Raw genomic sequence first — 144179 nt, 5'->3', positions numbered from 1 at the left:
CTAGTTCATGTAGTTGTGTCTTTCCTGTGTGTGCTATATCTCTCGTAGTCCATCTGTATTATCCAGTGCTTGCGTGGGCCTTAAGATTCCCAGTATCCTGAGTCTCCAGGGTCGAAGTAGCCGCTGCGGTCCCATCTCGGTGAGTGTTTTATCTGCAAATTTTAAACAGATAGCCTGGTCGTCACCAGGTGTTAGGTTCTGGTCTACTCATCTTTTATCCATGCATGTCGAGGTCACTCTGTGAAATCGGAGGTAAGGGTTAGGTTGGGTTTGTGGACTACACTTATCCACCGTGGGCTCTATTGCCATAGGTGATGGTGCTATGGCTGCGCACCGCACTATCCGTCTGGTCCCATTTTTAAAAAAAAATCTCTTCCTGCTTATTTATCTTAGCCTTTAACTCTTGACCAGCTAGTTCTGTTTTGTTTGAGTATCTTTCTTTTATTTGTATCAGGCGAGTATTATTACATAGGCTAGTTCTGTTTTTATTTTTATTCTGACTATCCCACCATTTCCTCTGTCTGTCAGGTGAGCCTTTTTTATTCTATTTAGAAATCCAAATTAATAATGTCCAGTATAAAACAGCTGTCAATGGAAAGGGTTAACTCCTTTACAGGTTTGTAAGAAAGCCTGATGTCATTACGTGACTTCACGTAATCATCCGAAAAATTCTCTTTTTTAAAAAATTGACTTAAAACGAGACCACGCGTTTTTAATAGCTATTTTGTTTAGACTGTTCAGGACTTTTCTTGATAAACAACGTCCATCAATGGAGAGTGTCTTTTACCTCTTCAAATTATATATTTTTTCCAATTAAACCAATTCTTTTCACAGCCGATATCAACTAGTATGTCTTTTTCCATCGCAAACACCCCTTTTTTTTTGTCAGCACCTATTTAGTACGTTACATCTTTTTTTTTAGATCTCCTTTCTTCAAATTGGGTTTTGTATTTTACACGGAGGGCTGCTTTTCGTTATCTCAAATTCCAGTTTCAAGGTCATTACAATGTCTCTTCTAAACTGCTAAAGCTTGCTGTTTTCTGCTCAACAAACCTTTCCTTTGTCCATAACTTACCGAATAAATCCACACCTGTGTTTCTAACTTAAAATGTCTTAAAACTTCCCACATACAGGACAACACTACAAAGGGTTAAAAAACTTTCACTCTCTTTGAAAAACATGAAAAGTTCATTCCGCAGTCAAAAAAAACACAGGGACTCTCACTCAATGACAGACATTCATTCAACAAAGCTTATTAATTGGTTGGCCGGTTCTAATTTTGGATCCATTTAAGATAGTCATTATCAGCTTTTTTATGGCCTTACGTAATTACGCAAGTTACAATTACTGATTGGTTTTATTCGCCTTTTTACTAGCCGTGTTACCCATCTTCTTCGGGCAATGAGGGTCTTGGATACTCCCTTAAATTCGTGTCAGGTATGCAGGACGCTATTTATATGTCTTCCCTTGGCGCCGTTTACTCGTACCACTGCACGCTTTGGGTCAATATATCCCGTCACTGCTCAGGGACGTTGTCTCTATTCCCTCTCTCTCTCGTCTCAGCACCGTGCGCTCGTACCGCTTCGGGTCAATAGACCTCCCTCTCCCTCTATATCTTCCCTTGCGTGTACCCTGATCGCACAGCCGTTCTCTCGTCCCAGCACCGTGCGCTCATATCGCTTCGGGTCAATAGACCTCCCTCTCCCTCTATATCTTCCCTTGCGTTGTACCCTGATCGCACAGCCGTTCTCTCATCCCAGCACCGTGCGCTCGTACTGCTTCGGGTCAATAGACCTCCCTCTCCCTCGATATCTTCCCTTGCGTCGTACCCTCGCACTGCCGTTCTCTCATCCCAGCACCGTGCGCTCGTACTGCTTCGGGTCAATAGACCTCCCTCTCCCTCTATATCTTCCCTTGCGTCGTACCCTCGCACTGCCGTTCTCTTGTCCCAGCACCGTGCGCTCGTACCGCTTCGGGTCAATAGACCTCTCTCTCCCTCTATATCTTCCCTTGCGTCGTACCCTGATCGCACTGCCATTCTCTCGTCCCAGCACCGTGCACTCGTACTGCTTCGGGTCAATAGACCTCCCTCTCCCTCTATATCTTCCCTTGCGTCGTACCCTGATCGCACTGCCGTTCTCTTGACCCAGCACCGTGCGCTCATACCGCTTCGGGTCAATAGACCTCCCTCTCCCTCTATATCTTCCCTTGCGTCGTACCCTGATCGCACTGCCATTCTCTCGTCCCAGCACCGTGCACTCGTACCGCTTCGGGTCAATAGACCTCCCTCTCCCTCTATATCTTCCCTTGCGTCATACCCTCGCACTGCCATGCTACCTCCACGCGCGCGTTTTAGGATGCACCTTTTGACCCCCTTTTACCCCTAGATCGTCCTTGTCCTCCATCTCCGTCCCTCCAGGACTCACTACAGATGGTTCTTTTGTACGGATGTCCTTCCCTTGCGGTTTACAATGCCACAGCTCTAACTTGAAGGTGGTAAATTAAAACATACTCACCCCAACAGCTGGGTCATTGTTCTGTTCAGGAAGTCCGTACCCTGCTCGCAGCGCCAAATGTAGGGGGGAGATGGGAAGGCTTCCTCTCCCACGAGCAGGCCCACTGATATAGAGGGTCGACGCTCGCCCCAGCCCATGTAGCAATTCTCGAAGTTAGCAGACAGAGACGGATGGCAAAGTATAACGATCTTTATTACGAACGTCCGGGAACACCTCTTATCACAGTCGCCTGTGAGTGGAGATGCTCCCCGAACAGCACAATCATACAACTCTTATACATTTCAAAACCCCTCTGTTCCCGGACAAGACCTCCCTAGATTTCTAATTGAACTACCTTATCAGTGCTACTTCTCTAATTGGACTACCTTATTAGTGCTACTTTGGATTGACAGGCCAAGACCCTCGTGACCGCTTTAGGCCGTGACTAGAATGACTTCATTAGGTCGGAATTTGTTATATATTTCCTTGGTGCCTGTGAGTCGCCTTGAGCCTCTTCGCAAGGTCTTATCAATGTCTGTTTAGGTTCTCACATCGTATCCTGTCGGAATATTATTGAATTGATAACTTCTGGAGCCTTGGTACAAGGCCGACGAGGGGCCTTTTACCTCCTTATGGGCCATTGCAGGAACCAGCACTTTAACCCTTGTCCCACTGGTACCCCTAATGCCAAATTTCTCTTACAGACGTATCTAAGGAGATCAAGCTAGCATGTGACGCCTTTCCATATGGGGCAGTGACTCTCATGTATTAGTTAGTGTGGAGGAGAGACCAATTGCTTTTGCTTCATGCTCTCTCAGTGCCAGTGAGCATAATTATGCGCAGATCGAAAGGGAAGCTTTGGCATTAATTTTTGCGGTCAAGAAGTTCCACAAATACTTGTATGGTCGTAAGTTTACCATCGTTATGGACCATAAGCCCCTCACAGCAATCCTTCATCCAAAGTCCACAGTTCTAAACTTAGCTGCAGCCCAAATTCAGAGATAGGCTTTGATTTTGTCCGCATATACGTATGGCATTGAGTACAGTTGATCAGCTGATCACAGTAATGTTGATGTTATGTCTAGGTTGCCATCCTCATCACATGTTACACCCAATAGGGAAGAAGTGTTTTATTTGTCGTACATTGATGAACTACCAGTCACAGCTGAAGAGATTGGTAGAGCAACCAAATATGACCCAGTTATGTCAAAGATATATGATTATATAGCAAATGGCTGGCCAAACCAGGCATCAGAGAAATATATTCATCTGTACTTCGTTCATAGGAATGAATCATCAGTGGATAAAGATTGTATCATGTAGGGTGCAAGAGTGGTTATCCCAAAATAAATTTAGTAGGAGATCTTCATGACCAGCATCTGGGAATGTGCTTGACTAAGAGTTTTGCATGCAATTACTTACGGTGGCCAGGTCTAGATAAAGATACAGAGTATGTTGTTAGTCAGTGTATAACATGTCAATCGGTGAACAAGAGACCACCATCAGTACCATTACAGCCATGGAAATGGCCTCCCAGAGTACACATCGATTTTGTTGAGCTAGAAGGACAGCAATTGTTCATTGTGATTGATAGCCATTCGAAGTGGGTAAAGGTGTTTTCAATATGGAAAATAACAAGTAAAATACTAGACAATTTGCGAAGATTATTTTCTTCATATGGCCTCCCAGAAGAAATTGTGTCTGATAATGGACCACAATCTTGTTCAGAAGAATTTGCACAGTTCAGGAGCAGAAACGGTGTGAAACATACCTTCTTATTCTTATGCGGTCCCTCATATTGACGATGACTTGCTTCCAAACCAAAAAGGGATGAGTTCACAGGTATTTCAATGAAGGGCCTAACATTCCAGGTCCCGAGCTACATATTGAAGGGTGGAAGATGCCTGTGCGTAGAATTTTTAACATATGGTGGCCGTTGCACACCAGCCACCACACGGGCTAGACAGAGATAGGTCTTGTTCCAGTGGCAAGGATTAACTAAGACGACTGGAGACCAGCTCTGCTGCACGGACCTAGTGCGCACACATATCACAGTGTAGGCTGGCTCATGCTGCCCCTGGGCCCACGCCTCTTCTGGGCCCTGAACTCCCACCTCACCTGGGCCCCAATCACATCGCTCTACAATCTCTCACTGTTCCTTAGCCCCGACCTCAACGCTCCTCTGCTGCTTGCCGCCTCTCCTGCTGTACCTGTCCACGCTCCAATCAGCGAACTTGATTTTGTTGACATCCAATCCAGTCGCCCTTCTCCAATTTGTCGCCCTCCTGCACCGGCTCGTGCTGCTCCCTGAAGTGGCCTCCACACTGCTCCCGGATCGCCGCACCTCCGCTCTTTTTATAGCCCCGACCTGCAGCTGGTGGTTTCTCGCAGGTCGGGGCCTCCACACTGCATGGAAACATACCAAGATTCCACCGTACCACCCTGCTTCAAAATGTGCCCTCATCAAACAAATGTTGGATCCAAATCAAAATAAACGGCAGTTGCCGTTGAACCGCAAATTGGCTAATGTTCTAATTATTTATCATAATACTCCTCATACAACTACCAGCAGAGTTATTTCTCAAATGACAGCCACAAACCAGGCTCTCGTTGTTAAGCCAAACTTAGCACAGTCCATAGAAGAGAAACAATTAAGACAGAAAGAGAATCATGATAGAAATAGAGTGAGAGAGAGAAGTATGACATTGAATCAGAAGGTTAGAGTGAAGAACCATCACCATAAATGGTTAAAGTGATTACCAGGAAAAGTGGTGAAGATATGTGGTCCTCGATTTGGTCAAGATATTTGATCATGGAAAAGTTAGGTTTGTTCACATTGATCATATTTTATCTACTGATGTGGAAGGAGTTGAAAGTTGGAATGATTCGATTATTTCTGACTCATCAGATAGTCTTATTACAAGTACAGTACCAGTAGCATATCCTACATCAAATGTACTAGAAACAAGTCCAAGAGACAGTCAGAATTTAAGTGAGTCTGAATCAGGCAGATAAACAGTCTGAAGTTCGAGAAAGTTCAAATGTCGATCAAGGGTTGTCCTTGGAGAAACATTTCCTCAGGCTCAGCCTAGAATAAGTCCAAATTTGACACCTCATTGAAGTCATTAACTACTTGCTGAGAGACCCTTGAGAAGGATTTTAACACCAGCTTTTGAGTTTTATTGCAAGTGCACGGGATTCACATAGCTCGGATACCTCGCTTGTGAAGGGTGAGTGCATTCACTGAGCTGGGAAAAGCACATAAAAACTGCAACATTACTCCTCATAACTTGCCTCATGGAAAGGCTCTAGCTCACTCCAATTTGTCCACAGATTTAGCTGTCAGCAGTTTTCAGGTCATTTCTGAAACCTGGACGCCACTCTCACCACATTGCTACTCACTGTCACAACATTGAGGGATTGGCCCTCTGATCTCCACTTTACCTGCCATCTACTACATCAGCGTGGATGCTGCTTATACTGTATCACCTTGGTCCTCAGAATTGGACCAAGGTGAGCCTGCCACCAACACCAGCCACACCAGCAACAGCAACAGCAACCACAACAGCAGCCTTCTCCTCAACGACCTGATGCTCTACAGGAGAGAGGGGTGCACTGTGCCGGAGGCGATACCCCCAACACAAAGTATACAGGCAGAGGATGAGCTTCCTCAACATAACTGAGCAGCAGTGCTTCAGAAGGTTCAGGCTATCGCATGAGGTCACGGCAGACATTTGTAGCTTGCTGGAACAAGAACTGCTTCACAGAGGACCTGGTGAACGCTCCTTACCAGTGGCTGTCAAAGTCACCACCACCCTCAACTTCTTTGTCTCAGGTTCCTTCCAGGGATTTCGCAGGTGGCTGCCCACAGATGCATCACCCAGGCGGCCGATACCATGTTTCACAAGTCAGCCAATTATATCAACTTTGCCACTGATGAAGCCAGTGTTACTGAGCATGTACTTGGCTTTGTGACTCTGGCTGAATTCCCAAAGGTGCAGGGCGTCATCGACTGCACACATGTGGCCATGAAGACACCCCATCACCACCCAGGATTGTTTGTGAACCACAAGGGCTTCCACTTCCTCAATATGCAGCTCAGATGCAACCATAAAAAGATGATCATGAATGTGTGCGCCAGATTCCCTGGAAGCTGTCATGGCTCTTTCGTGTTGTGCCAGTCCACCCTCCCTCAGATCTTCGCTGCTCCAAACAGACTTACCGGCTGGCTGCTGAAGACATGGCTCATGAGCCCTTTGAGGATGCCAGGTACTGAGGCCGAGGAGTGTTATAATGAGAGCCACATGTCCACCTGATGTGTCATAGAGCAAGCAATAGGCATGCTGAAGATGCACTTCAGATGCCGTGACAGATCTGGAGGAGCCGTTCGGTACACATCAGCCAGGGTCTCCAGAATCATCATCGTTTGCTGTGCACTGCACAACAGAGCACAGCACATCATAGCATGTTAGAATTTCAAATTATTTTGAGCGTGAGAAATTTGGGTTTCAAACTAGTGTCTTGAACTTAAATAAAGTCAATTATAAAGGTATGAAGACAGAGATGGTTAAAGTGGACTGGGGAAATAGATTAAAGGGTAAGACGGTAGATAAGCAGTGGCAGACATTTCATGACTCTCAGCAAAGATATATTCCAATGAGAAAGAAAGACTCTAAGAGAAGGATGAGCCATCTGTGGCTAACTAAGGGAGTTAAGGATGGTATCAAATTAAAAATCAAAGGCATACAATGTTGCGAAGATAAGTGGTAGGCTAGAGGATTGGGAAATTTTTAGAAACCAGCAAAGGACGACTAAAAAAAATTATAAAAAGAGAGAAGATAGATTATGAGAGTAAACTAGCAAGAAATATAAAAACAGACAGTGAGAGCTTCTACAGGTGTATATGAAGGAAGAGAGTAGAAAAAATACATTTTGCTCCCTTAGAGGATGAGACTGGGGAATTAATAATGGGAAACAGGGAAATGGCAGAGAATTTGAACAATATTTGGTATCTGTCTTCACAATAGAAGACACTAAAATCATCCAAATAATAATAGATAAGCAGGGGACTATAGGGAAGGGGGAAATTAAAACAATCATTATCACTAGAGAAAAAGTACTAGGCAAACTAATGGGACAAAAGGTGGACAAGTCCCTTGGACCTGATGGCCTGCATCTTAGGATCTTAAAAGAAGTGGCTGCAGGGATAGTGGATGCATTGATGTAATCTACCAAAATTCCATGGATTCTGGAGAGGTTCCAGTGGATTGGAAAACCGCAAATGCAATGACCCTATTCAAGAAAGGAGGGAGACAGAAAGCAGGAAACTATAGACCAATTAGCCTAACTTCTGTGATTGGGAAAATACTGGAATCTATTATTAAGGAAGTAATAGCAGGACATTTAGAAAATCATTATACAATCAAGCAGAGTCAGCTTGACAAATTTGCTGGAGTTCTTTGATGATGTAACGAGCAAGGTGGATAAAGGGAACCAGTAGATGTTGTGTATTTGGATTTCGAGAAGGCATTCGATAAGGTACCACATAAAAGGTTACTGCACAAGATAAGAGCTCACAGGGTTGGGGGTAATATATTAGCATGGATAGAGGATTGGCTAACTAACAGAAAACTGAGAGTCAGGATAAATGGGTAATTTTCCGGTTGGCAAACTGTAACTAGCGGGGTGCCACAGGGATTAGTGCTGGGGCCTCAACTATTTACAATCTATATTAATGACTTGGATGAAGGGACCGAATGTAATGTAGCCAAATTTGATGATACAAAGATAGGTGGGAAAGCAAATTGTAACGAGGACACAAAGAATCAGCAAAGGGATCTGGATAGGTTAAGTGAGCAGGCAAAAATTTGGCAGATGGAGTATAATGTGGGAAAATGTAAGGTTATCCACTTTGTGTGGTAGAATCAAAAAACAAATTATTATTTAAATGGAGAAAGACTACAAAATGCTGCAGTGCAGAGAGTTCTGGCGGGGGGTCCTTGTGTATGAAACACCAAAACTTAGCATGCAAGTACAGCAAATAATTAGGAAGGCAAATGGAATGTTGACCTTTATTGCAAGGGGGCTGGAGTATAAAAGTAGTAGGTCAGTCTTGCTACAACTGTACAGGGCATTTGAGTGACCACACCTGGAGTAGTGTGTACAGTTTTGGTCCCCTTATTTAAGGAGGGATATACTTGTATTGGAGACTGTTCAGAGAAGGTTTATTAGGTTGATTCCTGAGATGAAGGAGTTATCTTATGAAGAAAGGTTGAGCAGGTTGGGCCTATTCTCATTGGAGTTTAGAAGAATGAGAGGTAATCTTATGGAAATGTATAAGATTCTGAGGGAGCTTGACAGGATAGATGCGGAGAGGATGTTTCCCCTCATGCGGGCATAGTTTCAGAATAAGGGATCGCACATTTAAAACGGAGATGAGGAGAAATTCCTTCTCTCAGAGGGGCGATAATCTTTGGAATTCTCTACCCCAGAGAGCTATGGGGGCTGGGACATTGGAGATAGACAGATTTTTGAATGATAGGGGAGTCAAGGGTTATGGGAAGCGGGCAGGAAAGTGGAGTTGAGGCCAAGATCAGATCAGCCATGATCTTATTGAATGGCGGAGCAGCCTCGAGGGGCTAAATGGCCTACTCCTGCTCCTATTTCTTATGTTCTTATGTTCTTATTAGCAGCAAGGATTGGAACTGCAGGAGGAGCATGGCACAGAGTGCACAGCCACTTCAGAAAAGGAGGAGGATGAGCAGATGGAAGATGAGGAGGAGCAGGAGGAGGAACCTGAGATGGAGATGGCACCAGCAGCGGTACACATCATGGTCAGATTTAATTAGCTTGTTCCAATGCAGCCACATGGCTGCCACGTGCTGTATTAAGTCCCCCTGCCACCCCCACCCCCACCCGCCCAACAACACCATAAAGCATCCCTACAATGACCAAGCTATTCCTCTCACCCAAACTCCCAGTGCTCGAGGTTGATAACATTTCACCATTCACTCCAAGAGACAAGGCCACTTCCCAGGTAGCAGGCACATATGGACATGACCGGATAGTGGTGCAAAGAAATACATTTACATGTGTCATCAAAATAACTGAAACTTAACACTAACATATTTTCATATACCCATGTACATACCCATGTGCTTCTACTTCTGTGTCTTTTTCCTTTTCGAATGCTTCGAGAAGGTGCAACCCCAGTGACTTCAGCAGAGTTGGAGGCAGGCTGCTCACTCCCCTGCTGCGACTGCAGTAACACTTTTGACGGACGTCCCCTGGGTAAAGACTGCTCCTCCTGCAACTGTGCAGGGGCAGACTCAGCCATCAGGATCCCAGGCAGCATGTGGGGCTGTGACTGAGGGGGAGGCAACGGAGGAGAAATGAGAGCGCTATGTTGCCTCCGCTTCTATGTCCCCTCTCAACATCATCCCTTTCATGGGTCACCCGCACTTTCCTGCTACCAAGGAGCTGGCAGAAACATTGCTGCACAGCAGTGGAGCAGTGGGCCGATTAACGCCAAGCCTACATTTATATCCCTCCCAGAAGTGAGGTTTATGAGCATCTTCCACCTGTTACATAAGAACATAAAAAATAGGAACAGAAGTAGGCCATATGGCTCCTCGAGCCTGCTCCGCCATTCAATAAGATCATGGCTGATTTGCTGTTGTCCACAGTTAGCATATACTCGTGTGACTGGTGCATTTGCTGTTCCATGCAGGTGACCATCCTTTCCATGGAACAGCACATCGTCGCCATTACCTGTGATATGGTGGTGCTCATGTTGGAGATGGACTCCTCCATTCTCTGCACATTTGCAGACACCGCAGCTGCAAAAGATGCCATGGCCTTGTGCAATTTTTGCTGCCCCTCCGGGATCACCCTCTTTCGCAATGGCCCCCGAGGCTCAGAGTCTGCACAGCTTGGAGTGTCCTGCTCCCTCTGGCGAGGAGTCTTCACTGCTGCCCCTGTCCACGTCATTTGTTCTTTCTCACTTGTGAAGTGTGAGACAGCTGGTGACAACTCTACCCTGTGGTGCACAGGACCCACTGAGGTGCGCATCTGTGCTTGTGCTGGGTGGGCTTGGGGCTGCTGACAGTGCACCCTCAGAGAATGGAGCTTCCTCTGAGGAGTCGTCTTACTCCTCTGGCTGGACAGTGGGGGGCACTTGATGGACCTGTGGGAGAGAAAAGAGATGAATTAGAAGTGTTATAATATGAATGGGTAACGTTACACAATGCACATAACTCCCGATATCTCCAGGGCCCCCTCGTCTGCTGCTGTTAGTTGGATGATTACTGAAGGGCCCCCTCTGGTCCTCTCCCTCTATCTGTTGTTCTGGGGTCCTTTCTCCTGCGAGGAGGGAAAGAGAAGTCAGTGTGAGAGTGATGGAATGAGTACAAGGAATGGATGGGTTACCTCTGTAGAGGGGGATTATGAGAGAATGGGGTGTCAATGCCAAATGGCCTTCTGTGGTGTTACTTGCTACGATTGCATCAGGATGAGAATGAGTGCCGGGGGTGGTTAGTCAGATGGGGATGTGAGTTTGTACATAGAGAGAGAGGGCTGGGTGGACCTGCAAGGGATGTTGGTGTGTGGAATTATGTGAAGAAGTAGGTTTGGGAAGGCAGTGAAGGGGATGTGGTGGCAGATACCTCAGTATGAAGGTAAGTACGGCACCTTTCCTGACCTCAATGAGGTCATTGAACTGTTTACTGCACTGGATCCAGGTCCTCCTGACCACATCTCTGCTCCTGACCACCTCCTCTGGTCTCTCCAACCAGGCCTTTTTGGTGTCTTTAGGAGGTCTCTTGCACCTATCTGCAGGGAAAAGGACCTCCCTGTGTGCTCTCACTGCTCCTACCAGAATATGCAGGGATGCATCAGAAAATCGCCTTGCATCCCTCTGCCTTTCAGTATCCATCGGTGATCATTTAGACAGTATTCGGCCCTTTATAGTTCAGTGCCCACTAGCAATCTTCTAGCAATCTTCAAATGAGTTGAGTGCAAGGCTGCTTTATATATCGGTATTGGAAACGATGAATTCATCAGAACCACTCCATTTAACTGAGCCAGGAAATGCGCATGACTGTATTAAGTAGGGCCATTAATTAAAATCACGCTGAAGAACACGGTGAGCAGAACATCACATTCCTGAACCACTATACACCTGATCCGACTCCACGCTAAAAATTCTGGTAGTACATCTCTGTCTCATCAGTGTACCTGATCGGCCTGGTGAGAATAAAAGGAAGTGTATTGTAGGTTAAAATCTCTAATGGACTATTCACTGAGTTCAATGCTGTTCTGAAGACTGAAATCGCTCCAAAAAAGGAGAAAAAAGTAAGATTGGTTATGAGTGAGAACCTTTCCTTGTTAAGGCTTTATTTAAAAATGTTCATTGATAATGGGGCTCAATTTTCCCCAGTATTTGTGCCGTTTTTTTTGAGCAGGCTGCTTTTTCTGGCCTAACTTAAAAATCCCCAGTTTCCCCAATCAATTTGCACCAGCGTAACTCATTTAGTTACGTTGTTTTTAGGTACGTTTTTTTTTCTCAAAGGGGGGCGTTACCAGCCACCTACGCCAATTCTGGACATTTAGGCAACTTTGGCAAGCTGATAGTTATTCTCTTTCTACTTAGGCAAGCATATGTGCCTCTCGAAAAACCCTTGCGGAAAGTTAAAAAATCGGCACAGGTAAGTACATCAGAGGCCATTCGGCCTGGGCTAGGGGCAGGAAGCAGAGCGGACTGGGACCGGCATTCACTCGGGGACCAGAGGGGCTCGGTAGGGGAGGGAGGGAGGGAGAAATCTGACCGGCAGACATGCACTCGGGGGCTGTAGTGGAGTATTACAAAGATACTCAACAAAAGTCTGTTTTGGAGAAAAGAATCGTTTATTATAAAGTACTCGATCGAGGGAGAGACAGCTTCTACTCGAGTTCAGTAACTTGGTGACCCAAACCAGCTGTTATCTTCAAACAATCATCGGGTTACTGTTTTTATACAGTCAAAATACATACAAAATCATGAAGTTCTGCGCAGAAGATTTCCATTCGTTGTTTCCTTGCCTCGTCACAAAGTTTCACCTAACTGTGATTACAAATATTAATTGGTTAATACAATTATATTGACAGCAAGCTTCGTTATCTCCCCTGTGTGCCTTTTATCTGATCAGTTATGTGCTACATCATTACTTTTCTATGGTTAAGCAATTCCTGTGAAAGTACTTTTTCCCAGACCCATTTGTCCTTGACTAACTCTTCTGTTAATAGACAGACAAAGCTGGGGTGTTTATCATTATCTCGTGTAATTCTGTCTATGATAAGACATCTGCCAAATACTCCCTTCTCAAGAGTTATACGTTATGGTCCCACGCTTAATTTAAGCTTAGCCACAAACTTTTTAGAAATACTAATGATTTTTAACCCCTTCAATCCCCCCTTTGGACATACGGTTAATCTAACCCAACATGACCAATTATTCACCTTGTCTGATTCTCGGTGATCAGGCGGTAGGTTGGGAGCACCCACAAATCATATCAGGTATTCATTCTGCAACAATTTGACCTGATTCCTAGCTTGTAGATTTGCTCAGGTATACCTCTTCTGTCTTTTGCACTTGTTACATAACATCACCAACCAACTCAAGACTATTACTATCTGTACTGCCACTAGAGTATGTGAAAGGATCCTTATCCACGGATGTATTTCAACGTTTCCCCAATTCCATAATCTCAAGTACCAAGATGGGTTTTTCAGATTATCCTTTATTTCACTGTCCAGCTCTTTGCCTTTAACCTTTAGCTTATAATATCGTTTAATGTTATTTCTTAATGGTCCTTTAAGCTCAATTAAATTTTCAAGTAACAGGGGAATTGGTGGTGCTTGCTCTTCCATGTACTCATCAATATTTTGCTTAATCTCATCGCTTAATGTTTAATGTCATTACCTTCCTGGCATGTATATACATCATCTGTGCACTTCCCACTGCCAGCAACACTCTGGGAGTAGAGCAAAAGTTAATAATTGTAATGTTACAAGTCAAGTCTCCGTCATCATAAGTTCCCAGGCTAGTTACCACACAATATTCTCCTCGCCCTTGATAGGCGTAATGTGTGGGTTCAGTTCGGGCAGGGCTTATTCCAATGGCACATCCTTCTGTAGTATTGTCAAACCCGCAGCTATCCTTGCTCCCGTCTCCCACTGGGTGAGGGAATATAGTTAGGCTTCCTTCTGTCCGACACCCGGATAAAGATATTCCCCTTATCTTTCCATTCTTTTTGATCGCATACTGGTCCATCGGGTAATGGCGAATGTACTCTTCCCCTCATAGTATCCCTGTTTTCAACTTCATATTGAAGATGAGCCTTAGTTTATTACGGGGATCACTAGCATTATCCCTACCATCGGGGTTTGTTTCCCCTTACATCCTCCTGTAACCGCATACACCCTAGTCATTCCTTTCAGGGTGCAGGCGTCTAATGGCCCAGTGTGCTATGCCAGTTCTTTCAACTGGGTGCTATTTATCCAATCTGGAACTCACCCAGTTTGTATTTGATCTATATTGTGTCTCACCTGACCGATCATCCATCTCCCATAGGCATAACATGTGTCTCTTTTCCTGTCCTCGGCATCGTCCTCTCGTTCCTGCTTCTTTAGCTCATTAATTGTTCGTGCATGGCCTTCCAATACGGATATACCCTCTAGCAGTATTTTAGATGTTTTAGATCCCAACTCTGAAGATTCTATCCCTATCCCGGCCTGTTTCCTCATTAGTACCTTCATCGTTCCCCTTAAACTATTTACTCCTGCTTGGATCGCCTGTGTATCTAATGCATTTACTAGAGAGGTCCCTGTATTTACTCCAGTTAGTATGTCATTCCCTATAGATCGCCTCTGTCTTCCTCCTTTGTGTCTCAGCTGCTTGTGATACTCCCTTGCTCCTGATGTGTCACTAGCTTTTCTCAGGATTGTGTCTAGCAATCGTGTGTACAACGCTTTAGTGTTGGGGCTAAACTTTTCTGGCAGGTATAGGCCTGTTAAATTTATGATCACAGCTAATATTTCATGCTGCACATTGTCAAATAACAACATTCCCTCCGATCTCGTCACCAACCCACAGGGTGGACCTTTAGTAAGGAGGGGGTAAGTAATTGGTGGTAGTGTTGTTGGTCCTGGGGTCGTGACTATAGGTTTTTGCCAATAACTCATCACTGCTGGACCTGAACACTTCCTCCCTTCCTGACATATGACCCATTCTATCGCTTTTAAGGAGGACGGCTCTCAGACCGTGTCCCTCTCTGGGTCCAGGCAAAGTACTATTACTTCTGTTCCAGGTTTAACTACCATGCACTTTCCCGAGGTTACTTCCACTGGTTTACAATATTCAGGTAACATTTTTTTACCCACTTATCTTGTGGCTTCAAGATAAACACTCCTGGCACTCAGATGCTGTCCCCTAGGAGTTGCTTTACGTAGTTGTTGTACCCTCTGGTGTGGGTATATGCTTCTGGGCCCCCTAGGGGCAGCCTTGTAGCTTGTCCTGAAAGAATCATAAGGACGGCGGTGATCACGTTTATACATGTTCTGTTGATAAAACACATCCTGGATATTCCAGGTTTTTAGTTAGACTCTTACCATTTCTACTTCTACCGGATCATTTGCACCATTTCTCCAGACATGTGACCTTTCCCAGATCCATTTCATTATGGCAAGTACCCCTAGTATTGAAAATATTAATCCTAGTCCCCTGAAAAGTCCATCTATCAATGCGTCCCTCCATTCCTTATATTCTAAGGTGTATCTTAAGGAGTGGATTACCGGGAGTATCTTAGATTCCCCCATCAGCCGTACCCTTATATTCTTTCAGCTGGGACCAATGTTTTCATCAGCCTCCACCTTTCATATTTATACATGTACATGTGTCATCACTGATTACCACCTCATATGGTCTGCTCCACCTAGGTGCTAATTCTGGTTTATCTGCCACTTCCTTAACCATTACCTTAGCCCCCACCTTGGGGATTATAGCTGAGGTATTGGTCCCATCGTCTTCGTCCTCCTCTCTCTGTCTTTCTCGGACCTCCTGTCACATATCTTTCAACTGCTCACTCAATTCCATCAAATACTTCCTGATTCCATCTCGTAATGGTCCTAATTATGCCCCTCCTGTAACTATTCCCTCAGGTAACTTCATTACCCATCCAGTCATTAGCTCATAGGGGGTTCATCCTGTAATTTTAGTTGGTGTGGCACGTAACCTCATTCGTATCGTAGGTAGTAATTCTGGCCAGGATTGTCTGGTTTCCTGTATTCAAAAACAAGTGATAGTTTATAAACTATCTTAACATACAAGTGCTCGCAATTCAAGTTCTCGCAAATCATTTCCAAGGCTACTTCTATAACTTATCTCGTCTCCCCCAAATGGCATTTCTTTCTTTCATCAGAGAAAATGGCATTTTTAGATTGTTTCTAAACTTTTTAGTTTTATTTGCATACACTTGAACTGTATGTTGGCATCATGGGTTAGTACCCACATTTAACATTTTATTTAGCGAGACCTTTTAATGAAAAACATTCTTTCAATAGATCTCTGTCAGATCAACACAAAAATTAATCTCAAACACCAAAATAGTTCTAAAGAGGCTCAATTTTAAATGTATCCCAGTATTTTGATGTGCCTTTTTTTAACCAATGGTACTTGAAACCTTCACAACAAAATTAACTCTTTATTGTTCCCATCCTAATTGCTGCTCCCCTTTTGTAGTATTTGTATTTATTTTTGAATTTAAAAAGTTCAATATGGTAATACTGTTTTTTTTAAATATTGGAATTCTCATTTATGCTTATAGTTTAAACTTGTTATGTCTAAGTGATTCACAGATCACAGAATGCAAAGTACTTGTTTTATAATTATGTGCCTAACTTCTATTTTAGAAGCTGAACATTAAAAAAAACCCCAATCCAAGTAGGAATAGCATAAGTAGAAAATATTTTGCTCTGTAACTTCAAGATATATTTTGTGATACAGTACTTCATAAATTATATCTTTTTAAGCTTCAGCTTCTGATGTAGTAGTTGAGGTAAAGTTACACAGATGTGTACTTTTATTATTTCTATGAAAAAGGTTTCCAAACCCAAGATTTTCCAATACAATAAAAATGTTTATCAAGAAGAATCACCTGAAATATCTCAAAATCCCAATTCAAATACTGTACTGCAATCTTTTAAAAAAATCTCTTTTATTCTACACAAAGGAAAACGAGGGCGTAGCTTCCCTCAGCCCGTAGCCTCGAGAAACCCATGCAGGCTTTTTTTAAAGACATACACGTCCCTTCTCCTTTCTTTATCTCATTCCTAGACTAAATTTATTGTCTTTCAACCCAATGATTACATGTTTTCTTTTGACAAGTAAGTGAGCGTGTCGTAATTTAAAAAAAAACGAGACCACGCATTTTTTTTACTGTAATCCAATTAGAATGTCCAAATTTCTCGGCACCAGAGCTGAAGCTTCTGTGCCGGTTCTGTTTTCTCTTTTTTTTAAAAATATTTTTTTAGCAAGGCTGAAGGTTTTATCTTTTGTTAAACAAACCCATCCTTTGTGCATTTCATCGCTCCGTAAATCATAATCAAAATAAATCCGCACCTGCGTTTCTAACTTAAAATGTAATTCAATTCTAGGTTACACTTTCTTAAAACTTCCCACATCAACTGGGTGGAGCTAAAACAAACAACGACGATGATGATAACGACGAAACCATGCAAGTGCCTGCGGCTGGAGCACGACGGCGGAGGAGAGCGGGCATTGCACCAGCAGTTCATCCGTGAACGCTTTACTGATGCCTGAGGGCTCAGCGACAACTATTCCACATGAACATGTTTATTGTTTGGAGCTGTTCCATAATGTTGGGTTGTGTTAATGGAACATAATTCAGTTTTAATGTAAAATATATTTTATTCAAAAGTTTACAATGTACTTAACTTTACTTTAATAAAATTATTCTTGTATCAAACTTTACTTTAATATGACTCTTCCAGATCACTTATAAACTTGTAAATTTACACAACTTACAAAAAACCTTTAATGTGAGAACATTTACACTCTAAGATCACTTAAAAACTTGATCATTTAGAAACTTGTAAATTTCCGCAACTTACAAAAAACTTTTAATTTGAGAACAGTAACAACAGTACCATCAAGAACAGCAGCAAAGAAAGGCTGCACCCATCTCTCATTCCCCTTAGTCTAACACCGCCCGCTGCACTTGGTCATGGACTCTCCACTACCACTGCCCACAGGCGGTGGCGCAGTGATTTTGGGCTTGGTACCAAGCTTATTCCTTCTAACATCTCGGGTACTGCGCACCTCTTGATGGAGGGGAGGGGGGGGGGGTCAGGTGGTAATGTGGTAGGCCTGGCTTGGGGTGCTTCAGAGGCTGGTGTGGGGATTGCAGTGGGAGTGGCAGTTGATTCGGTCAATGGGCGTGGGATCTGGGCATGTTCCCTTATTGCAGCAGCTAGCTCACATATGCCATCCCTCATGCACCCTGACAGTGTCTCAGTGGACTGAAACATTCCCTCCCTGATGGCCTGTACTACTCTTGACATTCCCTCACTCATTGCCAGTGTCGTGCTTTGCACTACCTCTGACATTCCCTCCCTCATGGACACTATTCCCTCACTGATGGTCCTGGCGATTGTTATTACTTCTCCCAATAGTCCCCCGACCTCATCACTCACCCCACTGATGGTGTCTCCGCACTCAATGACATCATCTGAACTGCATCTGTTACATCCTGCATCTCAGAAGAGCGTGGTCAAGTTCTCCTTCCCCTCACCCTGGGTCTGCCTCGCTGCATCCCACTGGGGCCCGCAGCCTGGGACGATAGGATCCTGGGTGTGCCTCGCTGCATCCCATTGGGACCTGCAGCCTGGGACGATGGGGCCCTGGGTGTGCCTCGCTGTACCCCAACAATGGAACCCATAGCCTGGGACGATGGGGTTTTGGGTGTGACTTGCTGTACCCCACCTCTGGGACCTTGCAGCCTTGGAAAATGTGAAACCATGAAATGCCCCACCGGCACTCAAACCACTAGTCACGGAAGGGGCTGTCAACTCCATGAGCGGCACCTCCTCAAGAGTCAGTACAACAGTGTGGCCTTCATCCATCTCCATCCCCTCCCTCTCACCCCCATGTTGGTCTGGAAGGTTGGATTGGAAGATGTTCTCCTCTTCAGGCTCGTCCGCGTCTGAATCTTCTTTTGCATCTTCAGGATTGGCCTCAGGTTCTGCAAAATATAACAGAACAGTCAGCAGAGGAGGGGGCAGGATGGGTGGCATGAGTAGGCTCACACATTGCAGGCCAGGCAGCAGGTTGATTTGAAGGGCCACGATGAATTTTCAGGACTGACTCTCTCCCTCGAGTGTGGGCACAGCTTGTGCAGTACTGATTGCTTTACTCCAGGCAGGACCCATCAAAGCAGCGCCCCTCTCTTCCAAGGGTGTCAGTGGATGCAGATTTGGGGGACCTCCTCCTGTTCGAGTTCTTTCCCTTTTGTTGTGGGCCAATTTCCTCTGCAAAGATGAAAATGCAACTTTTTAGAGAGGGTGTCTTTCTGCTGGGTGGGACATATGCAGCTGGTCACATTTACAATTGCATCGAATAAATGAAAATATTACTGACACTAACTACTTGACCATGGTCCTGCCATTTCTTTTTACACTGGCTTCCAGATCTTTTGGTGTTCACCACTGCGCAGTAATCTTCTGCAACTTGATTCCAGTGTTTCTTCATTTCTTTTGGTGGAACTTTTATGTGACCTCTGCTGATATCCAGCTCCTGCCATCTGTTCTCAGTCATAGTAACTAGTGTCTCCACTTCTTCCACCAAGAAATTCTTGGTCCTTGGTCCACGTTGCTGCATTGGTGCAGCTGCTCTCAGACACACACAGCACGTTTACAATGCTCTGAGACACACACAGCACTGCTTCTGCTTGCAGCTGCAATTTTTCAAAACACAGCACTCCTTCTGGCACACACGCCCACACACCACACACACGCACACACACACAAGTTGCTCTTTAAAACTGGCCGATTGCCAACTCGGAGCTCTACTGCGCATGTACGGCCATTTCAGCGACGTCAAGAACATCAGTTTTATCCCCTGCGCATGCGCAGAAGGTCCGGTTCCTTTTTCCAGCGCAGACCGCAGGCTCCAACCCCCGAGGTGACTGGCCACGCTGCGCGGCTGCAGATTACAGGCCAAATATCAGGGAAACTTCAGAGATTTTTTTCTGGTGTATTTATTTACCTAATTAAGTGGCGCAACTCTAGCAATACCCCAGAAAACGGGTTCGGGGAAAATTGAGCCCTAAGAAACTATCAGATTGTTGCAAAAACCCATCTGGTTCACTAATGTCCTTGAGGGAAGGAAATCTGCCGTCCTTACCCGGTCTGGCCTATATGTGACTCCAGTCTCACAGCAATGTGGTTGACTCTTAACTGCCCTCTGAAATGGCCAAAAAAGCCACTCAGTTGTTCCAAACTCTTGTGACAAAGTCAGCACTGTGAGAGTAATTTTACCACATAGATGGCAGCACTTCAAAGAGGCAGCTCATCACCACCTCCTCAACGGCAATTAAGGGTGCGCAATAAATGCTGGCCTTGCCAGTGACACTCACGTCCTGTAAATAAATTTAAAACAAATTTAGCACGTGTCACCACAAAAGTGAAAAATAAATGACCCCGAATGATATGGGTGAATTTTCTGCCTTAGAGCAGGTGGCTATCAGCAGGTACATTACAGTGTGTCACAAGGTGAGGGCAGATCCCGGGCACAGAGAACATGCCCCACAGCCAGCAGGTCTATCGCAACAGAGACAGCCACCTGGGTAAAGTGGAGGAGCAGTGCATGAGGAAATTCAGTCTCGCCAGGGGCACATGATAAGACACAACGGCCAGGAAATTCATCTCGGGCAGTGGTGCAAAAGGGGCGGTTTCAGATGGGCTGCCCGTTATACCATTATTCAATGGGACTGAATATCAGGCACTGCGTATAACAGGCGGCCCGTCCGATAATGCCTGTTTTTCGCCCAAGATCAATTTTAAGGCCAACGACCGCTGATATTAGTACTAACCAGCTGCCCCCTGTAGATAATAGCAGCGAAAATCCTGCTGTTAGATACCCTGACAGTATGAAGGTCACCTCCCAATGTAGTGCGCCCAGAGGGAAGAATTCACACAGCATGCTCCCTTGCAGCTGCTCTAATAGCCACTGCTTGATGGTAGGGGTACTAAGGCCACACAACTCAGGAGGAACACTCACCGACTCATCTATACAGCACCGTTACTGCAGTAAAACGTGGCCAAGGCACTTCACAGGAGTGCAATCAGACAAAAGCAATACCCAGACAAACTAACAAATAGCTTTTGGTTCAGTGTCTGGGAGAATACATTTCTGATTAACATGTTAACCACCTTTTGCCGAGGTGCCTCGAATAAAATTGTTAGAATTCCCTTGCTTTTGAAAACACAGCAGTAAAATTAACTTCTCCCAACTCCTTCCTGTGGAAAATTGGTCAAAATAAAATCCAGCAATGTGACATGATGGCATCATCGATCCATGAAATTATGGACCACAATTCTGCTGTCGGACCAAGGAAGGCAGTTTCAGTAATGTAAACATGGACAGGTAGTTCTAACCATCTGTGGGACTCCATATAAAGTGGAGCGCAATGTAATTCCTCACGCTGAACGTTCCCCAGTTGATGGTTTCCTGAAACTGGATGAGGTTATCCATTAATATAAAGGTGCTTTCAAAGATCCCTATTTCACCTTTTGGCTGAGATCTCTCTCCTTGGTGCCCCCACACCATCGCATCTCAGAGATTCCTCCTTCATAGCCCCATCTCTGAGATCCCTCACCCCTTCATTGCTCACCTACTTGCCAGTGATTCCATCTTTGAACCAAGGCCTCTCCACCCCACACTATACCAGCCTGCCTCTCTTTCAGTTCCATCCCAGCTGTTGCATGTCCATTTAACTCCACCCTGCCAATCCATGACCATTTCAATGACCCGCCACATCATCTTCAAACCCATTTGCATCTGCTTTTAATTTGCTCTCCATCACCACTGATCACCACCTCTCAGCTTCACCAAGTCCTGGAATGGTAAAGGGTCAAAGTTAATGGGTTTTTCCTTAACAGCGACAAACCAGTAGATGGATCCTCTGTTTCTCATCCTAGTTTTTAGTAATGTGATTCCTATAACTCAAGTCCCACTCCAGAGACTTGAGCACAAAAATCTAGGCTGATAATCCAGTGCAGTGCTGAGGGAATGTTGAACTGTCGGAGGCGCTGTCTTTAGGATGACACCTTAAACCGAGACCCCATCTGCTCTCTCGGGTGGGCGTAAAAGATCCCATGGCACTAGTTCAAAGAAAAGATGAGGAGTTATCCTCGGTGTCCTGGCCAATATTTATCCCTCAATCAACATCACAAAAAAAGATTATCTGGTCATTATCACATTGCTGATTGTAGGAGCTTGCTGTGTGCAAATTGGCTGTTTCCTCCATTACAACAGTGACTACAGTTCAAAAGTACTTCATTATTTGTAAGCACTTTGGGGCGTCCTAAGGTCATGAAAGGTACTATAGAAATGAAAGTCTTTCTTTTCTTTCTTTAACTACGTAAAATCTGTACTAAAAGCTGTACTTTCAGTAAATATCATCATCATAGGCAGTCCCTCGAATCGAGGATGACTTGCTTCCACGCCAAAAAGAGATGAGTTCACAGGTGTTTCAATGAAGGACATAACATTCCAGATCCCGAACTACATGCTGAAGGGTGGAAGATGCCTGTGTGTGGAATTTTTAACCTGTGGTGGCCGTTGCACACCAGCCACCACAAATAGTCGTTATGGAAAGTATACATTTTGATCAATTTTAAATTCACGGAGATTTTTACTTTTATTAATTATTTTTTGTTGTTAATGAGCTTCTGTAGCCTTAATGGTCAGAACCTGTTCCAACGATTTCAAAGTTTCGATTCAAATCTGTTGGTAAATAATGGGTTGAAGGATAATTACAACTTAAAAAGCTGGTGCACAGTGCAAAGAGCCACATCACTTCAATGGGGCTAAACAATGTGTGATCCTGTTCATTATAAAGTGGAAGAAAAGGCCTGAGCTGCTGTTTGCTTTGGTCAGTGACATCCTGGAAACCACAGCAGGGTGGAATTAATTCACACAGAGTTCAATAGAAATTTTCAACAGCTGGTACACATGAAACACATTGGACCCCATTGTAAAACTGTGAGAGTCGTCGATGTTACTTTAGACAGCTGCTGTCAATAGCAACCAAGCATCTCTGGAGTGAAACATTCTTTCTCATGTCCCTGAAATAGTTGTGGGTGGGGAGATTGCCTCTGCTCCTTATCTGTAGCAAAATCATAAACCTGAGTGTAAAGAACTGTGCATTTTTTTAAAACTTGCATTTATACGCTGTCTTTCACGACCTCTGGATGTCCCAAAGCACTTCACAGCCAATGATGTACCCTTGAAGTGTAGTCGCTGTTGTAATGTAGGAAATGCAGCAGCTAATTTGCGCACAGCAAGTTCCCACAAACAGCAACGTGACGTTGACCAGATCATGTGTTTTTTTTTTAATGCTGTTGTTTGGCCAGGACATCAGGGAGAACTCCCCTGCTCTTTTTCCAATAGTGTTCTGGGATTTTTTACATCCACCCAAGGGAGTTGACGGGGCCTCGGCTTAACGGCTTATCTGAAAGATGGCAGTCTACTACAAATAGCAAACAGAAAGAGCCTTTCCCGAGATCATCTTGGCATTCCAATCAGAATTAAAATCCTTGGTTAGAATTACTTTCACTCAGTCATTCACTGCATGATTGTGTACTTGGAACAAACATTCTGTCATTCTTGGGTATAATTGTATTATGGGTTTATTGAGGTCCATGGTTTTTGTTCTATTTCTCAGTTTCCATTGAGCATTACATACTATGGGACATTATTATTTCTGATCTACGCCCTTACAAATATTTGGTGATTAAGGTCATTCAAGGTCTGTGTGCAAAACGGGAGGAATGGGGAAATAAGGCTGATTAGAGGAGCCAAGAAAGTGTACATTTTAATTGAGAGTTATGAAATGTGTGATTTTCAACCACACATAGCCTTATAGCGAAAGCTTTAGTGAGGTGCTAGCAGACTTGTCAAGCACATTCCCTGTCAAAGTACATGTTGTGGAAAATGAAAATATGCTACCGTATTACAAATTATTCCGCCCCAGCTAATATTTCTTTTAAAATTAAATATTCCAGCTTACATCAATATTTCCACCATATTGCCCATCGAAGGCCCATAAATACATCTCTGCCCATCCCATTAACAACCACACTGTTTCTCTTTATTTACTTCCTTGTGTTTTCACTTTATTCATTTTTCAGGGCTGCACTGTTGGAAAGCTGATCCATTAGACTGGCGCCTTGTCTACTCTCTTCGTGGAGAATAAGATCCTATGGCACTAATTTGAAGAAGAGCAAGAGAGTTCGCTCCGCTGTCCTGGCCAATATTTATCCCCCAGATAATACTTAAAAACAGGTTATCTGGTCATTATCACATTGCTGTGCACAAATTGGCTGCATGTTTCCTACATTACAACAGTGACTACACTCCAATAGTACTTCATTGGCTGTAAAGTACTTTAGGACATCCTCAGGTCATGAAAGGTGCTATAGAAATGCAATTTCTTCCTTTCTTTTTCTTTCTTCCCTTATTACAAGAGGGGTGACCATTATCACTCTGCTGTACATACACTCCAGTTAGACTGTCAGACTTGTGAACACATTCAAACCATGCCATAGGAAGAATGTCTATTTCAAATTGTAATAATGGTCTTTATATCCACTAACACTTAGTCACTGAATAAAAAAAATCACAGCTAATGCAAAACACAAGGGGGCCGAAATTCCCCTGTTGTGTACCTCCCATTAGCGCCTCCGGGGGGGCGCTAATGGGGCGTAAACCAGTTTTCACCTGGGGGGTGGGTGGGCGCGACCAGCTCCCGTGAAATGGCGCGGGAGTTAGCAGAGACGCTGATACAGTAGCGGCGTTCCCCACTATTAGTGCCCTGGGCCACTGTGCAACCGGCGATGACATAATCGTCGTGTACAGTGACCCCTCAGCACTCCGCGGCAACCCCTTTCTGCCCCGTGGCAGAAATTGGCCAGCTCCCCATGAGGCTGCTGCAAGTGGTGTCAGCACCAGCCTCGCAGGTCGTGAACCGGACCGACATCCGTCCACGGGGCGGAAGTTAAATGGGAGGTGGGGAGTGCCGTGCACCGCCATTTTTCCATTTTGACACACTCACCGGTCGGCCTGTCTTGGTGCTCTGTGGCGTGGTCTGGGCCGCCATCGTGCAGCCCGGCACTCCGTTTGGGTAGTGGGCTGCAGCCTTGGCCCCAAGCCGCCCTGATGGCCCAGTGGGGTCCATCAAAGACCTGCCAGAGTGCGCAGCGGCGCTCCTCTTTAACGGAAGGGGCGGGGCGTTGAAACGCATCGGCGCTATGCGGAGAAGCTGTGTAGCGCTGCCTAATGGGCCCAAGTAGTGCCCCCTGAACCCGTCCCAACAGGAAGTGGCACGCGCGACATTGCGCTCCACTTCCTGCGAGGGGCAGTAATAGCAATTTCGCGGCCAGGGAGCAGGAAGTCCCGCCCCAACTCGGTCACCGCCCCCAAACGGGACACTGGGGTATTTCGCCCCCAAAGAACCAAAAACATTTCTGAAAGCCACGGGTTGCCATGTGACGGTACGAGAGCGTCACCTCATTTCTTTTAATCAGTGATTCCACAAAATGAGCCTGCACGTCAGAAAATCACCATGACAGAGTTGTAGTCCTAACTCTGACTTGCACTCCTGTCTTGCGAGGCTGCACACTAGGAGAACAGGGCTGCTGAATTTGCCCTTCTGTTTCCTCTCCCTCAGGAAGTGCATCTTGAACTTAGATGGCAAATGCTGGACCAAGTCTGGGCTTGGAGAAATCAGAGGGGTAAAAAGTTACCGATCGACTCTGAAATGGCCTATCTCACTCAATGGCTTTCAAACCTTTTGGTTGAAGGACCCGTTTTCAAATGGATTAGTAATCACGGACCCCCCCCCTGCCCCATCTAAATTATAATACTATATAATACTCATAATATGAAAGTGCTGCATGTAAAGTGTGTTTTAATAATGTTTCTAAGAAAATAGGCAAGCAATTTCAGACTTCACTGGGTGTGTCTGCTTCTCACTGCAGTCTGTCTGACATTTAGCAATTTATTAAAATCTGTTCCTGATGTTCACTTTATTGCTTGTTACATTCATTTTATGGACTGTCGTAAAAACCATCGCTCATCTACGAATTTTAACTACAGACACTTTTATAAAATATAATTTGAAATGAGCAAAAGCCTCAATTTTAATTCAATGCTGAAGAGCTAAAGAAGTGAAATGAAAAAGAACACCAATACGAAAAAAGAACCTCCCAAAACATAAAGCTGCTTGAGAGACTGGGATTGGCTGCTTCACACCCGCCTGCCGACATCCACATCAAACAAAGCTGTTCTTTTGCAAGTCAGGGTGCTCCCAGTGAGTCACGAACATGTCCTTGCATTTCCAGCTCTCAGCCAGCCCACACCCTGCTGTCTCCAGCTGATGACACGCAAAACCTTCTTCTCCCCTCCCGCACAACACCAGGAGCCGGGCACACCAGGGGACCGAAACTGAGGGCCTTACCGCCCACTGCCGCCAAGATCCGCCGACATTCCGCTCCGGGTTGCACCCAGTGCCAGTTTGCACTTGGGCGGTAGCGGGCGGGATGGGAAAACGGCCAGGAACCACCCGCTGACGTCAGTGGACGGCCAAGTGGCGTAAGTGACCTACCGCCCGCCGAGATGCCAGAGTGGTGTGGGTGGGAGTCGGCGGGAGTCGGCGCCAGCAGGGGGAAGGACCGTTGCGAGGAGGCTGGTCTAACCCCCAAGGTAAGTTTAAAAAACTGAAAAAAAAGGTTCTCGAACTTTTTAATAACTTTTGTTTCACAGTGACTTACCTTAATGGGTTCCCTGAAGGTCTTCTGGGTAATTTTTTTTCCCAATCATTTTTATTTGAACATCTTCGACCCTCCCTGGACCCGATTCCATCCTCGGCGGCACTTTGGCAGCAAGAGGCTTTGCCGCTGAGATTGGGAGCTCCCGCCCAGTTTGATGGCGTACGTCACTCATTTGCTGCCGGTCCAACTTTTAAATTATTTTTCATTAATTTCCCGTCCAAAGTACCGCCCGGTCTCTCAGCGGCCATCGGCGGCCTTTTGGGCGGCACTTGGGCAGGACTTGGCCTTCACCAAGTTCGGCCCCCAGGTCTGCAACAGCCCCGCTCCCTCCACCGCGCAATTGTTCCAGAACTTTCCGGCACATAAATCAGTGCTGCCACGGTAATAGGTTTTCGGCTCGATTCGGCCCAGCGGCGGATTCAACTCGCCAACATTAATGATCCAAGGTTACCCCATGCAGCTGGTTCGGGAAAAGTTCACGCAACTAATAAAAACCTTCCAGCTGACCGCACAAAGCCATCAGGAGGCTCGCAGTGAATGATGGTGACTCGCCCTTGGTTGAACTTTGAAGCTTAACAACACCCGACGAAACATCTCTATTTTTCAGTTGCCCTTCATCGCATTACCAGCCAGCCAACCTCCGCTCTCCTCCCACAGACACCAATCAGATCATTGGAAGGAACACGAATATGAACATTGATCCCGCCTTAAATAAATAAGCTTAAATAAAGAAGAATATGAAGGTATGAAGGCAGAGTTGGGTAAAGTGGACTGGGAAAATAGATTGAAGTGTGGGACGGTTGATGAACAGTGGTGTACATTTAAGGAGATATTTCACACTCTGAAGAAAAATATATTCCAATGAGGAGGAAAGGGTGTAAGAGAAAAGATAGCCATCCATGCCTAACTAAAGAAATAAAGGATGGTATCCAACTAAAATCAAGGGCATACAAAGTGGCCAAAACTAGTGGGAGGAAAAAAGATTGGGAAGCTGTTAAAAGCCAGCAAAGAATGACTAAAAAAATTATTAAGAAAGGGAAGATAGACTATGAAAGTAAACTAGCATAAAATATAAAAACAGATAGCAAGAATTTCTATAGATATATTGTTAGGTATACAAGAACTTCACAAGGCTGAGTACTGTGAGCTAAACATAGTGTGACATTAGTCTTCTTTATTATAGCTCCAGAGTGCCTAAACAACATGACAGCCAACCTTTTATACTGGCCCTGCACTTGTGTGCAGGTGACCATTAGGACTCCAACAGTCGCGCCTTCTGGTGACAAGTATTACATACATAACATCACTCCCCCCCAAAGTCTTCGGTACAGGTTATTTACAAATTGAGGCGATCCGGAGCCCTTTGCTCCCTGGTTCATCGTCTAAGTTCAAACCCTGGCGTGTGTGAGTTGGTCGGACCATTGCTGCACTGCACCGCAGCTGGTCTGACCGGACTGTCAGGAACGGTGGGTTTATCCTCGTGATTGACAGCGAGTCGATTGCTGGTTGATTGTGTGTTGGTGGATCGTCGATGGTGATGTCCTCTTCAAGTCATTCCTGTAAATTGCAATTTGGTCTGATCTAAATGCTTTCTGCACGTTTGGCCATTTAACAGTTTGATTATAAACACCCTATTCCCTTCCTTAGCCAAAACAGTGCCAGCAACCCAGTTGGGACCATGACCGTAATTCAGGACAAACACAGGGTCATTAACATCAATGTCACGTGAAACAGCCGCGCGATCGTGGTACATGTTCTGCCGGTGTCGCCGGGTTTCCACGTGATCATTAAGATCCGGGTGGACTAGGGAGAGCCTGGTTTTGAGGGCTCCCTTCATTAACAATTCTGCCGGTGGAACCCCGGTAACCGAATGGGGTAACTGAGCAGAATGCGAGACAAGCGGGTCTGCAGGGAGCCGTCCGTCACATGTTTCATGCTCTGCATGATTGTTTGGACAGCCCGCTCCACTTGACCATTAGACACGGGCTTAAACGGAGCAGACCTGACATGCTTGATGCCAGTGCGGGTCATAAACTCATTGAATTCCGAGCTGGTGAAACACGGTCCATTGTCGCTGACAAGGATGTCAGGCAAGTCATGGGTGGCGAACATGGCCCGGAAGCTTTCAATGGTGGCTGTGGACGTGCTGGATGACATGAGTGTGCATTCAATCCATTTGGGGTAAGCATCCACGATTACTAAAAACATCTTTCCTAGAAAGGGGCCGGCAAAATCTACGTGGATCCTGGACCACGGTTTGAAGGGCCATGACCATAGTCTCAGTGGAGCCTCCCTTAATGCATTGCTCAGTTGCGAGCAAGTGTTGCACTGATGCACGCGTGACTCCAAGTCCAAGTCAATGCCGGGTCACCAAACATGCAACCTGGCAATTGCCTTCATCGTGACAATGCCTGGGTGGGTGCTGTGTAGGTCACGTAGAAATGTTTCCCTGCCTTTTTTTGGCTAAACCACGAGATTATCCCATAAGAGACAATCCGACTGGATGGACATTTCATCTTTGCATTGGTGAAACGGCTTAATTTCATCTTGCATTTCCATGGGAACTGCCGACCAGTTCCCATTTAGGACGCAATTCTTTACTAATGATAGCACAGGATCCTGGCTGGTCCAGTAGCAAGTCTACAGGCTGCGCCATTTCAACCCCAGTGGTGGGTAATGGTAGCTGGCTGAGAGCATCGGTACAGTTTTCATTGTCTGGTCTGTGGCAGATAACATAGTCATAGACGTATAATGTTAGTGCCCATCTTTGGATGTGGGACGAAGCATTGGTGTTTATACCTTTGCTCTCTGAAAACAGCAAGATGAGCGGCTTGTGGTCAGTTTCAAGCTCAAACCGGTCCAAATAGATATTGGTGCATTTTCTTAACCCCATATGCACATGCTAGCGTCTCCTTCTCGACCATACTATAGGCTCTCTCAGCCTTAGACAGATATCTAGACGCGTATGCAACCGGTTGGGGGCTGCCCGATACATTGGCTTGCTGCAACACACAGCCGACCCCATACGATGAGGCGTCACAAACTAGCACTAAACGTTTACATGGGTTATAGTATACAAGTAACTTATTTGAACATAGCAGGTTCCTGGCCTTCTCAAAGGCTGTGTCTTGAGATTTGCCCCAAACATAGTCGTCACCCTTACGTAGCAACATGTGCAAAGGCTCTAATAACATGCTCAACCCGGGTAGAAAGTTACCGAAATAGTTGAGGAGTCCCAGGGACGAACGCAGTTCCATCACATTCTGTGGTCTGGATGCATTCTTGATGGCCTCTGTCTGTGAGTCCGTGGGTCTGATGCCGTCTGCTGTAATCTTTCTCCCCAAAAATTCGACTTCTGGCGCCAGGAAAACACATTTGGAGTGTTTCAGCCTGAGTCCCACTCTGTCTAGGCGACTTAGAACCTCTTCCAGGTTGTGTAGGTGTTCGATGGTGTCACAACCGATGATCAGGGTGTCGTCTTGAAACACAACGGTGCGCGGAACAGATTTCAACAAACTCCATGTTTCTCTGGAAAATGGCCGAGCGAATCCCGAAAGGGCACCTGTGGTATATAAACAGCCCTTTCTGTGTGTTGATGCACGTCAGTCTTTTTGAAGATTCAACCAGCTCCTGCATCATGTAGGCGGAGGTTAGGTCCAACTTGGTGAACGACGCTTCACAAAGCACACCTCCTTTCAGGGAAGACGGAGGAACATGTCCCGGGAGTGGTCCAAATGGAATTCGTACTATTCTCTCTTTCCCAGCTAAAGAGAGGGAGCAATGAAGGCAAGACAGCAGAGAAAGGCAATAGACATGGACAACAAATCTCAACAAACCTGCTGCAGTTCTAACTCAAGACAGGATTTGAATGTGGAGATCAAAGGTCGAAGTTCACTTTCTGCGCTATCCCAGAATCAACTCCTGAACAGTTAATGAGAATTTAATGTGTTAATTAAAGAAACCATCCAAGAAGTGAGTCTATCCAATATGTTACAGCCATGTTGAATTAAAATGAAAGAAAATAACATTAAGTCTGATACAGACAGACCTGAAAAAAACATTAAACACATTCCTCTCAATTAGGCATATGCATTACTGAGTTGTAAGTAGACTTGTGCCTGATGTTACCCAGGATCCCTCTAAAGGGCAATTATGCCTGAATTACAATTTTAACTAATTTGAAATATTTTCAATGATTAATGAATCTTAGTAACACTGTGTGGTGTGGGCTAAGTTCATCCATGTTAAAGTAATATTGTAACACATTACATTTCAGTGGTTTACCCCCAGGGTCGCTGACTTTAACTTTGGACTGTTTCAAATTGTTGCCATCCTGCCCTCTGTTTCCAATCACGACATGTCTCACCCTATCTCTGCCATGCCTATGTGACCCAAGTTCCCTCTGTAGCCATTCACATGGATATTTTTGGCTGCTGCCTTGAGTCCATACTTTCCATCTCCATTTTTTTCCTCTCAGTCCTTCTAGGGACCCTCCTTGTCACCTTTTGATTCTCCCATCTCAGGTTCTTTGCCCCCCTCAATCCTTACCCCAACCCATCGCTACTCCCCGGCCTTCCTACACCCCGGCCCTTGCCCTGGGTTTGAATCCCCCTTGAACAAGCCCACAGCTACTCTCTGTGCCTCTTCCAGCATTATCTGAAGGATCCATCCCACCTGGCAGAATTCATTAAGATTGGATAATTTGGGAGGGAGTTGCTTGCTTAGGAGCAAAGGATGACCATAATGATAAGCAACGTTTCAAGGTTCTTGCCTACTGTTCCTTCCGCTCTACCTCCCCATTAACCATTAGTGGCTTTGCTTTGGTTTCCTTCCAACTCATTCATCAGCATTGAGAAGATGAAACAATATTAAATGACTTTGTGATGACACATTATAAAGTGTTACCAGCATACGTTACCTTTTATTACATCCTTAACCATCTGCAATCAAATCTTTATCTTCATGCGTTTAATGATTTCTACTATATAAACACAGATAAGCATGGACAATTTTTCATAATTGATCATTTTATTGCATAACAAGGATGTCGAATTAAAGCTCTCCTAAAGCTGAATAAATACTGTAAATGTCATGTATCTCACACTACTGTACGTAACTGTATCTTACCATGCTATACATGACTGTAACTAGAGATGACCTGTAACCACTAGCTTACCTTACCACCAGGGGTGCACTTGCAGGAGACACTGGATACCTGTCCCAGACAGGTATAGAAGGACAGGTCTCAGGCAAGTGTGGCATTCGAGAGCTGTGTAACAAAGGTGCAGGTTCTCAGTGACCTTGACTTCAGCATGTGCCTCATGTGAGTTTGTACTGCAGGGACAGGACTTTACAGTGGCGACGAGTTACGGGATTACAGAATCCACAGAATGGCGACCAACGGCTCAGATGAAAAATACAATGCTGGAGATAATTGGGAAGACTTTATAGAAAGGCTCCAGCCAAGCTTCGTAACCAAAGATTGGTTCGGCGACGATAAGGCAGACAAGAGAAGAGCCCATCCCTTGCGCAGCTGTGGCACGAAAACATACGCCTTAATGAAGGACCTGCTGGCACCCGAGAAACCAGCAAGCAAGTCGTTTGAAGAGTTGAGCACACTGGTAAGAGACCACCTGAAGCCAGCGAGCAGCCTACACATGGCCAAACACAGGTTCTACAACTACAGACGCTGTGTGAGCCAGAGCATACCCGACTTCGTTGCGGAACTACGGAGGTTGACGAGCTTATGTGAGTTCTCCGATGAACTAAGGAGAGAAGTACTGAGAGACTTTTTTATTGAGGGAATAGGCCATGCAGGCATATTCCAAAAGCTCATAGAGACCAAGAACTTGACCCTAGAGGCAGCAGCACTGGTTGCACAGACATTCTTGGCAGGAGAAGAAGAAACGAGGTTGAACTACACTGCGGGTACGACAACTAACGAAACATCGGAACAAGGGGTTCACAGCGTGAAACAAGCCGCTACCCCCACACACAGACAAAGGCAAGAGAGCAGGCCCTCAACAGCAGGCAGTGGCACCAGAAGCCATCAAGGGCCACATGAACGGCCTTTCACACCTCATCAACCCACAATGCGAGCAATCAACTACAAACTGAGAGAAGCTCAAGAGAGATCAGCCAGATGCAGCTCATCCTTTGGAAACAATGGAAGCGATCTGTGCTGGAGATATGGGGGAAGGCACTCATCAAGGGAGTGTCGATTTCAGCATGCTGTTTGCAGAAACTGCGACTATACAGGGCATCTGGCCCGCATGTGCAGAAAAACGGCAGCTCGGCTGGTATACGAATCGGAAGGATCAGAAAGCGGACCAGAAGATGGTGGGGACAGTACCCAGGACACCGAGGTACAGCGGGTCAACACGATCAATGGCCACTGCTCTTACAACAAGATGCCTCCAATAATGATGAGGGTCCTACTCAACGGGAAACCCGTCAACATGGATCTGGATACGGGAGCGAGTCAATCTCTCATGAGCGCTCAACAATTTGAACAGCTGTGGCCGCACAAAAGAGACAGACCAAAGCTCACAAGGGTCGACACCAAACTAAGGACCTATACCAAAGAAATCGTCCCAGTCCTTGGCAGCGCCATGCTCTCAGTCACAGACAAAGGGACAGTGAACCGACTTCCCTTGTGGATTGTCCCCGGAGATCTACCAGCACTGCTGGGGAGAAGCTGGCTGGCAAAACTAAACTGGAAATGGGATGATGTTCATGCCATGTCGTCAGAGGAACGGACCTCCTGCTCAACAGTTATAAAGCGAGTTGAACATCTCTTTCAGCCAGGTGTGGGCACCTTCAAAGGGGCTAAAGTCAAAATCTACATTACACAGGATGCTAGACCAGTCCATCACAAGGCTAGAGCTGTGCCCTATGTGATGAGGGAAAAGATTGAACATGAACTGGACAGGCTTCTGCGGGAAGGCATTATTTCACCCGTGGAATTTAGCAACTGGACAAGTCCCATTGTCCCAGTCATGAAGCCTGATGGATCCGTACGAATCTGTGGGGACTACAAATCTACCATAAACAGAGTCTCCCTACAGGACTAATACCCGCTGTCCAGAGTGGAGGACTTATTTGCCACATTGGCTGGAGGTAAACTTTTCTCAAAATTAGACCTCACATCTGCATATGGCGCAAGAATTGACCGACGAGTCCAAGCTACTCACCACCATCAACACACATCGAGGCCTTTTCATGTACAATCAATGCCCATTCGGCATCAGTTCGGCAGCTGCTATATTCCAGCGCAACATGGAGAGTCTGCTCAAGTTCATCCCGGGGACGGTTGTATTTCAAGACTTTATACTTATCACGGGCAGGAACACCGACTCCCATCTTCGCAATTTGGAGGAAGTACTAAAGCGGTTGGATCGGGTAGGCCTTAGAGTTAAGAAATCCAACTGTCTGTTTCTCGCGCCCGAGGTTGAATTTTTGGGCAGAAGGATTGCCGCTGATGGAATCCGCCCAACAGAGTCCAATAACGAAGGAATTCGCCTGGCACCCAGGCCCCGGAATGTTTCAGAACTGCGCGCCTTTCTCGGGCTACTCAATTACTTTGGGAACTTTATGCAGAACTTAAGCACGCTGCTGGAGCCCCTCCACGTGCTATTCAGAAAGGGGTGCGATTGGTTTTGGGGGGACGCCCAGGAATGCGCCTTCAATAAGGCACGCAACCTTCTGTGTTCCAACAGTGTTTTGGCTTTCTTTGATCCAGGTAAAAAGCTAGTTCTCACATGTGATGCGTCAGCGTATGGGGTCGGGTGCATTTTACAACATGTCAATAGTGCGGGTAAATTACAACCCATAGCTTATGCCTCCAGGTCACTTTTGCGGGAGGAGTGCGGGTACGGAATAGTGGAGAAGGAGGCGCTCGCGTGCGTGTATGGTGTCAAAAAGATGCACCAATACCTTTTCGGGGCCAAGTTCACGTTAGAAACCGACCACAAGCCCCTCACGTCCCTATTATCTGAGAGCAAGGCAGTAAACGCCAACGCCTCGGCGCGCATTCAACGGTGGGCACTCATGCTGGCCTCTTAAGATTACACTATAAAGCACAGACCAAGCACAGACAACTGTGCCGACGCGCTTAGCAGGCTACCTCTGGCGACCACGGAAGGGTCTGACGAACAGGACTGTGAGATAGTCATGGCAATCAATGCCTTTGAGTCCACAGGTTCGCCAAATCAGAGCCTGGACGACCAGCGACCCCACGTTATCCCTCGCAAAAAGATGTGTCTTAACCGGTGACTGAGCAGAGGCTCGTGATGCCTGCCCCGAGGAGATCAAACCTTTCCATAGGCGCATGCATGAGCTGTCACTACAAGCAGACTGCCTGATGTGGGGCAGCCGAGTAGTTATGCCTCTGCGAGGCAGAGAGGCATTTGTCCGGGAGCTCCACCGCGAGCACCAGGGGATCGTTCTCATGAAGGCCATAGCCAGATCCCACGTCTGGTGGCCTGGCATTGACGCGGACTTGGAGCGCTGCGTCCGACGGTGCACCATTTGTGCCCAACCAAGTAATGCCCCCAGGGAGGCCCCCCCTGAGCCCCTGGCCCTGGCCCACCAAACCGTGGTCGCGGGTGCATGTAGGCTATGCGGGCCCATTCATGGGCAAAATGTTCCTCGTAGTTGTAGATGCATTTTCAAAGTGGATCGAATGCACCATTTTAAACTCGAGCACTACCTCCACCACTGTGGAGAGCCTTGGAACCATGTTCGCAACGCACGGCATTCCTGACATATTGGTCAGTGATAATGGTCCATGTTTCACCAGCGCAGAATTCCAAGATTTTATGAGTGACCACAGCATAAATCACGTTAGGATGGCACCGTTCAAGCCGGCCTCCAACGGCCAGGCAGAGCGAGCAGTGCAGATCATTAAACAAGGCATGCTCAAAATCCAAGGTCCCATGCTGCAGGGTCGCCTGTCACGACTGCTGCTGGCATACAGATCTCGTCCGCATTCATTGACTGGAGTTCCCCCCGCGCAACTATTGATGAAACGGACCTTAAAAAGAAGACTCTCATTAATCCTCCCAGACATGCATGAAATCGTTGAGGCAAAGCGCTGTAAGCTAACTGAGTACCATGACCGAAATTCGAGGGGGAGGTGGAATGAGATAGGGGACAAAGTGTTCGTGCTAACCTATGGCAGGGGTCCCAAATGGCTTGCAGGGACAGTAACAGGCAAGGAAGGAAACAGGCTACTGGTGGTACAAATGGACAATGGCCAAACCTGCCGGAGGCATGTAGACCAAGATTTACCAACAACACTGCTGAACCAGAAGCAGACTACAATGTGGAACTCACACCACACCTGGTGGATAGACAGAGGGAACAATCTGAGGAAAGGGCAATCCCAACAGACAGCCCAGGCGAGACACCAACAATCATACTGTACGAAACAGACAGCCCAGGCGAGATACCAGCAATCACACCGAAAGAAAAACATGCACCAAGGCAAACAACTGAACCATAACTAAGACGCTCCACGCGAGAGCATAGACCACCTGTGAGACTGAACCTATAAAGACAATAAGACCTTGGGAGAGGGTGAGGTCATGTATCTCACACTACTGTACGTAACTGTATCTTACCATGCTATACTTGACTGTAGCTAGAGATGACCTGTAACCACTAGCTTACCTTACCACCAGGGGTGCACTTGAAGGAGACACTGGATACCTGTCCCAGACAGGTATAGAAGGACAGGTCTCAGGCAAGTGTGGCATTCGAGAGCTGTGTAATAAAGGGGCAGGTCCTGAGTGACCTTGACTTCAGCATGTGCTTCGTGTGAGTTTGTACTGCAAAGACAGGACTTTACAGTAAAGCATTTGCAGAAGTATCAGGGTTGATCAGGCGTGAGGAAACTTCCGCGCACTTCAGCTTAGACCCTCGCCATTTTAACTCCGGGGCTTCGTTTGAATAATGCAGCGAGTGAGAGCAGGAAATCGGGCAGAGTAGCCACCACCACTACGGACCCCTGGGGACGGTGCCTTGCATAAGGTTAATGGTGGGGAAAGGGAAGGTAAGTCTCCAAGTAACTTCCAGGGGGAGGAAGAGGTAAGATAGACGCCCAAGGTTACCTTGCAGGGCTTAGAGGTGCATTCCTGCTCCTCTTGGTCCACAAGGAACATGTAGGAAAGATAACTTTAACTGCTTGCCTTGGCCTCTTCTGAGTCAGAGTGTCCGATTGGTGCCCATAGCACGGTGCTACGATAAGGCCCAACGACAAATTTAGTGCTGTTCTAATACACCACTCGGACCACGCTAATGAATCTATGCCCCAATCATCATAGGCAGTCACTCGGGGTTGAGGATGACTTGCTTCCACACTAAACATGAATACTCAGGTGACTGATTAACTCATTTTAAACGGTGGAAGATGCCTGTGCGTGAATTATTTTAATGTGGGGTGGCCGTTGCACACCAGCCACCACACGGGCTTAACGGAGCAGGATCTTGGTCCAGTGGCAAGGGGATCCAAGACGACTGGAGACCAGGCTCTGCCACATGTGCCAATACATACACACAAACTCAAACATACTCCTACTGTCCTCCTTCCCACAGGACCTCAGTCAGAGCAGCAGTTTGGAGCGCGAGGCTGGAGCTGTGGGCAAATCAAAAAATGGCCCAACTAAAAGGCCGCAATACCAGAGCACTGTACATGACTTCCTTCAACTTGTACCTCAGTGTTTTACAGTTGAACATTCTGTCTGCTTTACAGATTGGTGTTCTGAAACAATTGGACATATTAAGTGCCGAGTCTACAAGCATCTCTCGATCTCTTTCAACTTCAGTCTTAGCTATTTTAACACCATTCTTGGAATATGTATAGCAACCATTCTTCTTCCTGTGTGCAATGCTTTACACAGCTGCTGTTCTGCCCACTTATGTATCTTACCTAACTAGCGCCAAAATTGAGTCGGCCTCCTGCGCTATCGTTCCGTTAGCGCCCGAACGGGAGTGTGGTACGCTTCTCTTAGCGCTCCACTCTCCTCTTGGGGCGATACAACTGAATATCCCACTTTGAGGCAGTAGACATCGCCCGGCGCTAAAGATAGCACCCCAGCAGTGTCATCACCTCAAACCGGGCGATACCGAATTTCTAGCCCCATAAGGAGATATTGGGAAGGACTTGGTCAAAGAGAGATATGCTTCATATGCAGATGTGAGATCTGGTTTTGAGGAGCATCTAAAAGGAGGAGAGAGAGGTGGATTGTCTTACGATCCCCTATAACCAGCCCCTTTTTTTCTCAGGAACACTCTCAGTTCCTTATGAAAATGGCATCATTGTTTTTACACAGACAGCTGTTGTTAAAGCGGTTGTTCATTCCCCCCGCCCCCCCGCCGTGTTGCTCCCCACCATGCCCTAAAATGCACCGTGCGCTTCAAAATGCCAGTTACTTATTAGTGGCTTTGCTGTCTGCACAAGGACAGAATGCAATGAGTGAGACTGGGAACTGTGTGACAAGAAACATAACCCTCAGGTGTTACTGTTAACAGGTTTATTGACTGGCTTCACAGGCACTGATATCGGAGATTTTGATATAATTAGTAAAGAGTCTCGGGAGGCTCAGACTAATTAAATGCTGTTGGTGAAGGGAGACGGCATCATTCTTCATTATGTCACGGGTACATTTCACATCTTAGCAATCGGCCATATAATTTCTCAAATTACTGCAACCTTGCTCAAGAGGGCCACTTCACTCTGTGGGCCCGAAATTGGTGAACGCTAAAACCCGCCCATTTCTCGGCGGTCCCCGGGCGTAACGTTCCTTTTTGCCACCCGCTGCCGCTGGGGCCAGTCGGGAGCGAGTTTCGCCGCGGTTGTGTCGGCAGCAGTGGCAGGCATCGGGAGTTGCCGGGCGGGAATAGGTGTGAGTGGGCGGCCGCAGCAGTGGGCCCTAGGTGCAGGCCTCTCAACTCGGCAAACATCAGAGGCCGTGCACCGCGCATGCGCGAGACTTGGGATTTTTTTTGTAGTTTCCTCTGGGCGATGACATCACTTTTGCCGTGATTGGGGCTGATGGCACAGCTCATAAAAGCTGAGCACTCACTTGCACCTGCCAGTGGGAGAGGGGTCAGTTTTGGCGAGAGAGATACAAATGAATCATCAGCGATCCATCAAGGAAAGTAATAATGTGCAGAAAAAGCTTCCAACAAGTCTGATGGAGCCAAGCCCAGAGCTCCCTGGTTTAATGATGACGAGCTGGAGGAGCTTGTATGTGAGGTGGAGCACCAGTATAAAGACCTCACCCCGGATGGTCATGGCAAGCCTCCACCACCCCAATATAGACACATTTGCAGGGAGATTAGCGAGGCCGTGTTCTCAGTGGGCAACATTGTGCAGGATGGAGACCAGTGTCGGAAATGGTGGCACAATGTTGTAGCATCAGCAAGAGCGAGTAAACATTTATTGGACCACTCCTGTGTAACTCCAAAAGGTTCTGTGCCAGTTGTGTCTGTGTGTGCGAGTGTGTGTGCTGCATGAGCAAAAAGGGCAAAGGCTGTAATGTTTTGTCATGTATGTACATGCTGTTTGTAGCCACCAGATGGTGTCATTGTTGGAGGTCATTGAGCAGCACGCACATGGTGCTGCTCTGGTATAAAAAGCCAGCCATTTTGTGAGTCAGGCTCTTTGAGCCTAAATAAAGCAGAAGCAAGGTTGTACCTCGGTTAAACAGTAATCAGTTTGAACCTTTATTGCATACATAACATTTGAATACAAGAACCTTTGTTTGCAAAATGAACACGATTGGATTTTTAGAGCAATTCGTGGAGGGACAAGATTGGGCAGACTTTGTGAGCCGTTTGAACCAGTACTTCGTGTTCCTTACTGTGTGCGGTTCAAAGATCTACGACCTGATAAAGAATCCACTCATGCCTCGTGATCTAACAGAGAAAACATATGAGGAGTTGTGTACATTGGTACGGGAGCACTTCAAGCCAGATGACGGCATCATCATCTCGAGATACAGGTTTTATACACACGTTCGATCAGAGGGCCAGAGCGCGGCAGAATTTGTTGCCGATCTGAGACGTCTAGCGGGACCATGCAAGTTCGGGACGGTGTTGGCAGACATGCTGCGGGACTTCTTTGTTATTGGTATCAACCACGAGGTGATCCTGCGCAAACTTCTGGTGGTGAAGGAGTTGGATTTAAAAACGGCCATCCCAGATCGCTCAATCATGTATGACGACGGACAGGAGTTTAAAGCAAATAGCGGTGAAGAACAGAACCTCGGCAAGTACTGTAAATGCGATTGATTTGGCGTTCGGCAGAACAGCACATGGCAGGGCCTATCCGTCTGTGTTCGCGAATGATTTGGTATTCGGCAGAGTAGCACATGGCAGGGCCTATCCAGCTGCGTTTGCAAAACCTGTGGCTGCCCAAAGTCATCCAGCGGGTGTGTATCTAAGTTCTCTGTGTTGGCGTTGTGGGGGAAATCATCGGCACCAGCAGTGCCGATTTAAGCAATATAGTTGCAAAGGCTGTCTGAGAGTGGGGCATCTCCAGTGCAAGTGTCCACAGATGAGCAAGCGAGCTGCAACACACCACGTGGAGGATGAGAGTCAGACTAGCACGGATCCGGATACGAAATCTGAGATGCCAGAGGAGGAAGTGTATGGACTGTACTCTTTCATAACCAAGAGTAAACCAATTTTGATTAAGGTGAAGTTTAACGGAATACCGGTATCGATAGAACTGGACACAGGGGCGAGTCAATCGATCATGAACGAGAGGGCATTTAATAAGCTGTGGGACACTAAGACTGTGAGGCCCAGGCTGAGCCCTGTTAACGCCAAGCTGCGGACATACACCAAAGAACTGATAAAGGTGAATGGCAGAGCACAAATTAATGTGTCGTATAACGGTGCGGTTCACGAGTTACAGCTGTGGATTATTCTAGGCAATGGCCCAACGCTGCTCGGCAAGAGCTGGTTGGAGAAAATCAGATGTGACTGGATCGACATAAAGGCGTTGTCGTCAGAGGAAGATACATACTCCCAAGTATTGAGCAAGTTCCTCTCGCTGTTCGAACCGGGTATCAGCAACTTCACGGGAGCCAAGATGCAGATCAACGTGAACTCAGATTCAAGACCCGTCCATCATAAAGCTCAGGCAGTGCCATATATGATGAAGGAGAAGGTCGAAATTGAATTGGACAGACTCCAGCGTGAAGGGATCATATCACCGATCGAATTTAATGAATGGGCCAGCCCCATTGTTCCTGTGCTGAAAAGATGTTGGTACAGTCAGAATCTGTGGAGACAACAAGGCTACGATCAACAGGGTTTCGATACAAGATCAGTACCCGTTACACAGAGAATTGTGCCAATGCTTTGAACCGGTTGCCGTTGCCCACACCGGAGGTGGAAATGCCACAACTGGCAGATTTAATGTTAATCATGGATGCTTTTGAGAGTGAAGGGTACCCCTGTCACGGCTCAACAAGTTAAGAACTGGACCAGCCAGGACCCGATAGTATCGGTGGTAAAGGGTTGCATTGTCAAAGGGGATTGGTCTGCCATACCTAAGCAAATGTGCGAGGAGACCAAACCGTACATTCATCGCACGGCCAAACTGTCTATTCAAGCAGATTGTATATTGTGGGGCAATCGAGTTGTAATGCCTAAGAAAGGGAGGGAGAAGTTTGTGCATGAGTTATGCAGCACACATCCTGGTATAGTAATGATGAAGGCCATCGCCAGGTCCCACGTATGGTGGCCAGGAATTGATTCTGAGCTGGAAGCATGCGTGCATCAGTGCAACACCTGCATGCAGCTCAGCAAAGCACCAGCGGAATCATCGCTGAGTCTGTTGTCATGGCCATCCAAACCTTGGTCCAGGATCCATGTAGATTTTGCAGGCCCCTTCCTGGGCAAGATGTTTTTAGTGGTGGTGGATGCTTATTCGAAGTGGATATGATGCATAATCATGTCATCCAGTACGTCCACGTCATCCAGTACGTCCACGGCAACCATAGATAATCGCAGTGTCATGTTCGCGACACATGGTCTGCCTGACATAGTGGTGAGTGACAATGGGTTGTGCTTCACCAGTCAGGAGTTTCAGGAGTTTGTAAAACTTAACGACATAAAACATGTAAGGTCAGCACCGTTCAAGCCTGCATCCAACGGGCATGCAGAACATGCAGTACAAATTATCAAGCAAAGCATGAGAAGAGTAACCCAAGGGTCACTGCAGACCCGCTTGTCTTGCATACTGCTGAGTTACAGGACAAGACCCCGCACACTCACAGGGGTTTCACCTGCTGAACTCATGATGAAAAGAGGTCTTAAGACCAAGTTATCTCTTGTACACCCAGATCTAAGTAATCATGTTGCTTACAGAAGACAGAGCCAAGAAGGGTACCACGATCGTGCAACTGTGTCACGCGAGATTTTTGTTAATGATCCTGTATATGTGTTACATTATGGTCAGGGTCCCAAATGGATTGCTGGTACGGTCATAGCCAAGGAGGGCAACAGAGTATTTGTTATTAAGCTCAAGAATGGGCAAACTTGCAGGAAACACATGGATCAAACACAGCTGAGGCATACAGACGAGCCAGAGCAGTCAGACGAAGAAACCGTCGACGACCAACCAACCTAACAGCAACCTTCAGTGGATTCAAGACTCTTCAGTGAACCTGGAATTTCCATCACAGACTTGTTCAATAAAAATGGACTTGCAATTCCTGACATGGCCACTGCCACCCCCAACAAATCAGCCATCCAGCCACCAGCCACAACAGACCCCGCAATTCACCCAAGGCCGAAATCAAACTGAGACGGTCAACCCGGGAGCGTAAAGCACCGGACCGTCTCAACCTGTGAAAGACTGTGATAAGATCTCAGAGGAGGGTATTGTCATATATGTACATGCTAATTGTAGCCACCAGATGGTGTCATTGTTGGAGGCCACTGAGCAGCACGCACATGGTGTTGCTCTGGTATAACAGGCCAGCCATTTTGAGAGTCAGGCTCTTTGGGCCTAAATAAAGCAGAAGCAAGGTTGTACCTTGTTTAGTTAAACAGTACTCAGTTTGAACCTTTATTGCATACATAACACGTTTCTTTCTGCAGAAGAAAAGAACATCCAAGGCATCAAGCCTGAGTGCCACGGGAGGGGGCCCAGCAGATGTCATCGAGTTGAGCAGCCTAGAGGAGTGTGCGTTGGCATTGGTGGGTGACCACCACCGTGCTACCACAATGGGTGATGCAGATCCCGCGCTAGAGCATGGTAAGCTTACACTAAACTCCGCTCTGAATCATGCTCATGTCATGAAAGGTCATGCAATGTTAAGTCAAATGCCTTTTAACGCACAGTGTGTCGGCTATTAATGGTATGCACATGTAGCGATGGAACTCCTTGAAGTAAGAATGTTAAATGTGACGGCTCACATGCCAGCTTGACCAACCCCACCCCCCAGCTATACACTGAAATGTTGTCCTCTACTTGCAGATGTTGATTCGGACAGCACCGAGCAATGCACACCACCCACCTCTGGCACACAAAGGCCGAGTGTGACACCAAAGTCTCCCACCCCGACGTTGTCACCAGCCCAACACACCAGCTCCTTCCTCCAGCCCCCTCCCAGATCACCCTTATCCACCGCACCCACCTCTGCCACCCAGAGTCACGAAGACCAGGAGGGAGAGGAGGGAGAAATGCCAGTCTCGAACCACTAGAGGTCGAGGAGGTGGAAGAGGAGGACTCCAGCCTCCTGACAGGTGTGCCACCTCTCCGGCCAACATCGGTGTTGGGGTCCGACCTCTTAGGATTCGAGTCGGACGAGGCAGGAACAAGTGCTGGGAGGCGCAGAGGCCGTGCCGGAAAATCCACCAAGCCGCAAGCTCCCAGGATGATGCAACGATCCGATGAGGATGGAGGGCAGCTCGCAATAATTCAAGAAATGGTCCAGCTGTCGAGGACGAGTGTGGAACTAGCTCGAGATGTGCTGTCATACTGCACTATTCAATCGTCACAATATTCGCCCACTCTTGGTCAGTGTCTCATTTTTACATTATCTGGGTGTGTTCTGAGAAAATGACAAATCCCCTTCAGATGTACTGCTGTATGAGGAATATCTTGCCCTCCACATATGATGCGACTGTTTAATGGGTCCTATCATCAGGCGATTGCATTAAGAGTCATCAATGCAGGAAGGCTGCCATTCAATGAGGGACAGTTGCACTACTTGCAGGGCACACATTAAGGCTTGCACTTCAGTCCACTTTTTCTTAGGTCCACCATCGCGGAGATCCACCACGGATATCACCTGTTCCTCAGTGACCTTGCAGTCCATTATATATCTTTTTTCATCTTCTATACTTGAGGTGATGCAGTTCGCACTATCGCATGCTGCAACCTGCCAGTCCATCACATGTTCTCATTTTCACTTATTTACTGTGACAGAAGCTCGTATCATCTGTGCACTCATATTCTGTCAATAACTCTGTTCTGCCTGCAATGGTCTACAAACTCTTGTAGGACATCTCCATTGAGCCTTTACCATCTTCCAGATCTCATTGCCACTTCCTCTACCACACCTTCCCTTCAACAGAGTACTTCTCATTGACGTGTCTGAACTCATTCTGTGCAGGTTAGGGTCGATCAGATCACTAATTCTGAGCCTCTGATAATGGTGCAGCATATGGACCCGGGATGTGCAGCACTGCAGCACTCTGAGCGATTCTCCCTGCCGCCCGATTCACAACCAGCTCAAACCACCTCTTTGCCAGCGGTCCGATTGTGCGCGAAGAAAATCCCTGTTTTTGAGCCTCCAGCATGGGCGGGTGGCAGGAAGTTGCTCCGGTGGTACTTCACCAAGGAATCTCCTGTCGGGTGGGACCTGGGCGGCAGATGGACAGTACGTGAAGAATCTATTTAAAAAAAATGTTCAGGTGGAACCTCGGTGGCTGTGGGCAGAACTCTCACCAAGTTCTGGCCCTATGTCCTTTCCAAAGGCTCTGCAGCAACAACAGAGAACAAAAGTGGGATTACTTATCACTGATCCTCACTCTGATGTCTTGGGTTTAGTCAACAGACCTTCCAACACACTCATAAGAGTCTAAAGGAAATGCGTCATGTTGAGAACATGAGAAATAGGAGCAGGAGTAGGTCATTTGGCTCTTCGAGCCTGCTCCGCCATTTAATAAGCTCATGGCTGATCTTGTACCTCATTTCCACCTTCCCACACTGTCCCCATATCCCTTAATTCAATTAGTTCCCAGAAGTTTATTGACCTCTGTCTTGAATATACTCAACAGGCAGTTGGTTTGTGATCAGAGGAATGTCATCACTGAAGCATGAACCAAATTCCCAACAATTCAGCATTGTTAATGGTCAAGACAGATGTTTATATGCCTGGGCATCCAAGTATACGGAGCTATCCTTGGGCGCGAATTTGAACTCCCGGGTGGGAAAGGAGTTTAGTGAGCGGCAACCAGACTGATTTTAACAGCCGGGCCTCATTAACCAGTTGACTCCCTAACCAAAACATGCATTTAAATAGCGCCCTTTAAGTAGCAAAATGTCCTAAGACTGTTCACAGAAGCGGTATCAGACAAAATTTGACACGGAGCCATATAAGGAGATATTAGGACAGGTGACTAAAAGCTTGGTCAACGAGGTAGATTTTAAGGAACGTCTTAAAGAAGGAGAGAGAGATCGAGAGGCAGAGAGGCTTATGGAAGTAGTCTGTCCATTGTGGACTTGAGTCATATTGACGAAGCCAGTTTTACCCTTGATTTGTATTGATCTCAGCCAAGCATGATGGGAGATACAGTATAATGAGTAAAAACCCGCCTCCCCTGACCACTCTCCACTGACTCCTACTGGGAAGTACTTGTCAGGTGAGGTGAGGTCACAGCTTTGATGCTTTCTACCACGGTCGAGTTAACCTGCCGACACTGAAGGACAGATTTTCCCTCTGTCATTCCACCTCATTTTGGGCATGGGTTGGGTGGGTGGGGAGGTGAATGTGTCAGAGAACTGATCCACCAGTTCCCTGTCATCCGACACCACTTGCAGGATTTTCAGGCAGAAGAGATGTGGGGTATATTACAGCTCAAATATGGTCCAGCGTACTATATAAAATGAGATTATGTGATAAACTAAATTTCCCATCATGTGCGTGTGTCTTAACATGTAGTGTTAGTGTGTTCCTGGCATCAAATGTTACTATGGGCCACATGGAGGAGGATGTAGATGACGGGGTTCCATTTTAAAGGTGTCAGCCATGGCTGAGTGGGTGGCACTCTCCACTTTGAGTCAGAAGGTTATGGGTCCAAGCCTCACTCCAGAGACTGGAGCACATAATCCAAGTTGATGCTTCAGTACAGCACTGAGGGTGTGCTGTCCTATCAGGGGTGCCATTTTTCAGATAAGACGTTAAACGGCGGTTCAGTCTGCTCTTCCAGGTAAAGGTAAGAGATCCCTTGGCACTATTTGAGGATGTCCTGGCCCATATCTATTTCTCAACTAACATTCCTAAAACAGATGATCTGGCCATTTATTTAATGGCTGTTTCTGGGACCTTGCTGTGGACAAAGTGGTTGCTGCATTTCCTACATTACAACTGTGACTACATTGCAAAAGTAGTTTGCTGTGAAGCGCTTTGGGACATTATGAGGTTGTCAAAGGCGCGATATAAATGCAAGATTTTCTTCTTTAAAGGGTACTTTGCCTCATCAAATTGATTGGAAGTTAAAAATTTAAACTAAAAAAATGTTTTCATCCAATATGCTGCAAGAAGAAGCCATAACAAGTTCCCTCTCTTGAGGTGGGCAACCTGGTGCTGACATAATCTGACCAGATGCCCACCCAATCATCACAACTACCCTGGCCACAGGAAATAGGCCGGGAACAGCGACGCGGGTCTCGGCTGGGAAGAAGATGGCCTGCCATTGCAGCAAAGAGCAATGCCCACCCCTCACTGTCTAAATTCACACTGGGAGATGGCCATGAATGGGGTATTGGACTTGGACCTGTAGACTAAGACCACAGTGTGCTGGCACTTTCAGCGAAAAGGGAAGAAAACTAGGAGGAAGACAATGTAACTGTCTTACGCCCACGTACTTTTATTTTCATTTTTACCTTCGTGCCAAATGTGTGCAAACTGACATCGTGGTGTTTGCCCTAAATGTATCCTGTTTTATTTTAAGTGCAGGATCTTGATTAAGAGCTCAATAAACTTTTGACTTAACTGGGAAGTTTCCAGGCCCATAACATCATGTTCTTGAAATCATGAGATACACCTGTGTATGGTGGACATCTGGCAGAGCCGATCGCTTCTCGAGCCAAGTACATGTCATCACAGAGTTTAATTAGATCTGTTTTAGTGCTTCGTGCAATAAAGTGTTGTGGATTGAGTTTCATTCCTTTTAGCTCGGCTGAGAGATAGGGTTTCTGTTGCACAAAGCAGGAGGATTCCAGAAGGGCGCTCACGGGAGCTGAGTGTAATCTGAGATCCCCAGTACACAGAGTTTTTACACTCTTATCATTCCAAGTTTTATCAGTTCTTTGCAAATTCAGTGGCACACATACCTGAAATGACTCAAGACTGCAGCCTCAGGAGAAGTGAAGCCTGATCACAGTTGGAGCTTGGAGCAGTGTAATGTTTCCCGTCAGATGAAATGTTGCTTTACTATTTTTTAGTGAATTTTTATGCTCATCAAGGGAATGAGTCAATTCAAGGAAGCTGAAAATCCCCCCCACCTTGCGCCACTACTTTTTACATTGATCAGTCATCATCATCACAGGCAGTCCCTTGGAATCGAGGATCAGTCATAACCTAATAGAATGGTGGATCCCGAGGGGCTGAATGGCCAACTCCTGCTCCTATGGATTAGAAGGACAGTTAGACAAGCACCACTGGAATTTTAAAATCCAGCGTATATAAAGGAACGTGGGACACATCTGCCTGGTCTAGTGAAATTATAAATATACTTAGCGGGAAATCACCTCAGGACATGATCATTCCTTAAGAACCTTAATAAAGGGGCAGAGTCCCGACAATGTTTCTCAGCTCGAGAACTGAGACCATCAATTATGTGGAGGATTGGATGTGATGAAAATTATATTGTTGCCATATTTATGGAGAGATAGACACAGATGTATGATTCCTTCTAGTATTTAAAAAACACATTTTCAAAGAAAGCTGGCAAGACATAATTAAATTGGTAGCATCCATTTCAAAATAATTTTCAACCTTTATTAGCATTTTAAATATCACTGACAGGTTTTCTATATTTTGAAACAAAGTTTTGCAGTAAATATATTTTTAAATACTAGTATTTTAGTAATCAGTTTACAAAATTAGTTTCTTCAGAGCTGGCCTAAATGTGGATCAGAATTTCCAGCTTCATTTGTGTCTGTTATCTACAAAAACTAATTGCTTCAATTATAGGGAGAGGTTGGTAAAAGTTAGGACTGTTGTCCTTGGAACAGAGGTTAAGAGGTGACCTAATAGAGATTTTCAAGATGGTGAAAGGGTTTTAATGGAGTAAATAGGGAAAAAATATTCCCTCGGGTGAGTGGGTCACAGATTCAAAAGCATTGGAAAAAGCTCCAGAGGGCAGAGGAGGAGAAATGTTTTCACTCAGAGAGTTGTCAGGACCTGGAATGCTCAACTTGAAAAGGTGGTGGAAGCTGATTCTATGAATGATTTTACAAGAGAGTTGGACAATAATTGAGGATCAGCAACTCTTAGAGTTACAGTAAAAGGGCGGGGTTGTGGGACGAAGCACAATTGTTCTTTCAAAGAGCTGGCACAGGCATGACGGGCCGAACAACCTCCTTCTGTGCTGTAAGTTTCTATATTTCTATGAATCGATGAGACACAGTCCGGGCAACACACATATGTCTTGTGAGACAGCTAGGGGGCGAAATTCAGGTCTGCCCGAAACGGTGTGCACCTATCGCTTCTTGGCCGCCATTACCGCCGCTATTTTTGAGTTGGGAATCCGACCTAAATGCAGGTACTTTTCGTAAAAAATGGCACCCAGCGGTATCAGCCGGCGGGAATCGGGACTTTGCAGCGGTGTTGGTGAGGAGGTTGGAGCGGCATTTCCACAGGGAAATTCACCTCCTGCTCATGAGTCCTCAAGGAGTCAGCTGCTCCCTTGCCTTCTTAAAGGCTAGGGTTTGCAGCTAGGCCCTGAGGCGGGAAGACGTTTGACTAGAGGACATGGCTGCTGGACCTGCTGGAGCTGTGGCGAGGAGGGTAACCCATTTTTCAGGCAGAGAACTGGAGATACTGATGCAGGCAGTGGAGGGAAGGAGGCGAGTCCTGTACCCCGATACAAAGAGACCGAGTCGGGAAGTGTTCACTAATGCTTGGCGCGAGATAGCATTGGAGGTCTCGGGGACCTCCATACATCACCGGATGGCCATCCAGTGCCGAAAAAGGCTGAATGACATAATTCGTCTGATGAAAGTGACTACCTGTTCCACCAACTGCTGACTTTCCATCTGCAAGCCTCTCCTTCATCCTTCTTTTATGTTCCACCTTCACGAAATAGTCATTCAAGCAGCATTTAACCATTGAGGCGTGTATACACGTGTATGCTGTCACAATGGAGGCTCCCTTTCATGTTACAGTTACAGCTGCATGTCCGGGACACACACTTGTCCACTCATTTCTGAGCCCTCATGAAACTGCTACTCAACAACCATTCTTTGTTTTGCAGGCCAAGGTTGCGGACAACTGCATAGAAAATTGGCTCGGAGGTAGGAAGCAAAGGGTAATAGAAACATAGAAAATAGGTGCAGGAGTAGGCCAGTCGGCCATTCGAGCCTGCACCGCCATTCAATAAGATCATGGCTGATCATTCCTTAAGTACCCCTTTCCTGCTTTCTCTCCATACCCCTTGATCCCCTTAACCGTAAGGGCCATATCTAACTCCCTCTTGAATATATCCAATCAACTGGCATCAACAACTCTCTGCGGCAGGAAATTCCACAGGTCAACAACTCTCTGAGTGAAGAGGTTTCTCCTCATCTCAGTCCTAAATGGCCTACCCCATATCCTAAGACTATGTCCCCTGGTTCTGGACTTCCCCAACATCGGGAACATTCTTCCCGCATCTAACCTGTCCAGTCCCGTCAGAATCTTACATGTTTCTATGAGATCCCTTCTCATCCTTCTAAACGCCAGTGAATAAAGGCCCAGTTGATCCAGTCTCTCCTCATATGACAGCCCAGCCATCCCTGGAATCAGTCTGGTGAACATTCTCTGCACTCCCTCAATAGCAAGAACGTCCTTCCTCAGACTAGGAGACCAAAACTGACACAATATTCCAGGTGAGGCCTTACCAAGGCCCTGTACAACTGCAGTAAGACCTCCCTGCTCCTATACTCAAATCCCTAGCTATGAAGGCCAACATGCCATTTGCCTTCTTCACCGCCTGCTATACCTGCATTCCAACTTTCAATGCCTGATGTACCATGACACCCAGGTCTCGTTGCACCTCCCCTTTTCCTAATCTGCCGCTATTCAGATAATATTCTGCCTTTGTGTTTTTGCCACCAAAGTGGATAACCTCACATTTATTAACATTATACTGCATCTGCCATGCATTTGCCCACTCATCTAACCTGTCCAAGTCTCCCTGCAGCCTCTTAGCATCTTCCTCACATCTCACACCGCCACCCAGCTTAGTGTCATCTGCAAACTTGGGAGACATTACACTCAATTCGTTCATCTAAATTGATAGAGAATTCAAACAGGCTGCATTCAGACAGGCTGTAAGAATTCACAGACCCCAAGTCCGAGCTGCAACATGAGTGGGAGCATGTTGCATTAAGTCATCAATCAACTTGACATTTTAGGACCTTTGGTTGCGAGCCAATTAAAGGTTAACAGAATATCAATTGAGCCAATAAGGTCAAAGAAGGTGCGTTCTTTTCTGTAAACTGATCAGGTATATGAACAGCCATTTTGGCCATGCGTTCTCAGAAGGGCAAAGGCCTGGCTTAAAGTCAGAAGCTTGTTGCTGCTGCCAGAATAAAAGTTATGTTAAAACTACAACCGGAGTTTGCATTTCATTGAAAATTAAGAGATCTAACAATTTTGGCGTCACGAACAGGATCGCTGAGGAAAGAAACTGAATTTTGGACATCGGACCTACATACTGAGGTAAGGACTCCTCTTTATAAAAGTCCTCGGTCAAAAGTCTAAATTCGCCTCTCCTTCTACGCGATTACTAAAGCCTCCAGTTTGCGAACCCTCCGGTTGGTAGTCGGCTCGAGCTCCCATAGACGTCTAACTTCGGCGGTGTGTTAGTTAATTAATCACTGACCCACTGATCAGCTGGAAAGCCTACAACTCGAGACCCCAGTAAAGAAACAAGTATTATGGCAGCAGGAGATAAGAGCAAAGAATTGCCTACAACTGTTAAAGGTGGGCAGGCACCACCTGAGGTTTCGATAGATGAAATACTCCAACAGTTGAAAGAATACATAGAGCAATAATTCGACTTAACTAAAACCTGTATTAAGATCGATCAAAAATACAGTACCTCCAAAGGACAATAGCCCTTGGACGAGATCAAAAGGGTCTGGGGAAAAACAACCCGTATAAAAAGTAAAGATTAACTAGATGGTCCCTAGCTGTTATGGGACAGATCCAAAAGTGGAATGAAATTACAATGCGTTCCCAACATGATAGAGAACTGACCAGTACAAAGGACCAATTTCAAACTGTTTGTGCACAGCTACGACAGAAAAGACTTGAACTTGAAAAGTCGGAAGCGGAAGTTAAAGATCTTAAAGGTGAAATTAAAGAATGGAAAAAAATCATTAGGTCAAGAGACAGTAATAGGAAAAGGAAAATGTATCGGTCAATTCCCAGGGTACCCATGTTTGGATAAATTAAAAGCGCAAACCCGAAGACACGACCGAGGAATAGATACGGATTCTGAATCCTCCGACGATACAGGGTCGGTGGATGAAGAATTAGGGGTGTGCTTTGCCCCGTTTAAAAAAAGATGAGTTGTAGTCAAATCAGAAGAGACTGCGGATGAGGGCGGAACTAAAAAAACGAGGAAAAGGGTGTATGCAGAATACTTATTTCATGATCCAGCGGACCCAGAGAAAATTAATAAATGGTCCAAGGAATTGCCCAATCCAAAAAAAGGGGGAGTGAAAACGTGGGACCAATTGGACCGCTTAAGAAATATATATCAACTTCATCCCTGGGACGGAGTGAAAATTTTGACCACAATGGTGCCAAAATCACAGGGAAGAAAATTGCATGACAAGGTAGAAGAAGCTTTGGGGCAGGATGAGCAAGAATTAAACGCAGGATGGGAGGCGATTAAACACTGGCTGCAAGCCTTCAGTCCAGCTAAGACAGACTGGGGAAAAATTGCAGCCTGCCAACAGAAAGGAACAGAGGAGGTCCTGGAGTATGACGAGCGGTTTAGATGCACGTGGCTAGAACATTCGGGTATGAATAATACAGATGAGGAAATGAATGAACAAGTGTTTGGACCCCTGAAAGCAGCTTTCGTGGCAGGTCTAAAGTCAGAACTGTCTAAAATGCTTAAGGTAGTGTTACCGGACTGGGAAGGTAGAGGAACTACCTTTGCGGCATTCGTGGATCGATGTAACCAATTAGATCGGGATATGGGAGCTAAAGTCCGAGCTGTACAGACTATGGGATGGAAATCCCAGGATTCCGATAAACAGTCATGAGGAAAATTACCTGGAAAATGTCATTATTGTGGGAAAGAAGTTCACTGGGCCAAGATGTGCAGGGCAAAACAGCAAGGTCGTGGCCGGGGAAGAGGACGCAGCCAGGGATACAATTCAGCCAACAAACCAGGCTTGTCACAAGATAACGACCTCATAGAAGCATTTAAGCGACTGACAATACAACAACAGAAGGAGTTACTTGGGATAGCAAAAAACGATTAGAGCCCAGCCTGGCCCCCCTCCTCGCACTAATATAACAAAGGGGAGATAGGCTATATATAACTGTGAGGGTGAGCCATAAGGATGTGGACTGTCTTTTAGACACAGGGGCGGAATTAACATAAGAACATAAGAATTAGGAACAGGAGTAGGCCATCAAGCCCCTCGAGCCTGCTCCGCCATTCAAAAAGATCATGGCTGATCTGGCCGTGGACTCAGCTCCATTTACCCGCCCGCTCCCCGTAACCCTTAATTCCCTTATTGGTTAAAAATCTATCTATCTGTGACTTGAATACATTCAATGAGCTAGCCTCAACTACTTCCTTGGGCAGAGAATTCCACAGATTCACAACCCTCTGGGACAAGAAATTCCTTCTCAACTCGGTTTTAAATTGGCTCCCCCGTATTTTGAGGCTGTGCCCCCTAGTTATAGCCTCCCCTACCAGTGGAAACAACCTCTCTGCCTCTATCTTGTCTATCCCTTTCATTATCTTAAATGTTTCTGTGAGATCACCCCAAATCCTTCTGAACTCCAACGAGTAAAGACCCAGTCTACTCAATCTATCAACATAAGGTAACCCCCTCATAGAAAAAAATAGAAACATAGAAAATAGGTGCAGGATTAGGCCATTCGGCCCCTCGAGCCTGCACCACCATTCAACAAGACCATGGCTGATCATGCAGCTTCAGTACCCTTTTCCTGCTTTCTCTCCATACCCCCTGATCCCTTTAGCCGTAAGAGCCACATCTAACTCCCTTTTGATACTGTATAAATACAAGTTGTTGTTGTAGTAAGCTCTCCGAAGGAACAGCACCATCTTTTGATCATCGAATCCATTGGCACTTTGGATTATCATCTGCCTGATGGACGGGCAGACAGTCGGGGGGGGTGGGGGCTCGATCCCTAGATGTCGCAGGGAGGGTCCGCGAAGCAGCTAAGGAAGCCCAACGTGTACAATCCCCCACCCCACTGTGTAGTGTACGCCCCGGTGAGTAAGCTCACAGGTTGGTCGAGCTGTTGAGTTGGGGAGTGGCTTAGCCAGTCACGTGATGTTCACAAGACTCAATAAAACCCCAGCCAGTTGGGTTCGAGGGATCCACGATGGGACAGGTGGTTGTGAGCCAAGTGGATGAACCGGTAATGTGTAGTGTGATTGTTAAACCTTTTGCGAATAAACCAACTAGCTCTCAATAACAATAAGAACATAAGAACATAAGAATTAGGAACAGGAGTAGGCCATCTAGCCCCTCGAGCCTGCTCCACCATTCAATAAGATCATGGCTGATCTGGCCGTGGACTCAGCTCCACTTACCCGCCCTCTCCCCGTAACCCTTAATTCCCTTATTGGTTAAAAATCTATCTATCTGTGACTTGAATACATTCAATGAGCTAGCCTCAACTGCTTCCTTGGGCAGAGAATTCCACAGATTCACAACCCTCTGGGACAAGAAATTCCTTCTCAACTCGATTTTAAATTGGCTCCCCCGTATTTTGAGGCTGTGCCCCCTAGTTATAGCCTCCCCTACCAGTGGAAACAACCTCTCTGCCTCTATCTTGTCTATCCCTTTCATGATTTTAAATGTTTCTATAAGATCACCCCTCATCCTTCTGAACTCCAACGAGTAAAGACCCAGTCTACTCAATCTATTATCATAAGGTAACCCCCTCATTTCCGGAATCAGCCTCGTGAATCGTCTCTGTACCCCCTCCAAAGCTAGTATATCCTTCCTTAAGTAAGGTGACCAAAACTGCACGCAGTACTCCAGGTGCGGCCTCACCAATACCCTATACAGTTGCAGCAGGACCTCCCTGCTTTTGTACTCCATCCCTCTCGCAATGCGTTGCTATGGATTCTTAAGCAGCTTGGAGCAGAGTTAGGCTCTGCTGGCGTGGAGAGAGTCGGTGCCTCGCTGCGCAAACACTCACACGAGCCACAGGGCTGCAGCAGCCTCTCAGAATCTGGTGGGTGCTGACATTGCAACGGCAACTCAATCACTGTGTGGGCCTGCAGGCAGACCCAGGCCTGTCTCCCAGCTCCAGCTTCTCTCTCATGATTCAACTCGACATTCATTATCTCTCTTCACATCACACACTCACTGCTCACAACCCCGAGTGCTCTCACCCAGCAATGCCCTATTAGCAGGATATGATGAAAGGGGTGAGATGAAGTTGGCGGGAGGAGACTCGTGCGCAGTGTAGAAGGAATCAGCCTAGTGAATCGTCTCTGTACCCCCTCCAAAGCTCGTATATCCTTCCTTAAGTAAGGTGACCAAAACGGCACGCAGTACTCCAGGTGCGGCCTCACCAAAACCTTGTACAATTGCAGAAGGACCTCCCCGCTTTTGTACTCCATCCCTCTCGCAATGAAGGCCAACATTCCATTCGCCTTCCTGATTACCTGCTGCACCTGCAAACTAACTTTTTGGGATTCATGCACAAGGACCCCCAGGTCCCTCTGCACCGCAGCACGTTGTAATTTCTCCCCATTCAAATAATATTCCCTTTTACTGGTTTTTTTCCCCAAGGTGGATGACCTCACACTTTCCGACATTGTATTCCATCTGCCAAACCTTAGCCCATTCGCTTAACCTATCTATATCTCTTGGCAGCCTTTCTGTGTCCTCTACACAACCCGCGTTCCCACTAATCTTTGTGTCATCTGCAAATTTTGTTTCACTACACTCTGTCCCCTCTTCCAGGTCATCTATGTATATTGTAACAGTTGTGGTCCCAGCACCGATCCCTGTGGCACACCACTAACCACCGATTTCCAACCCGAAAAGGACCCATTTATCCCGACTCTCTGCTTTCTGTTCGCCAGCCAATTCTCTCTCCATGCTAATACATTTCCTCTAACATGCTTGCCCCTACAATATGGAGACTTTTTGCCGTTGGATGGTAGGGCACGTACAGCCTATGGAGTTGGGGGCCATAAAATGGAAATTAAAAGGACAACACCGATACTTATACGGCTGGGTCCACACGAACTAATCACGCCAGTCTGGATAGCGCTAGTAGAACAACCCCTTTTGGGAATGGACGTTCTAATCCAAGTAGATTCATCGTTGCATTTCGAGGATGGTCGGGTGACATGGTCAATTAGAACTTTGAAGAAAGAAGAATTGAAGGAACACCCGATATGGGCTAAAGATAAGAACGATTGTGGCAGACTCCAGATGGAGCCTGCGTCATTTACCAGGACCAAGCCTCTATCCACTAAACAGTATCCCATCAGTCCAACTGCCATCGCGGGAATCTTACCAGTTATTCAGTAATTGGAGAAACAAGGGGTGCTTATTAAAACGCATAGCTCCTCCAATAGCCCCGTGTGGCCGGTACAGAAATCTAATGAGACTTGGCGATTGACTGTCGATTATAGGAAAGCTAACCAGTGTATTGATCAAAAAGCTCCTTTGGTCGCAGATCCCTCCACCATTTTTAATGCCCTCAAACCGGAACATAAATATTTCTCGGTTATAGATATGGCCAACGGATTTTGGTCGATGCCTCTGGCACCAGAAGTTCGACAGTGGTTTGCTTTCACGGTCCAAGGACAACAGTATACTTGGACCCGGTTACCGCAGGGTTTCCACAACAGCCCTACGGTATTCCACATGGCTTTACAGAGCCATTTGCAAGAATTATCTCCCCTGACATCCACAGTCTTCCAATATGTAGACGATATCCTGCTAGCTTCAAACACAGAAGAACAGCATGAACAAAATTTACGAGCTTTGCTGGACCACCTTTGGCTGAAAGGACATAAAGCCAGCATCGACAAAGCACAAATATCCCAAGAAGAGGTTGTATACCTGGGACAAAAGATTTCACAAGGAAATAGAGAACTTACCCAGGATAGAACTGCAGCCAGTCGGGCTGCTAAAAAACCCACCACTATTCAGGAACTAAGGTCTTTTTTGGGATTGTGCAAATTTAACAGGAATTGGATTGACTCCTTCATACAGCTTGCTCAGCCACTGAATGATATCTTAAAGGGGAAATGTGCCTCTAAGGAACAGCAAGATGCCTTCCTGATTTTGAAAAAGGCTTTGTGTTCGGCACCGGCTCTTGGAATCCCTGACAGTGGTAAGCCATTTACCCTGTTTGTCCATGAGAAAGAAGGATATATGACAGCTATACTGACACAAGAACATGGGGATCGGCAAAGACCTATTGACTATTATTTGGCAAAACTGGATGTGGTAGCCCTCGGATGCGGAAGTTGCCTAAGGGCCATGGCAGCTACATGTCGAGCGGTAATGATCACTGTGGGTCTAGTCCTCGACCAAAAGCTGATTGTCAAGTGTCCCCACACCGTACACGCTTTGCTGTGTATGAATAGAATGTCTCACGTGACGGCAGCTAGATGGACCCACTGGACATCAGTTTTGGAAGCTCCTAATCTCCATATCGTCCGATCCAGCCCGGTTAATCCTGCAACTATGCTCCTGATGTCAGAATCGAGGGAGCTAGAGGAGGGAGAATGTGAAGAGCATGACTGCGTGGAGATTTTAAAAGGAGCAAAAGAAGCAGCCTTAGCAGCAGAGGAGCCTCTGCACAACCCAGACCTCATCCTGTTTACAGATGGTTCCTCCTTTATTGACAATGGTTCCAGAAAAGCAGTTACAACCTTATGAGGTAGTGGCAAAAGGATGTTTACCCTCAGGAACGTCAGTACAACAGGCCGAGTTATGCGCCCTGTCAGAAGCATGTCCAATAGCAGAAGGACAGACAGCTAATGTTATGCTTTTGGAGTCGCTCACGACTTTGGTCTGTTTTGGCGGAAAAGAGGATTCCTCACTGCTTCTGGTACACCTATCCGAAATGGAAAAGAAGTCCGAGACTTACTAGAGGCCATACAATTACCTCAGGAAGTGTCAATCCTGAAGTGTAAGGCCCATACCAAGGAAAATACCACGGAAGCACACGGAAATGCCCGAGCCGACCAGGCAGCTAAAGATGCCACCTCAAAGGGTGCTCCCCCCCAGAAGAACCAACACAGATGTGCTGATTACAAGCACTGAGGACTCTGACATGAGACCTTCAAACAATGCAAGGAAAAATGGACATGGATTGAGGCAGGAATTAAGCTATGTGAAGATGGTGTCTGGAAACAAAGAGTTACCGACAAGCCAGTCGCGCCACAAGCGCTTATGCCTTTTTTAGCCCAACAGATCCACTTGTGGGGACACTTGGCCTCAAAACAGATGACGGCACGGTTCCAGAAAAGCTGGTGGGATCAGGGATTTAAAAAACATGCCCAGCTGGTAGCAGACCGCTGTGTGGTCTGCCAGAAAACTAATTCTGGACCCATCACGGTAATGCCCCAACTGAGTCCCCCTGCCCCTGTCGGACCATTCCAGCATCTGCAGGTTGATTATATATCTCTTCCTTCATGCCAAGGATACACTAACATTCTTGTCATGGTCGACAGATTCTCTCGATGGGTAGAAGCTGTCCCAACTAAAAGAGCCACAGCCAATCACACTGCAAAGGTCTTGTGTAAGGATTACATTCCCCGATAGGGAGTCCCGAGTAGCATTGACTCAGGTCAAGGAACACACTTCACAGGTGCTGTCTGCCAAGAAGTCTGTAGGTTACTGAACATTACGTTGGATTTACACTGTCCTTATCATCCACAATGATCAGGACAAGTAGAGCGAATGAATCGAACTCTGAAACAACAGCTTGCCAAATATCACCAAGAAGGAACACCATGGCCCCAGGCACTACCAATAGTGCTATGTAGCATTAGGGCAACCCCAAACAGAACTACAGGTCTAAGCCCATTTGAAATTATAACAGGAAGACCCATGTCGCTGCCAGGAACTATTGATTTACGGAAAGCTGATGTTCACTTAATGAGTGCCACTTTGTTATCATACTGTCAGAACCTAACCAATGCTATTAGTTCTGTTTCCCGACAGGTATCGGCAGCTTGCGATAATCCACCCGAAAGAGGACACGATATCATCCCGGGAGTCTGGGTGTATGTGAAAAAGTTGCATAAAGAAACTTTGGGTGCCAAGTGGGAGGGACCTTACCATGTGTTATTGACCACCCAGGCAGTTGTTAAAGTCCAAGGAAAGAAAGCCTGGATCCACACCTCATACGTTAAATGAGCACCCGTAACTGAAGCTGAAATCTGATAAGGGCAATTACTTTTTGCCAAAATGTATAAATTTATTGTATTACTGAATGTAGGTATTCTAGGCATTTGCCTACTTCTTACTCGCTGACCCTCTGCACCAAAATAAAATAGTAGGGTAGCAAGTGAATTACGTAAATACCTTTTTATATATGTCATACATTTATGCCAAACAAGGTAACATTTCTAGTTGTTGGGTATGTGCGCATATTCCTATTCACTCAAAGAGAGGGATTCCCTTGAGGCCAGTTCCTTTGAATATCTCGGAAATGGCTCAGTGGATAATTAATCAAAACAATACAGGCAATGCGTTTCAGGATACAGAAAACTGGGCACGTAAATGGAAGTCAGCAGGTTACAGTCTGACTACCTTTGAAGGGGGATACCAACCGTGGTACAATAATTCCAAACAGCCCTCATTTTTTGTTATCACTAATATAACGGGAATAGGAAGACCGGGGGAATCGGTCTGTCTGATTAGAAACATCAAAGGAGGCCAAAATATGGGGTATAGTAACTGCTCCCGGAATTATAATATAATCAAGCCACGGAACCGTCCAAACTGGGCTGATGTGGGAGTTTTTAACGTAACGGGGATTCTGAATAAAACAGATGGAAAAGCCTGGACAGGCCCCAGAGTATTGCTGACAAAGAAACAGCTAACATTCATTGCCTATAATGGCACCTATTGGGTGTGTGGCCACAAGGCCTACCCTTGGTTGCCCCAGAATTGGACGGCATCCTGCTATTTAGCCTACATTGTGCCATATATGTATCATATAAAGTCACTGTCGGAACATTTACACGGTCCTAAGAGAGCTATCACAGAAACAGAGAGGTTCTTTGCCATTCTGATCCCCAGGTATGGGACCGCCAGACTGGCAAGGGAATCCATTAACATGGCATCCGTTGTGGAACGGGTAGCCAATGATACCTCAGAGGCCTTAGTTAAAATCAATGCAGAAATGGTAGCAATCCGCACAGTAGCCCTACAGAATAGACTGTCCCTTGACTACATCCTGGCTGAAAAGGGAGGTACTTGCACCCTACTCAGAACTGAGTGTTGCACATATATCCCAGATAGCTCCGAAGAAATTACCCACTTAGTGGCGCATATCCAAAAGGAGGTAGAAAAAATTAAGCAACCCCCATCATTCACTTTGTAGAGCGGAGCCACTGAAGGGCTAGGTTCAGTAGGAACTTCATTGGTGGAAGGTTTAATTCTATTCGTTGCAATTATTTTACTTTTATATTGTTTGTTTATGTTGATTAAATGTTGTTGCGACCAGGCGGCTGCAGCTGCTGTCCCTAAGGTGAGACACCTTGCAGGTCCCAGCAGACAGTCTGTAGGTGGCACAGGGGTATGTTATGCTTAAAGGAAGGTTGTTTACTGGTTGAATTAAGATATTGATTTGGATTAAATTGGAATAAGGTTAATTAACCTACTGAAACCAGACTTCCATTGTGGCCACGATGGAATTCGGGTTGGTGTAAATTTGTGTGGAAGCTACGAGTCCGGACATGCGGCAAAACACATCAACAAATTTTGGAAGGAAACTCTATTAACATGTATGAAATTATTTTGTAGAATGTTCAACCAGTGATAGCTGATGATTTATGATTCAGTGTGTGAAAGAATCAAAGGGGGGATTGATAAAGAATTCAAATAGGCTGCATTCAGACAGGCTGTAAGAATTCACAGACCCCAAGTCCGAGCTGCAACATGAGTGGGAGCATGTTGCATTAACTCATCAATCAACTTGACATTTTAGGGCCTTTGGTAGCGAGCCAATTAAAGTTTAACAGAATATCAATTGAGCTAATAAGGTCAAAGAAGGCGCGTTATTTTCTGTAAACTGATCAGGTATATGAACAGCCATTTTGGTTATGCGTTCTCAGAAGGGCAAAGGCCTGACTTAAAGCCAGAAGCATGTTGCTGCTGCCAGAATAAAAGTTATGTTAAAACTACAACCGGAGTTCGCATTTCATTGAAAATTAAGAGATCTAACAATTTTAGCGTCACGAACAGGATCGCTGAGGAAAGAAACTGAATTTTGGACATCGGACCTACATACTGAGGTAAGGACTCCTCTTTATAAAAGTCCTTGGTCAAAAGTCTAAATTCGCCTCTCCTTCTACGCGATTACGAAAGCCTCCAGTTTGCGAACCCTCCAGTTGGTATTCGGCTCGAGCTCCCATAGACGTCTAACTTCAGCGGTGTCTTCGTTATTTAATCACCGACCCACTGATCGGCTGGAAAGACTATGACTCGACACCCCAGTAAAGAAATAAGTATTATGGCAGCAGGAGATAAGAGCAAAGAATTGCCTACAACTGTTAAAGGTGAGCAGGCACCATCTGAGGTTTCGATAGATGAAATCCTCCAACAGTTGAAAGGATACATAGAGCAACAATTCGACTTATCTAAAACCTGTATTAAGATCGAACAAAAATACGGAACCTCCAAAGGACAACGGTCCTTGGACGAGATCAAAAGGGTCTAGGGAAAAACGACCCATATGAAAAGTAAAGAGCGAACTAGATGGTCCCTAGCTGTTATGGGACAGATCCAAAAGTGGAATGAAATTACAATGTGTTCCCAACATGATAGCGAACTGACCAGTACAAAGGACCAATTGCAAGCTGTTTGTGCACAGCTACGACAGAAAAGACTTGAACTTGAAAAGTCGGAAGCGGAAGTTAAAGATCTTAAAGGTGAAATTAAAGAATGGAAAAAATCATTAGGTCAAGAGGCAGTAATAGGAAAAGGAAAATGTATCGGTCAATTCCCAGGGTACCATTATTTGGATAAATTAAAAGCGCAAACCCGAAGACACGACCGAGGAATAGATACGGATTCTGAATCCTCCGACGATACAGGGTCGGAGGATGAAGAATTAGGGGTGTGCTTTGCCCCGTTTAAAAAAAGACGAGTTGTAGTCAAATAAGAAGAGACTGCGGAGGAGGGCGGAACCAAAACAATGAGGAAAACGGTGTATGCAGAATACATAGTTCATGATCCGGCAGACCCAGAGAAAATTGATAAATGGTCCAAGGAATTGCCCAATCCAAAGAAAGGGGGATTGAAAACATGGGACCAATTGGACCGCTTAAGAAATATATATCAACTTCATCCCTGGGACGGAGTGCAAATTTTGGCCATAATGGTGCCAAAAACACAAGGAAGAAAATTGCACGACAAAGTAGAAGAAGCTTTGGGGCAGGATGAGCAAGAATTAAACGCAGGATGGGAGGCGATTAAACACTGGCTGCAAGCCTTCAGTCCAGCTAAGACAGACTGGGGAAAAATTGCAACCTGCCAACAGAAAGGAACAGAGGAGGTCCTGGAGTATGACGAGCGGTTTAGATGCACGTGGCTAGAACATTCGGGTATGAATAATACAGATGAGGAAATGAATGAACAAGTGTTTGGACCCCTGAAAGCAGCTTTCATGGCAGGTCTAAAGCCAGAATTCTCCAAAATGCTTAAGGTAGTGTTACCGGACTGGGAAGGTAGATGAACTACCTTTGCAGCATTCGTGGATCGATGTAACCAATTAGATCGGGATATGGGAGCTGAAGTCCGAGCTATACAGGCTATGGGATGGAAATCCCAGGATTCTGATAAACAGTCATTAGGAAAATTACCTGGAAAATGTCATTATTGTGGGAAAGAAGGCCACTGGGCCAAGACGTGCAGGGCAAAACAGCAAGGTCGCGGCCGGGGAAAAGGACGCAGCCAGGGATACAATTCAGCCAACAAACCAGGTTTGTCACAAGATAATGACCTCATAGAAGCATTTAAGCGACTGACAATACAACAACAGAAGGAGTTACTTGGAATAGCAAAAAACGATTCGAGCCCACCCTGGCCCCCCTCCTCGCACTAATATAACAAAGGGGAGATGGGCTATATATAACTGTGAGGGTGTGCGATAAGGATGTGGACTGTCTTTTAGACACGGGGCGGAATTAACATGCTTACCCCTACAATATGGAAACTTTTTGCCGTTGGATGGTAGGGCACGTACAGCCTATGGAGTTGGGGGCCATAAAATGGAAATTAAAAGGACAACACCGGTACTTATAGGGCTGGGTCCACATGAACTAACCACGCCGGTCTGGATAGGCCCAGTAGATCAATCCATTTTGGGAATGGACGTTCTAATCCAAGTAGATTCATCGTTGTATTTCGTGGATGGTCGGGTGACATGGTCAATTGGAACTTTGAAGAAAGAAGAATTGAAGGAACACCCGATATGGGCTAAAGATAAGAACGATTGTGGCCTACTCCAGATGGAGCCTGCATCATTTACCAGGACCAAGCCTCCATGCACTAAACAGTATCCCATCAGTCCAACTGCCATCACGGGAATCTTACCGGTTATTCAGCAATTGGAGAAACAAGGGGTGCTTATTAAAACGCATAGCTCCTCCAATAGCCCCGTGTGGCCGGTACAGAAATCTAATGAGACTTGGCGATTGACTGTCGATTATAGGAAAGCTAACCAGTGTATTGATCAAAAAGCTCCTTTGGTCGCAGATCCCTCCACCATTTTTAATGCCCTCAAACCGGAACATAAATATTTCTTGGTTATAGATATGGCCAACAGATTTTGGTCGGTGCCTCTGGCACCGGAGGTGCGACAGTGGTTTGCTTTCACGGTCCAAGGACAACAGTATACTTGGACCCGGTTACCGCAGGGTTTCCACAACAGCCCTACGGTATTCCACATGGCTTTACAAAGCCATTTGCAAGAATTATCTCCCCTGACATCCACAGTCATCCAATATGTAGACGATATCCTGCAAGCTTCAAACACGAAAGAACAGCATGAACAAGATTTACGAGCTTTGCTGGACCACCTTTGGCTGAAAGGACATAAAGCCAGCATCGACAAAGCACAAATATCCCTAGAAGAGGTTGTATACCTGGGACAAAAGATTTCACAAAGAAAGAGAACTTACCCAGTATAGAACTGCAGCCATTCGGGCTGCTAAAAAACCCACCACTATTCAGGAACTAAGGTCTTTTTTGGGATTGTGTAACTTTAACAGAAATTGGATTGACTCCTTCACACAGCTTGCTCAGCCACTGAATGATATCTTAAAGGGGAAACGTGCCTCTAAAGAAGCCATCACCCTCACTAAAGAACAGCAAGAGGCCTTCCTGATTTTGAAAAAGGCTTTGTGTTCGGCACCGGCTCTTGGAATCCCTGACAGTGGTAAGCCATTTACCCTGTTTGTCCATGAGAAAGAAGGATCTATAATAGCTATACTGACACAAGAACATGGGGATCGGCAAAGACCTATTGACTATTATTTGGCAAAACTGGATGCGGTAGCCCTCGGATGGGGAAGTTGCCTAAGGGCCATGGCAGCTACATGTCGAGCGGTAATGATCACTGCGGGTCTAGTCCTCGACCAAAAGCTGATTGTCAAGTGTCCCCACACCGTACACGCTTTGCTGTGTATGAATAGAATGTCTCACGTGACGGCAGCTAGATGGACCCGCTGGACATCAGTTTTGGAAGCTCCTAATCTCCATATCGTCCGGGCCAGCCCGGTTAATCCTGCAACTATGCTCCTGATGTCAGAATCGAGGGAGCTAGAGGAGGGAGAATGTGAAGAGCATGACTGCGTGGAGATTTTAAAAGGAGCAAAAGAAGCAGCCTTAGCAGCAGAGGAGCCTCTGCACAACCCAGACCTCATCCTGTTTACAGATGGTTCCTCCTTTATTGACAATGGTTTCAGAAAAGAAGTTACAACCTTATGAGGTAGTGGCAAAAGGATGTTTACCCTCAGGAACGTCAGTACAACAGGCCGAGTTATGCGCCCTGTCAGAAGCATGTCCAATAGCAGAAGGACAGACAGCTAATGTTATGCTTTTGGAGTCGCTCACGACTTTGGTCTGTTTTGGCGGAAAAGAGGATTCCTCACTGCTTCTGGTACACCTATCCGAAATGGAAAAGAAGTCCGAGACGTACTAGAGGCCATACAATTACCTCAGGATGTGTCAATCCTGAAGTGTAAGGCCCATACCAAGGAAAATACCACGGAAGCACACGGAAATGCCCGAGCCGACCAGGCAGCTAAAGATGCCACCTCTAAGGGTGCTCCCCCAGAAGAACCAACACAGATGTGCTGATTACAAGCACTGAGGACTCTGACATGAGACCTTCAAACAATGCAAGGCGAGTGCTCCCGAGAGGAAAAATGGACATGGATTGAGGCAGGAATTAAGCTATGTGAAGATGGTGTCTGGAAACAAAGAGTTACCGACAAGCCGGTCGCGCCACAAGCGCTTATGCCTTTTTTAGCCCAACAGATCCACTCGTGGGGACACTTGGCCTCAAAACAGATGACGGCACGGTTCCAGAAAAGCTGGTGGGATCAGGGATTTAAAGAACATGCCCAGCTGGTAGCAGACCGCTGTGTGGTCTGCCAGAAAACTAATTCTGGACCCATCACGGTAATGCCCCAACTGAGTCCCCCTGCCCCTGTCGGACCATTCCAGCATCTGCAGGTTGATTATATATCTCTTCCTTCATGCCAAGGATACACTAACATTCTTGTCATGTTCGACAGATTCTCTCGATGGGTAGAAGCTGTCCCAACTAAAAGAGCCACAGTCAATCACACTGCAAAGGTCTTGTGTAAGGATTACATTCCCCGATGGGGAGTCCCGAGTAGCATTGACTCAGATCAGGGAACACACTTCACAGGTGCTGTCTGCCAAGAAGTCTGTAGGTTACTGAACATTACGTGGGATTTACACTGTCCTTATCATCCACAATCATCAGGACAAGTAGAGCGAATGAATCGAGCTCTGAAACAACAGCTTGCCAAATATCACCAAGAAGGAACACCATGGCCCCAGGCACTACCAATTTGTAGGGCAACCCCAAACAGAACTACAGGTCTAAGCCCATTTGAAATTATAACAGGAGGACCCATGTCACTGCCAGGAACTATTGATTTACGGAAAGCTGATGTTCACTTAATGAGTGACACTTTGTTATCATCCTGTCAGAACCTAACCGATGCTATTAGTTCTGTTTCCCGACAGGTATCGGCAGCTTGGGTAATCCACCCGAAGGAGGACACGATATCATCCCGGGAGTCTGGGTGTATGTGAAAAAGTTGCATAAAGAACCTTTGGGTGCCAAGTGGGAGGGACCTTACCAAGTGTTATTGACCACCCAGGCAGCTGTTAAAGTCCAAGGAAAGAAAGCCTGGATCCACACCTCACACGTTAAACGAGCACCCGTAACTGAACCTGAAATCTGATAAGGACAATTACTTTTTGCCAAAATGTATAAATTATTTTATTACTGACTGTAGGTATTCTAGGCATTTGCCTACTTCTTACTAGCCGACCCTCTGCACCAAAGGGAAATAGTAGGGTAGCAAGGGAATTACATGTAAATACCTTTTTATATATGTCATACATTTATGCCAAACAAGGTAACATTTCTAGTTGTTGAGTGTGTGCGCATATTCCTATTCACTCAAAGGGAGGGATTCCCTTGAGGCTAGTTCCCTTGAATATCTCGGAAATGGCTGAGTGGATAATTAATCAAATCAAAACAGGCAATGCGTTTCAGGATACAGAAAACTGGGCACGTAAATGGAAGTCAGCAGGTTACAATCTGACTACCTTTGAAGGGGGATACCAACCGTGGTACAATAATTCCAAACGGCCCTCATTTTTTGTTATCACTAAGACAACGGGAATAGGAAGACCGGGGGAATCGGTCAGTCTGATTAGAAACATCAAAGGAGGCCAAAATATGGGGTATAGTAACTGCTCCCGGAATTATAATATAATCAAGCCACGGAACCGTCCAAACTGGACTGATGTGGGAGTTTTTAACGTAACGGGGATTCTGAATAAAACAGATGGAAAAGCCTGAACAGGCCCCGGAGTGTTGCTGACAAAGAAACAGCTAACATTCATTGCCTATAATGGCCTACCCTTGGTTGCCCCAGAATTGGACGGGATCCTGCTATTTAGCCTACATTGTGCCATATATGTATCATATATAGTCACTGTCAGAACATTTACACCGTCCTAAGAGAGCTAACACAGAAACAGAGAGGTTCTTTGCCATTCTGATCCCCAGGTATGGGACCGCCAGACTGGCAAGGGAATCCATTAACATGGCATCCGTTGTGGAACGGGTAGCCAATGATACCTCAGAGGCCCTAGTTAAAATCAATGCAGAAATGGTAGCAATCCGCACAGTAGCCCTACAGAATAGACTGTCCCTTGACTACATCCTGGCTGAAAAGGGAGGTACTTGCGCCCTACTCGGAACTGAGTGTTGCACGTATATCCCAGATAGCTCCGAAGAAATTACCCACTTAGCGGAGCATATTCAAAAGGAGGTAGAAAAACTTAAGCAACCCCCATCATTCACTTTGTGGAGCGGAGCTACTGAAGGGCTAGGTTCAATAGGAACTTCATTGGTGGAAGGTTTAATTCTATTCGTTGCAATTATTTTACTTTTATATTGTTTATTTATGTTGATGAAATGTTGTTGAAACACAGTAGCCTTTCCAGACCCATGAGGCAGCCACAGGGGAGAAACTGCAGCGTAGTTGCAGGATAGGCATGCGTAAAAGGGATTATAAGGAAATGCACATTGGTGAGAAATTATGTTGTTAGTTTTTTACACTGTTTTTTATGATGTAATAGATCTTTATTTTGTGTCCCTATATCTGGTCAGGTGTATAATTTGACGGTGGGCAATAATGGATGAAGTGACTCATTGAGATGGCCATAGAAAAGCAAAGCTGAAGGGTCATGTGGGCATTAGATCATCTGAAAGGTGCAGCAATGAGATGGGTCGGCATGTCCCTTGCAGGGTAGCGATGGCGACGACGCCTCCTGAGTGTCTGGCGATGCGCGTCCTGGTCCTCCTCCTCCTCCTCCTTCTCCTCCTGCGCCTCCTCCTGAGGTGCTCCTTCTGGATCGACCTCCAGTGGCTGGCCCCTCATGATTGCCAGGTTGTGAAGCATGCAGCAGACGACTACGAAGATGGAGACCCATTCAGGCGAGTACTGCAATGGTCCACCAGAGCGGTCCAGGCAATGAAACCTCTGTTTGAAGATCCTGATGCAGTGCTCAATTATGCACCTGGTGGCGGAATGAGTGCCGTTGTAGGAGTGTCCGCCAGCAGTCCTGGGGTTCCAAAGGGGAGGCAGCAGCCAAGTGGACAGGGGATATCCCTTGTCCCCAAGCAGTCATCCACAATCCTGATTTGACCCGATAAAGACGGCGGGCACACTGCTCTGGCGCAGGATGAAGGAATCATGGCTGCTGCCTGGATACCAGGCATCAATTGCCATGATCCTGCCCTCTTGGTCGCACATGAGCTGAACATTCAGGGAGTGGAATCCCTTTCTGTTCATGAAAATCTCCACATGGGTTTGTGCCGCCCTCAGTCCGACAAGTGTGCAGTCGATGGCCCCGTGCATGCTGGGGAACCCTGCAATCCGGATAAATCCGGCCTGCTGCTCCACCTGCTTCTCCCTACTCATTGGGAACGATATGTATTGCACTCTTCTCTTAGAGAGAGCATCGGTCACTTGCCAGATGGAGCGATGGGCAGAGAACTGTGAGATATTAGAAATGTCTGCAGTTGCAGACTGGAAGGAACCAGTTGCGTAGAAGTTCAGCGCTATGCTGACTTTTGTTTTCACGCTGAGAGTTGTCCTTAGCCTTGTCTGAGGCTGCAGATCTGGCCGCAGGGGACTGCACAGCTCCCTCAGGATGTCCTTCCTAAATCTGAGCCTTCACAGACATTGCTCATCGGTTAGCTCCAGGAATAAAAACTGATGTCGGTACATCCTTGCACGGTAGGGCCTGTTTCCCCCAGGTCTGTGCTGGGCCCCTCCGATGGCAGCTGGCTGATCACCTTCTTCCTCATCCTGTTGATGGTCCTCAGCCTCTGCAGGCTGAAGCTGGCCAGCATCTGGCTCGTCACTCACTATCTGGTGCAGATGGTCTGTGTACCTCACCCTCCTCCTGACACCAGCTCCTTCCTGGCCAACCTCTCTGCCTTGAGGTCTGCGGCCATCTCCAGACCCTTCTCCATGTTGGGCAGCCATGGCTGCTGCCACCCTTGCCCACAGCCTCTGGACCCAGTGATGACGGCGCCGCCTTCTCCCACGTGCCTCCCTGCCTCTCACAATGCGGACAAGGCATTCCCTTGCTAACATAGAGCCCATTGCATCTTTAGGCACAACCCTCACTAGGAGGCTTCTGTGGAGAACAGAATGAAGCCCCCAGGCCACTAGTAACCATGGCGAGTAAAAAAACTTTCCAAAAGTCGCCAAAAGTTCTCACAAGTCCGTAACAGGTTTTGGAACTCCCAACAATTTGTTAGCATCCGCAAAATTTTCGCACACAAAAATCCCGATCCCACCAAAACTCCTTTCTCCTCCGCTGGCAGTCTCGAGCAGCCTGGCAAAGTGCTCCGACATAAAAAGCTGTCAGGGGCACCGTCAGGAAGCAGGTAGATTTTGTTTACAGTGAATATGGGTTGTGGGGCGGAGTGACAGCGGTGCGCACTGCGATTGCGTCATCACGGCCGCAACCACAATGCCGCAGCGGAAGCGGTGGGAGCCGGGGAGAAAGTCGGCAATGCCGGAAAAATGGCCGAGCTAAATTTCACTAGCGGCAGCCATTGGACCAGAAGTCGGCGACTGCTCGACTCCGTCACCTGGGCGCCGCATTCGGATGGTGATCGGGCCTTTTGGGGACCTGAATTTCGACCCCTATAGTCTTAAAATACATGGCAACTTCTAGAGGCCTCATTCTTCTAGAATGTGGATAAATGTGAGGTTATCCACTTTGGGGGCAAAAAATACAAAGGCAGAATATTATCTGAATGGCGGAAGATTAGGAAAATGGGAGGTGCAATGAGACCTGGGTGTCATGGTACAACAGTCATTGAAAGTTGGCACGCAGGTACAACAGACGATGAAGAAGGCAAATGGTATGTTGGCCTTCATAGCTAGGGGATTTGAGTATATGAACAGGGAGGTCTTACTGCCATTGTAAGGGCCTTGGTGAGGCCTCCCCTGGAATATTGTGTTCAGTTTTGGTCTCCAAATCTGAGGAAGGGCGTTCTTGCTATTGAGGGTGTCGTGTATCTGTAAAACATGCACTCCCATGTTCAGCCACCAGGGAGCGCATCCCCTGAAGTCCCAAGGGATCCCAGCATCCCTTGGGAGCACTGTATATAAGCTGGCCCCTAAGGCCTGTCCCTCACTCTGGAGTGTCTTAATAAAGACTTAGGTCACTGTTAGTTTAACCTCTCTGTGTGCAGTCTCATCTGTGTTAGGAACACAATAGAGGGAGTGCAGCGAAGGCTCACCAGACTGATTCCCGGGATGGGTGGGCTGACATATGAGGAGAGACTGGATCAACTGGGCCAGTATTCACTGGAGTTTAGAAGGCTGAGAGGGGATCTCATAGAAATATATAAAATTCTGACGGGACTGGACAGGTTAGAGGCAGGAAAAATGTTGGGGAAATCCAGAACCAGGGGACAAAGTCTAAGGATAAGGGGTAAGCCATTTAGGACTGAGATAAGGAGAAATTTCTTCACTCAGAGAGTTGCTAACCTGTGAAATTCCCTACCGCAGAAGTTGTTGATTGGATATATTCAAGAGAAAGTTGGATATGGCCCTTACGGCTAAAGGGATCAAGGGGTATGGAGAGAAAGCAGGAAAGGGGTACTGAGGTGAAGGCTCAGCCATGATCTTATTGAATGATGGTGTAGGCTCGAATGGCCGAATGGCCGATTCCTGCACCTATTTTCTATGTTTCTAATGTGTTTCATTGCATAACCAGCTGCATCAAAAATGGACTCAGATCATGAATAAATGCAGTTATAGATTTATTTTTCTTTAAATAATTCAACATGGGAGTTTAAAATGGGAAAGATCAATATAAAACAAACACACTTTTCCTAGAATAAAGAGTTATAATAGTGAACCTTTCGAATTCACCAGTCACCCAGATTCAATCACTGATGACGCTGATGGAATTCAACTAAAATCCAATATGCTGCTGCTTTGGACATTTGAAGCCAAACGCACCAACTATTCATAATCATTACTCAGTCTATTAATATGGGTTTCCACAGCGTGTAGTTCCGCATTGTCCAAGTACAATAGAACACTCCCTACTTTGTATAGCTAGTGGAGTTAAATCCAGGCTGACACTCCACTGCAACAGTGAGGGAGTGTTATACTTTCAAAGGCCCCGTCTGCCTGCTCAGGTGGACGTCAAAGATCCGATGGCACTATTTTGAAGAAGAGCAGGGGAGATCTTCCCGGTGGCCTGACCAATATTAATGTCTCAACCAACACCGTAAAAACAAGTAATCTGGTCATTATCACATTGTTGTTTGTGGGAGCTTGCTGTGCTCAAAGTAGTTGCTGCGTTTCCTATTTTACAACAGTAACTACACTTCAAAAGTTGTGTGTTGCCTCTAAAGCGCTTTGGAATGTCCTGGGGTGGTGAAAGGCACTATCTAAATGCAAGTTATTTTCTTTCTTTAAACCACAGATAACAATGGGCAAGGCCACTCACCACCAGGGGGCAGCACATGCAGCCTGTCGAAACATCAAGGGTGCTTTGCCCACCATTTTCCAGTCATTGGCGTTGATAGGAGAGAAATCATGAGCAAGACACCCATCGGTTTTCTGATGACTGAAACCCTGATAGTGGAATTGGGGCCTCGAGATGCTCTGCCCGTTATATATAAATGGCTGATTAAACCAATCCTTTAATTATGTGAACCTTTTGTTACATTGAGGGATCTCAATGCCATCAGCCAATTACTGCCTCACCAGTAGAATAGGGAAATCATGCAATGATCAAGTCATCCCCAGGCAGCTCTTGCACACCTCCCAGCACTTGAGTTATATAACTGCATTGTAGATTTTTGGGAATCAAACTGCCCTGGTGCCCCAGTGGAGACCATCAGAGGCCGCTTGACATCACGCTCCGCCGCAGAATTGCCCTTACCGCCCCCAAAAGAAGGGGAGCGCGGGAGGTTGGGCTCCGCTTCCTTTTAGGGGCGGTAAGGGCAATTCCGCGGCAGAGGCGGGACTTCCGCGTCGGAAGGTTACCGCGCCCCGATTCCTATTTTGCCCCCCAGTTGTGGTTACTGGTCATTTACTGAAAGTGTGAAGCTGGATGATCATCACAGCATTGCTTTAACCACCATATAAATAAATCAGGAAGGATGCATTCAAAATGCTTTGCATTGAACAGACTTTTCTAAAATGGAGAGGATTTCGGAATGATTTCGGGAGGGCAGGCTCCTGAAGGTGCCATGGGAAACTGAATGGGCTCTCACTGGAGAAAAGAAAATTGAAGAGAAGCACATGGTCCAGATTGTTAACAGCGATGAAGTGCATGGACATTAGTAGCAGCGCGCCTCTGAGTCAGAAGGCTGTGGGTTCAAGTCCCACTCCAGATACTTGAGCACAAAATCTAGGCTGACACTTCAGTGCAGATTTGGGGGAATGCTGCACTGTTGGAGGTGCTGTCTTATCTTATCTCTGGTGTCCTGGCCAATATTTATGAATGCATTTATTTGTACTAACTGAAAGGCAGCCGTTTCTCTGATTGGCTCTCCATTACCACATGATCTATTGCTAATTGATCATCTTGGAGGATAAGCCACACCCTGAAGTTCCTCTGGAATGTGTAACTGGAACCGCCCAGTCCAAGTTCTGAGTGACTTTCCAATTTGCAATTCGATCCAATTTAACTTCAGAAGCCACAGAGGATAGATTTCCCTAAAAGTCACCAATTTCCAGCCAAAGTCCCTTACCCCAGTGCAAGTGCATCCCCCCCCCCAGCTGAAGACCTTACCCAAGCACAAATGGATGACCTTAACCACCCCCCCACCGCCCCCCCCATAGATGGGGCATTGAGTGCGGATTGTTAACAGGTTTATTGGGTATGAAATACAATGTCGGAAAGTGTGAGGTCATCCACCTTGGGAAAAAAAACAGTAAAAGGGAATATTATTTGAATGGGGAGAAATTACAACATGCTGCAGTGCAGAGGGACCTGGGGGTCCTTGTGCATGAATCCCCAAAAGTTAGTTTGCAGGTGCAGCAGGTAATCAGGAAGGTGAATGGAATGTTGGCCTTCATTGCGAGAGGGATGGAGTACAAAAGCAGGGAGGTCCTGCTGCAACTGTATAGGGTATTGGTGAGGCCGCACCTGGAGTACTGCGTGCAGTTTTGGTCACCTTACTGAAGGAAGGATATACTAGCTTTGGAGGGGGTACAGAGACGATTCACTAGGCTGATTCCTGAGATGAGGGGCTTACCTTATGATGATAGATTGAGTAGACTGAGTCTTTACTCGTTGGAGTTCAGAAGGATGAGGGGTGATCTTATAGAAACATTTAAAATAATGAAAGGGATAGACAAGATAGAGGCAGAGAGGGTGTTTCCACTGGTTGGGGAGACTAGAACTAGGGGGCACAGCCTCAAAATACAGGGGAGCCAATTTAGGACCGAGTTGAGAAGGAATTTCTTCTCCCAGAGGGTTGTGAATCTGTGGAATTCTCTGCCCAAGGAAGCAGTTGAGGCTAGCTCATTGAATGCATTCAAGTCACAGATAGATAGATTTTTAACCAATAAGGGAATTAAGGGTTATGGGGAGCGGGCGGGTAAGTGGAGCTGAGTCCACGGCCAGATCAGCCATGATCTTGTTGAATGGCGGAGCAGGCTCGAGGGGCTAGATGGCCTACTCCTGTTCCTAATTCTTATGTTCTTATGTTCTTATGAAAGGCGCTACATAAATGCAAGTCCTTTCTTCTCTCGCACAAGTTTGGTATTTCTAATGTCTCCTTAATAATATAGGTTCCTTTTCTTTTTCCGCAGAGCTGCTGTAACTGAGCAGAGAAGGCTGAGAATATCATCTGTGTATTATATAAATAGAATGATAAAAGCCAAGCTGCTTTACGGTACAGTTTATACATTCAGTATTGCAAAGCTTTATTACAATGAACAAACTGCTCCAGGAAGACCATGGTCACTGCAGACCCAAGCTACTTCCATCCAAATAGGAGAGAAAGAAAAAAAATATTTTGAAGCATTTTTAGAAAAAATTACTTGTGCAAATAAAATGGATTTCTTCACATAGTGCGCATATAGAAAGGTGCAAATCGCACAAATTGAGACACAGCTAATCAGTAACTTCTAGTGAGGTGAATTTTCATGTTTAAGGCCAATCTACATTCCGCCCGGTTTCCATTTCCCATCTCAATAATGCGATGGAGCCATTCCCGCTTCCGCACGCCTGAAAACACACCCCAGACATTTAACTGGCTGTAAATTCATCCCGATCTGTACATTTTAGGTCTGGGCAGTGTTCAGAAATGGAAATTGGTGCATGGAGATGAACATCATCAAAAACTTGCATTTATATAGCACCTTTAACGTGGTTTAAAAAGTCCCAAGGTGCTTCATAGGAGTGTTAGCAAACAAAATTTGACACCGAGCCACATATCAGGACAGATGGTCAAAGCTTGGGCAATAAGGTAGGTTTTAAGGAGCTTAATAAAAGGAGAGGAGAGAGGTAGAGAGGCAGAGAGGTTAAGGCAGGGAATTCCAGAGCTTAGGACCCAGGCAACTGATGATACGGCCACCAATGGTGGAGCGATTAAAATCTGGGATGATCAAGAGGCCAGAATTAGAGGAGCGCAGAGATCGCAAAGGCTTGTAGGGCTGGAGGAGGTTATAGAGGTAGGGAGGGGCGAGGCCATGGAGGGATTTCAAAACAAGGAATGAGAATTTTAAAATCGAGGCATTGCCATTGTAGGTCAGCGAGCACAGGGGTGTTGGGTGAACAGGATATGGGCAGCATATCCCAGCATGTCTGTACACTGCCCACAGGTACGGCTGGATTCCTAGGCCATGCAAGTATCAAATTGTGTAACGGTAGCAGCCTGAACATACAAGGCAGAGATACAGATAAAGAATCCAGAAACATTCATCATCCATTTTCACAGTGGCAGCAGAAATCAACCATCGCTTCAGATGGACAGCTTCTAATCTGAAGGGGATTTTTAAGAGACAAAAATCAGCTTGCAGAAAATATGCTCATATCATGAAACTAATAAGACTATCCTGGGTTTTCAGAGATATTGTCTACTTTGTTTTACTTATAGAATAACGATTAGAATAGCTTACAAATAGTATGTACGAGTGCTGCTCAGATTAAATTCTTCATTTTCTATTGGAGTCATCGTCTAAATATCCCACCGAACAGAAAACGTTACAGCAGTGTAAAATTAAACACCTGACTGTTCTTCAATGTGGGAATCTTCTTATTCTTCATTGAAAGGTCTCCAAGTCTTCGATCTCCAGAATGCTCAGATCATGCAATTGATGCCCAAGTTGTGCTTAAAGCTAAAAGACTCAAATTGAGAGCCTCTACTTAACTTATATAAAAGTGCAGTTTTTTTTCGAAGCTATTATTTATAATATACACAGATACACACAGAAGCTGTGATAGTCCCCTATACATGGAAAGGAATCCCAATGTTGTCCACTGTTATTCAATTGGCACAATGAACGAAGGATGCTTTCGTTGATTGTCGGCCAAGGTCCAAAAATGAAGACAATGGTAAGTATTAGGTCTGTGTATATTATACCGTGTGGAGCACATTACAAGGCAGGAAGACAGTCCCAAAGGCACAGGAAGTCACGCTCACAGATCACCAGGTAATTTCAAACTCTGTCCCGCAATGTGCTCCAACAAGCTTTTTTTGCCGTTGGTATTCAGTACCCAACAAAGTCCTAAGTTTTACAATCAAGAATGCAACGTCATCATACTAACATTCCCCGTGGAATCTACTTCTAAAAGACACGATACAGAAACAGTTCGTATTGCAGTTCCAGTCCTGTGTGGCGCAGCTCTGATTGGGACCGGTGCAGCTCGGATCATGCTGTGGCTTCAGGTGGGGTTCAGCTTGTGCCACTTGATAACAACTTTCTCTGGGTTTGCACTCATATCTTTCCACTGTTCCAAAGCCTCTCCAGTGCTGTCCCACCCGATCACCACCTAAAAATTAAAAAAAAGAGCACCCAGGTCAGAGTCAAACACAGGCAATACACAGTTAAACACACTCGCATAGAAGAATCTTAGGGGGATTGACAGGGTGGATGCTGAGAGGTTGTCTCCCCTGGATGGAGTGTCTTGAACTAGGGGGCACAGTCTTGGGATAAGGGGTTGGCTGTTTAAGACCGAGATGAGGAGGAATTTCTTCACTCAGAGTGTTATGTATGTAAACTTTATAATAGTGTAAGACTTGCCATCAGGGGGCGCACCTGCACACCTCGTGCAAGCGAGTATAAAAGGTTGTCTGCCATGCAGCTTCAGCACTCTGGAGTTTGATTAAAGAGACTAAGGTCACATCAGTTTGAGCTTACAGCATACAGTCTTGTGGAGTTATTCTGAACATAACACAGAGGATTGTGAATCTTTGGAATTCTCTGCCCCAGAGAGCTGTGGATGCTGAGTCTTGGAGTATATTCAAGGCTGAGCTAGATAGATTTTTGGACTCTAGGGGAATCAAGGGATGTGGAGATCGGACGGGAAAGTGGAGTTGAAGTCAAAGATTAGCCATGATCTTATTGAATGGTGGAGCAGACTCAAGGGGCCGAATGGCCTACTCCTAATTCTTATGTTCTTATATTATTAAACTGATCTCTTTGCATCAGTTAAACAACTGAATCATTATCATCGAGAAGCATCCATTCTTATTAAACTGAGCCTGGGCCGAGTTTTATCAGCTCTAGTTTCCCCAGCCACATGTTTTTTTTTAAAAAGCAATAAAAAAGAAAGCAAGGTTTTGAAATGACTCAAATACCCAGGGTCGACAGAAGTCAGCCCATTTTCTTTCACTCTACTAGGACATTCCTCATCATACATAGCCTCCTTTAGGCAATAAGGGCAGGAGTAGGGCAGGATAGAGTGCTGCAATTCACTGGCCTCTCTACTGTTATGGCAATATCACTTAAGATAAAGTCAACAGTAGAGAGACATGTGCACAGGAGCCAGATGGCCCTTCTCACCTTGTCCATCCCTGCAGGTGCAAGAGCAGACAAAGCTAATCCCAACTGTGGCAATTGGTGAAAGGATTTGAGGGTCGTGAAACCCGAGCATCGAGCACGGTTGGGAAACAAGCTGCATTGTTAATACTATGTTCAAGGCTTCTGTTTTTGGGGTAGGGGATAGAGAAAGGGTGAGAATCAGAGAATCATAAGAATTCCCTCTTTAATACCCATCTGAATTCTGGGTTCCTGGGGCTAGATTCTAAAATACATTGGGTAAAAATTGCAGTAGAATGCTTCCGACCAAAATTATTTTTACAAAAGTAACTGGTGGTCTTGGAGGAACAAGCAATTCTGGTCCGAGGCCAAGGTGCGCAGGCTAGCGCAGAGGCCTACATAGTCCAGGAGTGTACACGCATCCTGGGATCACGTGGGCCTGGACCATCAATCACAATGTAGTATTCTCATTCGTAGTAACGCGAGCTCCGAGCCGGGTTTAGGCACATGCACTTCACGTGCCTAAACCCGGAATTTGTGGGGCCTCTTCGGGTTAGTGCGCACATCGTACACCCGGAAATGCCACAATTTACGGCTCATTGTTTTTTTTCCTACCACTAAGGCACATTTTCACAATGACGATATTTCTAGTGTCTTTTTGGTCCTGATCCAAGTGTTGCCGTAACAGATCCAAGTTCCTCACTGTTTCAATCCCCCGGTATAATTCCCACTTCTGTATCTGTGAGTCAGAGTACCACAGGAAGTGTGTTTGGTGCACAACTGGCACCGCTTGTTGACCACCAGATCTGGCTCAACCACCTAATGCATAAAAAAGTCTCACTCCTCACCCAAATCTTCTCAATGCTCCAGAATTATGCAGAGTTGGATGGGGGGGGGGGGGGGCGTGTACAGTGGAGGAAAGACCCCCCCCCCCATGCTCTTCCTCTGAATGATAAACATCCTCCCAAACCACCGGCCCACCCCTACTTTTCTCTAACCTTCCCATTTTCATCTCCGACATCGACTGATAGGGGTGCATGGATTTTTTCAACTCGCACATCAAGACCATCCTTCTCCCTCCAGTTCGTCCCCTGCTCGACACTCACCGACGTTATCATTCGTTCCCTGTCCACGTGCTCTGCCCCCCACACTCAAGGCTGCTGTAACAATCTGCTCTTCAAATAAATCATTACCCACACCGGCATCCAACCATCCTGTCATTAACTCCCATTTCATCGTTCATGTCTTTGAATAATATAAACAGACAAGGAGGTTTGCCAGACTTCTGGCTGTTGCCGGTAACATTGGGTTTAATTTGCTGTGAACCTTCAGCCTGGAGCATTCCTTAAATAAATGCCCGTCAGTATTTTTGCTGGCTGCCAAAATGAAAATATGTTCTATATAACAAAAGCTTTACTGATAATCATTCTATAATTAAACACCTGTAATGCATCATGGAGGGGAATAACCCCTCCCCCAAAAAAATATTGTCCAGCAAATCTTACCCAGCCCGTGCGATCATCAGAAGCATTTACTATTACCAGTGACATTACGAAGGACAATTGCCAATTTACACCATCAACAAGCAGCACTAAAAGGAGAATGGCATACGGAAACTATCAAAGTGTTTTTAATCAAATCATCATCATCATCATAGGCAGTCCCTCGAAATCGAGGAAGACTTGCTTCCACTCTAAAAGTGAGTTTTCAGGTGAATGAACAGTCCAATACGGGAATTACAGTCCCTGTCACAGATGGGGTAGACAGTGGTTGAAGGAAGGGGTGGGTGGGACTGGTTTTCCACACGCTCCTTCCGCTGCCTGCGCTTGGTTTCTGCTTGATCTCGGCGACAAAACACGAGGTGCTCAGCGCCCTCCCGGATGCACTTCCTCCACTTTGGGCAATCTTTGGCCAGGGATCGGTAAGGATGTTGCACTTTATTAAGGAGGCTTTGAAGGTGTCCTTGAAATGTTTCCTCTGCCCACCTAAGGATCGCTTGCCATGTAGGAATTCTGAGTGGAATGCTTGCTTTGGGAGTCTAGTATCGGGCATGCGGATGATGTGCCCCCCCCCAACGGAGCTGGTCGAGTGTGGTCAGTGCTTTGATGCTGGGAATGTTGGCCTGATCGAGAACACTGACGTTGGTGCATCTATCCTCCCAGTGGATTTGCAGGATCTTGCAGTAGACCATATACAGTAAACACCTCAAATCGCTGAAGAAATAGCACCAATGCTGTTTCTGAAAGATCCTTTAATTAATCAGCAGCTAGAGAGGTGCAGCAGTCAGTTGATACCACATACCTAACTTAAAGCAAGGGACCTCTGAGACACATGTGTGTCACGTCACCATTCTCTCTCTTGTACCCATGGGAACCGTGGATCTCATTGTTCGCCATTGGTGGCCATGCCTTCAGCTGTGCAGGCCCCAAGCTCTGGAATTCCCTCCTTAAACTTTTCCGCCTCTCTCTCGCCCCTCCTTTAGTACGTTCCTTAAACCCTTGCTCTTTGACCAAGCCGTTGGTCAGCTGTCCTCATGGCTTGGATTTTGCAGTCAGCACAGCACTAGCTGCTCATTGCATTTACACTTACCCACAGACTTTAATTCAATGCCAAATCATGTACACAATGTGATTTAAAGAGGGAAAGAAAGAAGGGATTGAGAAAGAGATATAAAAAAAAAGACGGAAAGGAAAAGTTTAAAAAAAAATTAAAATTAAATCTCCAACAATAATTAAAATCTGAAGGAATAAGACTCATATCTAAGATGCAAGTACAGCAACTTCATGTCATTCCACATGTTGCAAGAAGCATCAATGTGACGCCCCAATTCCTTTCTGCATCTCCCAGCTGCTAGCTTTAGAGTGGGTTTGACAGAGGCCCAGAGGCAGATCACCACAGAGTTTATCGGGGTTTTGATGGAGTAGACACGAGAAACTTTTTCCACTGGCAGGAGGGTTGGTAACCAGAGGGCACAGATTTAAGATAACTGGTAAAAGAACCACGGGAGATGAGGAGAATTTATTGTTTTTTGTTTTAAACACAACGATTTGTTCTGATGGTGGTGAAAGCAAATTCAATAGTAACTTTCAAAAGGGAATTGGATGAATACTTCAAAAGGAACAATTTGTCGGTTTATGGGGAAAAAGCAGGGGAGTGGGACTAGCTCTTACAAAGAGCTGGCAAAGAAACTGCCAAGTATGTAGACCATGTATACTAACTGTATAGTCACATAAGGTGTGCCACCAGAGGGCACTGTGGTGGGAGACCTGAGGGTCACCTGCATATGTGTGCAGGGCCCAGTATAAAAGGCTGCCTACCATGCTTGTGCCTCACTCTGGAGTTACAATAAATGGGACTAAGGTCACAACAGTTCAAGTACAATACTAGACCTTGTGGAGTCATTCATAAGAGCATTAAAGACATAACAGAAACGATGGACTGAATGGCCTCCTTTCTATGACACATTCCTTAACAGTATCCGATCTTCTTTGCAAAGTTAAAAACTCAATGTCCTGGATTTTCAAAACTCAAAAGAGACAATCCTTTTTAGATTGCTGGCTTCCATACAATCTACAGATCTAGATTTAAGGTTAAACTAAGCGGTCACCAATTTTATTCAGCTTCCGTGCAGATGTTTTCTGGCTTAGGCCCAACCCCATGAAAATAGTTCTAATATCAATAGTTTTTGTTTCCTCTTGGAAGGGTGAGTCAGTCACATGATAATGATATGAATACTGCGGTCATCTTGATAAGGCAATTCAGGGATAGAAACTAGGATTGCATTTATATAGGTCCTCGTCTTATCTTAGAAATATCTCAAAGTGCTTCACATACAAGAAATTAAGGCAGAATTAAACGAGATAAACATAGTGAGAGAGGAAGTATTAAGGGGCTTAGCAGCTTTGAAAGTGGATAAATCCCCAGGCCTGGATGAAATGTATCCCAGGCTGTTAAGAGAAGCAAAAGAGGAAATAGCAGAGGCTCCGACGATCATTTTCCAATCCTCTCTGGCTACACGTGTGGTGCTAGAGGACTGGAGGTTACAAATATTGTACCTTTGTTTAAAAAGGGAGAAAGGGATAGACCGAGTAATTACAGGACAGTCAGTTTAACCTCAGTGATGGGAAAATTATTAGAAAAAATCCTGAGGGACAGGATAAATCTGGAAAGACATGGATTAATCAAGGACAGTCAGCATGGATTTGTTAAAGGCAAGGTCGTGTCTGACTAACTTGATTGAATTTTTCGAGGAGGTAACCAGGAGGCTCGATGAGGGCAGTGCGTATGATGTCCTATATATGGATTTCATTAAAGCTTTTGATACGGTGCCGCATGGCAGACTGGACACGAAAATAAAAGCCCATGGGATCCAAAATTGGCTCAGAGGCAGGAAGCAAAAGGTAATGGTTGCTAGATGTTTTTGTGACTGGAAGGCTGTATCCAGTTGGGTTCCGCAGGACTCAATGCTGGGTCCCTTGCTTTCTGTGATATATATCAATGACTTTGACTTAAATGTTGGGGGTATGATTAAGAAGTTTGAAGATTACACTAAAATAAGCTGGGTTGTTGATAATGAAGAAGAAAGCTGTGGACTGCAGGAGGATATCAATCTACTAGTCAGGTGGCCAGAACAGTGGCAAATGGAATTCAATCCGGATAAGTGTGAGGTAATGCATTTGGGGAGGTCTAATAAGGCAAGGGAATACACATTAAATGGTACGACACTGAAAAGTGTAGAGGAATAAAGGGACCTTGGAGTGCAGGTCCACAGATCCCTGAAGGTAGCAGGCCAGGTAGATAAGGTGGTTAAGAAGGCATATGGAATACTTGCCTTTATTAGTCGAGGAATGGAATACAAGAGCAAGGACGTTATGCTTCAACTGTATAAAACACTAGTTAGGCTGCAGCTGGAGTACTGTGTGCAGTTCTGGTCATCACATTACAGGAAAGATATGATTGCACTGGAAAGGGTGCAGAGGAAATTTACAAGAATGTTGCGTGGACTGGAGAATTTTGGCTATGATGAAAGATTGGAGATGCTGGGTTGATTTTCTTTGGAACAGAGGAGGCTGAGGGGAGACCTGATTGAGGTGTATAAAATTATGAGGTGCTTGGATAGAATGGATAAAATGAACCCATTTACCTTGGCAGAGGGGTCAACAATCAGGGGGAATAGATTTAAAATAATTGGGGGGAGGTATAGAGAAGATATGAGGGGAAATGTCTTTACCCAGATGGTGGTGGGGGTCTGGAACTCACTGCCTGAAAGGGTGGTTGAGGCAGAAACCCTCACCACATTTAAAAAATATTTGGATATGCACTTGAAGTGCCATAACCTACAGGGCTACGGACCAAGAGCTGGGAAGTGGGTTTAGGATAGATAGCTCTTGGTCGGCCGGCGTGGATACGATGGGCCGAAATAGCCTCTTTCCGTGCTATAAATTTCTATGATTCTATAAGTGCAGTGACAGTCAGACAGACAAACACAGCAGCCATACATGTTCAGCTCCACACCAGTGGGTATCTTCACTTGAAAAATATTAAAGATCCACAGCTATATAAATACAAATGAATATTGGAAATAGGGATGGTGTTGCTTGTGAATAATGTTTAAAAATGTAATTTGCATTAGCATGCCTGAAGATTGTGTTTGAAAACCATAGATGATAATTTCTTAAATATTTTAGCTTTAAAAGCACACATAGAATTTACAGCACAGTAACAGGCCATTTGGCCCAACTGGTCTCTACCCCACATGAGCCTCCTCCCTTCTTACTTCATCTGACCCTATCAGCATAACCAGAAAATCAGCAAGTCTTGGCTACTGCCTCAATGGCTTGGTCGTACCTGGTCCAATACTGAACCATTCAGGTTGGATCAGAGTCTGTGCAGAGCGAGCTGATCTCAGCTCGGGGTGACGATTGATGACATGGAATGGCCACAATGGTCCCCGAATTACATGACACAGGAGAGGACAGGATAGGTCAGCAAAGGTTCCTGCTCCCAATCACATGCTACAGGAGATCCCTGGATAGTGAGGAGAATAGAACAGAACAAAACCAGACCCAGCTTGAACCACTGATATTTAACAACTAGGCTCACAAAGAATTAGTCCTTGGGTGAGGTACCAGGGGGAGTCAAAGGAGCCATAGTCCGGCATGGCAAGGAAAGGAGGGAGAAAATTGGGGTGGCAGGAAAGAGAGAAACCTGGATCACTGCAGTTTTCTATAAGATAAGCAGGCAAAATAGTGGCAATGTTTCTTCTTTACTAAAAGGCTTGAACATTTTGCAAAGCAGAATTAATATAGTTCTCTAATCAGTTGTGTTGCTTCAAGTTATAATACAGGGCTTAACTGGAACACTTGCATTGTTCACCTTTCAGTGGAATGGCTTTGTATGAGGTTTTTCTTCAAGGCATTTGATATGATCAACAACAAAATAATATTTTCTCCCCAGGCCACACACCTCCTGTAGTTGACCTGTGCAATCTCTGCCAGTACTGCGGAGGCAGTTACCAGGAGGCACATGGGTGGAAAAAGGCAGGCTCACTCCTCCTGGGGTCTCTCCCTGTCCCCATGCTGTAGTTCAACCTGTTAAAACGTCACTATATTCCGAAACACAGCACAGATAAAATGGGCACATATACAATTTCCACGGATGACTTGAAGTGCAAAAATGATCACAAGATAAATAAGGACGAGGTAGGCCATTCGGCCCATCCTCCCTCATCCATCCAATAAAAGAAAGCGCCAAAGTTTTCCCCATCACAACATTCAACTGTTTCTTAAAACGATTCCAGGCTTGTTGCCTCCACAATCAAACCCAGAGGTTTATTTGAAGTGTCGGTCAAGCTGCTGATACCAGATATCAGTCCCAAAAATGCCCTCTGCCTACTTGAATCTGTATCTCCAAGTTCTAATGTCACAGCTTAACTTGAAGTCATGCTCCCGATCTATCTAAAGATACCTCTGAGGTCTTCTTTATCACCTCCTTTCAAAGTCGAGAGCCCAAGTTTATCCATCTTTCCTCAGAAGTTACCTGGTGCTAGAAATGCACCTTATGGCTTTTCTCTGCACCAGCCCTGTGGTTTAAACATAGAAACATAGAAACATATAAAATAGGTGCAGGAGTAGGCCATTCGGCCCTTCTAGCCTGCACCGCCATTCAATGAGTTCATGGCTGAACATTCAACTTCAGTACCCCATTCCTGCTTTCTCGCCATACCCCTTGATCCCCCTAGTAGTAAGGACCTCATCTAACTCCTTTTTGAATATATTTAGTGAATTGGCCTCAACAACTTTCTGTGGTAGAGAATTCCACAAGTTCACCACTCTCTGGGTGAAGAAGTTCCTCCGCATCTCGGTCCTAAATGGCTTACCCCTTATCCTTAGACTGTGACCTCTGGTTCTGGACTTCCCCAACATTGGGAACATTCTTCCTGCATCTAACCTGTCTAACCCCGTCAGAATTTAAAATGTTTCTATGAGGTCCCCTCTCATTCTTCTGAACTCCAGTGAATACAAGCCCAGTTGATCCAGTCTTTCTCGATAGGTCAGTCCCGCCATCCCGGGAATCAGTCTGGTGAACCTTCGCTGCACTCCCTCAATAGCAAGAATGTCCTTCCTCAGGTTAGGAGACCAAAACTGTACACAATACTCCAGGTGTGGCCTCACCAATGCCCTGTACAACTGTAGCAACACCTCCCTGCCCCTGTACTCAAATCCCCTTGCTATGAAGGCCAACATGCCATTTGCTTTCTTAACCGCCTGCTGCACCTGCATGCCAACCTTCAATGACTGATGTACCATGACACCCAGGTCTCTTTGCACCTCCCCTTTTCCTAATCTGTCACCATTCAGATAATAGTCTGTCTCTCTGTTTTTACCACCAAAGTGGATAACCTCACATTTATCCACATTATACTTCATCTGCCATGCATTTGCCCACTCACCTAACCTATCCAAGTCGCTCTGCAGCCTCACAGCATCCTCCTCGCAGCTCACACTGCCACCCAACTTAGTGTCATCTGCAAATTTGGAGATACTACATTTAATCCCCTCGTCTAAATCATTAATGTACAGTGTAAACAGCTGGGGCCCAAGCACAGAACCTTGCGGTACCCCACTAGTCACTGCCTGCCATTCTGAAAAGTACCCATTTACTCCTACTCTTTGCTTCCTGTCTGACAACCAGTTCTCAATCCATGTCAGTACACTACCCCCAATCCCATGTGCTCTAACTTTGCACATCAATCTCTTGTGTGGAAAACATTGACCTTGTTTCTCTGTGACCAGAACTCAAGGAGTTAGCTCTCCAGGTACGATCTGTCCAACAGACTGGACTGTTTTAGTATCACATCCACTGATTTTTTTTAATCTGTTGGGTCTATAATTGAATATTCTTTTTCCATTTGTTAAGTGCGGCGGGTTCACCTGTACTTATTTACACAACCTTCACAGTGAATGTCACTCTGTTTTTCTTTTCAACTTGCAATACTTTACCCTTGTCTCTATCGAATTGCAACCGCCACTTGGTCAGCTGCCTAATTTTACCTAGTTCATGCCTCTACAGATTCACTTGCCCTTCCCATCCAAACCCCCACCCCCACTCCGCAATGGTCTTATCTGCATTTGGTCAGCTTTCATTGAGTTTGTGTTCAGATTACTAACATAAATGCGAAACAGCAGAGGTCCCAACATACCATTTCTGAGATATCCGAAGATTCAGATTTAGCACAGTAAAAAAAAAACAACAGCCCCTTTTTTGGGTTCAGATGCATGATGTCTTGTTGTATTAGCCTGGTCAAGCAAAAGTCTATCTCTCATACTCATAATTGTTGGGTAAAGGACATTTATTCCCATAAAGTAGTCAATGCTGCACTGAACACAAGACAGGCCACTTCTCCAAATGTATTTGCCATTGAATTCATGTACTTCAATCCAGATTCTGTCTTTCATTAGAGTTCAGTAGCTCGCTGACCTTGGATGGGTGAAAGAGCATCCCTACGGTACATTGGACACTATGTCACAGTCCGCAATACAGAACAAGGCCAGCTGGAATGTAAGTTATGTGTTCTCTCAAACCCTGGTATTCACTAAGAGCAAAGTTGATGCAATTTTGAGAGTTCTGAACTAACAGTCTGTAATACAAGCCCTTTCAGGCTTAATGCTTATTTGGGTAGTAACCTGTGAGGCCTCAGCCTACAAAGACCTCTTTGAAGTCTGAATGGAAAATCAGCTTTGGAAACTGAAGGAAAAATAACTTAAAATGTGTCAATGAAAATGATATGGTTGACATCTGCCACCTTACACTCAGTCAGGGTTTTACCTGGAGGACAGAAATGGATAGTTCGTTTTATTCAGTGCTACGTGACTATTTAAGTGAAGCCTTAATGAAAGGCAGCTTTGTTGTTAAGTAAATGACTGGAGGGAAACTTAAGTGTTTCAATCATGACAAGATCAGAGCTTCAAGGGTAAAGCAAACATTCAAGCGTAACTGATTCCAGTAATGTTGTGTGATTTACCAAAGCAACTTCCCCACCCCTCAAAATTATTCTCGATGACCTGAACTATCTCCAGTTGAAGCAGTAAATAGAGATTTAGATCGGAATCCACCAGCTAAAGAATAGAAGATCAAAAATAAAGGAGTTCCTTTCTTGACCTACATTTGTTGAGGGATTGGTATGTCCGTGTACAGGAAATAGATTAAATCACTTTTAAAAACAGAGGGCAAGGTTCAGTGCTGTACATGCACAATCTAGTCCTGCAGCAAGATCTAAAATAGGAATAGATGACAACAGGAAGGAATAAATTTGTCTGCTCTACTTGTGTGAGAAAGAGATCAAAATGTTTTCTTTTGAAGATTTTGAAATTTGGCAGAGACCTGCTGTAAAATTACATTAGTGAATTTGGTTTTACCTCGTGGATTGATATTGAGAGGTTGATAGATGCTGGAGAGCTGTTAAGGCAATGTTGTTAGTGAGTCTTTCAGTAAACCAACCAGCAGGAACTGGCTTCTCTTTCAGTCCTAAGTGCCAATCAGGAGAATTCCATAGGGCTGAAATTCACCCCTGCTGCACTTACCGTTTCAGCTGTTTTCACTGCCACGGTGGATGCAGTGGCCTCTTGCGTGAAATTCAGCTTAATGGGCTCAATTTTCCCCGAAGCATACATGAAGAGTTACACCTGATTTTTTGGGGCCTAAGTACGCCAAAAAAAAATATTCTAAGTTTCCCCGTTGGATTTCTTCATTTTGGTGTGGCGTAACCCGACCTTTAGTTTTGGGGGTGAAGCCTTGATCTGCGCCAAAAAGATCTGGCTACCATGGTAACCAGGGATACAATGTGAGCTGAGGCTGCAAAGTGAAGCATACAGCCAGCTCCCAACAGATTAAAAGATGCCCGGACACACTAAAAGAATTGAAAAACACATAGCAGCAACTTACCTCCAACCCTGCCCGAAGGGTTTGCTGGTCCGGTCCTATTCTAGGTCCTAATATCTCTCTCTCTCTCTCTGTGTGTGTGTGGATGATCCGGGGACGGAGAATGGGACCGGACCGGGAAAATGGGGACCAAGAATGGGACCGGACCGGCAAGCCCTTCGGGTGGGGTTGGCGGCAAGTTGCTGCTATGTATTTTTCAATTCTTTTAGTGTGTCCGGGCATCTGCTGCGCTGATTTCCATACCTGCACCGATTTCCATACCTGCACCGATTTCCATACCTGCACCGATTTCCATACCTGCACCGATTTCCATACCTGCACCGATTTTCATACCTGCACCGATTTCCATACCTGCACCGATTTCCTTAACTCTCCGGAAGGTTTTTCTGGAGAGGCCACATATACTGGCCTAAGCACAACTGGAGTAACTCTCAGCTGGCCAAACTTCCCTAAATGGCCAGAATTGGCGTGGGTGGCTGGTTACGCCCCCTTTGGCTGAAAAAAAAACTGCCCTAAAAAGATCGTAACTGAGTTATGCTGGTGCAAGTTGATTGGGGAAACTGTGGTTGTTCAACTTAGGCCAAAAAGAGCAGCATGCTCCAAAAAAAGGCTCAAATCACTGGGGAAAATTGAGCCCTTTGTCTTTTTTTCCAGCGGGGGGGGGGGGGTGGGAAGTCGGTCATAATGTGGGCGGAAGTGGTGGGGGGCGGGCGGTGTGTCCGTCACTGGTCATCAGCGTGGCGCTGGTGATGTCATCACGCTGGCCCGTCACCACGTCTTTCTCCTTCACTTAAAGGGGAGAACCACTATGAGCTCTGCGATTATTTTAGTTAGGTTCACTGGGCCACCAAGAGGGGTTGCCAGGCTGCTCATTGGCCTCCCCTTTAATTGAGGCCGCACTGCCATTTTACACACAGTGCAAACACAGTGCACCGACAGAAAAAACTGTCGGGGGCACCGAGTGGCAGCCGCAAAATTTTTCACAGTAAATCTTGCTTCGGGGCGGGAGATCGGCGGTGCGCACTTTAATGACAGACTTAGGAGAGTTTAGCAGCAGCCGGGCGGAAGTGAGGACCGCCAGAAAAGTGACCGGGGAGAATTTTGCAACCGGCAGCTATTCCACACCACCGAGTGGCCGCTGCTTTCTGGCAGTAACGTGCCTTATCGGGAGGCTGAAGTTTGGCCCCCATGACTCTAAAATTCAGTACCAGTACTGGAGTGCACCACACTGGTGCTTTGAAACACAACTGAAAAGCATTGAGGAATGTTCATTACCCAGATCAGAAGAATATCTTTTACTTCCAGAATTGTGCCTTAAGATCCCAGCATGTGGTGTGCTAATTAATCTCACTGCACCCATACCTTACAAATCTCTGTCATGTATGTAACCAGCACACTACTGTAACCCTTATACAATTGTAACCCTCAGGTAACCACTACATACTGTACATACTGTACATACTTACTAGAAATGCACCCCTTGACCACAAGGGGTGTACTTGTGGGAGACACTCCTTACCTGGAGATTCAGGTATATAAGGGGAGGTCCCTCACAGGGCCAGCACTGCTTGGTCCAGGTAATAAAGATGAAGGTCACAGAGTGACTGTGTCTGCATTACGTGCCTCGTGTGATTATGTTTAAGAGTAAAGGATTCAACAATCTCAATCATATGAAAGTGTTGCAGCTAATGCAGAAGATTGATGGGCTCAGGTCATTCTATAATGCAGAAACCATAAACGTTGAACAACTGCAGCAGATAAGGAATTGATTCAGTGGAGTAATTCTGGGCGATGAGCTAGTGTTTGATCTTCTAATTGTTTGTGTTATGGTGGCGTGGGTAATGTTTGTGGGGGTTTTTTAAAGGTTTTTTTCCCCCCAGGCTTCTCTCGGAGTGCACACGGCCCGGCACTTTAATTCGCGAGATTCCCATCCTTGTGTCACAAAAGGTTATACAACACCTTTCTTAGCGCTGCGCCCCCCGACACAGAGCTGAGATGCCCAAACCTATGTACTAAAGCGCAAACTATTCCCAGTCGGTAACTTTCCCGCCCTGCTTCAGCTTTTGCCCTGAAAACAGAAAAACCTAAAATGCAGCCCCTTGTCTACTAGTTGGGACATCCAGCCCTCTGATTGAAAACAAGTTTGGAACAATGGCTTGAAACATTCATTACATTTGGGCTGGATTCCAATCCATAAATATTTCCAACCGAACTGAATTAGTAGACATTACCTGGCCCAAGTGGTGTTTTCTTCGGACAGAACTTCTGCTGTACAGCTGCAGGCAGAAATTGACTCTCTGAAGATGGAGCTCATTTTGGACAACAGGGAAGAGAAACGTTTCTCCCCATTTCACCTGACCATTCACAGATTTCAGAGGCCGCGTCTTCTTCTTGTCAAACAACCCATCCTTGGTTTCCATTCTTATCTTCACATAGAAATCTAGATGGGGAAAAATGCACACTTAGAAACGTAGCAGAAAGAATTTGAGCTCCTCACGGTTATCACACATTACAACAAGCGTTACAACAAGCGAGAGACCATCAGCGGCAGGTCGGGGCCATAAAAGGAGCAGCGAGCAGCAGCCTGGGAGCAGCATGGAGGCATGCCACTACAAGGTACAGCGCGAGCTGGTGCTGGAGGGCAACGGCAGCAAAGTGTGACGTCAGCAAGGTCCAGGTCGGTGATTGGCACGTGGGCAGGTGCAGCAGAAGTGGTCAGGTCGGGGCGAAAGAGCTGAGAGAGACTGTGGAGGGATGTGATCGGGGCCCAAGGGAGGTGTGAGTTTGGGGCCAGGGGCCCAGGGGCAGCACGGACCAGCCCACACTACACCATGAAGTATAATGTGGATAAATGTGAGGTTATCCACTTTGGTGGTAAAAACAGAGAGACAGACTATTATCTGAATGGTGACAGATTAGGAAAAGGGGAGGTGCAAAGAGACCTGGGTGTCATGGTACATCAGTCATTGAAGGTTGGCATGCAGGTGCAGCAGGCGGTTAAGAAAGCAAATGGCATGTTGGCCTTCATAGCAAGGGGATTTGAGGACAGGGGCAAGGAGGTGTTGCTACAGTTGTACAGGGCATTGGTGAGGCCACACCTGGAGTATTGTGTACAGTTTTGGTCTCCTAACCTGAGGAAGGACATTCTTGCTATTGAGGGAGTGCAGCGAAGGTTCACCAGACTGATTCCCGGGATGGCGGGACTGACCTATCAAGAAAGACTGGATCAACTGGGCTTGTATTCACTGGAGTTCAGAAGAATGAGAGGGGACCTCATAGAAACATTTAAAATTCTGACGGGGTTAGACAGGTTAGATGCAGGAAGAATGTTCCCAATGTTGGGGAAGTCCAGAACCAGAGGTCACATAGAAACATAGAAGCATAGAAAATAGGTGCAGGAGTAGGCCATTCGGCCCTTCTAGCCTGCACCGCCATTCAATGAGTTCATGGCTGAACATTCAACTTCAGTACCCCATTCCTGCTTTCTCGCCATACCCCTTGATCCCCCTAGTAGTAAGGACCTCATCTAACTCCTTTTTGAATATATTTAGTGAATTGGCCTCAACAACTTTCTGTGGTAGAGAATTCCACAGGTTCACCACTCTCTGGGTGAAGAAGTTCCTCCGCATCTCGGTCCTAAATGGCTTACCCCTTATCCTTAGACTGTGACCTCTGGTTCTGGACTTCCCCAACATTGGGAACATTCTTCCTGCATCTAACCTGTCTAACCCCGTCAGAATTTTAAATGTTTCTATGAGGTCCCCTCTCATTCTTCTGAACTCCAGTGAATACAAGCCCAGTTGATCCAGTCTTTCTTGATAGGTCAGTCCCGCCATCCCGGGAATCAGTCTGGTGAACCTTCGCTGCACTCCTTCAATAGCAAGAATGTCCTTCCTCAGGTTAGGAGACCAAAACTGTACACAATACTCCAGGTGTGGCCTCACCAATGCCCTGTACAACTGTAGCAACACCTCCCTGCCCCTGTACTCAAATCCCCTTGCTATGAAGGCCAACATGCCATTTGCTTTCTTAACCGCCTGCTGCACCTGCATGCCAACAGTCTAAGGATAAGGGGTAAGCCATTTAGGACCGAGATGCGGAGGAACTTCTTCACCCAGAGAGTGGTGAACCTGTGGAATTCTCTACCACAGAAAGTTGTTGAGGCCAATTCACTAAATATATTCAAAAAGGAGTTAGATGAGGTCCTTACTACTAGGGGGATCAAGGGGTATGGCGAGAAAGCAGAAATGGGGTACTGAAGTTGAATGTTCAGCCATGAACTCATTGAATGGCGGTGCAGGCTAGAAGGGCCGAATGGCCTACTCCTGCACCTATTTTCTATGTTTCTATGTGTGCGCACTAGGTCTGTGCAGCAGAGCAGGTCTCCAGTTGTCTTGGGTAATCCTTGCCACTGGACCAAGACCTAGCTCTGTCAAGCCCATGTGGTGGCTGGTGTGCAACGGCCACCACACGTTAAAAAATCCACGCACAGGCATCTTCCACCCCTGAGGATGTAGTTCGGGTTCTTCTTTCGAAACACCTGTGAACTCATCCTTTTTTTTGGCGTGCAAGCAAGTCGTTTCGAGAGACCGCCTATGATGAGATTCTAGCTCCAGAACACTCCAAATGCAGGAACAAAAGCCCATTGCCAAAACACTTGCAGTCACACAGGAAATTGATCCTTTGGGAAAATGTGTGTCTCCTTGGCTCAGAGCTCAATGCACAGGAGCGGGCAACAATAATTTGGGCCTCCGCTCCCCGCATATTCCATCATGTAAAGTTACATGAATTGTCGATATGCGTTCCCAGCACTCAACGCTGTGTGTCGTGAGTGCCAAAGATGAAAATAACTGCAAACATCAAAGTAGGGTATATTCCAGTAATACTCTTCAGGTCAGCTACTCAAATGAGTTGAGAATTCCACCTTGATAAAGTTGATTAACTCTCTTTCAGTTCCTAGTCAACTTTAGGGTTGCCAACTTTGGTTGGACATATTCCTGGAGGTTTCATCATATGAACGCCCGCTTACAACCATCACTGCTGCCCACCCCACCCCCACCCCATCCTCACCACATTGCTCTTTAATTCCAGGAGACTCCAGGGCAATCCTGGAGGGTTGGCAACCCAAGCCTCCTCTGAATTGTTTCCCAATATCTTTTATTCTTCATTTTAGAGCTAGCCAGAGGGGGTTACATGTAAAATAACGTGATGCTCATCCTTTTGTCTAATTATTAAATTGCGATCCTGTGTAATTCCACCAAAAATTGACAATTCCTGAGTAAAGCACAAACTGACTGCAGTCATCTTAATACAGAGCACGGGTCCACCGACCCCACCACCCCTCCCCGCCCCAGATCGCCACAGCTCCCCCCTCCCCCGATCCCCGCCGCCCCTTGGCCTCCGACTCTCACTTACCCGAGGGCTGCGACCTTAGCAGCGGCCCTGTCTTCGTTGACTCTTTGTGCCACTCTGGATGGATGTTAATGAGGCCAGAGGCCTGATATTAGGGGTGACTCTGGTCTCACCATTCGGGCACAGGGATTGTAACCTTCGGCCCCCCACCGCCACCACATGACCAAAGATGGGTGCCTCCGGATTTCTGCACCTCCCCTCCTCACCTCCCCCACCCCACCCCCACCTCCGTGTATTTTAAACTTTACTACTCCAAACGTTTATAATACCCACGATGAACACCTTCAGGACTTGAGCAAACAATGTCACCGTTAGCACATACTTAATGTCAGAGGGGTGGAGGAACATTGCAGGTTCTGCACTTCCAGGATTTGCAGCTGGATGCGATTGCTGACAGCTTGGAAACAGGTTCCTATTCGCAGAAGTGCCAGACAGGTCTGGGTGAAAATAAAGAAAAACAAAGCAATTTATACTTCAGCAGACAACCGGAAAAATTGTAAAAACAAGGCAAACAAAAAAAACACATTACGATTTAGCTCATGTTTGCGTTTTCCATTGTACACAATCATCGTCGCTGGGTCAAAATCCTGGAACTCCCTCCCTAACAGCATTGTGGGAGTGTCTTCACCACACGGACTGCAGCGGTTCAAGGCAGCGGCTCACCAGTACCTTCTCAAGGGCAATTAGGGATGGGCAATAAATGCTGGCCTTGCCAGCAACGCCCACACACCTTAAACAATTAAAAATAATTTAGAAATGAATTTCAAAGCAGGTTTTGACAATTCAGTGACTGAAATGATTGCACTGACTTCCCCAACTGAGTCGATGACTCAGAACAAAGTCAAAAGTGAATCAGAGGCAGCCAAATCAAACGTTAAACTCGAGCCTTCCTGCTTTGCCTCAAATGAATCTTAAGTAACTTCGAGGAGCTGCCTTGGGGCATGGTTCTTTATGATTTGCAGGAATGAAAACAGAAGCACCAGTTTTCATTTATTGGCCAGAAGCCAATTCCTTCACGTTCCAAGGCAAACTGTATTAATCGTTCATCTGGCCGATTAAATTAGCTTCCTGGGAGCTCAGATTACTTGGGACTTGGGTTGACATATCGGCCGCAGAAAAAAAACCCAATTTGAACAGCATTAATGTTGGGAGCAGGCTCACAAATGCCAACTTAAATGGCAAATATAAAAGATTAACAGCAGCTTCAGGTCCAAGCTTCGTGGGTCAACCGGTTTTGTAAGTTTTCAGCCCATCTCCCGGGACATTAAAAATACTAATGTAAAGCTTCGATACCAGGAACACCATTAACCTTGAAGATAATATTACAATTTTACGTTAAAATAACATTCATTCAAACACTTGACACTTCTCAACTCACCTATTTTTTGTTCTCTTTATTTTTTTATATTTTACTCCCATATACTATATTACACCTTCTTGATTTTTGAAAATTAATGACTTGGACATGAGTGGACAGGACACAATTTCAAAATTTGCAGATGAAACAAAACTTGAAAGTATTGTGAATCGTGAGGAGGATAGTAATAGACTTCAAGAAGACATAGACAGGCTGGTGGAATGGGCAGACATGTGGCAGATGCAATTCAATTCAGAAAAGTGTGAAGTGATACATTTTGGTAGGAAGAACAAGGAGAGGCAATATAAGCTGAAGGGTACAATCCTAAAGGGGTTGCATGAACACAGAGACCTGGGGGTATATGTGCACAAATCGTTGAAGGTGGCAGGGCAGGTTGAGAAAGTCGTTAAAAAAGCACGGGATCCTGGGCTCCATAGAGGCATAGAGTACAAAAGCAAGGAAATTACATTAAATCTGTGTCCTCTGCTTCTCGACCCTTCCATCAATGGGAACAGTTTCTCTCTATTTACTCTGTCCAGGCCCCTCATGATTTTGAACACCTCTATCAAATCTCCTCTCAACCTTCTCTGCTCTAAGGAGAACATCCCCAGCTTCTGCAGCCTGTCCACATAACTGCAGTCTCTCATCCCTGGAACCATTCTTGGAAATCTTTTCTGCATCCTCTCCAAGGTCTTCACATCTTTCCTAAAGTGCGGTGGCCAGAATTGGACACAATACTCCAGTTGAGGCCAAACAAGTGATTTATGAAGGTTCATCATTCACGCCTGCTGAAGAGCCTTACCCTGCTGGAAACATGTATTAGGAAATCACTGTCTCACAGCTTCCTGTCCAGTCATTGTAATGGGCTGCGGGGGCTGTGCCAGTTATATGTTGATTTGCTCCCAGTGGACAACGCTTTCTAGGTAAGCAGTAATGATTCCATGATTTGCAGGTACGGGAAGGAAGGAGCATATATTCCCCACAATGTAGTTTCTCCTTAATCCCATCCCCGAGTTCATAACATAACCATTGTAGGAGACACCCCAAGTAAAACTCCAACACAATCCCATGTACTGGATCAATAAATAAGTCAAGACAAACTCACCGGGATCTTTGAAGGTGGATGAATATCCAGCCAGAGGTTTGACTCATCATTGCTTAACTCTCTAAATGACACTGAGCATTCACCAATCAGCCTCTTCCGTGGACTCTGAGTCAAGATTTTGATGGCAAGGCCATGTGTTTGGAGAATTGGCAATTTGATATTAAACACAAAGGTTTCCATGAACACCAAATACTGGAAAAGCAGAGAGAAAACAGTGAGTTAATTCTCTGACCAACAGGCTTTGAAAGTTCCTGATTAAGTATTGTGAAGTCAGTAACATTGCCATCCATAGGCAAGATCGGGCCTCATTATTAACCACCCCCCCCCCCCCCAGCCCCCGCTGCCAATTGCGGCCTCTCTCTCTCTTCCCCCAGCCAAGGTGGCCTCTTCCCCTCTACCCCCCACAAACACCGATCTCTCTCTCTCCCTCCCTCCCTCCCATGATGGCCTCTCTTCCCCCAAACCCAGTATCTCGCTCCCTCCCCCTCCCAACTGCCGTGGACAGTCCCCAAGGGTCCCTGGGTGTGGCCTTCTGCCACAGATATTCCCGCCTGGCAACCGGCCTGGCTGACAATTTGGCCGGCTGCCAGATGGGAAACGGAAGGAAAAACTTATAATGCATTTTGGAAAGCGATTTCCAAAATTAGCTGAAACAAACTAAAACAACAATTATGGTCATCTCAAACACTGTAACCAGCACTCTTGGATGGCCATGACTGAAACTTTGAAATAAATGAGTCACACTTCCTACATAACACCAACTGCACTTCAAAGCAATACACGGGATGGGTTGTGAAGCGCTTTGGTGTGTTCTGATGGAAGTAAATATTACAGTTCAGCACTCCCTGTGCGGAGTTTCACGTGCTCTGAATTTGTGCAATATAAACACCTCTGGCCTGCATGACTTTTTTAAAATTCAGTCACAGGATGTGGGCGTCACTGGCAAGGCCAGCATTTATTGCCCATCCCTAATTGCCCTCGAGAAGGTGGTGGTGAGCTGTCATTTCAGAGGGCAGTGAAGAGTCAACCACATTGCTGTGGGTCTGGAGTCACATATAGGCCAGACCGGGTAAAGACATCAGATTTCCTTCCCCAAAAGACATTAGTGAACCAGATGGGTTTTTATGACAATTCACCATTACTGATAATATTTTATTTAATTAACTGAATTTAAATTTTCCATCGACTATGGTGAGATTTGAACTCATGTCTCCAGTAAATTATGTTACAGTTCCCATCCAACAAACTGAATTGTGGAACCCCCGATACCCACACCCGTAATGTGAAGCTCTGCACCAGGAGTGTGAAATTTACCTCTTAAAATGCAATTTCTTTCACCAAAAACACACATACATATAGTGTGTATATATAGTAAATATCTTTATATTATATATTAATATATTTATATGTGTGCGTGTGTGTATATAGTATAGATTGTATAGCTAACATAAATATATAGATATAGATATAGATATATAGATAGATATATGTAGACAGTAGATAGATAGATCAAGGGGCCTAAATTCAACCTCCCGAAAAGGCCTCTTACCACCCGAAAGTGGGCCAAGCGGTGGAGTCGAGTAGCCGCCGATTTGTAGTCCAATGGCCAGCGCCAGTGAAATTCACCTTGGGCCTTTTTCCAGCAGTCCCTACTTCCGCCCGCTGTTGCCAAACCCTCCTAAGTGCATCATCAAAGAGCGCACTGCCGAACTCCCACACCTCCATCGAAATTCAGCTACCAAAATCTTCTGGCCGCCGAGCGGTGCCCCCGACAGCTTTTTCTGTCGATGCGCTATGTTGGAAGTGCGTGTGGGGGCCATTTAAGGGGAGGGCGCTCTGCCACGGCCGCCATTTTTGTTTTGTCGGGCGACTACCAGGTCGGCCCGATACTTATGCCTGGCCGAAATCCTCCCTGGTGGCCCAGTGAACCTAACTAAAATAATCGCAGAGCTTGCAGCGGCTCTCCCCTTTAAGTGAAGGGGAGAGACGTGGGAACACGCACCCGTCATGACATCATCAGCGCCAGAATGATGACTGACAGCGGCAGAGACTCCAATCCGCCTACACTTCCACTCCTCTAGACTGCTCACCACTGCACCTCCGCCCCCATTATGACCGATTTCCCGTCCGCTACAAAAAAAATGACAAAGAGCTGAATTTCGCGCAGGAGGCCACCTCATCCACAGCAGAAGCGGTAAGTGCGGCCTATTTCGGGCGGCGCTGAATTTCTACCCCCATATCTGTGACTGGACAAGGAGTTAGCAAGTCATAAAAAGTTACCACAGCAGAGACTTCAGTCAGTGTTTTTTCTTTTCAAAATGAATGATTTGATACAATTGTCTGTACAAGCTTAATGGTCCCTCAGTTCAGGTTAATGTTTCACTCTACATGAAGTACACAGAACATTACAGCACAGAAACAGTCTGCGTTGGTGTCATTCTTGCCGTGAGCCAACCAGTCCAATCCCACTCTGCTGCTCATTCCCTCAATATTCCTCTTTTTTTTAAGCAACCATCCAAATTATCTTCTAGGTTTGGCTCTAACAAAAAGTTTGTCACCGTGAATTCTAACCATCTTCTGTTAAAAGCAATGACTGTACACCCAACATACATGGTCACTTTTGGTTTGATATTTGTACTAATCCAGGAACAGGATGGGATATGGTGACAAAAATAGTTATATTGGAATTACATAGTTGCTGAATGGACATCATAATAGGTCCAGCATTTGTTCAAGAATACTTACACTGGCGCCGTCCTTCACAGAAGATTTGAAGTGCACTGCCTTTGGCAAGGTTATTGTTCCTTTAAGATAAACATTAACTTTCTCTGTAGGTTTGCTGTGCAGATACAAATCTTTAACCTGTTAAAGGAATGAGAATTCAATTATTAACAATTCGCTCGTTACACTTTATAACAATCTAATAACACACACGTTACATGCTCCTTTTAATTCTGAGATTTTAATAATTCAGATGTTTTCCCACTTTGCTGTGTAATTTATGTTGCTTAATTCAAATGATTGCACAATTTTTGTGCAAGAAAGCAACTGAGTTATTAAGAGAGGACTATTGTTTGTTGCACAGTGAATCTATTTAGAAAATGGTGCAATTGACTTTCAAACCAGAAGCATTTGAAGCCTCCATTCCTTTTTCAGGAGTAAACGAGGGGACACCCTCAGATACAAAAGTGTAGGGAAAACGTCATAAAAACACAACCCCAGCTAATTAGCCACTGCTTTACTTAGCTGTTGCTATAGTCTGGTTCTATACTATAGTCTAAACATTTCATTTCTTCATCAGCACCCATCTATTTAGCCACACAGAAACACAAACATAATATTAGGTTTGCACTAGAGATGCACAGCACCAGTCTATTGGCCAAACCTAGTCCACAAAGCTAACTGACCCAGTCCCATCCTGCAGTCACTGTCTGAACTGGTTTTCTGGGACTACAAAAACTATAAATTCCTTATGAGTTCCTAAGTTGAGAAATCTGGATTGAGTATATGAAGATGAATGAGCAGATACTCGAGCAATGGACTAAAGGATCTCAAGAACTAGAAAAAGATAGAAGTTCAGTGGAAATTCATGTGGAATTGAGGTAAAGAAACTTCAGATTGGTCTCCCAATTTCTATAGCCCCTTTCACGAGCACTGGACGTCCCAAAGCGCTTTACAGCCAATGAAGTGCTTTTTGAATTACTGTTGTAATGTAGGAAATGCATCAACTAATTTGCACACAGCAAGCCTTCACAAACAGCAATGTGATAATGACCAAATATCTGTTTTAATGATGCTGATTGAGGGGTATTCACCAGGATGTCAGGGATAACTCCCCTGCTCTTCTTCAAAATAATGCCATGGGATCTTTTACGTCTACATTAGGGAGCAGACGTGACCTCGATTTAACATTTCATCCGAAAGATGGCACCTCCGACAGTGCAGCACTCTCACAGCACTGCACTGGGAGTGTCAGCCTCGATTTTTGTGCTCAAAAAGTGGGACGTGAATCCACAACCTTCTGACTCTGAGGCAAGAGTGCTGCCCCTGAGCCACAGAAATTGTGGAGCAGTTGCACAACAGCAATGGAAACATCAGCAGGTTTGCCACAGTCACCTAGAGGAAGGGTTGAAAAACGAGAGGCAAAATAGTGTGATAGAAACACTACAATAATGGTTCCGGTTTTCTCGGTACTTGGTTAGACCTCACCTGTACCAAGGTGATCCAAATTTGATCCACATCCTGTCGGTAGCTAAGTTTCAGATTGAGTTTTCCAAAGTCATCCTGGAGTGTATCTAGAGAAGATCATAAATTTTAAAAATGTCATATCCGCAAATCAGTGTACACCATAACTCCGTGAATTTCCATACAAAGGAATCTGGAGCACTATTTCCCCCCCCCCCCCCCCCACCCACCTGGTCTGGTTTCCAATGGACAATAATGGCATTGACCAGCAAAAAACAGGCCCAGATTCTGCCAGATCCACTTCGACAGGGGTTGGGCACCCACTCTTAAAACCGAGTGTCGGGTTGAGATGGCTGGCCAATTTACCAGCTTGCTTGGCCAGTCATTTGTACTGTTGATATAGTGAGGTGACAATATCATTATGGTATCATCAATTCTCAGCGAAGATGCAGCTCCTGCATCAAAGCTCTGAGTGAAAGAGTCACAAATTATACAAAGTGCGTAACGTTGGATACAACTGGTAATGGTCCCAGATTGCTGAATCCTGGTCCCAACATAAAATGGACCCCTAGGTGAAGCTTCATAAATTTTAATGATCAGGTAGAAATAAATAGTCTTCCCGTTGTCCAGATCAATGCCATTAAGGAGATCCAGGCCGAGAGATTTAGTTTGCAAAAATGCTTCGAGTATATATGACATTCCACTATCTCTCCAACTTGGTTACAACAAACATTTTCTGGGCTACCAACTTGTGCACGATAGCTTTTTGTTAGGTAAGGGTATCAAGGAATATGGAGCAAAGGTGGGTAAATGGAGTTGAGGTACAGATCAACCACGAATGGCGGGGCAGGCTTGAGGAACTGAATGGCCTACTACTGTTGCTATAAAAGTAATAGAGTTAAAAAAAATGCTTAAAAGCTAAGGTCCAACAACCTAAAGGAATCTTGCTATAACCCATGCCCTTCGCTGAAGGTGGAGTAAGTTTCATACTGTTCATTGTCCCTTTAAGCCAGTCAAGGGTTGGGAGAAGAGAGAAGAGGAGATCAAAAACAGGACCAGGCTAAGAAAAAAAAATGATTACTACAATGGCCCTGAATTTGTGGACGGAGGCTTCCCGCGGGGAAATGCCTCCGATCCGCAAATAAAATGCCCACGTACCTGGTGGTCTGGGAGGTAGGGAGACTCACGGTCCTGGGGCTCTCCGGGTACCCGCGGGAAGAGGCCCACATATCTCAGGGGCGCAGGAGGTGCGCAAGAACCCCTGGGATCATGTGGGCTGGCCCAACGAATGACAGAAGGGGATCCCCATTCATGCTTATGGGGATTCCGTACAGAATCCCAATCTCCATAAGTATGAATGGAAATATCCCCAAAAATACTTCAAATACATTTTTTAAAACCATCATGCATTTAAAATGAGTTAAATTGCCATTTAATTAAATATTTAAAACAAAAATGTTTCAAAGGGGCTAAGAATGAACTTATCTTATTTCACAGGTTTTTAAATGTATGAATAATTGATTTAAAAAAAAAACAGAAAAATAAAATTTTAAAACACTTACATTGGTAAAAGCACGCCTTACGCCAGCTTTTACCAGGCGTAAAAATTTCACGGGCATTTGCTGGGCAGAAGTTGGGCAAACTCTCCACCCGCAGATGTCCTGTTCCCGAGGATGTGGATAAGCTTGACAGATCACAAGTTCTGGATTTTAGCGCATGTACACTTCATACACACCCATAGCGCAAATTACAGCCCCATGTCTTTAGTCCATGGAGCTATTGCTGAGACACAATAAGGAAATCTGCTCTATGGAATATTATCGTTGCATACCTTTTATTGTCCGGTCAACATTTTAAAATCTGATAAATCTTACCAAAGTGATGCAGGCATCGTAACCACCATGTTTTCCACTCCAGCCAAGCGAGCGGGTAAGAGCAGCTATATGGGCCCAATATTGACCCTGCCCACCTGACACCCCCCAATGACTCTAGTCTTGCCATGTTAAAGAGCAGTAACTGTGACACCATGTCTGTCCCCAGGTGCCTGCTACTCCTTCTAAATTCAAATAGAAATAGAAATATGTGTGTTTAATCACTCAGGGAAATGGTAGCACAGTGGTTATCTTACTGGACCAGAAATCCAAAGGCCTGCACGAATGATCCGGAGAAAAGAGCTCAAATCCCACCATGGCAGCTGGAGAATTTAAATTCAGTTAATTAAATAAACCTGGAGAGCAGCCAGAATGTTCCATTTCAAAAAAAGGGTGGGTTTAGGGTGTGGGAGTAGTTAAATTATTATAAATTGGATTCCCGACCTGATCCCACCCCTCCCTCTGCCAATACTCCAGCCGACCCTCCCACGATCCCTCTCCCGGACCGACCGCTTCCATCTGTAGGCCTACCCGCCCACAGCCAGCCAGCCACTCAATTTGGCTGGTTGCGGGCGAGAATCCAAGGCCTCACATAAAAATTAGGCCCCACGATTAAAGTTGGGAATACCTGTGGGAAACCCGGCCTTCTGTAATTCAGTAATGGCGACCATGAAACTAACGATTGTCGTAAACACCAATCCGGTTCACTAATGTCCCTTCGGGAAGGAAATCTGCCGTCCTTACCCAGTCTGGACCTATATGTGCCTCCAGTCTCACAGCAATGTGGTTGACTCTTAACTGCCCTCTGTCTTGCTGGGCTATTTCACTCAGTCAGGGATGGGCAATAAATGCTGGCCTTGCCAGCGACGCCCACATCCCGTGAATGAATAATTAAAAAAGTACTTTTTTTTTTTAAATGGCTCATGTATCCGCCCAACACAAGAACATAAGAAATAGGAACAGGAGTAGGCCATAAGGCCACCTCGAGCCTGCTCCGCCATTCAATAAGATCATGGCTGATCTGATCATGGACTCAACTCCACTTCCCCACCCGCTCCCCATAACCCCTTATCCCCTTATCATTTAAGAAACTGTCTATTTTTGTCTTAAATTTATTCAATGTCCCAACTTCCACAGCTCTCTGAGGCAGTGAACTCCACAGGTTTACAACCCTCTGAGAGAAGAAATTTCTCCTCATCTCAGTTTTAAATGGGCGGCTCCTTATTCTAAGATCATGCCCTCTAGTTCTAGTCTCCCCCATCAGTGGAAACATCCTCTCTGCATCCACCTTGTCAAGCCCCCTCATAATCTTTTACGTTTCGATAAGATCACCTCTCATTCTTCTGAATTCCAATGAGTAGAGGCCCAACTTACTCAACCTTTCCTCATAAGTTAAATCCCTCATCCCCGGAATCAACCAAGTGAACCTTCTCTGAACTGCCTCCAAAGTAAGTATATCCTTTCGTAAATATGGAAACCAAAACTGCACGCAGTATTCCAGGTGTGGCCTCACCAATACCTTATACAGCTGTAGAAAGACTTCCCTGCTTTTATATTCCATCCCCTTTGCAATAAAGGCCAAGATACTATTTGCTTTCCTGATCACTTGCTGTACCTGCATATTAACCTTTTGTGTTTCCGGCACAAGTACCCCCAGGTCCCGCTGTACTGTGGCACTTTGCAATCTTTCTCCATTTAAATAATAACTTGCTCTTTGATTTTTTTTCTGCCAACATGAGTAAAATAAGTCAGGTGTTATCTGACATATTTCTGTGACACAAACCAGTTACCAGCATTGATGCAGGTGGAAAAACAAATGCTGTGGCTGGAGCCGGCTGGGTGTTTGGTTTGTACAGATAAGAGGCAGTATATGCGTGTGGGTGTGTGCACAGTGAACCACGGGGAAAGCAGGTGCCTGACTTATTATTGTTATGAAAAATATTCGAGAGAGAGAGCCGAGAGCGCGAGATTAGCTAATTGAATAAAAGTCCCACTTGGCATGCCGGCAAACCTGCAGTGTAGAAAATGAAAGTAGAATTACTCGACTTTAGCAGTCAGGACGGTACTCACCTAGACTGCGAGAGCTTGACACGGAATCCATCAGCGAGGATGCAGTGCTGTTTATACTGGATGTTGAACTGAACCTCTATGTGCATAAACAGAAAAAAACGACAAATACAGTTTTAAACTAGGAACATAGGAACAGGAAGTGGCCATTCAGCGCCTCAAGCCTGGAGCACAAGGCCCATGGAAGCATGAACTTGAACCCTTACCGTCGCTGGATTGGGGGCACATTCTCCATTGTGCACAGTAATGATTTTTTTTAAACTTTTAAAGAAGATAGTCAATTCGTCTAAAGGTCGTTGTTGAAAAACCAGAGGTCCTGTGCAATTATTGAGCAGCAGAAGTCGGAGGAATTTGCCTTAGAGTACTGGATGTGGTGACAAGAGGTGTACAAGGCAGCAATCCGCCCAGGTAGTCCAGGGCACTAGTACCTGGACTATTGGGATATCATTTAAGCCTCTCAACTCATGCCCCCAATGATTTTTCTCCCTGGGTTGCTCGTGACAGTGTCCAAGAGATTAATCTTTAATTCCTGGAGACTCCGGGGCAATCCTGGAGGGTTGGCAACACTAAATCGTGTACGAGGTGCGTGTAGGGGGGCCGGGGGGGGAGGGGAGAGTTGGTCATACAGGAGTCCATCATTCAGCTATTGGCACCATCAGTACCAGACCAACCATGAGAGGGCATCTCACTGGTCACTAATTTGGACAAATTTCTTTTTGCCTTCAAAAAATAATTTGAAAACTGAAAGGAGAAATCACGGGTGCTCCTTACGTTGGGAAGCAATTTCTTAATCATAACAGACAGTTTGCTGAATCATCCAATGGAACAATGGAAAGGACTCCTCCCTTCCATTAGGCGAAATAAATCCTTTCACATGCACTGCTGTCTATTGAAGTCTTGTCAAGACATGGCATTTAAAAAAAACGAGTAAATCACCTGAAGGAAAGTTAATGAATGCTGTAGTGAGGGAGCAGCGACCTGGGATCACAGTATATGGGTCAGATATGGAGGCAAGCTACTTCCTTCTGTGCTGAAAAGTCTTCATTCAGCTTCAGAAACTTTCTCAGCAAAGGGATAAAATCACCGAGGACTCCTTTCTTTGAAAACTGAAGATGCAACTGCACTTTATGGTCATAGTCCATTGATCAACAAACTATAGGTCAATTCAACATGGCAAGTTGTGAAAATATTTACTAAATGGGGGCTAACACCAGAAAAACAACCAGAGGTTTGCCAGATTGTTGTGAAAATACAACCCTTTCAGGGAAGGAACCTGTGACCACCAGTGCCACAATATTCATGTGTCGTTAACTCTTAATGGCTACTGAAGTAGCCTAGCAAGCCACTCAGTTGCAAGAGAAATATCCAACATCACTGTGGGAGCACCCTCACCACGGAAACTGCAGTGGTTCAAAGAGAACATAAGAAATAGGAGCAGGAGTAGGCCATTCGGTCCCTCGAGCCTACTCCGCCATTCAATAAGATCATGGCTGATCTTCTCCCTCAACTCCACTTTCTTCACTATCCCCATATCCCTTGATTCCCTTAATATCCAAAAATCTATCGATCTCCGTCTTGAATATACTCAACGACTGAGCCTCCATGGCCCTCTGGGGTAGAGAATTCCAAAGATTCACCACCCTCTGAGTGAAGACATTTCTCCTAATCTCAGTCCTAACTAGGTGACCCCTGGTTCTAGAGTCCACTGCCAGGGGAAACAACCTCCCTACATCTACTCTGTCAAGCCCTGTAAGAATGTTGTATGAACCAGCACATTGGCAGAAAAAAAGTGTTTTTGAACGCTGCATTCTCAGTTGAAAGATACCTTCACTTAAGCCAACAAGCTGATTTTCAGTGAATCCCCCACCACAGACCCCTCCCCCCCCACCCCCACCACCACCACCATCGGAGTTTAGAACAACTCCACTCAGCATTTACAACTTGTTTCAGTGCTTTAAACAGAGGCCCTGAACCTCCGTGGTGTCATCCCGATCTCCAGGGAAATGACCATTTGTACGATTTCTCCAGCGGTTCTGCCATCTCCTGCCAGACAATCCTCACGGAAATTCCAAGCGAGAGAAAGTTTAGAGTCTAAAATCACTTTGGGGGTAGCGGGGTAGATGAGGCAGGAAGAGGAAACGCTATGCACAGGTCTGTTAGATTATAAATACAGCAATCCAACCCACTGGGTGTATGTTATATATAGTTCCATTTTTTTTTAAAGTGTAGACGTTCTACCTCACCATCACCTCACTCAACCACTCCACTGTCTCCAATGTGTCACGCTGCTTGTTCGTTATTCAGTCCTGGATGAGAACAAATTTTCTCCAACTAAATGTTGGGAAGACCAAAGCCATTGCCTTCAGTTCCTGCCACAAACTGCGTTCCCTAGCCACCGACTCCACCTCTCTCCCTTGTCACTGTCTGAGGGGGAACCAGACTGCTCACAACATTGCACTTCCTATTTGACCCGAGATGAGCTTCCGATTACAAATCCGCTCCAGCAGAAAGATCACCTACTTCCACCTCCGTAACACTGCCAGACTCTGCACCACCTCAGCTCAGCTGCTGCTGTAACCCTCATCCATGACTTTCTTACCTCTAGACTTAACTATTTCAATGCTCTCTTCGCCAGCCTCCCAACCTTCCACCCTTCATAAACTTGATCACATTCAAAACTCTGCTCCCCGTATCCTAACTCGAACCAAGCCCCATTCCCCCATCACCTCTGTACTCGCTGCCCTACATTGGTTCCCAGTCCAGCAACGCCTCGATTTTACAATCCCTCCGAGTCTCACCACTGTCTTTCTCTATATCCTCCTCCAGCCCAACAGCCTTCCGAGATCTCTGCGCTCCTCCAATTCTGGCCTCTTGCGCATCCCCAATTTTAATCGCTCCACTATTGCCGGCCGTTCCTAAGCTCTGAATTCCCTGCCTAAATCTCTCCGCCTCTCTTCCCTCCTTTAAGACGCTCCTTAAAAATCTGCCTCTTTGACAAAGCTTTTGGTCTTCGGCCCCAATATCTCCTTATGTGGCTTGATGCCAAATTTTATTTGATTATGCTCCTGTGAAGCGCCTTGGAACGTTAAAAGGTGCTATATAAATACACGTTGCTGTTTTTGTGAACCGGCTGCAGCATAAACTGCAGGTGTCAAAGTATGCTGGTGGGTTAATGAAAGTAAATACAGGGAGCCGGTCCCTGGTGTTTGGAGGATGAGTCTCTGTACTAACAGTGGAGCCTACTGGCTCAGAAAAGTGACTGACACCCTGACATGGAATGAGGAAAAGAGCAATTCACTAAGGCCCCTCTCCTGAAAACAGGATCAAAAATCCTGTCAAATTTAAAAGCATCTTGTGAACTGTACAAGGCTAGGAAAAGATTTGCCAATTGCTAGGGGGTGAGAATGTTGTGAAGCGAGAGAAGACAGATAACTGATGTAGGTTTACAAAATACATTCTTTCTGCACAAAAATAATCCTCTTGTATTAAAGCACCAGTTTTGAGAAGGTGCGCACCAATTCCAACATCAGATTCCAATAAAACTGTCAAGGCTGGTTGTCGAACTCTGATTACAGACTTACAGTTGTTCGCTGTGGACTTGAAAGATCAAACATGGAACTGCTTAAGCCATGTGCGTTACTCATTTTCGGGCTTCTCAACTCCCACGCTGAAACACAGAGCATATTGGGTTTTGTAAGACAAAATAATCATTGCAGGATGATCATAGGCTTTGATAGCTATGTGTGACTGACCCCCGTCATAGTCTCCAAAAAAATTGGGGTCCAATAGCGAAATGCTGGACAATTTATTTTTAACTATGAAAAGGTAATAAAGTGAAACTCTGCATTATTCAACTACCCTTACACTTTGTTATTTCAACTCTTAAGCACCGACCTGTTGATTTCCACAGGTGACATTTTCATGGTCTCAGCAAATTGGAAATTTGGCACATGATGACGCACTTAAAATTATTCTAATGAGCTGATTTCACATTTTTAGGTGTCATCACTGGTGCTAGTTGCGCAACGGTCCAATTATTTTCCCTAGAGCCCATCATGAATTGATGAAACTAATCTCTCTCTCTATCTCTCTCTATCTCTCTCTAGCCTTCCAACCCCAAAATAGTAATTTATCCCAGGTACAAGTTACAAGGAAGTTGTCTGTGCTGCTGACAGGCAGTAACTTTAGGCGGCAGTTATTGGCGAGATTTGTTCTGGTTATGCATGGCGAATGCAAGGGAAACAAATGGATTAAAATAAAATCGCTGTCGGCTTTTGGAGAAGTGGTTCTGTTTAAATTGTTCTCCTGTATGTGGGATCAATTCTATAGTTCATACTTGGGAGATAACTATTCCTCATCCATAATTAGCTGTGTGCACTGTGTATAATTGTTTCATGTTGATGGGAGGGGCCCTATTGCAGCACAAAATTTTATTTAAACAAATTTATTCAGAAACCTAGTGCGTGACAAGTCCCAGAGGGAAGTACCCTGCCAAGTTTGAGAAATAATAGGGCTGAAGTATTAAGTGACATGTTGAGATTTGAAAGGATGTAGCTTAAAAAGGGCAGAATTATGGCGGTAAGGAGTTCCGCTTTTGTGGGATCTTGAGGAAGAATGATTTAGAGCAGGAAATTGTATCTACCCGAGCCACAAAAGAAACTGCACTGAGAAAGAACATACAACAAGGTAAAATTAGTTAGTTATCGGTGGAACAGAGTTGAGAATGAAAGAAGAGAGAAGAAATAGAAAGAAAAAATCAAAAGGGAGAATGAAAAAACAACGAGAGAAAAAGAGAGAGTGAGAGAAAGAGAAATAGAGTGAAAGAGAAAGAGAAAAAGAGAAAGAGAAATAGAGATACAGATAAAGAGAGAAAGAAAAGGAGAGAAAGAAAAGAAATGAAAGAAAAGAAACAGAAGAGGCTAGCATTTCTATAGAACTTTCACAGCCTCCGATGTCCCAAAGCACTTTACAGCCAAAGAAGAACATTTGAAGTGTAGTCACTGTAGGAAACGCGGCAGCCAATTTGCTCACAGCATGGTCCCACAAACAGAAATGTGATAAATGATTAGATAGTCTGTTTTAGTGATGTTAGTTGAGGGATAAATATTGTCCAGGACACCGGGAGAACTCCCTGTTCTTCTTCAAATAGTGCCATGGAATCTTTTACATCTACTGGAGAGGGCAGATGTTGGTTTAATGTCTCATCTGAAAGTGAGCACCTCCGATAGTGCAGCACTCCCTCAGCATTGCATTGGAGTATCGGCTTAGATTATGTGCTCAATCTCTGGAGTAGGAATTGAACCCACAACCTTCTAACTCAGATGAAAATATCATCACTGAGCCAAGGATATATTGCCAGATGTGTTACCAAGGCCCCTCTAGCCTGCTCTGCCATTCTAGCAGATCGTGGCTAATCGTCAATCTTAACTCCACTTTCCTGCCCGATCTCCATATTCCTTAATTTCCCCTAGAGTCCAAAAATCTATCGATCTCAGCCTTGAACATACTCAACAATTCAGCACCTTTTTAGGCTAGAGAATTCCAAAGATTCACAACACTTTGAGTGAAGAAATAGCTCCTCATCTCAGTCTTAAATGGACAACCCCTTATCCTGAGAATATTGGCTAGAACTTTTGTGGGAGCCAACGCGAACTTCCGGTTTAGCGTTCCAAGAGAAGTGGTAAGCGCTACCACTTCACTTGGAGCACTAAAGGGAGCAAGAGAGGCAGCAGCGGCAGAACACTGCACAATGTCCTGTGCAGCACTGAGAGATTCACAGGCTCCTTCCCTCCCTTATGGAGGTAACTGGAGGCTAAGGCTAGGAATGGTTGGCGACGGCACCTGCGATCCACAAAGCGCAGCCCCAAGCACTCTGCAAGGCTGATCAATTGTGGCCTGGAAAAGAAATGAAGACACAGCACTATGATGACGTTATTAATTTTTGACCGACCTGACCATCAATGCCCTTAAATAGTGCTCCCCAAGCGGCGGCCGAGGTCACAACACCTCTCGCACCTGCCGTTGTTGATGCCCGGCAATGCTGCAGGGGGCGGAAGCGAATTTTACTCAGGGGCGGTAACTGGGCACTGCACTCCGGATGACTTCACTATCTCCAGGGCGCAGGAGATTGAGACGGTAAGTTTTAGCGCCAGCACCAACCAGTCATGGAAGTTCGTGGGCAGTAATCTCGCCCGCCCAGTCGGTAAGCCATTAGGGCCCCGTTATCGCCCCCCAAGGCGCTAATGGGAGGCACAAGGGAGCCCAATTTCCCCCCCTGTGAACCCTAGCTCAAGACTCTCCAGCCAGATGAACAATCTCTCAGCATCTACATTGTCAATTCGCCTCGCAATCGTATATGTTTCAATGAAATCACCTCTCATTCTTCTAAACTCCAAAAAGTATAGGCCAATCTATCCTCATAGGACAACCCGCTCATCCCAGGAATCAATCTAGTGAACCTTCATTGCAACACCTCCAAGGCGAGTATATCCTTCCTCAGATAAGGAGACCAAAACTGTGCACAGTACTCCAGGTTGTACAATTGTAGCAAGACTTCCTTACTCTTGTAGTCCAACCCCATTGCAATTAAGGCCAACATGTCATTTGCCTTCCTAATTGCTTGCTGTACTTGAATGTATTTCCTGTAAGAGGACACCTAAATCTTTCTGAACACCAACATTTAATAGTTTCTCACTATTTAAAAAATATTCTATTTTTTCTATTCTTCCTACAAAAGTGAATAACCTCATATTTCCCCACGTGATGCTCCATCTGCCACCTTGCTACCCACTCACTTAACATAAGAACATAAGAACATAGAACATAAGAATTAGGAGCAGGAGTAGGCCATCTAGCCCCTCGAGCCTGCTCCGCCATTCAACAAGATCATGGCTGATCTGGCCGTGGACTCAGTTCCACTTACCCGCCCGCTCCCCGTAACCCTTAATTCCCTTATTGGTTAAAAATCTATCTATCTGTGATTTGAATACATTCAATGAGCTAGCCTCAACTGCTTCATTGGGCAGAGAATGCCACAGATTCACAATCCTCTAGGAAAAGAAATTCCTTCTTAACTCGGTTTTAAATTGGCTCCCCCATATTTTGAGGCTGTGCCCCCTAGTTCTAGTCTCCCCAATCAGTGGAAACTGCCTCTATCTTGTCTATCTCTTTCATTATTTTAAATGTTTCTATAAGATCACCCCTCATCCTTCTGAACTCCAACGAGTAAAGACCCAGTCTACTCAATCTATCATCATAAGGTAACCCCCTCATCTCCGGAATCAACCTAGTGAATCGTCACTGTACCCCCTCCAAAGCTAGTATATCCTTCCTTAATTAAGGTGACCAAAACTGTACGTAGTACTCCAGGTGCGGCCTCACCAATACCCTGTACAGTTGCAGCAGGACCTCCCTGGTTTTGTATTCCATCCCTCTCGCAATGAAGGACAACATTCCATTCGCCTTCCTGATTACCTGCTGCACCTGCAAACTAACTTGTTGGGATTCATGCACAAGGACCCCCAGGTCCCTCTGCACCGCAGCATGTTGTAATTTCTCCCCATTCAAATAATATTCCCTTTTTACTGTTTTTTTTTCCAAGGTTGATGACCTCACATTTTCCGACATTGTATTCCATCTGCCAAACCTTAGCCCATTCGCTTAACCTATCTAAATCTCTTTACAACCTCTCTGTGTCCTCTACACAACCCGCTTTCCCACTAATCTTTGTGCCATCTGCAAATTTTGTTACACTACACTCTGTCTCCTCTTTCAGGTCATCTATTTATATTGTAAACAGTTGTGGTCCCAGCACCGATCCCTGTGGCACACCACTAACCACCGATTTCCAACCCGAAAAGGACCCATTTATCCCGACTCTCTGCTTTCTGTTAGCCAGCCAATTCTCTATCCATGCTAATACATTTCCTCTGACTCCGCGTACCTTTATCTTCTGCAGTAACCTTTAGTGTGGCACCTTATCGAATGCCTTTTGGAAATCTAAATACACCACATCCATCGGTACACCTCTATCCACCATGCTCGTTATATCCAGTAAATTAGTTAAACATAATTTCCCCTTAACCTGTCTATATCGCTTTGCAGGCTCTATGTGTCCTCCTCATAGCTTACTTTCCCACCTAGCTTTGTATTGTCAGCAAACCTGGATACATTACACTCGGTCTCTTCATCAAAGTCATTAATATGGATTGTAAATAGCACGGATCCTTGCGGCATCCCAATAGTTACAGCCTGCCAACCAGAAAATGACTCGTTTATTCCTACTCTCGGTTTTCTGTCCATTAACCAATCCTCTATCCATGCTAATATATTATCTCCAACCCCATGAGCCCTTACCTTGTGTAGCGACCTTTTATGTGGCACCTTATCGAATGGCTTTTGGAAATCCAAATATACTACATCCACTGGTTCCCCTTTATCTACCCTGCTAGTTATAACCTCAAAAAACTAATAGATTTGTTAAACACGATTTCCCTTTCATAAAACCATGTTGGCTCTGCCTAATTCTATTATGATTTATTAAATGCCTTGTTACCACTTTATTAATAATGGATTCATTTATTTTAATATATAATTAGGGCATCAAATCTGAAATCTGTTTGTATTAGATGTTGCTGTGGGTAATTGCTCATTTTGATAAAGGAATGTTGCTTGTGGCAAACTAGTCCTGTCATCACTCCAGTAAGCAGCTTCTAACTCCAGTATTCACCAATATGCATAATTATCTACAAGACAATAATCTGTTGTTTGGTTGAATACATTGGCTTAGCTCCTGGATTGACAATGAGTATGTGTACAGTTTTCACATTACAGGGCTTTACTGATGCAACAGTGCTTATGTAATGTACAGAATAATTGGGAAGATAATTTCTTGTAGTTTGAGTCTACCTTAGGAAATCCCCATTATTACAACTATTGTTACTGCTGCAAACCTTTATTAATTGCCTACAAATCTCATCTTCAATTTCTTTCCCACTGTTTAGTGGTCCAAAATGTACTCCCAATAACAGATCCCTTATCGTTTGTTAACTCAGTCCAGACAGACACTTCCTGAGCACTACCATTGATACAAACTTTCCTTTCAATGGCTGTAATTGTGCCCTTAAACTACAAGGGCTCCCTTCTGGCACAATGGCCTCCTTCTGTGCTGTATTAGTCAATGAATCGTTCTATATCTCTCCCTAAAATGTTACATTTAGGACGGTTTATTTCAAAGTCCTGACCAAGCTGTAGCCAGGTTTCCATCAAGGCTGATACAACATATCCCTCCATAACCAATAGTGCCTGTAGTTCCCTGACTGCTAGTTCTAATGGCCTGTGCATTCGCAAATAAAACACTGCATCTCTGACCCATTCATTCTCCTCCGTACCCTCTTCCCTTCAAGTTTTGGTTATGCTTTCCTTCGCTATCGTTCTCCGCTCTCTACTCTTCAGGTATGTCTCTCCATATCCCCTTGTGCTTGCTGTTTTAAACTGCTTTTTCCCCCTCCTTCACTACAGTTATTCTTAAATCAATCCCAGTGTATCCCTTACCTGACTCATGTGGACTCCCTGGTTTCCCCTTAGGTAACACATGTCTACCTGGTGCTGGAGGAATGTGCTTCACCATATAATTGGGATTGTAGACCTCATTAATATCTTGCATGTGATAAAGTGCATTGGACAGCTCCAGTTTTCTTTCAGCATAATGAGTCCTCGAAAAAGCTGCCAGTAAAAGTAGATATTATGTATTAAAAAAAAAGTTCTCATTCAACATTCTCAACTACCATCCTGTTCCAATGGAGTACTTACTTAAAGTAACCGTTTGCTTGTATAAGGTTTCTACCCACACCAAGTCCTGCTTGTTCATCACCCCCTGTCCCCACTGACTTGCATTGGCTCCTAATCCTCAAAATTTTAAATTCTCATTCTTGTGTTTAAATCTCGCCATGGTCTTGTCTCTCCACATCTCTATACCTTCCTCCAATGCTATAACCTCCACGCCCGCCCCCCCTCCCCATCTCTCCAGTTTTCCTGCCCACCCCCCGCTGCTGGCCCTATCATTGGCGGCCTTGCCTACAGCCGTCTAGGTCTCATGCTCTGAAATTCCCTCCTAAACCTCTCCACCTCTCTCTGTTCCTTTAAGGCCTTCATTATCCCACCTCTTGGCCAAGATTTGGGCCACCTTTCTAAATATCTCCTTTTGCTCGGTATCCACCTTTCTCTCCTTATGCCTAGTGAAGTGCCTTGGGGCATTTTTCTGTGATAATGGCACTATATAAATGCAAGTTATTGCTGTTATAGTTATCATTATATTCTGCATAAAGGTTACAGTCAGAACGTGAAACCACAACACGCTCAACTATTCAATGAACATCACAATCAGAGCAAAGCCCATAGTGCTGGCATACCTGGCATGGCTTCATCAAAGTTCCAGTGAAAGTTGGGTTGAATATAGGTCGCTTTTAGATTTGGAACCACAAAGGGCACCTCCCTGCCATCAGGAGGCAGTTTTGAGAGCAAAATATCCTCGGTAAATGCAATCTTCTTGGGGCCAGAACTGGACTCTGGTCGTGGAGGTGGACTTGAAGTTTCCCAAGGAACTGAGAAGATTTTAATTTTATTTTTATTAATTATTAGTATTCATTATCAACCTACTTGTTTGTTTAGCTACAATTGCCAAAACAGCAAAAATGCTTGGACAGTTTTATAATTAGCATTGCAATTCTAGATTCATTCGCTGGTGATTTAAAAACGAAAAATCTTTGCGCCTAAGTGAGATTTTTGAATTCATGGGAACCCAAAAATGATAGCCTCGATATCAGCTCCCAGTCCTGCGGGACGGGGGCACCGAGTCAGACAGGAGGCTGTTGGGCCCTTCGCAATGTGAGATTTTAACTCTCAGGCCTTGTTTGCTGATCCGCTTCAGTCTTCCACTGACCCTGGGAGAGGGAGGGATGGGGGAGGAGCGGGGGGGGGGCGGTGCGGGGTGCGGGCGGGAGTGCTAGCTGGCTGGCGGCAGGAGCAAGATTTCAGACAACCATCATCGCGGGGGACACGATGGAATGGTCTACCGGCAGTCAGACAACTGGTTAGGTGGATGTTGGGAGGGTACCGTGGTCGGGGAAAGGAAGCCCAGGGCAGGTGAGGCTCAAGTTTTCCTTGTTGAGATATGGAGGAACAATGTGGTTTCTCTTGGCCCCTTTCTGAGCCCCATTCCCATTTGCTGCCAAGGGGCATGGCGGGAAGCCCTTGACAGCTTTCCTGCACAGGACACAGGTTAAAATTGCAGCCCAGTCCCGATGACATCATCAGGCCTGATCTGCAATTTAAAGCAGGACATCGCTGTCGTCTGGGCATCCACTTGTCTGCTCAAAAGAGTAGGTTAAATTCCAACCCACAGAAAAGACAATGCAACCATTTTAACTGCTTGTCTGCCCGGATTCTGCTGGTTGGGCATTGGATCTTATAACTCCATAACTGATTACATTTCTGATGTTTTATATATCAAAGCAGGTATCTTTTTTAAGCTTACAAGTTTCTGCCGAGGACTGTGGAATCCTAAACAAGAATCCCAGAGGTAGCAGCTAACTCAAATAAGAAGTGCTAAAGTTTTCCCAAATGCTACAAAGGTTCAATGTCACATAGTACAGATTCATTATGATGTTGAACACCAAACATGTCCTTTCATATCACTGGTCATCCAAACTGTTGAGATAGTGGCCATTATCCTAATGCAAAATTGTTCTTTTTAACAATAATGTTTGATTTTTTAAATTATATTTTTAGAGTATTTAATAGGAAGAAATCCTTAGGTTTTCAAAGTAGGCAACCTTGAAAATTCCAGAATTATGTTACTCATTAACAGATGGCTATAAAATTCACTTTGTAGTGAATAGGTGTAACAGCATTAATTTTACAATATTTCCAGAGGGACAGACTGTAGGAGTGGAGTGCAGTCTTCCAGAGTTGAGCTTTAAGCACAGGAGTATAACACGGGGACATGTTAGCACTGTTTGATCTGTCCAATACAACACTTGACTTACAGAGCTTGATGCATGGTGTTTAAAGTGGAAATAATGGAGTAGATGTTCAGCCTGTGACAGAAACTACCAAATCAATGGCGGCCGATTCACAGCACCAGTTTTACATCCGGGCGGCAGGTTGCAAATCGACCCAATTTCACCATATTGTTACCATAAGACGCGAACAGGAGAAAAAAATACATACTTTCAATTTTGGTGTCATCTTTTTCATTTTCCTTTGAGAATGTGTTCTTGCAGCAATCCTTGATAAAGTCTGAGGTGAGTCCCAGCACAATGCTAAGCAGCAATCCAATGAAAACTGGGATGAGCAACCAAAGTGATGCTGAAAGAGATGGGTTTAATAGGATGCAAGATAAGTTTCGAAAGAGCATTTTCTCAAAGTGGGCTTCCAAACTCTGACATTTTGCAGAGTTATGGGGAAAGAGCAGGGGGTGGGGGCGCGGTGCAGGGGTGAAGGACTAATTGGATCACTCTTTCAAAGAGCTGGCATAGGCAAGAAAGTTCGAGTGGCCTCCTTCTGTGCTGTACAATTCTACAAATTCTGCAGCTTGGCCATCTTTCGAGCTTTGTTACGTACGCACCCCACCCGAAAGTGAGGGTACGTCGTGGCCACTAGTTGGTTAGAAGCATTCCAGAACGAGCAGGTACTGCATAGGATGGAGTGATTACTTCTACTTGATTTAACAATTGTCTTGACATTGCCTTGATTAACATTTGGATTTTAATTTGTTCCCAGTGTTGGCATTCTCCTTGTTGGAGAGATGGCACATGTAGATGCCAGTTAGCCTAACATCCGTAGTGAGGTGAGGAATGCTTGAGAGCATTTTACAGCAAGCTATCAATTGTTCAAAGAGTGGAAATGCCATTATAAGTAGACAGCATGGATTTGGAAATGATTGGTCATGCCTCATAAATCTGTTGGAATTCTTTGAGGAGAGAATTAACATTGGTTTTCAAAATGTATGTTAAAAGATTCAAGGTTCATGGAATGAATGGCCAATTAGCATGCTGGATAGTAGCCTGGATCAGCATTAGTAAAAGAAAGGCAGAATTTACATTTATATCGTGCTTTTCACAACCCAAGGGCGTCCCCACGCACGTTACAGCCAATGAAGTACTTTTGAAGTGTAGTTACTGTTGTAATGTAGGGAAGCATGGCAGCCAGTTTATGTCCAGCAAGTCCAGTAAACAAAAGGGGTGATAGAACAGTCTCTGATGGACAGGAGTATGGGAGGGGGTGGGAGGCGGACTGAATAAAGTGGGTGGAAAGGAAGTTCTGTAGGGATCTGTTCTGCATCCCCTGTTCTTCATAAACAATATGGCAGGAGGCTACCTATATATCATTTTCTGATGACACAAGCCTTGAGGCCATGGGGGTGCATGAACAGAGAGACCTGGGGGTATGTATGCACAAATCGTTGATGGTGACAAAGCAGCTTGAGAAAGCAATTAAAAAAGCTTACAGGATCCTAGGCTTCATGAATAGAGGAATAGAGTCCAAAGGCATGGAAATTATCATAGAATTACAGAAATTTATAGCACAGAAGGAGGTCATTCGGCCCATCGTGATCATGCAGGCTGACAAAGAGCTACCCAGTCGAATCCCACTTTCCAGCTCTTGGTCCGTAGCCTTGTAGGTTATGGCACTTCAAGTGCATATCTAAGTACCTTTTAAGCATTTCTGCCTCAACTACCCTTTCAGACAGCGAGTTCCAGAGCCCCAACACCTTCTGTGTGAAAACATTTCTCCTCAAATCTCCTACCACTTACTTTAATCTATGCCCCCTGGTAATTGACCCCTCAGCTAAGGGGAATATATCCTTCCTATCCACTCTAATTGTATACATCTAAATAAGGTCTCCCCTCAGCCTCCTCCATTCCAAAGAAAACAACCCCAGCCTATCCAATCTTTCCTCATAGTCAAAATTCTCCTGCTACCTTCAGGGATCTGTGGACTTGCACTCCAAGGTCCTTCTGTTCCTCTACACTTCGCAGTGTCTTACCATCTACTGTTATTCCCTTGCCTTGTTAGCCCTCCCCAAATGCTTTACCTCACATTTCTCCGGATTGAATTCCATTTGCCACTGTTCTGCCTGCTATGTTCCTAACACAGATGAGGCTGCACACAGGGAGGTTAATGTAACAGTGACCTCAGTCTTTATTAAGGCACTCGAGTGAGTAATAGGCCTTCGGGGCCGGCTTATATACAGTGCTCCCAAGGGATGCTGGGATCCCTTGGGACTTCAGGGGTTGCGCTCCCTGGTGGCGGAACATGGAAGCACATGCTTTACAGATACACAACATAACTCCCCCCCCACCCCCAAAGTCAAAGTGAAAACTATTTACAAGGTGAGGCGGTCGGGAGCCTTTCTTTCCCTGGTGGACCGCCTCGGTACAAATGTCTGTTCTGGTGTGTTGGCTGTGCCCTCACTGGGCGGGCGTGTTGTTGACCCTGCAGGGCTGCTGGGTGAGCCTGGCCTTGCTGGGCTGTTGGGCGTGATGGGTTTGATTTTCTGGTCCGGGGTGGTGTCGTTGATCCTTTGGATATGTGTTGTGGTCTCGAAAAAGGAGGTGTCTGCTGTGGGTTGTTCAGGGCAGTCTGTGAACCGCAGCCTCATTTGGTCCAGGTGCTTTCTGCAAATTTGTCCATTGTCTAGTTTGACTACAAACACCCTAGCCCCTTCTTTAGCTATCACCATGCCCGCGATCCATTTGGGACCATGTCCATAGTGTAGCACATACACAAGGTCATTCAGATCAATTTCCCATGACAGAGTGGCGCGACCATCGTTTACATTGGAGGCCTGCTCTCTAGCTGATCATGCAGGTTGGGGTGAACCAGCGAGAGTCTGGTTTTAAGTGTCCTTTTTATGAGTAGCTCAGCCAGGGGCACCCCTGTGAGCGAGTGGGGTCTCGTGCGGTAGCTGAGCAGTACTCGGGACAGGCGGATTTGGAGTGAGCCTTCTGTGACTCGTTTGAGGCTCTGTTTGATGGTTTGTACTGCCTGCTCTGCCTGCCCATTGGAGGCTGGTTTAAACGGGGCCAAGGTGACATGTTTGATCCTATTGCGGGTCATGAATTCTTTAAATTCGGCACTGGTGAAACATGGCCCGTTGTCACTGACCAGTATGTCAGGCAGGTCGTGGGTGGCAAAGATGGCCCTCAGGCTTTCAATGCTGGCAGTGGCGGTGCTTCCCGGCATTATTTCATATTCAATCCATTTTGAAAAAGCATCCACCACCACCAGGAACATTTACCCGCATAGTCGATATGGATCCTCGACCATGGTCTGGAGGGCCAGGACCACAAACTTAGTGATGCCTCTCTGGGCGCGTTGCTCAACTGAGCACACACACTGCATTGCTGTACACAGGACTCTTAGTCAGAGTCGATACTGGGCCACCACACGTGGGATCTGGCTATCGCTTTCATCATTACTATACCCGGGTGTGTGCTGTGGAGATCTGAGATGAACGGCTCCCTGCCCTTTTTGAGTAGCAGTACGCAGTTACCCCACACAGGCAGTCTGCCTGAATGGACAGCTCGTCCTTTCGCCGCTGGAAAGGCTTGATTAGGTTATTGCAATTCAACGGGGATGCTGGCCCAGCTCCCATGCAGTACAGTTTTTTACGAGGGGCAGCAGAGGATCTTGGCTGGTCCAAATCCTAATCTGGTGGGCCGAGACAGGTGATTTATCATTTTCAAACGCTTCCATGACTATCAACAAGTCTGCGGGCTGTGCCACCATCAGCAAGTTTGCAGGCTGCACCATTTCCACCCCCTTGGTGGGCAATGGTAGCCGACTGAGAGCATCCGCACAGTTCTCGGTGCCTGGCCTGTGGCAGATGGTAGAGTTATATGCAGATAGCGCAAGTGCCCACCTTTGTATGCGGGCTGAGGCATTAGTATTTATCCCCTTGTTTTCAGCGAACAGGGATATGTGGGGCTTGTGATCGGTTTCCAGCTCAAATTAGAGGCCAAACAGGTACTGATGCATTTTCTTTACCCCGAACACACACGCTAATGCCTCTTTCTCAATCATGCTGTAGGCCTTTTCGGCCTTAGACAAGCTCCTGGAAGCATAGGCGACAGGTTGCAACTTCCCCGCAACGTTAGCTTGTTGTAATACACACCCGACTCCGTACGACGATGCATCACACGCTAGCACGAGTCTTTTACACGGGTTATACAATACAAGCAACTTCTTGGAGCATAAAATGTTTCTGGCTTTCTCAAAAGCAATTACTTGTTTTTTTTTCCCCATACCCAGTTCTCACCTTTACGCAATAACACAAGTAGGGGCTCTAAGAGGGTGCTTAACCCTGGTAGGAAGTTACCAAAATAGTTGAGGAGTCCCAGGAACGACCACAGCTCCGTGACGTTCTGTGGCCTGGGCGCGTTCCTGATAGCCTCTGTCTTGGCGTCTGTGGGCCGAATGCTGTCCACCGTGATCTTTCTCCCCAAAAACTCAATTTCTGTTGCTATGAAGACGCATTTCGACCTCTTCAGCTGCAGCCCTACGCAATCCAGTCGCTGGAGGACCTCCTCCAGGTTTTGTAGGTGCTCGACGGTGTCCCGACCCGTGACCAATATGTCATCCTGAAAAACCACCGTTCGTGGTACCGACTTGAGTAGGCTCTCCATGTTTCTCTGGAAGATCGCTGCAGCCGACCGAATTCCAAACTGGCATCTGTTGTAGATGAACAGTCCCTTGTGCGTGTTGATGCAGGTGAGGCCCTTCGAAGACTCCTCCAGCTCCTGCGTAATGTAGGCCGAAGTCAGGTCGAGCTTAGTGAACGTCTTGCCTCCTGCCAGCGTTGCAAATAGGTCGCCTGCCTTAGGTAGCGGGTATTGGTCCTTTGGGGAAAAACGATGAATAGTTACCTTATAATCACCGTAAATCCTGACCGTGCCATCACTTTTGAGTACTGGAACAATCGGGCTGGCCCACTCGCTGAATTCCACTGGGGAGATGATGTCCTTGTGTTGCAGCCTGTCCAGCTTGATTTCCACTCTCCCTCATCATGTGAGGTACCACTCGCGCCTTGTGGTGAATGGGTCCTGCCTCTGGGAGCAAATGGATCCGCACCTTTGCCCCAGAAAAGTTTCCAATGCCTGGCTCAAAAAGGGAAGGAAATTTGTTCAGAACCTGGGTACATGAGGCCTCATCGACATGTGATAGCGTTTGAATGTCATCCCAGTTCCAGCGGATTTTGCCCAGCCAGCTCCTTCCAAGCAGTGTGGGACCATCGCCCGGGACAATCCAGAGTGGCAGTTCATGCACTGTGCCCTCGTAGGTGATCTTGACCATGGCGCTGCCCAGGACAGTGATAAGCTCTTTGGTGTATGTTCCCAATTTCGTGTGGATGGGGCTCAGGGCTGGTCTGAGTGCCTTGTTGCACCACAGTCTCTCAAACATCTTTTTACTCATGATGGATTGGCTAGCGCTAGTGTCCAGTTCCATGGCTACGGGTAAGGCATTCAATTTTACGTTTAGCAGTATAGGTGGACATTTCGTCGAAAATGTGTGCACCCCATGTACTTCAGCATCTGCGTCCTCTCTCTGAGGCTCAAAATTGCTTTGGTCCACCATGGACCGATCTTTCTCTGCCACGTGGTGGTTAGCAGGTTTTGCAGAGCTTGGAGCTCATCTGCAAGCTCGTTGGAGGTGCCCCATTGTTCCACAGCTCTTGCAAACATACCCTTTGAAGCGGCATGAATAGGCTGAATGGAAGCCTCCAAAACTCCAACAAGGTGTGAATTGCCTTGCATTCATCCTTTGTTGCGGACGCAGTCATCTGGGTCACCTGAGGCCTGCTGGTAGTTGCAGACTCGTGTTTTCTGCCCGGCACATTTCTGCTCGCAAACACAGTTCCAGTTAATTTATGAACGTTGCTAGCACTTGTGTGCTGAGAGATTTGTTTGGTGTTATCACTGGTGAACATAAAGGCCTGTGCTATTGCAATGGCTTTACTGAGGGTCGGTGTCTCTACAGTCAAAAGCTTTCGTAGGATGATCTCGTGGCCAATGCCCAGTACAAAAATGTCTCTGAGCATTTGTTCCAGGTAGCCATCAAATTCACATTGTCCTGCAAGTTGCCTTAGCTCGGCGACATAGCTCACCACTTCCTGACCTTCAGATCGCTAGCATGTGTAGAACCGATACCTCGCCATCAGCACGCTCTCCCTCGGGTTAAGATGCTCCCGAACCAGTGTACACAACTCCTCATATGACTTATCTGTGGGTTTCACCGGAGCCAGAAGATTCTTCATAAGACTGTAGGTCGGTGCCCCGCAGACCATGAGGAGGACCACTCTCCTTTTTGCAGCGCTTCCTTCTCCATCCAGCTCGTTGGCTACAAAGTACTGGTCTAACCGTTCGACATAGGCTTCCCAGTCCTCACCCTCCGAGAACTTCTCCAGGATGCCCAAAGTTTGCTGCATCTTTGCGTTGGATTCGTGTACTCGTCACCAGTTGTTGTGTTCCTAACACAGATGAGACTGCACACAGGGAGGTTAAAGTAACAGTGACCTCAGTCTTTATTAAGACACTCCAGAGTGAGGAACAGGCCTTAGGGGCCGGCTTATATACAGTGCTCCCAAGGGATGCTGGGATCCCTTGGGACTTCAGGGGATGCGCTCCCTGGTGGCGGAACATGGGAGTGCAAGCTTTACAGATACACAACATCGCCCACCTGACCAGTCCATTGATATCTTCCTGCAGTCTACAGCTTTCTTATTCATTATCAACCACACAGCTGATTTTAATATCATCTGCAAACTTCCTAATCATGTCCTCTACATTCAAGTCCAAATCATTGATATATATCACATAAAGCATCGGACCTGGTACTGAGCCCTGCGGAACCCCACTGGAAACTGAGCCTTCCAGTCACAAAAATACCCATCGACCATTACCCTTTGATTCCTGCCTTGCCACTTTGCCTTGGATCCTATGGGCTTTTACTTTTGTAACCAGTCTGCTATGCAGGACTTTATCAAAAGCCTTGCTAAAATCCATATGGACTACATCAAACGCAGTACCCTCATCGACCCTGCTGAAAAAATACAATCAAGATAGTCAAACACGACCTTCCCTTAACAAGTCCATGCTGACTGTCCTTGATTAATCCATGTCTTTCTATAAGAAGATTTATTCTGTCCCTCAGAATTTTTTCTGATAATTATCCCACGACCGAGGTTAAGCTGACTGGCCTGTAATTACTTGGTCTATCCTGTTCTCTCTTTTTAAAACACTGTGCAACATTAGCAGTCCTCCAGTCCTTTGGCACCATACCTGTAGCCAGAGAGGTATGGAAAATGATGGTCAGAGCCTCTGCTATTTCCTCTTTTGCTTCTCTTAACAGCCTGGGATATATTTCATCCGGGCCTAGGGATTTATCCGTTTTCAAAAATGCTAAATGCTTGAATACTTCCTCTATCTATATTTAATTTAATAATTCATACCCCTCATCCCAGATTGTAATGTCTGCATCATCTCTCTTTTGTGAAAACAGACGCAAAATATTCATTAAGAACCATACCCACATCTTTGGGTAAAACATCTTTGGGTTTTCATGGATTTTACTTGCCAAAATATTTTAATTCTATCTCTTTGCTTTCCTAATTTCCTTTTTAATTTCACCCCTGCTCTTTCTATACTCCTCTAGGGTTTCTGCAGTATTGAGCCCTCGGTATCTGTCATAAGCTTCCCTTTTTTCTTTATCCTACCCTGTATGCCCCTTGATATCCAGGGGTTCTAGATTTGTTAGTTCCACCCTTTTTCTTTAAGGAAACATATTTACTCTAAACCCTCACTATCTCCTCCTTGAATGCATCCCACTGCTCTGATACCGATTTACCTCTAAGTAGCTGTTTCCAGTCCACTTTGGCTAAATCACATCAAAATGAGCTTATCCCCCCAATTGAGAGCTTTTATTACTGGTCTATCTTTGTCTTTTTCCATAACTACCCTAATTCTAACTGAATTATCATCACTAGCACCAAAATTCCCTTCCACCTGCCAGCTTCATTCCCTAAAACTAAGTCCAGAACAGCCACCTCCCTTGTTGGGCTTGCTACCGCACTTTAGGAAGGATGTGAAGGCCTTAGAGAGGGTGCAGAAAATATTTATGAGAATGATTCCAGGGATGAGGGACTTCAGTTACATGGATAGACTGGAGAAGCTGGGGTTAGAGCAGAGTAAATTTCATAGAGATGTTCACAATCATGAGGGGTCTGGACAGAGTAGATGGAGAGAAACTGTTCCCATTGGCAGAAGGTTCGAGAACCAAAGGACACAGATTTAAGGTGATTGACAAAAGAACCAATGGCAACCCAAGGAAAAAAGTCTCTTTACACAGCGAATGGTTTGGGTCTGGAATGCACTGCCTGAAAGGGTGATGGAGGCAGACTCAATCACGGAAGGAAAAAAAAATTGCAGGGCTACGGGGAAAGGGTGGGGGAGTGGAACAAGCTGAAGTGCTCTTGCAAAGAGCGGACATGGGCTCGACAGGCCAAATGATCTTCTTCCGTGTCCTAACTATTCTATGATTCTAGTGATAAACATCAAGGAGACGATCAGGATTCAAAGAGAACTTTTAACTTCAACGTCAATGGAAAGGAAATATGGTCGAGCTGTTTAATATGGTTGATCTGATACCGCTAGCATTACACCCCTATTGAAATTGAAGGGTCTGCACATGGACCATTAATTGGAGGGGCCAAGAAATGTCCAATGGAGTTTGAAGTGGATAAATACAAGGTTGTGCACATCAGAACAGATAACATTAGATGAGTATGCCAAGAAGGGGTGATATTTTGGAATTTCCCATTAGCAAAATAAATTAGAAAGCAGAGAAGATTTTGTTGTGATTATTGAATTGTTCACTAAAACTTTAAGTCAATGTGAGGTGGTCATCAATAAGACGAATTAAATACTATGACCCCTGAAGAAAGGGTGTTTAATTGAAAATCTATACACTCTATACTGACCTTGTACTGACGGCACTTACAATATTGTGGAGCAATTTTGGCACCATATTTCTGAGGGGTATTGATGAGTTAGAAATGACTATGTTGGGGAGTGAGGGGGAAATCAACAATAGGGAGAAAGTTTACCTGACTTTCCCTCTGGGGATTAATAAATTTGCACAGATTGGGCAATGGTCTGCCAAAAGAACTGGTTCATCGGGGCAATACCCGTTTTCATTCTTTTGCTTTATGGCCTCGACCGGTCAGCCTGACATCGGTAGTGGGTAAAATGATGGAATCAATTATTAAGGATGTCATAGAAGCGCATTTGGAAAGAGGTGACATGATAGGTCCAAGTCAGCATGGATTTGTGAAAGGAAAATCATGCTTGACAAATCTTCTGGAATTTTTTGAGGATGTTTCCAGTAGAGTGGACAAGGGAGAACCAGTTGATGTGGTGTATTTGGACTTTCAGAAGGCTTTCAACAAGTTCCCACACAGGAGATTAATGTGCAAAGTTAAAGCACATGGGATTGGGGGTAGTGTGCTGACGTGGATTGAGAACTGGTTGGAAGACAGGAAGCAAAGAGTAGGAGTAAATGGGTACTTTTCAGAATGGCAGGCAGTGACTAGTGGGGTACCACAAGGTTCTGTGCTGGGGCCCCAGCTGTTTACATTGTACATTAATGATTTAGACGAGGGGATTAAATGTAGTATCTCCAAATTTGCGGATGACACTAAGTTGGGTGGCAATGTGAGCTGCGAGGAGGATGCTATGAGGCTGCAGAGTGACTTGGATAGGTTAGGTAAGTGGGCAAATGCATGGCAGATGAAGTATAATGTGGATAAATGTGAGGTTATCCACTTTGGTGGCAAAAACAGAGAGACAGACTATTATCTGAATGGTGACAGATTAGGAAAAGGGGAGGTGCAACGAGACCTGGGTGTCATGGTACATCAGTCATTGAAGGTTGACATACAGGTACAGCAGGCGGTTAAGAAAGCAAATGGCATGTTGGCCTTCATAGCAAGGGGATTTGAGTATAGGGGCAGGGAGATGTTACTACAGTTGTACAGGGCCTTGGTGAGGCCACACCTGGAGTATTGGGTACAGTTTTGGTCTCCTAACTTGAGGAAGGACATTCTTGCTATTGAGGGAGTGCAGCGAAGGTTCACCAGACTGATTCCCGGGATGGCAGGACTGACCTATCAAGAAAGACTGGATCAACTGGGCTTGTATTCACTGGAGTTCAGAAGAATGAGAGGGGACCTCATAGAAACGTTTAAAATTCTGATGGGTTCAGACAGGTTAGATGCAGGAAGAATGTTCCCAATGTTGGGGAAGTCCAGAACCAGGGGTCACAGTCTAAGGATAAGGGGTAAGCCATTTAGGACCGAGATGAGGAGAAACTTCTTCACCCAGAGAATGGTGAACCTGTAGAAATCTCTACCACAGAAAGTTGTTGAGGCCAATTCACTAAATATATTCAAAAAGGAGTTAGATGAAGTCCTTACTACTAGGGGGATCAAGGGGTATGGCGAGAAAGCAGGAATGGGATACTGAAGTTGCAGGTTCAGCCATGAACTCATTGAATGGCGGTGCAGGCTAGAAGGGCCGAATGGCCTACTCCTGCACCTATTTTCTATGTTTCTATGTTTCTATGTTTCTATTCTATTTGCTACAAGAGGAGGAAGCTTTATTTATATGCAGCCCACTCTGTTCTTGTTAAAAAAGTTTTTTTTGGGTCCAACAAAATATCAGACAACCAGCGTTCTCACATCAGCTCTCCTACATTTAGCCAAAGTTACTTGGCATTAGGGAGGGAATAAAGATAGCGATCATCAGTTTGCTGGAATGCAAACAGGTCACAGATCAGCAAATGGTGGTTTCTGCTTTCTAATTCACTACAAAAAGTCCTACCGTCATCCTTCCTGTTGGCACACCAGCGAGTTCACACTGGGGAGAGGTCGTTCACCTGCTCTGAGTGTGGGAAGGGATTTACTTAGTCACCGAACCTGCTGAGACACCTTCAAGTTCACAAATGACTGTAGGGTTTGGATTCTTCTGTTATTCACATCCTAATGAACCGTGTTCATTCTGGTAGTTGCCGTTTGTTTCTGCTGATGTTAATAACCTTTCAACTAGGCTGGAGTTTAATATTTTGATATTTTAAATAACAGTGTTGATATTTGATGTCTCCAAGATAAGAGGAGACTAATTGATGTCCTGTTACTGACTGCTCCATTTTTGATCGGGTCGGAGGAGCAGTGAGAGATCGGGGGCCAGGAACGTTGTGATCAGGGCTCAGGAGAGGCGAGGGTTTGGGGCCCAGAAGAGGCGAGGGTTTGGGGCCCAGGGGCAGCACGGGCCAGTCCACACTGCGATCTAGGGATAGTAGGAGCATGTGCGCTCATTAGCTCCATTCGGCAGAGCTAGTCTCCAGTCATCTTGGTTAACCCTTGCCACTGGATCAAGACCTAGCTCTGTCAAGCCCATGTGGTGGCTGGTGTGCAATGGCCACCACACGTTAAAATAATCCATGCACAGGCATCTTCCACCCTCCAATATGTAGTTTAGGACCTAGAATGTCAGTTCCCTCATTGAAACACCTGTGAACTCATCGCTTTTTGGTGTGGAAGAGGGTCATCCTCGATACGAGGGACTGCCTAATGCTATACCTACTCTGGAGTGACTTGTACTGGTAATGGCCCAAGAGCTTTTACCAAGTCAAGTGTACAGCATGGAGACAGCCGGTTACTGATTTAAAAGACTTTATTTGAATGATAGTGCAATAATACCGCATGCTTTTAGCCATATAACAGCCCAAGGCAGAGATAATTTTACAACCATCATGAAACACAAGATCATCCTGTCACTATTAAATACTCTAACAGAAAAGTAACAGACTATCAAAAGAGCATTTCTAATAGCTTATAAACAGTTAGTCCATTTATAGATAATAAAAAAGTACCTGTATAATGGGTATTAAACTAAATGCATTCAATGTTAATACATGATATGGATGGGCTGATGTACAAGTAACTTCGAATTAGTAATTAAATTAAACTAAACTCAAAGTTTAAATTTTTATGTCTCAAGAATGAAATGAATGCAAGTCCTGATTTTTGCCACTGTGATTAATTTAGCTCGGAATAGAGTCCTTCAAAATTCATAAATAGCTACAAAGCATTCTACTGAGGCACCAAGCAACACCAGGTAACTAGGATGACATCTAACCCGGTTTCCCTACCAGATTATTCTTGAAGTTCTAGAGCAGTGCAAAGAGTCAGAAACTCAACCATTAATAAAAGATGCACATCACTAAATCTGAGCTCCTAATTCCAATCCAAGCCCGGCTATGACAACAGAGACCTACCTGAAGAGGATGTAACTATCTGCAGGGCTGCCATTCTTTCAGTTACTCAGGTTCCAAGACGTTTGGGAATATATTTTTTTTTTAAGTTGTGAGTGATCTCTGCATGTCACGGGACTCCTGCATAAATAAAAAGGGAGCAACATGTCATTTTATTAAAAAAGAAAGAGGAGTTTTCAGAGGCATGGAACGCAACATTAGTAAATCAGAAGAAGAAGAACCAATAGCTAACTACTGTTGCAAAAAACCTGCACATTGGTCTGAACTTGGACAGCCACTGTAGAGACTGCCAATAATATGCACTGGTTATTGGACTGATTTCTGCGTGGCTTTATTTTTGGTGTATACAATCCTTTTCAAATCAGATTAAATAGCAGTCAGTGATACTTATTTTTAAGTTGGAAATCGTAACATTTCAAGGGAAGGCATCTTTTAGAGATATGCAATGGGAACGGACGAGCGCTCCCCAGTCACCAAGACACCTGCGTATTTGTCCTCAAAAGTGCACTCACCATGGCCATTAGCATTATAATAAAATCTCAGTCTTGCTTATCCTTTATTCCTCTTAACAGTGGGGCAGAGAGTTGGAGTAATTTTTAATCCAATTGTTTGAGTTTCATTATTTACATTAGTGAGAGATGGGTTAAAAAGCAATTTAAAAGGTGGCTGGATCGTAGAGCGATACAATAGATCAACCAGTAATATATTAAAGGACTATTGGTGTCAGCTTGGCTCAGTTGGTAGTACTCTGTGTTAGAAGATTTAAACCCTTTTCTAGGACATACAATTTAGTCCATCTTTTGATTACAGTTCTGAATGTTTTTCTATGTTAAAGGCACTATATAAATGCAAGTTCTCATTGATGATGCAGAGATGCAATTGTATGTAAAGGGTTGAGGGGGCCGTCATCAGAGGCAGTTTTGGAGATTTGAAACATGGAGGAAAAGGAGACACAAACTATGGAAAACCTAGGATTGGAGTCATAGTCTAGGCTGACATTCCAGTGCAATACTGAGTGTGATTCATGGTTAAAAGTATTGTCATTTGGATTAAATGTTGAACCGGTGAGAAGGGGCCCCAGTTGAAGTAACTGTTAAGCATCCCAAGACACTATTCAAACAGACAGCAGTTCTACCGATATCCTGGCAAACATTTCTCACTCAACTAACACCACCCAAAAAAGTGATTGATTATTCATCTCATTGCTCTTTCTGAAACTTTGCTGTGTGCTAAGTGATTGCCATATTGAGCCTACATAACATACACCAAATTTCAAGCACAACTGAGAGGGGAGAATGAAGAGCACAAGGCTGATTTACATCTTCCCCCTCCTGGGTGGAGTTTTCATACTTGTCCCATTATCGCTTCCTGATGGTGTGGATTTCAACGGAACGAAAATTAGCAGCTTCCATAAAGAGCAGGCAATCCACTCTGTCGGTTAATGCCGAGGCAGTGAAGCATAAACTTTACCCCTAAACCTGCTCCCGTCAGTTGGAGGCCAGGGTGAAATGGAGCTGTGTCCAATCCCCATTTTAGTTTTTCCATAGTTTGTGTCTCCCTTTCCTCCATGTTTCAAATCCCCAAAACTGCCTCTGATGACTGCCCCTCTCAACCCTTTACATACAATTGCACCTCTGCTTCCACAATGGGAACTTGCATTTATATAGTGCCTTTAACAGAGAAAAACATCCAGCAGCGTAATCAAAAAATTTACTTAATTGTATGTAATCGAAAAGAAGTATTTAATTGTGTATGAATCGCTTTGATGTCTGAGAGACAAGGATGTCCTTCTCCTTTAAAACTGCAGATAACCAATGGTAGAGCAACATTCCCAACCATAGGGAGATTGGAAGAGTCACCATGTTGCAAATCCAACTGTGTGCAATTTACAGGCTACATGCAGAATGACGTACAGATTCCAGCTTACACAAGGGCAGACAAAGGCAAGTTATCTGTATCACGATTAATACAGTTTTAGTATGATTGCAGACATAAAGTTATATATGAGTTCAATTAGGTTGACAGGGAAGCAAGTCATCCTCCTTCGAGGGACCGCCTATGATGATGATGATGATGAATCCACAGCTGTTGCTTACACATTACCTGTATGGTTAGTTTGCTAATCTTTAATGAGTGTCACCTGAAGTAATCATAAAAATGTTGTTAACTGCTCAAGGAATGAGGAAACAAAATGCTTGCTACAACCTTATTTACGATAAACATTGTTATCTCTCTTCCAATCATTGATGAGAAGTCAAGTTGGTATCCAATTCTAATTTGAGGTCTGTTAAGTGCACAAGTGTAAGTGTACATAGCTAGAAACATTTAGCTTTTGTCATAAGAACATAAGAACATAAGAATTAGGAACAGGAGTAGGCCATCTAGCCCCTCGAGCCTGCTCCGCCATTCAACAAGATCATGGAAGATCTGGCCGTGGACTCAGCTCCACTTACCCGCCCGCTCCCCATAATCCTTAATTCCCTTATTGGTTAAAAATCTATCTATCTGTGATTTGAATACATTCAATGAGCTAGCCTCAACTGCTTCCTTGGGCAGAGAATTCCACAGATTCACAACCCTCTGGGAGAAGAAATTCCTTCTCAACTCGGTTTTAAATTGGCTCCCCCGTATTTTGAGGCTGTGCCCCCTAGTTCTAGTCTCCCCGACCAGTGGAAACAACCTCTCTGCCTCTATCTTGTCTATCCCTTTCATTATTTTAAATGTTTCTATAAGATCACCCCTCATCCTTCTGAACTCCAATGAGTAAAGACCCAGTCTACTCAATCTATCATCATAAGGTAACCCCCTCATCTCCGGAATCAGCCTAGTGAATCGTCTCTGTACCCCCTCAAAGCTAGTATATCCTTCTTTAAGTAAGGTGACCAAAACTGCACGCAGTACTCCAGGTGCGGCCTCACCAATACCCTGTACAGTTGCAACAGGACCTCCCTGCTTTTGTACTCCATCCCTCTAGCAATGAAGGCCAACATTCCATTCGCCTTCTTGATTACCTGCTGCACCTGCAAACTAACTTTTTGGGATTCATGCACAAGGACCCCCAGGTCCCTCTGCACCGCAGCATGTTGTAATTTCTCCCCATTCAAATAATATTCCCTTTTACTGTTTTTTTTTCCAAGATGGATGACCTCACATTTTACGACATTGTATTCCATCTGCCAAACCTTAGCCCATTCGCTTAACCTATCTAAATCTCTTTGCAGCCTCTCTGTGTCCTCTACACAACCCGCTTTCCCACTAATCTTTGTGCCATCTGTAAATTTTGTTACACTACACTCTGTCCCCTCTTCCAGGTCATCTATGTATATTGTAAACAGTTGTGGTCCCAGCACCGATCCCTGTGGCACACCACTAACCACCGATTTCCAACCCGAAAAGGACCCATTTATCCCGACTCTCTGCTTTCTGTTAGCCAGCCAATTCTCTATCCATGCTAATATATTTCCTCTGACTCCGCGTACCTCTATCTTCTGCAGTAACCTTTTGTGTGGCACCTTATCGAATGCCTTTTGGAAATCTAATTACACCACATCCATCGGTACACCTCTATCCACCTTGCTCATTATATCCTCAAAGAATTCCAGTAACTTAGTTAAACATGATTTCCCCTTCATGAATCCATGTTGCGTCTGCTTGATTGCACTATTCCTATCTAGATGTTCCGCTATTTCTTCCTTAATGATAGTTTCAAGCATTTTCCCCACTACAGATGTTAAACTAACCGGCCTATAGTTACCTGCCTTTTGTCTGCCCCCTTTTTTAAACAGAGGCGTTACATTAGCTGCTTTCCAATCCGATGGTACCTCCCCAGAGTCTAGAGAATTTTGGTAGATTATAACAAATGAAGCTGCTATAACTTCCACCATCTCTTTTAATACCCTGGGATGCATTTCATCAGGACCAGGGGACTTGTCTACCTTGAGTCCCATTAGCCTGTCCAACACTACCCCCCTAATGATAGTGATTGTCTCAAGGTCCTCCCTTCCCACATTCCCGTAACCGGCAATTTTTGGCATTGTTTTTGTGTCTTCCACTGTGAAGACCGAAGCAAAATTATTGTTTAAGGTCTCAGCCATTTCCACATTTCCCATTATTAAATCCCCCTTCTCATCTTCTTAGGGACCAACATTTACTTTAGTCACATTTTTCCGTTTTATATGTCGGTAAAAGCTTTTACTATCTGTTTTTGCATTGCTGTGGGTCTGGAGTCACATGTAGGCCAGACTGGGTAAGGACGGCAGATTTCCTTCCCTAAACCATTCGTGAACCAGTTGGGTTTTTACGACAATCCGGTAGTTTCATGGTCACCATTACAGATACTAGCTTTAATTCCAGATTTATTTAATAAACTGAATTTAAACTTGAGCATATATTCTAAACCAACACTCTAGTTCGAGTACTGAGGGAATGCTGCACCATCAGAAATACCATTCATTAAACTGAGGCACCGTCTGCCCCCTCTGGTGGGTGTAAAGATCCCATGGCACTATTTGAAGAGGAGCAGGGGAGTTTTCCCCAGAGTCCATGTCAATATTTATCCCCCAACCAGCATTACTAAAATAAATTATCTGGCCATTATGGCATTGCTGTTTGTGGGACATGGTTTGTACAAGTTGGCTGGCACGTTCCCAACGTTACAACAGTGACTGCACTTCAAACAGTGCTTCATTGACTGTTAAGAACTTTGGGACATGAAAGAGGCTATATAAATCCAAGTTCTTTCTTTGTGAAAGTGCAAGTCTTCTCAGGTTACACTCATTAAAGATCAGCAAACTAACCATACAGGTAATGTGTAAGCAACAGCTGTGGGTTATGTCAGTCCTATCAACCTAATTGAACTCTTTAATTTCTCAGTTTGCTTTTACAGGGAGTGGAACACAGCCCAATCGGACCACCTATCCCCGATTGTTGCATGCAGAAAACCTTCAATGTTCTGTCATTTCTAGTAGCTTCTACCCAAACCCACCACCTACCCCGCTTCCTTTCCTGCCACAGACCTAACAGAAGTAATATTCATCCATCAGAAATGTAATTATCATGAAGAGAAAGCATTTTTAGGTGGCTAGACTTCATTCTGTACACTTTTCTAACTATGTTTCCAGTTGAGGAGTCTAGAGAATACATTCAATAGATGGAAGTTAAAAATATAGAAACTGCAAATGATGGAAGTCTGAAATAAAAACAGAAGATGCTGAAAATAAACAGTGGAGCAGCTAAGACAGGATAAGGCTTCAGGTGTATAAGCTTCAGGATAAACACCCCACACCTCAAGCGCCAACACCATCACTTCCCTTTTACAGACCCGAGCTGCTTGATGTACATTGCCAGCTTATTTTTCCCCCTCAGTCTGTTAAATAGCTTGCTTTCACAAAATGGCAACCTGCTTCCTGTCTGGTTTCCTGGACTGTGAATGGGAGAGATCCTGGAATAGAAGCACTCGCAGCACCAGGCAGTGAGCCAGAGAAATATCAGGAGCAACTCCAATTCAGCCGGTTACACATGGTTTCCGACAAGAGACAGGGTTAGCGCTAATGTGCGCCATCTATTCAGCATACAAGGGTTGGGGATTGAACCTGCACTGCTAAATTGTGCAGAGAGCATAAATTCAAACACATCACAAAGTTTCAGTTCTGGGAAGGACCAAGTTTTCACGGAGCAAAAATGAACAACACCTTCATTAATTACAGCACAGAAACAGGCCACTCAGCCCAACTGGTGTCTGTGCCGGCTTCATCTAACCCCATCAGCATATCTCAATATTCCTTTCTCCCTCATGTAATTATCTAGCTTTCCCTTAAATGCATCTTTGCGATTCGCCTCAACTACTCCCTGTGGTAGCAAGTTTCGTATGCTAACCACTCTGAATAAGAAGATTTTCCTGAATGTCTTATTGGATTTATTGGTGACTATCTTAAATTTATGGCCCCTAGTTTTGGATTCCCCACAAGTGGAAAGATCTTTGCTACCTCTACCCTACCAAACTCCTTCATAAATTTAAAGACCTTGATTAGATCATCTCTCAGTCTTCTCTTTTCTAAGTTATAACCTCTCAGTTCTGGTATCATCCTTCTGGAGTGTCTCTATTTCCTAATTTATATAATGGCCGCATTATTCAAGTGTAGAAACATTATTTTGATAAAAGTTACAAAACAAAAACACAGAATGAGGACCAATCAACTAATTATTTCAAATGCATATGGAAGCTTAGAGTCAGTGTGAATACTTTTCACAGACAATTCTTCTCATTGTAAGGAGCTATGTCAACTATTCAACCATCTTACAGTATTATCTAAATAAAAGACTTGCATTTATATATCGCCTTTCATAACCACCAGATGTCCCAATGCACTTTACAGCTTTACAGTGTAGTCACCATTGTTGTGTAGGAAACTCGGCAGCCAATTTGCACACAGCAAACTCCCACAAACTGCAATGTGATAATGACCAGATAATCTGCTTCAGTGATGTTGATTGAGGGATAAATATTGGCTAGGACACCAGGGATAACTCCCCTGCTCTTCTTCGAAATAGTACTATGGGACCTTTTACATCCACCCGGGAGGGCAGACAGGGCCTCGGTTTAATATCTCATCCAAAAGATGGCACCTTTGACAGTGCAGTACTCCCTCAGTACTGCACTCGGAGTGTCAGCCTAGATTTTTGTGCTCAAGTCCCTGGAGTAGGACTTGAACCCACAACCTGGGCCTCTACTCATTAGAATTCAGAAGAATGAGAGGTGATCTTATCGAAATGTATAAGATTATGAGGGGGCTTGACAAGGTGGATGCAGAGAGGAAGTTTCCACTGATAGGGGAGACTAGAACTAGAGGGCATAATTTTAGAATAAGGGGCCGCCCATTTAAAACTGAGAAATTTCTTCTCTCAGAGGGTTGTGGATCTGTGGAATTCTCTGCCTCAGAGAGCAGTGGAAGCTGGGACATTGAATAAATTTAAGAGTGGGCAGGGAAGTGGATCTGAGTCCATGATCGGATCAGCCATGATCGTATTAAATGGCGAAGCAGGCTCGAGGGGCCATATGGCTTACTCCTGCTCCTATTTCTTATGTTCTTATGTAACCTACAGACTCAGAGGCAAGTGTGCTACCCACTGAGCCACAGATGACACTGGGTAGTATGGCACACAATGGCAAAGTATCTCTGAACTACTGTGGTACTGAATTTCTACAACTCCTCTAAGATACATGGAAATATTGTTCGAAATGTGTTTACGGTGGCATTCTGTACGTGCAACAACTTTTCTTTAGACCTTAGCTTCTGTCACTGTCACTGTCCACCCTTTTAATGGAAATTAAAATCTAAAGTCCTGGAGTAGCCTAGTGGTTATGGTAGTAAAGTAAAGGTTGCGAGTTCAAGTCTCATGTTGGTAAATTGTGAAATTCAATTCAATAAATCTGGTCATTAGAAAAAGGACAATGAAAGCTGTTGGATTGTTGTAAATCCCAATTGGTTTACTAATGTCCTTCTGTGACGTCCTTGCCCGGTCTGGTCTACATGTCCAACACTACGTGGTTCTCTCATTCACTCTTAACAGGGCAACTAGGAATGGGTAATGGATGTAGCTTTGCCAGTTTTACTCATGTCCCAAGAACATTTAAAAAAATGCAGCAATTGCGTTCGTGAGTGGGCGGAGCCTTATCTGAGCAGCAATGTGGTGAGTGAGCTTTGTTAAACACACAATGGAAATAGGTCATTTCTTTCTTGCCAGCAACTTATGGCTGTCTGAAGTGACTTTCCATCGGTAAAGATTACAGAAGAGAAAAGGAAGAACTGCTGCTGTCAGAGAACACAGACTTAAATAGTTCACTGGTGCAAAACGTGAGAACAGTTTGTGAGAATTAAGTGTCTTCGGGTATTCTAGTACATTGGAGATTAATGATAGATTAGCTTGACAATAGAAAATAGATGGGTAATGAATGATAAAGCTGTGGCTGGGTAGAGGTGACTAGTGGAGTTAATTATAGATTCCCAATGCTGTTCACATTTTTCAGAAATGATGTGGAGTTGCGTGTCCATAAGAATTTGCTGATGGCATTAAATAATATAGCCAGATGACGAGAGCTTGTTACTGTTCAACAGTTATGTGTCTGTGCTGAGGAATGGCAGATTGATTTACATTACAAGGTAATAATTTATATAACACCTTTAATGAAGAAAACAGCACCAAGGAGCAGCAGAGGTGTAACTGACACCGAGACAAAGAAGTAGATGTTATACAAGGAAGTTATGATGAACCTTTATAAAACAGTGGTTTGACCACAACTGGAGTATTGTTGGGCACCGCACTTTAGGAAGGATGTGAAGGCTTTAGAAAGGGTGCAGAAAAGATTAACAAGAATGGTTCCAGGGATGAAGGACTTCAGTTACGTGAATAGACTGATGAACTGGGGATGTTCTCCTTAGAGCAGAGAAGATTGAGAGGAGATTTGATAGAGGTGCTCAAAATCACGAGGAGTCTAGACAGAGTAGATAGAGAGAAACTGTTCCCATTGGCGGAAGGGTCGTGAACCAGAGGGTGGTGAAGGTAGATTTAATCATGGCTTTCAAAAGAGAGTTAGATAAGTATCTCAAAGTAAAGAAGTTGAAGGGCTAGGCGGGGTAGTGGGACTAGCTGAAGTGCTCTTGCAGAGAGCTGGCACGGGCCGAAGGCTTCCTTCTGTGCTGTAACCATTCTATGGTTCAGATGGGTGCCCAAAAGCTTGGTCAAAGAGGTAGTTTTTAAGGAAGCGGTGAAGGGGGAGAGGGGTCTAGAGAGGAAATTCCAGAGTGTTGGGTCAAGGCAGTGGCCTTTAGTTAGTGCCACATACACTTAAAAACTGTTGTGTGCCATTGGATCAGAGCACAGGTGGTGGGATACAGAAAAGCCAAACCCAAGTGTCTTTTTTAAATGGAGGAGAATGGGTGGACATTGTGCAGAGTTTTGCTATGTTATCGTCAGAGGTTAAAGAGATACATTTTACAGAACGTGAATTTTACAATTATACATGGATATGCACTTGAAGTGACGTAACCTACAGGGCTACTGGCCAACAGCTGGAAAGTGGGATTAGGCGGGATAGCTCTTTTTTCATTCGGCACAGATACAATGGACCAAATGGCCTCCTTCTGTGCTGTAAACTTCTATGATTCTATGAGAACATTAAATGGATGGAAAGAACCATCATGGGGAGAGTAGGAGGTGGAGGAAATTATCTGTAGGAGTGGACTAATGGGTTTTCTATCCACTTTAGATTTACCACAAGTGTGGAAAGACTGAACAGAAAAAAAATGATGAAATAAACCCAAGTAAACTTCAAATGATTTCTGGGATAACTAAATGTTGGAACAGATTACACATTAGCTGCATTTTTTTTTCTGATTTTAAGACTTGGGCAACACTGGGAAAGCTGCATCCCTTACCCACTTCAAATTGCACTGTGAAGAGTGAATGAGTGAACCAGATAGTGTTGGGCATATAAGCCAGACCAGGTAAGGACAGCAAGTTTCCTTTGTAGAAGGACATTAGTGAACCAGTTGGGTTTTTACAACATTCCAGCAGCTTCCATTGTCCTTTTCTAATGATTTATTGAATTCAATTTCACAATTTACCAAAGTGGGTACTTTACTTTACTATCATAACACTAGACCTTAGACTTTAATCCCCATTTGAAAAAAACTTCTTTCCGTATACCCAGCACACAAAAAAGATAATCTGTGAGGCTACCCTCTACCTGCCCTGATATAACAACAACAACTTGTATTTATAAAGTGCCTTTAACGTAGTGAAACGTCCCAAGATATAACCACATTATAGATGGACTCTAGACTGGTTAGCACAATATACTCAGCTTGGAAGGTTTACACAGCTTCTCTTCAATCCCTTGCACTGCAGTCGCTTCTTGCTTCCATGTGAATTAAAATTATTGGAAAAACTCCAGGAACCCTAAAAACAAATGAAAGGCAGCTCGTCAGTCAGCCAATTCACTGCCTCAAATCGACGGGTACATTCCTACTGCAACTTTGGCTTCGCAGAGAAGCGGTTTCCACTCGGAGTAGCCCAAGCTTTGCGGTAGATCTCCAGAGCTTGGTCCTGACCGGACTCTGGATGGAGCCGTGTGAGATCCCCTCTCCCTCGCAGGAGGTCGACTCTGGAGTTTAATACCAGGGTACAACTTCCGGCGAAAATTTAAACCAGGTTTAGAAAATGTTCGGTGGTGGGGGCTTTTGAACCTCCTGGATAAAAACGTGCCCAGAGATATTTAAATGCATTGAGAGAGTGCAGACTAGGAGTGTAATCAGTCGAGTATAGAATATTAAGGGGTGAGCTAACTGAGATGTTTAAGATGATTGAAGGATTTGATAGGGTATATAGAGAGGGGGAGGGGGAGGTCCCTCTGGCTGGCTGCTACAGTACATGCTATTGAAGCTTTAGTGGCTGCAAGATATTGGACTAGGTCAGTGCTGAGTCAGACAGGGAGATTCCAATCGGGACCAGGACGAACAGGGCAAGACAGAGAGGTGGAACGCCAGCATGTCACAATGCTTGAAGAGGAGAGGAGGGGTGGTAGGGAAGACCACAAAAAATTAAAAGCTAAAAATACAAGTAAAAAAGAAAATAGCTACCCTGTGTTGTTTTTTTATATAAAGGATCCGATTGGTCCATACCAAGAGACCCCAATCATCCCTGCAGTATTACAGACCCACTGAAAAAAGTTTAATACAGACAAATATACTGTAAAATAACAGTTTATCCTGGAGTGAATTCCATTCACTCAAAAGATACTGTTGATTTCATATTACACATAATGGATTAGGGGAGTAATTGTAGCTGCAATCTCATCAGGGAATTTAACTGATGTCAAGACACACAATCAAAGCTGCAGCAATTTGTTCACAGTCCTCTAATCCCAAGATTAGATTACAGATTAGATTTTTTTTTGATTCCCTTATGAAACGATTATCAACATTTTATTTTTTTCTAGTATCCTTCCACCTGTTGTTGGGAGAGCAGCCACTGTGAGCGGGCTGCTCGGGCACAATACTCCAGGATATCATCAACACACACTGCAGTACTATAGGCTTAGTGCATTGGTGAACCTCTCATGGCATTGCTTACAGTGAGACTGATGATATGGTTAAAGTATGAGAGAGCTGTGGTGAGAGACAATGAAATAAAGATCTTGAATTTAAATTGTGCCTTTCATGATCTCAGGACATCCCAAAGTGCTTTGCAATGAATTACTTTACAAGTGTGGTCACTATCATAATGTAGGGAACGCAAAAACCAATTTACGCAGAGCAAGCTCCTGCAAACAGCAATGAGATAAATGACCAGATCAGCGGTTTATAGTGATATTGGTTGAGGGATAAATAATGGCCACAAGAACTCCACCACTTTTCCTTGAATAGTGCCACGGGATCTTTTACGTCTACCCGAGAGAGCAGACGAGACCTCAGTTTAACATCTCACCCAAAAGATGAGTGAGTAGTGTAGTGATTATGGTACTGGATTAGCCATTGCTGAGGTTGTGAGTTTAAATTCCACCGTAGCAAATTGTGAAACTGAATTAAATAAATCTGGTCATTTGTGGGCTGACTTGTGTCTGTGGGTACCTAGTTTTGGCAGTGCCACTCTGTTATTTCATTTCACACCAGTACTGACTGATGTATGGAACTGGGTCTGCAATCTGTCCTTACAGTCAGATGGTGGGAAGTGTATAGCACATGGAGACCTGCGGAGAAGGAGGGGGTGAAATGACTTCCTCATTTACTCATTGGTAATGGTGTGTTGGTGTTGGGTATTGTGTGATGTGGAGAACAAGATAACAATTGCCATGTTCACCATATCACACCTCCTGACAATTCTGAAGAACCATCGCACACTGCAGAATTATGATCTGCAATAACAGAAGGCTTTTTAAAACATATTACCAGTGGGTTTCTCAATCAAAAATTGTCTGTTGCAGTTCAGAAATGAGACCCTACAAGTGAAAAGGGGGTTGATATTAAAATCATTATTAGTACTGCCTTTGCTGATCTTTGTTACAGTGACATGAGATGAAGGATGTTTAAAAATTGGAACATCAGATTTGTTGCACTCTCTCAGCAAAACGTCACATTTAAAATAACTAAAAAGATAATGATCTCTCGCAAAGTATCTCTTTTGGGTGTCAAATTTTAAATATCAGGAATTACACTTTTGATCATTGTCCTTTTTAACTACTTTGTTCAGACTCTATTCAGATACACGTGTTAACTCACAGGTTATTTGCTTGTCCACACAGAGACAGATACTGGGCAAAACCATCTAATTGCTACAAGCCTTACTACCTGAATAAATACAAAATTTTACAACCCGTGAGATTGATTTATTTATTTTTCACTGGATCAATGGGAAATTACACACTAGCACACACATAGTTACAGGCCCTAAAATTGCATTGTGTGAACCTAAATGTCCCAGAATTTGCTGAAGCGGGGCATTACGAGTGCCATTTTTTTCCTCATCCTTGAGCTCGAAAATGTTTCCACCACAAATTGCTGGAAGTTTAAATTGATAACAAGATCAAGGGGATATCTGGAACCTTGGTGAATGACTGGACCAATAGTCTATCTCCTTAACCAATGACATTTAAGGATAGAGAAAGAAACAGAGCAAATGACGGAGAAGGAAATCTGGCGAATTAGATAAAGAGAAATAAAGGAGGGTAAGAAAGCTTGGATTAAGAGTGAGTAAAGAGACAAAAAGGGAAAGTAAGAGAAATAAAATAAAATTTAAAAAATCTCTGGGACCAATTTACTTCCTTCAGGAATGAGGCTCCATTGGTTTCAATTGTTCCCTGTCTGGACTTTCAAAATTGATTGCTATTGCAGGAACATTAAAAGGGTCCTTGTGTCATTAAATACCAGCCCTAACTTTCTGTGCCGAGTTTAATTTGTTTTAACAGCACAAATGCAGCAAGTTCTTGAAACTCGGGGAAGTGTTTTTTTTAATTCGTTGCTGGGATGTGGGCATTGATGTCCCATATCCCATTAGGGCCAGCATTTGTTGCCCATCCCTAATTGCCCTCGGGAAGGTGGTGGTGAGCCGGCTTCGGAGTGACGCAAATTGTCCAGTAATTTGTGGTGGTGTATCCCTTCCTCGCCACAAATTGCTGTTTTTTTTTAATAAACACACTAATAAGGGAGTGCGCATTTAACGCACCGTTATTTTCCCAGCTAATCCTGGGCCAGTGTGTTTCTGTAATATTCCCCCCTCCACTACTTTAGCAGTGGCATTAACATATTGATTGTAAATGGGTTAAAGCCACTGCTAAAATGGTAACGAGGAAATTTCAGACAGACACATTAAGCATTTACGTACCAGGCTACCCTGTTTAATTCTGCTCCTCTTTCTGATGAATACAGAAACATACAGTTCACTGGGAATAGAAGCGATTATTTCCTCCACCCGAATTAATGTAAACACTGCTTGAACACTTTCTCAGTTGAAGTTGGTGATGGTCACAACCTTTGGACACACCACTAAAGTGGCAACATGAGCTCTGCCAACTCCACAGTGCCACCAAGTCACAAGCCCTGTATGCCATCGGAGAAATCACGAATATTAAAGAGGGTTTATCTGGCACATAGCCCATTTTGGTCAGTGATGAAGCAATCCTCGGTCACTGAGGGGGGTGGAGGGATAACTCAAATACTATACAAAGTGTCTTAAAGAATCTGATCACAGACATAGCCACAATCACAAACTGGTGTGTTTAAGCCTATAATATTTGTCATGTAAGATGGGATCTCAGTCTCTGCTCCTATAGCTCTGGTTTGTGTATCTCCACTAGCACTTACAGAATCTTAACCAATCACAACTTGCATCTGTAATTCTGTTTCTCACCCCCTCCCCAAACCCCCAACCCATGCCTGATCACATCTCTTCCACCCCGCCCCCCCATCTGCAAAATTCTCCTCAGAACTTAACTCTGACCATACCTTCTAGGGAACTGTGATACATTTTGTTCGAAAGAACAAGGAGATGCAATATAAACTGAAGGGTATAATTTTAAAGGGGGTACATGAACGGAGAGATCTGGGGTGGGGGGGTGGTGGTGTGTATGTGCACAATTCATTGAAGGTGGCAGGGCGGGTTGAGAAAGCAATTAAAAAAGCATACAGGATCCTGGGCTTCACAAATAGAGGCACAGAGTACAAAAGCAAGGAAGTTATGAACCACCTTTATAAAACACTGGTTCGGCCTCAACTGGAGTATTGTGTCCAATTCTGGGCACCGCACTTTAGGAAGGATGTGAAGGCCTTAGAGAGGGTGCAGAAAAGATTTACAAGAATGGTTCCAGGGATGTGGATAGGCTGGAGAAGCTGGGGGTATTTTCTTTAGAGCAGAGAAGGTTGAGAGATTTGATCGAGGTGTTCAAAATCACGAAGGATCTAGACAGACAGAGTAGATAGAGAGAAACTGTTCCCATTGGCGGAAGGGTGGATAACCAGAGGACACAGATTTAAGGCGATTGGCAGAAGAATTAAAGGCGACATGAGGAAAAATTTTTTTACGTGGCGAGTGGTTATGATTTGGAATGCACTGCCTGAAGGGGTGGTGGAGGCAGAATCAATCCTGACTTTCAAAAGGGAATTGGATAAGCATCTGAAGAAAATAATTTGGTGGGCTACGGGGAAAGAGCGGGGGATTGGGACTAGCTGAAGTGCTCTTGCAGAGAGCCGGTACGGGCTCGACGGGCCGAATGGCCTCCTTCTGTGCTGTAACTCACTCTATGATTCTAACTTCCTCCAACTCTGTGCAGTGTCCAACTTCCCCCTCCATCTCCCCCACGAACGAATTTAGGAATAGTTTACCTTACAGGGCACGTTGCAAGTTTTCCCTGTAGTTGATGCGCTAACCCAGAGAGTCGCCACTTTCTTCAACTCACAAAGATCCGCCGAGCGACCGATACCGCCCAATAAATGATATAAATGCATTGTATAATTGCAAGTCTTTCTAAACCGTGCCCTTTGGAACAGCAATGACACAAGTAAACCGGGTCAAGGAAATCGCGATTATAAAAGATCTCCATCTCGGACATCGAGAGAGGTCAGCTGGACCAGTGTCACTCACAAAAACCACCCGTCCTCACATCTAACAAAAGTTAAACATCTACTTACTGCGCTGGATTAAACTGGCAGGACTGAGGGGAGAGCGCGGACAGGAACAATTGACAAAATCCGCAGCAAAAGTGCGAGAGAGATGTTGCAACAACTGTGCACACACACACACACACCGCCAGTGTGACATTCTTAAAGGGTACTTCGATCTGATCCAATGTATAAAGTTCTTCACTTGACCTCCTGCATACCACCCCTGGAAGTTATGTCGGTGGCAATTATCAGCAGGCAGAACGTGTTCAGCATCGCCCTGGTGAGACCAGTATCATCGGACAAAGGAATGAGTACAGCGCCACCCAATACAAGAAAGCTTGCTCCATTTAAATGGGAAACCGGTGAGCCCTGGCTGGAAGTGGGAATACTGCTGGACTGGACAGTCCCACAACAAGTCGACCTTCTATTTGTTCATCTTTTCCCCTCTCTCTTCGAAAAAAGTTTATTCTGCAGCAATTGGGAGTGAGAAAGACGCCGGGTTCACAAACATCAAACTTCAGCGGCTACAGGGCTCTCTAACTAATAAGACATTCAATCAGGAGAGCGAGAGAGAGTGCAGAGAATTAAACACACCTACCCGTGGTCTCTAGGATTGTGCTGGGCTTCACATGGAGTGAGGAACGCCGATGCCCAGTACTGGAGGGGTCAGGAGGTTTCAGCAGAAGCCAAAGTGAGTCAGCCCCACACACACACACACACTCACAGGTCCTGACACAGTGAGCCAAAGCGCTGTAGGACAGAAGGGCACGAGCCAAACTTCAACCTGCTGGCATCTTCTCAATATAAAATCACTTTTTTTTTGCCAGAAAAGTTTCGTTGAAACTTTCCTCAAACGGGCTCTGTCCTATGTCTTCGCTGCAGCCGGTTCCTTGACCCCTCCAGGTGCTGTCACAAACCCTGTCATTGTTCCTGCCCCCCGCCTGCTGTCCTTGACCCCATCCCTTCTCTCCACAGCTGAGGAACCTCACGAAGTCCTTGCGAAACCTCTCATCTTCATTTTATCAACGGCAGGGAAAAGGTGTCCGCCGGGTCCTAGAGCTCCACGTAGTCCTGCAGATGCAGACCTATTAACCCTTCAAGCTCTACGCCACTGTCGCTTTAGAGTATTGTAGCCCAAAAACTTGACAATAACCGTGCCTGTCCTATATTGTCGCACGAACAGCGTGCACACTCGCCCATTCTATAGATACAGGTTCTAATTTGCAAACTATTGAAAATAAAAACAGACCTATCATTCAAATTGAACGTCAGGAATCTTCAGCAAACATATTTTCAGTCCTCCATATATTCTTTCCATTATGTGTTTGAACTGGAAATTTTAAATAATATTTTTTTAAATAATTTACGTTGCAAAGTATTATGAATACTAAATTT

At 45.2% G+C, this 144179-nt stretch overlaps 1 protein-coding gene across 2 annotated transcripts; it reads right to left on the bottom strand.

The window, feature by feature from the left end:
- Nucleotides 1–72722: 72722 nt before the first annotated feature.
- LOC139263455 (tandem C2 domains nuclear protein) lies at nucleotides 72723–143795 on the bottom strand. Of its 2 annotated transcripts, XM_070879573.1 has the most exons (13): nucleotides 143383–143795; nucleotides 127636–127752; nucleotides 115471–115608; nucleotides 113652–113843; nucleotides 112795–112965; nucleotides 106824–106909; nucleotides 103246–103321; nucleotides 99329–99414; nucleotides 97865–97981; nucleotides 95120–95311; nucleotides 92980–93094; nucleotides 89477–89685; nucleotides 72723–75816 (listed from the first exon to the last, which is right to left on the bottom strand). In XM_070879573.1, the coding sequence occupies exons 2-13, from the start codon at nucleotides 127667–127669 to the stop codon at nucleotides 75709–75711; spliced, it is 1524 nt and encodes a 507-aa protein (XP_070735674.1). In that variant the 5' UTR covers nucleotides 127670–127752; nucleotides 143383–143795; the 3' UTR covers nucleotides 72723–75708. The 2 variants fall into 2 exon arrangements, with proteins under 2 accessions (XP_070735674.1, XP_070735675.1); XM_070879574.1 differs by lacking the exon at nucleotides 143383–143795 and having other exon boundaries at nucleotides 127636–128391.
- Nucleotides 143796–144179: the final 384 nt, after the last annotated feature.

Source organism: Pristiophorus japonicus, chromosome 4 (assembly GCF_044704955.1).
Source record: "Pristiophorus japonicus isolate sPriJap1 chromosome 4, sPriJap1.hap1, whole genome shotgun sequence".
In the NCBI taxonomy this organism is placed as follows: Eukaryota; Metazoa; Chordata; class Chondrichthyes; family Pristiophoridae; genus Pristiophorus; species Pristiophorus japonicus.
The sequence above is the reverse complement of the archived record's forward strand: the minus strand, read 5'-3'. Positions and strand labels throughout refer to the sequence as shown.

What these genes read in the sequence shown, in the direction of transcription:
- LOC139263455 (XM_070879573.1), bottom strand. Translation starts at nt 127,669, where the DNA reads ATGGCAGCCCTGCAGATAGTTACATCCTCTTCAG. An exon ending in AGGGAGTCCACATGAGTCAG is followed by an intron (nt 106,910 to 112,794) that starts GTAAGGGATACA and finishes TCTGTGTTTCAG; the next exon opens with CGTGGGAGTTGAGAAGCCCG. An exon ending in TTTGGATCACCTTGGTACAG is followed by an intron (nt 97,982 to 99,328) that starts GTGAGGTCTAAC and finishes TTCCTTTAACAG; the next exon opens with GTTAAAGATTTGTATCTGCA.